Below are 144,179 nucleotides of genomic sequence, written 5' to 3' on the forward strand. Positions count from 1 at the left end.
GAGCTTAGACCTCAGCAGACACCAGAAAAACATAACTGAAAGCCAGCACACATGACCCAATTTCAAAAAAAAGGTTTGGTCTTGAATCTCCTGTGGGAACCAAATCCATAGGAAGTCAGGCTTCATTTTGTTCGTTGTTGTTGCGCTCCTGACCTCTCTTGGACAATGAAGTACTGCATAGGACTTATATTTTACCTGCAAATTTAATATGGCTTTATTACTCTGAAGATTAGTTGTGTCTTTCTATGCCTTTTTCCATATTCTCTGATTACATCATATGTCCTAGATGACCCATGCCTCAGAAATCTAGCTTTCTCAAGGGTGATGCATAATGAATCTTTCACCCTCTGTGACAAGATACGTTGCATTGATTTGTCAAGGCATTCCCTTTGCTACATTTTAAACTATATATTATGCTGTAATTTATTGCCTGGCCACTCTTTATTCATGCACAGATGGCTCCATGCATTTTGCATCTTATTTATAGATTTATTGATAACAGTAATCCAGCAGCATGCCAGAATGCAAGATAAATACGGCTGAATATAATTTGAGAAAATATTAGGTGCTTTTAAAACTTCGAGATTTGCATCTTCCTTCTGTCTCATCGTGTAATTTGTCATTCAGGGCAACAGAGCTTTCCAATAATGGGAAATTTCATGTATCTTCAAAGAGAGAAAATGCCAATATTTGCCTTCTTCAGTGCTTCATGTCACAAAGTAAAATATGAAAAGCATGTATTTTGCTGAGCTCCATAATCCCCAATTTGAGTGAAAATGGGCATACTACTTTTGCAAAAAAATACACAAGTAGAATTATTATTACCTGCTAATAAACTAATCCTGCATTCAAATCTAATGATACCATATCAAAACAAATGCAACAAATATTTCAGAGACTATCCCAGAATATCGTGGTTTATTATTTTATATTTACCAATTTGGCTTCAAGTACCTGATAAATACAGTCTTCTTAGGATCTAAAATGTGAATAAATTAGAAACTCCTGCCAATGACTCTTCCAACTTTCCTGTGTTGTCTAAATATCAGAAAAGGGAGGAAATACAGTTTCCATTTTACACATTTCACATTTAGGTCTCTGCATCATATGGGCATCACTTACCAAATAGGAATTCAGAATCGAGGGAACATTTTGTAATTGTTCCTTGTTTTGACAGTGATCCCACAGCAAAGAACAAGCCACAAGGGCAGGTTTCACATTTACAATGAAATTGAGCATAATGGCACAATTCACTGGAAATGAGAGTTCGTATAGAATTGTTGCTTCCTGCTGAGATAATCTTTGTTAACAGATTTCCTTTCCTATTAAATTATATTCAGGGATTATTATTTCTCACCCCTCAGCAGAATGAGTGGAATACAATTGCTGTCTGCTATTGTCTCCTGGTCACCTCCCACATGCCATGAAAATGTGATTTAGTGTCTACATAATGCACATAGGTAGATTCTGGCTCTTTTGTAATTTGCAGCTATTGAGAATGTTCGTCACCACAGGAAGTATCAAAGCAGCACCAGAAAGACTGAGCTCATAAAGGTTGTTTGTTCTTATCAATCGAGAAAATAGCCTGATTCATGTAAGAATAAGGCTTTAAATCCAAAGCCTTTTCTGGCTCTGCAGACTAAAAATTTCATGCCAGAATGAATTTATTCCAGCCAGTGAAAGCCTTAGAACAGGGCAAGTTACTTGAAGACTCTGCTGTGAGTCTCTAGCACAGCACATACTTGAGGTACTGCTTCCCTCCATGTCATACTGTCCCCACTGGGATCAGCAGAACTGAAATTTGGTCTGCTGAGAAAGACTGTCTGTGGAAGGATACTTTTCCTCTGGAAAACATCTTCCAGAGTCTAAAGGCAGTACAAAGTTGTTGGCTCTCAGATGTGCTTCAGTCCTATTTCCGTAGATATTGGTAGATGATGAAAGTGATTTCCTCAGTGTTTTAAAGATACATTCCTGTTGCTTAGAATCTTGGTGGGTTTTTTGTTTTGGGGTGGTTTGTTTCCCCCCCCCCCCAGGGTCTATGTGCTAAGCAATTTCTGAAATCTTGGTCTTTTAGCAGCTTAAGCGAGACATGATGAAAACCGACTACCCAAAGAGTCTAGAAAAATGTCTGGGACTTTCTCCCACAGCTTCCACCGTCTTTGTACCTGATCTTGGGCTGCTCATTTATCTTCTCTGTGCTGATTTTGTAACAACAAAATGAGTTATCTTCCATAATTCTGAGACACAAATATATCCTCCTGTATCTCCAGGTTTGTCTGCTGAAAAGTTGCCACCCACAGCACCTACCCTTAAGGGGCTTATTACTACCTCTTTTCTGGGGCTGCCCCAACAGATTTGCTGACCAAAAGCTGTTTTTTGAGTTTTTCATGTAATTGTTCTCTTTTAGTCCCCTAAATCAATGTCCCTTCAGTCCATGCTCACTGGTGACACTCATTAAGAGAGATCTATGTTAGTTTAAAATAATTTAGGCTGTTTGATTGAGAAAAAATAGGAAGTAACCATATGAATATCTCAAAAGGGGATGTCTGTAGCTCCCCCCTCCCCTCCAAAAAAAGAAGCAGCTGAAAGTGGAAACCTCAGATGGCAAAACTCGAATAGGGAGAAGATGTGTTCACCAATTTTAATCATTAATATCTTTTAGTTCATTGGAAGGAAGGAGTGGATACTAAAGGTTATTATTTAGATAAATGATCCAAAAGACAAGCATAAAAAAGACAGATATGCTGAGTGAAAGCAGAAACCCATTTCCCCAATCCATTAGCATTTTTAGTTTTAAACTATAAGGAGATTATCTAATACGTGACACAAGGATGACTGAAAAAACGCAATCTCATTACTTTATTGTTATTAAAAAGAAAAGATAGGTTGCAACTAAAATGAGCTTTCAAATTAGTGTTTTGTGCACATCACAGTTAAAAAAAAACACAATTGTAAATCAGAATAGTACTATTGATCAAAGTCTCACATTACAGCACTTTGCATTTCCTACATGAAATTTATATAATCAAAGCTTCTGTGCCAAGAAATGTCTCTGGGAGACTTAACTATGTGCTAAGCACTGACCTTATCTGAGGAACACTTGTATTTCCATTTATAAGGCAGTTTTCATCAAAAAAGCTGTAAACACATCCCAAGGGACATTTCCTTTTCTCTCTGTTCTTTCTCCTTTGTTCTTAATTGCTTTACTTTAATATACCAATTGTAATTCTATTCCCTGAAGATTATTTGTTATTAGCTATTTCTTTGATTCTGACAAGGCAACTTCAGAAAAAGAGTACTTGGAGACAGGAGCGACACTCCAGAGTAAATACTTGTGAATAGTTGAATTCAACAAATTCCCTAAAATAAACAGTTAGTGTTACTTTGTTAAAATCACCTTTTATCTGTCCATTTGTCTGCAAAAGTGGAAACACTGGCAAGAGTAAATGCTGTGCCACTGACACAGGAGGAGCTGCACCAGTAGTATAGTGCAGTGTTACTGTTCATCCCACTGCTAACACTGTCTTTTTTATACAGAATGTAAGGTGGTTGTTCTCAGGGACAACTTCCAGCAGATTTTTCAGTTCAGTGAGGTGCTCCTGGCTGTTAATAAGAGTCTTGCTGCTGAAAAAAAAAAGTTTTTCCTGAAGGCTTTGTTAAACATGCACAAATATGATGCGTGTCTGAGTCAAACAGAATGAAGTCTTTGTAGGTCTTTCCAGGATGACAGCAAGCTTTGGATCTGGTAACTTGTGCTGAAACTATGGTATCAATTTAGACATATCAGTTGCCATTCTACATCTTAATCTCACTTCCTCTAATGCATTATGTTATCATGTATAATATAGTATTAATTCATATACAGTTCCTGTTTAGGAGCTCTACTTACCTGACCACAAGCAGAGTGCAGCAGTGGAGTTTGCCTGCCCCATTCTAGTTACAGGCCATTCTCTCAGAGTACTTTGAAATAGCCACACGGATTTAAGCCTGACAGACAAGATAGAGATCTTCCTTAGTTTGGGCATATCTACAGCAGAGCCAGTCACCTTGCTCTCTGTTTATAGTCAGATGGAGAGAAATAATGATTTATAGAGGAAAAAAACTCATCTGGGGCTTCTGAATCAGGATGGTCAGTGCCTTAGACTCCATAACCCAAGGGTTAAAAGGCAGCCTTGCATGACTGGCTTAGCTGCAGGCAATTGCCTTGCAGATACCTTCTTAGGTGACTCATGTGCAAAGGACAAGGCAGCAAAACACAACCATGCACACGTGACCTTAAGTAACCCCATGTTTACACAACTTCTGCCTGGCACGTATCTGACACCAGATCCCACCCTAATCTACTCCTACTCCTGCTGACATCCCTTTTGAGTAATTGCCATCTTTCCAAACTGCAGTTTTGCAGCTACTTTAGGTCAGCCTCAACCTGCCATGCATTTGTCCAGTAATGAATTTCCTCATCCTTCTTCATGCTGACAGCAGGACTTATGTCACAGTCCGCTAAATCCAAGATTTTATCAGAATGAAGCTGAGAAGTTTTTTAATTGGACTGTGTTCATTTTGTGATTCAGCTACAGAAAGAGGTAGCTAGCTGTGGGAAGGGGAAGAGAACTGCTCCTTCCAGTAGCAGTACAGGCAAAGATCACCCTAAATCAGTTATCAAACCACACCATTAGCAGATTACAGAAATTACTGTGTCAAGATAGCCTGCTGGAAGGACAGTTATTTTCCATGCTGCTTTAAAGGAGAATTCATTATTCAAAAACTACAGCTGGTCCTTCTGTTGCCCAATGTGTAAGCACTTGCACCTGTGCCCAGTATGAAATAGGTTTTGAAACACAGGTGAAAACAGGAGCAATTACTAAAACCCTTTTAGTGTAATTACATTGTTTGTAATGAAACAGTTTGTCTTTTTTGCTCTCCTGAATAATTTTCTAAAAAAAAAAAAGCCATGCTAACAAGTAAGTTGACATTAAGAACAAAGCTCTACACAACTGTACGTGTGTGCCTAGGGAGTTGGCTGGTTCTGTACAGCTTGAATTTTCTTTTTCTCTGAAAATGTCTTCCTTGCTTGCTAGTGGCAAAGGTAAGGTGTCTATTTTTAGGACAACCCACATTTGTCTGGGTGCTTTTCCCGAGTGACAGTGTTAAGCTTACTGCATCCCATTCCTGTACATTATCATAGGAAAACACACACTTAAAATGAGGTACATGTTAGTATCATTTAGAATTTTATGATTACAGAAATCAATTGAAGAGACAGTTTTATTCTTCATCCTTTAATTGCAGTTGTAAATTCTTAACTGCAGGTGCCATATTTTCATTAAATGTTTAAATAAATCCTCACAATGTGGGGCCCTGATCCCTAATGGGGGACTCCTGCAGCACCATAATGAAAAGGAAACAACAACAAGAATAAACAATTGTGCCCTTGCTTCTAAGCCATGTCAAGATGTTTGTTTGAATTCCAAGCTCTTTAATTAGTCCTGAGTCCTGCATGTGAGTGGTTCCGCTTCTAAGACCTGTTACCTATGTGCAGATGTTACTACCTTGGTGAGCTCTGCAGATGACAGAGGAAGCTTGAATGGAAGAGAAGCATACTGGTAATTTGACCATATATATATATATATTTTTTCTTTTCCTAGTAGAGAAGGTAATTAATGTATAGTAATACATGGCAATAGTGATGATGATACCAGTTTACAGATGAGCTGCCTATTTGCAGGACTCATTTCCTTCTCTGCCATTCACAGAAGTAAAACAACACAGGCTATGTGATCCTAATACTCCTTTTTTGGTAAATTGATCATGGATTCTTTCCGTTTCAATTTCAGTATTGAAAGAAACTTGATCTACACAGGACCAAAGATCAGATGCAACTGAGTTTCAGCCCTCCTGTAGTAACATCCTCTTTGTAGCCTTGAGCAAGTCACCCATTATTTGAATTTTAAAGCTTCAATTTTTGTTATGCAAAATAATTATAAAGATGTTGTGGCATTAACCTGAGCCACATTAGTGGTGGGAGAACTGTTTAGATGTTCTTGGTAAAGGATGGTGAAGAGGAAGTTGTACCAGGCAAGAAGTGTTACTTGAGATACATCTGAGTAGCAAAATTCAGATACTGAACCTAACCTGGGTGTCCCTAAAGATGAAAGAACATCAGGATTTGGGGTTCAATACAACACTGACTCTTTTTTAATTCACAGGAGCAAGCAGTTGGCCTGTTTTGTTAGAGATTTGGAACTTCACATTCTTCCATAAGTTTCACGTGCCCAATTTCAATTGTTTTTTCCCATCAGCAGAAAGGTCATTCTCATTAGGAGACAAATAATGCAAATTGGATGCATTCAATTTACATGTTTGAATATGCAAATGACTACACGTCTCATTTTTCTTCCCAAAGACTGACCTCTGAGTCAAACAAAATTTATTCTACTCTAAGCTGAAAGTGAACTTCTATACAATAAAGATGGCTGAGTGTCACAGGGCATCTGACATATTTTACCTAATTGTGATTCCAGATATTTGATGGGAGACAGAAAACCTGTGGCTGGATTTCACAAGAATGAAAAATTGGAAGTCAGCCTAGATTCCAGTTTTTGTGTGGAAACAGAGGTGATTAAGTGAAATTATTAGACTTGTTCAAGGCCAACATCAAAAATAGTTTTAAAGATTTGTGTTTAAGATTGATGTTACCAGCAACCCCTTGATGAAGACTGGGAATGTAGCCATGGAACAATCCCAACCTCCAGCAATAAGGAAGCAGATTCAAGGTCACTTGCAAGCTGAGATGCTTTATATAGCACATCTCAATTCTTGCTTACATTCTGGACTGACCAGAGGTTCTTATAGTACCAAGGATTGTCCTTTTATTAGGTAATCACTATGAGTGATTATCAGATGAGGAAAACCTTGCCATCATTATCAGTGATGGACAATACACCATTATTCTGCAATAGAATTTAAAAATATCACCACACTTTATTCTTTAGTAACTAGGTGGAATAAGGGTGTGATCCAGTATTACTCTCCAGTTCCTTCAAAAATAATTACGTGCTAAAAATTGCAATACATCAAAAATTTAATTACACTAAAAGTGCTTACTAATGTTTTGTTATTACTCTGTTTAATCTTGGCATCTGCATGCCGTCCATTAATTTACTTCAGTAAAAACTATAGGTCACATTGTGAAGTTCTTATTATATTTCTATGTAGTCAAAACTCCCATTTTTTTTCCAGAGTGTAGCATAAGTGAAGACATTGATTTGGAGTACATGACTTTGTGCAAGCAATGACACATCTAACAGGGGAAGATAACGAAGATAATGCTTTAGTTTATGTATATTTCAGATTTGTCTGTAATATTTTTTTCAGTTTATAACACTTTTATTTATTTGTTCTTGTATTTAATTCAAGCAGCCATTTAAATATTTCCTCCATTTTAAAATAAAGAGTTTGTTTGGGGCACAAACTGTAATGTTTCTTTTAAGAAAATAAAATATGAACTGCATAATAAAATGATAAGCCGAAGAGGCACTCCAACTGTAATAAACTATATTTTTCTTTTGTTCATATACATACACACACAAACTCATATGAAAGAATAATATAAGCTGCTGCTTCTTTGTAGAGGCAAAAATACTATTTTCAGAAAACTCAGTAAGTGACTTTGTAAAAAAAAAAAAAGAGAGAAAAGGTAATATCTATACCTTGGTTAAAATTAATTCAGGATACAAATTAGTATATATTCTGTCTCTTGTAAAGAAATTCTGTAGAGGACACTATACAATGCTGTCTTCTGTACAAGCTTATTTTAGTACTATGTCAGAGCAACTACATTTTGGAGAACTTTAAGTATAGATAAAAATAAGCATGCACACATATAAATAGATATATAAATACAAAACACATTATGGATAAGTATTCATATGATATACAAATTCATTTAATGATTTGAAAATATACACTTTAAAATCTATTGTATGAGTGAACCCCTAAACAAATTCTGCCAAAAAAGTGCAATAAACTTGTCCTGCTGACATTGTGCATAAGCATTTCTTATTCCACATCACAGGGCAGGAAGAACTATCTGAAAATTATGGTCTATAGTCATTTCTTGACTCATTAATCCTTTAGGAGGATTGTGTGTGCACAGAGCAAAAGGACAATATAGTTTCTCACATTTTCTATTACTCTCACTACTACAAATGGCATTGGCCAAAGAGAAGAACATATTTGTGATTGCTTTGTGTGTGTGATGTAGCTCACAAGCCTTTCTCTCTTGTAGCAGTGGTGGCAGGAATAGCACCCTCTGCTCAGTTACGTCATTCCTTCTGATGTGTGGACACAGAATGAACTGACTCAGAGAATTCATTCTGATTAAATTTTTTATTTTTGCCAGGTTATTTTCCCCAGGTCTGTCTGGCCATGCACTGCTGTGTCAGTACTGCTGAGGGGTAGCTGGAACAAATGGAACAAGAACAAAGCTGGACAGGATCAGCACTACAGCCTGAGAGGTTCTTGCTTGAGTTCTTCTACAAATTGCTCAGATGAAATGCTCACTTGGGTTTTTCAGAGGCTCTGTGGAGATTATTAGCCTGCAGTAACACAAAAATCAATGAGATGTAGGGAATTTGGAGTTGCCCAGTGTCTGCTGCAGGATTACTTCACAAGTGCCAAACTATGTGATAAATTTCAGAAATTCAATAGACAAAACAGGTTTTGATTCAGGTATTCTGTAAGGTGCTTTAGGCCACAGAGAAGGAATCTGAGGCTTCCTTCAGAGCTGTTTGACAGGAAAGCTAATGCTCCCTCACACCTGGTATGACTCAAGGTACAACGAGAAAATATGAAGGCTAGAAGGATGTACCAGCAGATCCTGCTCTGGGGTGATGGAGTTGAATATGGGAGCCAGTGGTGGGGACGCAAGACAGAGGAAGGGAAGGAGTATGGCTGGAATTTCAGCCATCAAAGATTGTATTTCACTAGGGTGCTGCCAGTGTTTTGCTGTGCGGTGAAGAGAACTTGGGAAGAGGATGAGGTCACTGCATTGCTATCCCTGCCACTACAACAGAAAATCCAAATGTCTGCCATAGCCTGTAGTGTTATTTAGGACAAGAGCAACTCTCAATAATGAATTCCCTCACAGGTTTGCTAGCAGCCTGAATGCATTCCAAACTAAATGTGACTTTGGTAACAGAGCTGAGTAGGGAGTAGACTTATCTGGGAAAGGTTGATTGTTTTCTTACTACACAATGAGACAGCAAATTGGTCTGAAATTATACCCTCATTATGCTAATTCTTTGCTCCATACAAATGGAGCAAAGCATGCTGTGGGCTAGGATTTAAAGATGCTGATGTTATCAGGTCAGTGTATGCCCAGAGTAATGGCCCTTGGATACCCCCAGGGATGACAGGACACAGCATGGTGTAGGGAGATGAGCTGTCAGGCTGCAGAAACAATGTTCAGTGCACACGTGGCTTCATAAATAGTCAAACTCTGTCATATGCTGTGCAGCACTACCTGTACTTACAAAGAAAACTACCTCCTGTGAAATACTTCAGCAGTGACTACAAACTGCAGAGTTATTTCCTATGGTTTGTTGTTTTTACTATTCAGGACGAAGTGACCCCTTTGTATCCAGGTTATCTCATGTACTCTTGCAGTGTATGTTTAGTTATTGGCCAATTAATGACAATGCAAAAAATATTGTTTCTGTAAAAGCAAATAAATTTTGAGGTATCAACACACAGGATGTAAACCAGTATGAATATATCCTATGAAGCATTGTTAACTTTGTACTATCTGTACGGTTTAAATAAGTGATTAGTCACAGAATAAGATGATTTAGAAACAAAAAATCATCTGTCTCAAAGTGATGACATCTTTATAATCCTAGTGGTACTGAAAATAGAAAAACTAGATTCTGTTAGGTTATCAGTAACCAGTTTGTAGGGCATATGCTTCATAGAAGAATGAATGAAGGAATGGTGTACCTGCTTTCACGTTGGAGAAACTCCTTGTCTCTGTGCTTCTCTAAAAACTCTACAGCCTTCTATCCTCCTATGTATGATGCAGAGCCTGGATACTGTGGTGAGCTAAGCTTACAATCAGCTCTGAACTCATGACATAATGGCCTATAGGGACCTTTATGTTTTTTATTTTAGAGGGTGAGCCCCTAATTCTGGGAAGGCCTGATTACAGCAGCCATATCAACGTGGAACATGTGGAAAACAGTGGGAAACTGGCTACAGGTAATAAAGCTGAAGGACACCCATAGCAAGGCCAAAGGTATGATCATCTCCTTCAGCCAGGGAGAAGATGCACTCCTCTGTCATGTCGTAGTTATTACAGGTGGAGCCATGCACGACCACACCTTTGATGAGAAATGAGGGTCAGTGACCATTAACATACACTCATGGAAATGAAAGATGACTATTGACACTTTCAACCTTGTGTGAATAAGGCTGGGAGTTGTCCCACTCCTCTCATATCAGCCATTAGCAGCTTGTAGGAGAGCAGGGTGCCCCTGGTCAGAAAAAGAGGACACCTTATGTTCGAAAAATTCAAGATGCAACTTGAAAACCAGTAATATGGGCAGACTTTTCTCTCTGCACTCCTCTGTTGAAAGACCAGGAGATCTGTGCCTTTTCTATGTGTAGGGTTCAACTGACACTGAGAGGGCTCCGGAGGACTTAATCCAGGCCATGGATGAGATTTACTGAGGGAATGGCAAACAGACAGGCCAGGGAATAGAGGCATTGTCATGAAGAATTTTTAGCCATGCTTGCACACCTCTGTCTGGAATATAGGAAAACCTGAGACAGAGTAAGATGGTGGCACTGTGTATACACAGAGGCATATGCTAAATCCACATCACTGAGGGGGAATTAGGGTCTGCTTTTACAGTTGACTTATCCTAGATTCAGGTGCCTCCACAAATTCTCAAATCTTGGAAGCAGCCTCAAATATCAGGCTGTTAAGAGACTTTCAGGTATCAATGCTCTTTGACAAGACTGTCTTCTTCCAGGCAGAAGGTGGGGCAGAGAGTGTAGCTGAAACATTTCTAACATAGCTGGTGGCATCCCCAGCTTTCTGAGATCAGGGAAAAGGGAAATGCCAGGACATCATAGCAGCTGATTCATGCCCACTTCCCCCACTCTTAAACTGTATATTGGACTTTTTTTTTTTAATGGGATTGTAGACTGGCACGTCTCTCATTTACAATTACAGTACCTATAGAGATGTACACTCAGGGACTTTCTCAGCTCCAGGATAACTTTGGAACCCTGGTGGATGCTAAGCCCAGCCACAGGGGCAGATCACAGCCCTGAAGGCTTCTGCAACTACCCCATGCCCAGAGTAATTCCTGTTCCCCAGCACGTTCAGTGGGGACCAGTCAAGGTGAGGAGCTTTTTAGATGGATGTGGCTAATCTCTGCCACCTGCCCAGAGGTCAGTAGGTAGATGTGGCATAGGTGGAGAGTCCCCATGGAGCTGGTCAGGGACCAATTGGGACATTCAGGGCCCTGACAGCCTGCCCCACGGAACAGGCAAAGTACAGTCTCTGCTTGTACTTAGTCTGAATGTACTTTGAGATGTGTCAGGTGTCCCAAGGAACACAGGAAGATAGAACTACGTCTTTCAATATCTGATAAGTGTCTGTCTTGTTTGAGCTGGCTTCAGGAAAAAGGACTGACTTTTATGAGATAGTTTCTCTTGTAGTTTTTTCAGCCTTCTTTTTGAGTGTGACCTGGCTTTCAAGACGCAGTCCTTGGCAACAACCTCTCTACCCAAGTCAGGATTGGTAGAAGTGAAGAAAGTGAATGACAGAGAAGTGTGTAGACAGTAGTCTCTAGACAAACCTTGGATTTGGAAGTTTTGTAGGACAGCCACATGCTTTTCCGTACGTTCTGTAGATTGACCTTTCCTCTTGCCCAGGCTGAGGGTTACAGCTCAATAAAATGGGAAAAAAACCCAAACAGGCACAGTGTGATAGTGACTGTCAAAGGGGTGCCTTACAGAAGGGAATGAGACTGTCAGGGGAAGTTCAGATTGGATGTTGGGAAAAGGTTCTTCACTGAGAGGGTGGTTGGTCACTGGAACGGGGTCCCCAGGGAAGTGGTCATGGCACCAAGCCTGTCAGAGTTCAGGGAGCATCTGGGCATTGCTCTTAGTCATATGGTTTAGTTTCAGGTACTCCTGCAAGGAGCAGGGAGTTGGACGTGATGATCCTTGTTCTGTGATTCTGTGTGACACACCATATGTAAAATATGGTCCAATATCACGTACGTGTCTTGTAACATAGACGGAGATTGAGTATTCAGCATGGAGCATCTCTGCAGCTGCAATCACTGGCAGAGTGGGTATAATTTGAGTTTAATGTATGGCTTACAGGACCTAAAATTAGGAAGAAAATATTTTAAAGAGTTGGATGATTCACAGCCTATTCCTTGTTCTATCCTCCCACCTTCGAGATAGTATGAAATCTCTGGAGTCTTCCATTCAAATACTCAGATATTCCCAAATGTTTAAAGTCACTAGAGATGGCTTTTGCTTTTATATGAGGGCTAGAGGACTATATATCATCCCAAGGATTGAGGAGCCTGCCTTTTTTTTTTTTTTGTTACTTAGAGGTGTAATTACTGTAATGTAATATCTACTTGAGAAAGGAAATTAAACTCTGAAGAACAAATTAGCTAATTTCGCATTGCGGGCATGATTGCTGTTACAAGGCCTGCTAGAGCTGAGTCCAGTTTCTGAAAATAAGTATTGTCTTATGTTATAAAATAGCCTGTTCTCATGGTGTCAGCTTTTCTGATAGACCACTGGTGGAATGGATGAGTGCCATGTTCCGTGGATCAAATACTAGTCATTGGAGCTCTATGAGGAGTGTAGTCTTTGATGGGACAACTGCATAAAATTCTCCTAGTCAGGAGATCAGAATTGACAGTTGTGTCTTCCAGCATTTGGTGGCTTTTACAATGGCAATAGTCTTATTTGGCAACCAGAAACTTTAGGATGGCAATGGGCAGATGCTGTAAAAGTGCATTTTATATCTGACTGTTGCAGGAAAGAATACCTGCTGAAATTTATTTGCTATGTCCTTGAACAACATTGAATCTCCAGATTAGGTGGTGCCTGTGGTGCAAACCTATTCATTTTGCTAATGAGACAGAGGAGGAAGATAAAGATTTAAAAAATGCCTGGCATCATATTTTATTAGTCACCCAATATAATTATTGACAGGGATCGAGGATGTTAAGTTCCAGAAAAAGACTACTTATTATCTTAACACTCCTGAGATGCATTAAACACATTTGAATTTAATTAGAAAGAAGTATCCATGATTTAGGAATAAATCTTGCACCTATTAATTTTAGAAATTAAGATGATTAATTTCCTTTAAAATTTCTAGCATTTTGGATAAAAGTCCTTCATAAAAGGTGCATGGCTTACTTTCAAAGACTAAATTTATGCAATGTGATTTTGTCACCCAGATTGAAAAACGGTTGTATTTTAATACTGGATAGATTTTTGAAACGCCTTCCATGTGGTATTTAACAATACAGTCATCTTAGCCATGATGAGTCAGGTACTGAATTTAAGAGAGAAAAGAAATAAATTATTTAACTACTACCAAAACTGGGGCTTTTTATTGTTTGAGGATTTCACATTGCAACCTATCTTCTCCAAAAACTGTAAAATTCCATTTCTCAAAACTATATAACTAACAAAAAGTAGCTTGAGGATAGTTCAGACTGAGCACAGATGGTTCAGCAGATTAATGACTTAATTTTGTTTTAAAGGACAGTGAGTACAGCCATGTTAAGTAGTCAGGAATTGATAATATAGGTGGATATTTGCAGCTTCATCATTTATAATACAGCTAATGCATGGTCATATCTTTTATAATCAATAGGAGATTGGCAGAGGAGGATGTCTAATGAAAGATGTTGACCGGCCTGCAAATCAAAGGATAATATTCCAAAAGGACAGAGAAACAATGGAAGGTAAAGGATCAGCAATGTTTACAGAGAAAGCACAGAAATGGTGATGGGTGAGATTTTACAGCCTGTGTGGTGTGTTGTGTAGATGTAACACAGCATCACATACTCAACAAACCAAAGTGGAACAGGGCCTGGAGTCATTTAAAATGGTACCATGTGGGCACGTCAAGAGTGGGAACTAAACAGAGACTGAAAAGAAAGCACAGGAGTGAAGAAAGCATCTGTTCTGGAAGAACAGAAACATCATTTGTGACACTTTGGTTTCAGAGACATATGCTGGTTTTATTATTCAGCCTGTGGTAAAATAACATTAAAGCTTCTAATGATTATTTACTAACACAAATAACATTGACTTCATGCTCAGATAACTCTTTTGGATCTCATTATGATGTTGCCACGGAACTAACCCGTGATACTGGCAAGCTCATATTCCATAAGGGCAAACATAACACTTGCAACCAGTAAAATTATTATATGTACTTAGTACATCAGGAAGTTTCCAAAGATGAGAAAAAAATATAAGAAAAACTGATTTTGATTAAAAAAACCCAAACCAGATATAGAAATGACATTTTTTTAAAGGATGTATTTATTCTGGTCAACAAACCGCTGCTAATGCTACTGGCAGATGACACAAAAACGTTGGCAAATACTGGAGATAAGAGTGGTAAATTACAAAGATGAGCTAATCATACAGAGCAACCTGAAATGTTTGTGAAACAGAAAACAGAAGAGTCTTGAATTGAGTCAAATTTCATGGATGCACTGGGAACAAGGGGTTGAGGTCCTATCTACAGGACCTGGGCTGCATCTGGAGGACAGTGATTCAGAATAGAAATTACAGACTGGTGCTAATTGATATGAACAAAGTTCAGAGGTAGCCACTATTTTCTGTCAAGGAAATGATTGCTGTAGCATTTAGATTAAAATGTCTCTAAAAACGGCTTTATTCTGTGTAAGCAAATAAGTGGACATGTCAACCAAAACCACAAGGAAGCCTTTTACCTACAGCCAGACCTCTGATAGCAGGAGGACAAGAGCAGACACAAATGTCTTCAACTGCACATTCCATTTACTTCTGGGAAATAACCATGTTTTTCATCTCTGAATCTGTGTTCTGTTTTCCTCTGTAATAATAAAAATGGTCTGTGATAAAAATAAAGAGATCATAAAATAAGGGGGTTATTTTATTCTGTTCATAGAATCGCTGAAACTGAGCCTGAAGTAGTTCTCTAGCCTGCATTTTAATAAGTGTGTTAAAAGTTTGGAGAGCATTCAGGCATGAAAGAAAAAAAATTGAGTTCGTGGTTGAAAAAAATCTTTAAAGAGTAAATTTACTAAGAGTAGATCTTTTTAACTGACTGTAAAGGAGATTTTGAGGTGAATTGTGATTAGCAAGAATTAAATATTGAACACACCATAAAGAGAAGTAGTGAGTTTTCACTCTTTTCACCTATCCATTCTAGTTGAACACCTTTCAGAGACTGATTGAATCTAACACTAATTTTTGGGCTCAAAACAGACATAGACTGGTGAAAGGGAGGCTTTTGTGTTTGTGTGTGTGTTCGTATTGCTTTTTCTGTTACTTTGGTTTTTGAGTCCTCAACTCTGTAACAATATTGACCCTGGCAGTAGTTTAGGAGTTTTACCAATAAATATCTACTTGAAGAATCAGCCAAATCAGCCATGGCTTCACAGATGGAGCAGATGTCCTGAATATTCCCTTTTACCTCATTCCTAATGCGGGTTTTTTTGTTGTTGTTGGTTTTTGTTGTTGTTGGTTTTTGTTGTTGTTGTTCTGATCTGAGAAGTGCTTTGAATGCTCGCAGTAGGGCATGAAAGACACTTAAAGGTGAATGGAAGCAAAATGAGCTTTCAGGCACTTCATGCTGCCTGGATATGGAACTGAAACTGTTCTAGCTTCGTGACATGACTTATACTTCCTTTATTGACAACACTGAACTCTTGCAGAGTTTATGCCTCTGCCTGTAATAAACTCTGCAGGTTTTCTCTCTCTAGGCTCCTATCAGTGAAGCAAACTTAGGCACTAGAAGGGGTTTTATTCATCACTGAATCCTATTTTATTTTTTATATTATGCCGTAATACATTTAGCTGGGCAGTTATTGTTACTGAGTTGACAGAGTGAAGGTACAGGATGGAAGTATTTGGAACAAAAAAAATAAATGATCATACTATTTTGTTCTAAAAAAAGTAAAGAAATATAAATTAGAAGTTATGAATAGAAATGAAATGTCAGTCAGCAATATTTCAAGTTGAATCCAAGGCTGATTGAGCTGGATTTCTCAAGTTACAATGAAATTCTTGCTATGCTTTAGCTTACCAAATATAAGACACTGAAACAATCACCCAATACATAATCCTAATTTATAATAAATAATTAATAATTGTGATTTATTATTAATTATCATAAATAATTATGATAGCATAAAATTTCTTTTATATCATGATCAAGTTATTTTAACTTTTGCATCTTTCTTTTTGTCTTCCATGACTGGCTTTTGAGTATGTAAAGTGCTGGGTATCGTCTGTGGTGTGTGTTTACCCTAAGTTCTCTTTAAAATCAATGGCCATTCTTGGCAACATACTGAACTGGGCTTTGGGCTTCAATCTGGCCAATTCTTAGGCAATATTTTGAATATAAGCATGTAAGTATCATATTAACTGAGAGAATAACTTCCTATTTTCTATTTAGTCCAAGCTGCACTTGGCTCAATGATGGCTTGAAAAGAAGGCATCACCTATTCAATTGCTGCAAGATGGATTTAGGTTTTAAGGCGTGCTGCCAAATTCACATTTACAGTTAAAGAGAGTGATTTAAAATCCATTGGCAAATTCTGAGGGAACCTTCCTAGTGAAACAGTTCCAAATTTAGAAACTTCCATTTCAGACAATTCAACTGAATTGTATTAGCTGGAATATCCCAACTTATTTTTTTAGAGGGTCTCAGAGGTAACACTGCACATAAAACCCTCCTTGGGGAATCAGGGAACCAGACACTTACTGGGTAATCCTGAAGCTGAAAAATGTATTTAAAACTAGACTGAAAAGGAATAAACTAGCAAAATCCTTAGGGTTACTGAGGTCCTAGGAACGGTTGAGGACAGTCCCTCCAGTACTGTCTTGTTTTGTCTTACATATTGATGAAAAATGTCCAGAGGTCTTTCAAACACTCTCTGGTGCAAGGTAGTTGATTTGTGAGTTTTTCTTCTGGTATGCTTCAAAATACTACTCTCATCAGAAATCAATGGATGCATCAGTCAACTGAATACATCTCCTCACTGGTTTGCAAGAGCTGCCCACTCTGCACTGAACTTCCTTTGATATAAATAGATTTTGCTGTGGTGGCTACCATGACCTTCCTTTGTGATGTAAACACCTCAGAACTGAGCAATAACTTCTGCCCAAGAAAGAGTCGAAGCTATTTCCTCCCCTTCCCTACCTTTCCTGCAAATACAAATGTGTATCATATTTCTGGTGATTCGTCCTCTAGAAATGGAAGAAAGAACTTGTCAGTCCACAGAATGAGATGAATTATGTCCTGTGTCTCCTCCTCAGGTTTATTTCAAATTCAATAGATTAAAAAGAAAATGTACAGCCCAAGTGGAAGTGGAGGGTTCAGTTCTTCCAAATCTTAGTTTTAATTTCTATAACAGCTACAAAATACAGCTAATTTTTTCACAGTCTTCCTGTGTTTAATATCTTTGCAGATAAAGTTAGAAATGCACTAAATTGTTGGTGCCTAGATACAACTCTCAGAGCTCTTTAATAAAATAAACTTAGTTTGAGATTCCATGAGCTGTTCCTGGGCAGTGGGTGAATCATTTCCCAGGTAGCTCAGGAACGGAATCACCTCAGGCCTAGATTCCTAACCAACAGGCAGTGGGCATTGGTATGTGCTGGCAGAGGCTCCCTAAGAGCCTACAAGGTCCTGGCCCTGAGATCTTTCCCTGACTCCTAACTAAGGCTTTTATTGCCTCTTCTTCCCCAGACTTTTTTGCTCTTCCACCTGCTTCTTGTGGGTCATCCTTGTGCATGGATCAGCTTGCTTGCTTGCCTGTGGCCTGAATCTCAACCATGCTACTCCTTTGTTTTGGTATTAGTATGTATGATTTAACATATTTATAGCTGGCCGAATATCTGATTGTTCTCATTTTCTCAATTTAATTGGACCTTCTGGTCTTCCCAGTTCTTAGATCTGGTTTGTTCTGGCTGCAGCACTTCCATCTTCACATAAATCTACTGAAGGCCTAACACTAGGTTCCTTACACCCTGGTTATAATGCCATTGTAATTTATTGTGCATGTCTTTTATACAAGATGATGAAAGCTGGGAACCTGTCTAAACCAATATTTCTATAGGCAGCTCTGAGAGAATTTGGTTTCCCTGGGATCAGATTCTTGCATACCAGACAGTTGTCTGCTCTTGCCAGTTGTGTTTGTTGTTAAAGTAAAAGATATTGCTTCTACCTATAAACTTTGCCTGCAGTTACACTGTTCACTCTGAACCAGCTCCTCAGCAGAGAACAGCCCTAGCTGCTCTCACAAGCCCAGGCCCCATGTCAAATTCCTCTTGGCAGCTGTGGATGCTTTCCCCACTTTCAGCATCTGAAGAAGAAAAGAAGATTGAAGATAAGTGGGAATAGGTGAATAAAAAAACCCAGATGAATAATAATATTGTCTAACAGATAGAATCTAGTGCTGTGCTGGGAATAGCGGTAAAGTAGGACAGCTTTCCCCAAGAAGCAGCTCAAAGACTGTGTTCCCTGTTCCTTCAGCTCTGCTTTTGATTGTCTTCTGTTGCTGCAGCCTCCATGAATACCCAAAGTCTCCCTCCTTGAGCAGTGGGCTTCAGGAGGAGAGAGAGTGGGAGTATTTCTGGCCTCACACCCACAGTGTGATTCTGCCTGCAAATACCTCGTCTGTCTCTTCACAAGTATCAAAACCAAGGGTGGAATTGTGACCATACTAAAGCTGCAGGAAGTTCTGCATCCATTCAGAACTACAAGAAATACTTCTGCTAACTCCAAAATTTCCTAAATACCTCACCATTTGTTTTAACCAAGAAGATGGGCCAGAGCCTGGAGAGTGAATATAATCAGAATTATAATTGGCATCGACATGATGGATAATGTATCAATAGATGTACATAGGTAGATAATGATAATTCTTATTTTTGAAATTTCTTTAGAATAATGTTATGAATTTGGATTAAAAGAAGTGTTTGGTTTGCTAAACCCAATCTATATTTTGTAGTGTGTCCTGGATCAATAGTCTTTTGAGTGTATTTAGGCAATTGAGCTACTTGCAAACTCAGAAGCGAAGATTGTCCATGCGTGTAGCGAGAACAGGAAAAAGAGGGTGACGCCTTTGCACCACAGCGCTCGGGCAAAAAACAACACGGCAGAATCACCCAAAGGCAAAAAGCTGCTCCGGGGAAATGGAACTCAAGTTGTAACTCCTTTCCCCTCTCCCATCTCCCCCGCTCCCTGCCCCCAGGACGCACAGGGACTCCGCCTGTCCCTGTCCCTGCCCCGCACAGGCACAAACAGGTGACCTGTTGCGACAGGACCAGAGGTGATTAGACATTGGAAGGGGCTGCCCAGGCAGGTGGTGGAGTCACCTTCCCCGGAGGTGTTTAAAGAAAGACTAGATGTGGCACTCAGTGCCATGGTCTGGTTGACATGGTGGTGTTCGGTCATTCGGCTGGACTCGATGATCTCCGAGTTCTTTTCCAACCCAATGCACTCCGTGACTCCGTGAAACGCGCCCTTGCCGCTAAAGCCAGGAACGCCCCCCTCCAACCCGCTCCTCAAGCCCCGCCCCTTCGCGTCCCGGCTCGCTCTGGCCCCGCCCCCAAGGCCCCCCCCCCCCCCTCCCTTGGCCCCGCCCCTTCCCTTCAGGCTAACCCACGCCCCTTGCTGTGTGATCACGCCTCCACCCCTTAGCCCCGCCCTCTCGGGGCCGGGGGCGTGGCTGCGGCGCGCGCGGGGTCGCTGCGCGGTGACGCAGCAGGAGGAGCTGAGACGGCGCTGCCCGCCCTTCCTCCTCCTCCTCCTCCTCCTCCTCCTTCTCCTCCTCCTCCTCCTCCTTCGCCGCGCCCGCCCGCCCAGGACGCACCGGCGCAGCCGGAGCCCCTCCGCCGCCGCCAGGGCCCGGGGGAGCAGCCGGGCTGCCGCTGGCCATGGTGGCCCGCCCGCCGCCGGCGGGGCAGGAGCAGGCGCGGCGGCGGCGGCCGCCATTGCGCGCGGGGGCCGCGGGACTATGAAGGATGGAAGCGGACGAGGTGACGATCCGGGAGCAGAATTTCCACAGCCAAGTGCGGGAGTACACGGTAGGACCCTCCGCCGGGCTCTCCGGCTGCGCGATCCCCGCCCGCTCTCCTCCTCCCCGCTCTCCTCCTCCCCGCCCTGTCACTGCGAGACCCCCGCCCGCCGCGCTCACCGCCCCCAGCCCTGGCCCCATGCAGCCGGGGGGATGTCCCGCCCCCCCCCGCTGTCCTTGCCTGCCCCAGTGCCCGGAGGGACTCGGGGGCCCGTCCCGGGTGGGCAGCGCTGTGCGTGCTCCTCCCTCCGGGCCGGCTGGAGGATCCCAGCGCTGACCGACCCCCTGGAGCGTTTTCTTCTCCCCCTGCTTTCAGTGAAAAGGGAGAATGCTGTGTATCCATACAGGACATCGGTGTGCTCTATCGGAGTGCTCTCGGAACAGGTAACAGTCCAACAACCTCGTGAACAGTGTTCAGCCTGGGGAAGAGAAGACTGAGAGGGGACCTCATTAATCTGTATAAATATCTAAAGGGGGGTGCCAAGGGGGATAGATCAGGCTCTGCTTGGTGTTGCCACGGGCATAGGAGATGCACAGGAAGTTCCACTTGAACATGAGGAAGAACTTCTTTACTGTGCAGTGACCGTGCACTGGGACACATTGCCCAGAGAGGATGTGGAGTCTCCCTCATTGGAGATATTCAAGAACTGTCTGGACACAATCCTGTGCCATGTGCTCTAGGATGACCCTGCTTTAGCAGGGAGGTTGGGCCAGATGACTCATTGTGATCCCTTCCAACCTGATCCATTCTGTGAACACCTCAGCCCTCAGGTGCAGCCTTGTTCCTGTCAGGTGCACATGGGATTTTGTGTTACCGCTTGTGATACTGGGATCCTCCTGCCTTGTTAAGCTGTTTTCAGTGGCTGTGTGTAACCTTCATGTTTTTTCCCTGACCCCTCATGCCCAGTGCTCTCCCAATGGAGCCATACGGAGCAGGCAGGTGCAGCCCTGCATCCTGCATGCAGACAGAGAGAGCGGTTGTGGTTTCCTCTCTGACTGCCTCATAATTGTTTTCAAGGCTATTCAAAGCTGGTGGAGGTGTTTTGATGGGGTTCGTGTCTCTCCTGCTTCAATTCCAGGAAGGAAATACATGCTGCTCACAGCAGACATGCAGTGTTGTCTCCTGTGCACGTGCTGTCCCAGCTCAGCTGGGAGATCACGTTCTCTTGTGGTCACTGTTGTCTGAGAAAGAATGCATTTCTTGAATTAAAATATGATTTCATAATTTACCTTTAAGTATTTTTCAGCTACATTGGGAGACTCTAAAATCCCACTGTTAACTGATTTATGTAGGGCTACGGCTCGGTCATTTGGTAACAGAGACTTGCTTGGATCCCCAGAGCATTAATTCCTTTTCTGTATTTTAGGAATTGATGTTAAGACTTTCTTCTGGTGAAGTGTTCTCTTTCTGGGATGTTTTTTTCTGAAGAGTGCAAAACAAGCCTGTATGAAGAGAACTGTTACTTTAGGAGACATTTTGGACTTTCTCTCTTTTGGGAGGGCATGTAGTGTGTGTCCTGGAAGCTGTGACTAGTGAAGGGGCATAAAAAGTAAAATACTGTTTTATAAGAAAGGCTTTAAGCGTTATCTTCATCACCTTTGTGGTATGAAAACATGGGTGTATGCACAAATCACCTGTCTTCTCCCTCGTGTCTTTCCATTTGTGTTTGTGTGCTAATTATCTCCTACTTATTTCCACCAGAGTCTTGTTCTAATAAATCTTATGCTATGTATGGTGCTTTTGTATCTGGTAGGATGCACAGATTTTTGAGTCTGAAGGAACTGTGTGCAGCCTCTCTGGGTACTGTTACAAGTAGTGAAGGTCTATTAAACTCATAAAGAACTGTCTCATCTGTACTGCAGCTGCTTTTCTAAAGCTTTTTCAGCCCATTTAGAGCAGTGGGTAACTCTTCCTATTGGTGTAGCCATGTAAGAAATCATATAAGACATCAGTAACTCATATTTTAGAGATGCAGTGTTGTTTTGTTTGGACAGTGGAGACAGAATATACTTTCTCTTGAAACTTTACTTTGATCTTAACATGGATCACTAGCCACCTTTATTATTATTTAACCAGTGGGAATAATAATAACAATATTGCCTTTTAAGTCATGCATTGGTATGGTTGTGATCTAGTCTTTAATTTGTGTTGGAAGACCACAGGATTTTAGGAGTGCATAAAGTGCTGCCGCCCCCAGCTGAGTGTGCAGCCTCATCGCTGCAGGAGTATATTACAAGTATGAGTGCATTTGTGGTTGGTCTGAGCATGATGGAGCACACCGAGTGTATTCCTTACATGCACAATTATGTTAACATCCTCTCCTACCCATTCCTGTTCTTGCTGCTCATGAAGTTATGTGGTTAATATAATTTCTTAAACTATGCAAATAGACAGCTGTTGTGTGGGTAGTGGGCATAATCATCAACCCCTCAGCTGGAAGAGGGAACAGACTCCACTCTGACATATGCACAAAACCTTGATTCCAGCTGCAGGTGGGCTGGGGGCAGTGGAGCAGTTAATAGAAGGATTTTGTGTTACAAGGGGTAGCGACTTTAAATTGGAACAGGATAGGTTTAGAATAGTTATTAGGAAGAAATACTTTAGTGTGAGGGTGGTGAGACACTGAAACAGGTTGCCCAGAGAAGTTGTGGATGCCCCATCCCTGGAAGTGTTCAAGGCCAGGTTTGGCCTTGGAACTGGTTGATCTTTAAAGTCCCTTCCAGCCCAAACTGTTCTGTGGTTCTGTGTTTGTTGTTTAATATTACAGGGGAGGAAACCTGTATCTGCCTATAAGGAGCAAGACAAATTTATGTAATCTGGTTGTAGTGTCTTTGGAGAGCTAGTTGCGTGCCACAGTCTTTACTGGAAGCTAAAACGATACGTTCATGAGAGAAGAGAAATCAAAGTAAGCTGATGTAGTTGAAAAGAAAATCCTTTTCTCTTTTCTCTTAGAAATTTTCTTTGAACGCGTACAGGATTTTTAGACTGTGCTTTCTGATGGAGTCCTAAGGGCACACTAAACTTAGCTTCAGTGTAATGCATCATTTCTGTTTCATCTATTCTCTGAACTGGCAAGCTACAAAGTTTTCCATAAAGTTGTGTAACATAAAAAAATTCGAGGCTTGTTTTCCTTCTGCTGGTGGTGCCTGTCTCTTTCTGCAGGTGCCAACTTCTGCTAATTCCACCTTCAAAAGACAAATATTTCTGACACATGTTTATAGATTGAGCAAGGATAGGGAAAGATTTTTTAAAAAATAAATCCTTCATCTGCTTTTGAGGTGACTCAGTGGTTTAAAGCTTAATTTAACTCAGGCCCGTTTGCTCTTGACCTCATTTGGAGTGTCTGTATGGTACCTGTTTTTTTGAAGAGGGTGCCTGTTGGCAATAAAATCATCTGCCCTGTATTTTGTTGCTTCATGAGGATGATCTTTACTACTAGAAGCTCGTTAACTCCCTACTCTAGTTTCAGCATAGCTCTTCTATGTGAGTCTTCTATGTAGAGGATCTGTGTTTCAAACAGTTGTTGAAAACACCCAGACTCTCAGACTTGTGTGAACTTTAAAATTCAGATGCAGTGAAGTAAACATGGAGATTGTGAACCAATGACCCAAGTGTAAGAGACATGGCACAGCCACGAGTTTGCTCAAAGTCAGTGAGAGCCTTGACTTAACAAAGCCTGAGTCATACTCAGTTCTGGCTAAAAGAGGCATCTTTCTGAAAAGCAACTGTAGGTGATAACAAAATATAGAAGAGGGTTTGTATTCTGTACTTGATCAGCATTTGTATGAAAGAATTGTAAGGGCTGGACAATGTTCTGTGCTGGTCTGATACGATCTGTTACTTTGTACACTTAGTTTGCCCTTCTTGGTCCTTTAGGTTCATTTTATAATTTGCTGAGATCTTGCACATCCATTGAAGATATTTGAGCTTTTAGGGACCTGCTTTTCCCTTGTGACCTGTTATTATGTCTGTTTATAAAGTGTTCCATTTTCTGCTGGTGTTGTTGTGAACTGTTTATTTCAAATGTAAATCGAGTAAGTGCAATGGTTCAGTCTCTTTCTGGTCCCCTGGGGTTCCCTTTTTAGAATATTCTTACATTCGTTTTTTTCCAGTTTGAGTCCTCTATTCTGCAACATTAGTTTGGACTTTTAAAATTTAGATCTACTTTTTTAATTGTTATTTTTCCACTTAAAAAGTGTAGAATTTTGAGTTTGTAAAAATATACGTGTACACTTAGTTATGAGGTTTCCTTGGCGAAATACATACACTGTACTTGTATTTGTAGTGTGGGAAAAACTATGGAAGGACATAATTTTGTGACCATGGAATTATTACTTAGAAAGCTTAATAATACACATAGTATGTTTGGGAAGTAGTTTATTGTATTAAATATGTCATGAAAAAAATCAGTCCTGGTAAAATAAGTTGGAATACAGAAGTGGTGTTATAACTCTGAGTGTTTCATGCAACTTCAGGCAGATGTTGATACTGGTGTAATATGTAGTTTTATATTAAACGTGAGATGCCTCCATTTGAAGGTCTAAAAGTTTTCAGGCTTCATATACTAAATATTCTGAGAAACCTTGTTTCTCTATTTCTTAATGCAATTTCCTCTACTATAAGGCCTTTTTTTTTTAACCGTACAGCTTTTTAATATTAAGTTTGTTTCTTTCTTTTTTTTTTTAAAAGTGACAAGATTGTTATTTTATGTGCACAAATCTGAATATAAAAATAATTTCTAGCAGTTTAGAAAGGCCTTTTTAGGTAGTTGCAACTGTCTCATGTCTTTGATTGTTTGTTTGTTTGTTTGTTTGCAGTTTCACACTAATACCACTGGCTTTGTTTTCTTTTCCGATTTCTTTTCATACCTTTTGTCATCTTGTTCTGTTTTGGGGTAGATGGTGTTCAGGATTCTTCTATGAACTAGTTCAGGATTCTTCTATGAACTAGTGCAGTGTGGTTACTGCTGGCATTTGTCCCATATAGGGCTGTAAAATGAGAAAACACCGTACTCCTGTTGGGAGTGTGCTCTTGTTCCTGACCGGTTCTGCCTCCTTAAAAAATTGTGATCTTTGCAGACCCTTTTTCATGCCAGAAGTGATGATATTCTGCAAGTGGGCCAGGAATAAAATACTGATTAGAAGGGTGGGTGATTTTTAAGAACAAACTTGCTACAAATATTGAAATTTTTTTAATCCATGCATTGAAAACTTAAAGACTAATTTATACCTTAAATGGCTTCTTGTATCTCAAAAATAAAATTTTCCCAGTTTTCTCAGTATTGCTTCCTTTTATTTTTTCTCAAATATTTTGGAAAAGATTTGTATCTGAATAAAGGCTTATTTGTGGTAGTGGCATGAGATATAAAGCTGAAGATTGATGTGCACTGAACATAATTAAGTACATAAAATGTTGGCATAATTCTGTCATCTTAAAAATATACCTTTACTTGTAAACATGGGTGCTGTACTGAACTTTAAGAAGTGATGAGTCATCTTCTGGCTGCTGGTCCTGAGTATCAGCACTGTGGATCCATCTGGAATCAATAGGCATCTCCAAATACTTGGCGTAGACAAGTGGAGAGGGATACTTATTCCCAAAACAGAAACAGCTTTTGGAGAGTTCCACTTTTTCTGTTTACATAAAATAAGCATGAAAGGCTGAAGGATACAAAGGTGCAATTAGTTACAGTTCAAAATAATTCCCTTTGAGTTCCTGGTGTATTTCTTTGGGGTAGCAGTTGACCAGAAGTGTGACACACTTCATGGAAGGTACAGACATCTGTTTAAGAAAATTTTATGTTAAGGTGTAATTAGATTTGAGAAAATCTAATGAAAAGTGAAAGAACTGACAGCAAACAAAACAGCTGTTCATGGTAGGACCACAAACAAGCATGTCTGTCTTGGGTTTTGTTTGGGTAGCTGGGCATGGAGTAGAGAGACTGGATAAGATGCAGGATGTAACTGGGGGATGGGAGGGTTGTAATAACATGTCAGTCTTTGCTGCGATGGGGGATGCTGACTGTTACTGAGTTTATTAGCAGAAGATTCTCTGGAAAGAATTGTTTTCAGAGATGTTGAGAAGGGTTGAGGGGTGGGTGAGGAGGAGAGCAGAGCAGCAGTGGAGATGGTGGAAATGTCAGAGTGGAGAGGGAGTTGAAGCATGTTGCCAGTGAGGTTATGATAAGAAAGTCGGAATTCCATTCTGGTGATGTACTTGGAAATTTGGGTTAAGGAAGACTATCTAAAAAAGCTATTCCATTCAACATAAACGTACCACTTTTATTTCAAGGTTAAGCGAGTGATTTTTTTATTTTAAACTGAAGTGCTTTCTCCTTTCCCGTCTTTCACCCTCTCATATTTAATTTGGCATTTATTCTCGTTTAGGAGGGCAGTGATAACTCTTGTTGAGAAAGTCTTCTGCCTCGCTCTCTACTCCCTTCATGCCTCCCCTCTTACCTTGAAAACTGCAGACGCTTTCCTGTAAATGTGTGCTGTCAGATGACTTCTTGGGAACATTCATGTGCAAGAATTTACATAACTTACAACACAGGAAGAGGAGAGAATTTGAAAGTTGTGACCGTAGTTTGTTTTTATGCAAATAATGTCCAGAAGGTGAGGATACAGCCAGGTAGAGATGACCTGGAATGAGCTACTGCCTCCAACCCCCGGATTAGGCATTCACGTGACAAGGGAAATTGCTTCATACTTTCAGCAGCTTTGATCTGTGTTTTCTGGGGCTCAATTGACTCTCTTAAAGGTGGTTTCAAAACTCATGTTGATGTTTCATCAGCTTGGTGTTGAATATGGATGGTAGTGTTGCTCAGCTGCTTCCCACGCAGAGGTTTCTAGTTTCTTGATTAATTGGATATGTTAAAAGTTTCTAACTACCAGCAGCACGGTTGCAAGACAGAGCCCTGTGCTTTATACTGTTTTAATATTTGAACACTTTGATAATTTTTGAAAATTTTGATTACCTGGAAAATATTCTACAGATCTGTGTTTTAGTTCCTCTGTTTCCAAATCACATGTGCTCCAGAGCAGGTATTATGTGTATCAGTGGCATTGAAGTCTGTGTAGTCTGCATACAGCTGAGTTCAATATACAGAGGATAGAAGCACTGTATATGTGTGATTTTTTGTTTCCCCTTTCGCCTTCTTGTCTTACAGTGGTGTGGTTACCAGGATAGGCTTAATGATTGGCATCAAAACACAGTACTTCACAGTTATACTATTGATTTTAAGTGTCTGGTTATGCCTCTAGTATCCCATTTTTTCCATTGTCTGACCGTAATTTCTGTTTTTCATGTATTTATGGGAAGAATTGATGCTGATGAGTTTTAGTCGAATTTGACAATAGCAACATGTCTAAAATATTTGCTAAGTTGGACTGTGATTACTTATGTCCAGTAGAGAATTATGAAAACATACAGGTATTGCAGTTTAAATATGTTTGTGTTTTGGGAGTGCCACTTAAAAAATGCTACAGATGTATGTGTGAGAAGACAAGGAAGAGTATTTTTATGTGTTAAGATGAGAAAGTTTGTTAGCTCTGTCTTCTAAGATAAGCATTTTGCCCTGAAAAATTAAAATGAGCCAAAGAAGCTGTCTTAAACAAATAAATTGTTTACTAAGTCTGTATTAATGAGACTTTTGAGGTTATTTTTTCAGAAATGAATTTTTAATGGAATGAGTCTTAAATTTTAATACAACTGTAATCATAGCCTGGCTGTGTTGAGCAGTACCTTCATTCAGGGGCAGAATGGTAGCATGGTCTGGGTTGGTGCTGTTGGTGTTAATTCTAGGGAGTGTTTCTAAATCGTGTACTAATGTTGAAAAGTACTCTTGACTCTGATTTTAATGGCATTGCTGCAGCCCATACAGGTCAAACAAAAATGACTTGCTGTCGTTTTCTGAGGGGGTTTGAGTGTATTACTGGCTGTGGACGACGGAACCCTGAACAAAGGTATCTTGGGCTTGTCACTAATAGTCGTGGAGATGCCATAATATTTTTTTTTCTCTCTACCTGGCAGTATAAATACATTGCCATTAAGCACCTAAAAGGGAATGTAAAAGCTAACAAATTAATTTATTGCTTTGAATTCCTTCGTTAGTTTGAAGTGGAGCTTTGCTGTTGGTGAAGTTAATGTGAATGTAGTTTTAGGTGAATGACATATGGAAGCTACCTTCTGAAGGGCTGTAAAAGCTGACTTTTATCTTCAGCAGAATTTCTTGCACATCGAATATATTTTTGGATGTTTTATGTTTTCTGTTGGATCCTGGAATCTTTTCCTAGATGAGCAAGTGTAGGCACCCAGCCTGTGAACCACTTATAATTATAATTTCTTGATGACTTAGGAACCAACAAAAAAAAGTGGGTCAACATCTTGTACATGTTTTAAGCCAGGGAGGAGTCCTGAGAGGAGCCCATACACGTGGAGGAATCATAGTTGTGGAGGGCGGTGTTAATGAGCAAAATTGATCTGTAGACATAGGACATATTTGACATCTTCTCCTAAGGTTGAATTTAGTGTGTCATGCCAAGTGTATAGGGCTGGCTGATTGAGACTGAACTTAATCTAACCACAGAGTGGAGAATTTTTAAGAATAAATAGTTAATATCTCATTTTGAGAAAAATAAGATGTCCAAAGCAGATGATATAATGAATGCTGAGGTAAAACTGAGAGCATAGTTAGAAGTTTTAGTTTTCTTTAGTGTACTTAGTTTGTTGTAGGTCACTTACTGTTGACACATCCAAAACAGATGTTCCATCTTGTTTGCTTTTTAGATGTCAGTGGGATAATTGAGTTATTAGAAATAGACCAAGCAGAACTGTTTGTCTCCACCTGAATCTTCTTGCAGTTTATTCCTGTCATCCTTTCTGCAAGTAAACAAAAGCAGTTGCCAAGTGGAACAGTAAAAAGAAGCTGTTTAGTTGCCATGTGGCATTTTAATGCACATTAAAATACCTCAGCAGCATGAGAGCAGTAAGAGATGAGTGTATAGTGCTGTGTTTAGTTGTTTTCTGTTACAGAAATTAACCCCAGAATAGTTGCAACACAACTATTTTTCTGTATGTAGTAATCACAGGCAAAACACGGACAGTTCCGTTTTGAACACTTAAACATGTAAATAGACATATTCTAGATGGTGATGTTGCCCAGAGTGACTTCCGCCTTCTCTTTTTTCTGTGCTGTTTTTTCTACTTAGGGAAAAGGACACGGTCTGTAAAGTAACAGCAAGAAGTGGAGATGTTCTTTGTTATGTCTGTAGCCTTTTTTTGTGGGTATCATTTGCATAGAAATGCTGGTGGGTATAATAACAGTAGCGATTTTTAATACTGACACAGCCACTTTCTTTTAAAGTTATTTCCTTTCTTCCCTAACTCCTTAGTTTTTTTAGAGCTTCTTGATCTTTCATTTCTTACAGAGCATAGTAAGATGCTGTTCACTTCTTGTCTGTTTTGCTCTTCCAGATTTTCTCTCCTTATGGTAGATGGTACTATGCAATCAAGTGGGAGGAAATGATAACTTATCTGCTTTGATGCTTTTCAAATCGAAATGAACATGTGTTGAACCTGTGTTTTGTGCTTGGAAGTGTGTTAAGTCAAAGAACATTACTAAGGTGTGTGACTTCTTTCTGTGAATGAGTTCTGTGGTGGTTCCTAGGGCTAAAAGTTGTTCTGTAGGATGTCTGGCTCTTTCATAGTTGGAGGACACCCCTGACACAGTCCTAGAGGAGCCTGTGCTTACACTAATACTTTTAAGCACATTCATAAATGACCTGGAGAAGGGTATAAATTATGAGGTGACTAAGTTTGTAATGGTGCTTATTTATTCAGGACAGTAAAAAAGGCTGACTGGACTCCAAGCTCCTGCTCAGGGGAGGATCAGCTTTGGTGTCAGACTACATTGCTTAGGGCTTAGAAACCTCTGAGAATGGAGGTTGTACAACCTTGCTGGGCAACTGGTTTCACTGCTTGTCTCTCCTCACGGAGGTGATTTCTTCTTGCCTCCAGTCTCATCCTCCCACTGACACCATGGTCAAGAGCTCAGCTCTGTCTCCTTAATGAAGCCTTGTTTGTCTCAGGCTGAACACGCTGAGGTCCTTCAGCCTGTCTGCACAAGGCAAGTGTTCCAGCCTCCTGACCATCTTCCTTGCTGCAATTATCAACATATTTCCTATATCGGAGGCTCAAAACTAGACTCGGCAACTACATGTGACAGGATGAATGCTGCCTGGAGAGAGATAATTACTTCCCATGATTATTGGCTTTGCTTCAGGTGATACAGCCCAGGATGCTCTTTGGGGTGTGTGCTACCAGGGCACAGTGATTGAGAGGTATTGGACAATTATTGGACAAGGCACCTATGTGCTTTCTTCCTTGTGTAAACTACAGCTGTGCTTCCTGCACAACAGTTGGGAATAACTCCATGCTACATAAATAGAATCTGTGGATCTTCCTCTACATAAAAATGCAGCTTTTGATGCACACACGCATGAATTACAGTTGTAAAAGATGGTTGAATCTTGTTTGTAAGAGGGAAAAAAAGGAGAATCTTATGCATTTTGAGCATAGTCTTTCTTATCATGAAAGGGTAGCTCTAGCCCTTGCAACAAAAAATGATGCTTTTCCAATCTAAGGTATGAATTTCAGTGCCAGAGTTTTAAAGGTCATCCACATGGACAAATTAGTGTCAGCTGATCCTTGGTAATTGTCAGTGGGATAAGTACAATGTAATTTGAATTAGTTCAGGCTGTTATTGCTCGTGTTTAATGTCAGCCCCTTAGAGACACACAGTTACAAACTGAAATGTATGCAGGTGATCTCCAGCTCCATTCTCACAGGAGCTATGTGGTACAGATCCAAAAGAATGACTTGGATCATACTTGGATGACTTTGGGTGAGAAATCCTGAAGTATGACTGTGAAAGAGTTGGATATCAGATACCTAAGAATGTAGTGCAGTGTGTCTCCAAGTAACCTCTCTTGGCGTGTCTAGTGTGTAATCTAACCAGGAGCGTAAAGCACTTCCAGGGGAAGACAGGTTTCTTTTGCTTGTCCCATCAGAGGTTGTATTTAGTCCGTGGGAAGAGATGTGGATGAATTACATGCATGAGGTTTGAAGACTCCTTAATGTGCCCCCTGTTAAAAGGGAGCCCCTCTATGTGTTTTGTTTTCAGTTACTGAATGGTGTGGAGGGGACACACACACACAAACATTAAAAAATGATTAAGAATTGCTTTGCTTGACTGTTTGGCTATAACCATATACATTTCTTGGACTCCTCTTAATTTCCTTTATGTTCTGATCCATCTGGTCAAACATGGACTGAGTTGTATTTCCCCACAAGGTGAGAACGCGCCATAGTTGCGTTTAAAGTAGCTCCCAGTCTAACTGTGGCAACAGATGCACAACTACTTTGTCCCTCAAAGTTGGAATGAATTTAAGGAAATAAATTTTAATATTGGAAGGTATTATTTCTTGTGAAGTGTGGTTTTTTTCTCGTTTTTTTTTTTTCAGTTAACACTATGGGGGCTGTCAGAAATCCTTACTCATCACAGTTGGGTACCAGTCTTTGCACAGTGTCTTAACTGTCTCTGCAAATCAAACCTAAAAGAGCTTCATTTGAGCTCCAGTGAAAAACTTCTTGCAGAGAACTTGGGGATCTGAGGAATATAGCTTGTCCTAGATTTGCTGTATTTTAGCATCCTTAACTTTTGTCAGCTCTTACTGTAGAGATGATGGCATGAACCTGCTCTTTGGTTGGAAACAGCTTGCAAAAATGACTTGGATTTAGCATTATATTTCAGTGTTGGCTCCAATACAGTCACATATGCTAGTTTTCTGAAGAAAAGATGAAATTTAAAGAATAAAGGCTTTTTTTTTCCACTGAAGATATCGATGTAGTTTTTTTTATGGTGTTCTGTTTTGAGTAGTGCCCTATTTCAGTATGACTACCCGTGCTTTTTAATAAGTGATTAGAAGTGAAAGCTGACAGATGATTTAGGGTACTATGAACATATGCATATGAGAATTAGCTCTCTTCCAGGGTTTTTTTGGGAAGGTCAAATCAGGACTTGTTAAGAACTGTGTTTTCTGAAGCCACATGGCTATTGTTAGAGTGTTCCTTTTGCGGGTGCCAAGGGCTGTACCCAGGAAATGCATTGAAAGGTTTCTTAAACTAGGGTCAGTGTTCCTTAGTGGAAGAGCTGTAAAGTAACTAAGAAACTGTCTGTATTGTGCATGACAAAAGGTGGTGTGTTTTGGGAGAAAAAAACCCTACCATTCAGTTTCTTCAGGTATCAGCATTAAGAGCAATCTTGCTCAACTTAGGTGAAAATGAAGTAAACCACTCTGTCCTTAGCACAAACCTAGTTCTTCAGGAGATGTAGTCAACACAAAAAAGGGTTAGAACAGGGTTAGAAAGGACTCAATTACCGCAAAGCCATAGACGTAGTTGACGTTAAGGTGTGTTTTTTTGTTTTTTTTTTTTAAAAAGATGTGGTGATGAGGTTGAACTCTAAATCCACGTTTCTACTGTAACTTGAGAGCTGCTCTGCTGGAAGTGGTTGGAAAAGGCAGTGTGGATGGATCCAGTGAATCAGAGGATAATGCTGAGTTACTCCTATGATTCTCAGGTGAATGTGGTGAAGCACTTTCAGCACAGCAAGAAGGACTTAATGCTGTTCCATACAGCTGTAAGGTTGTACCTGGAGTGCTGCACACAAGCCCAGTCACTCATATGAGAAACATGAACTGAAGTTGAGCAAGTACAAACAAAGCTGGTTTTCTTTTTTCCCAGTACAAAATATCCTGAAACAAACAGCAGCATGAGGAATAAGAACCCAGGATTGCAGCGTGTCAGGACAGTGGAGCCTATTCTTCAGCTATCATGGGCAACACATTCCTTTTCCCCAGCTTAACTGAGTTCCACTCTATAAATAGTTAGGATGCTGACTTTAGCTATTCCCTTTAGAAAGCTGTTCAGAATGCATGGTCAGAAACAGTTCAGGATCAGAGGTTTCACCGAATATAAGTTGAGACTGCAGTAATATTTCTGAGTTTGCTACTTGACTTGTTTTGTTCAGTATGAAGGACTTTTAGTTTATGAGTTCTCTTTTGCTAAGATCCTACAGCTTTCATTTATCAGAATTTACGTGTTTTCTTGCCCATCATTTTAAAATTATGTGAATTCTCAATAAACAACTTTATCAAACATGTACAAAGTTGTTCTCAATTCTGACAGAAGTAGGGGGATGATTACACCAAGATACATACTTACCCCTTACTGTTGAGTTGCAAAGTAGCTGTTATTTAAAACTAGAAATGCAGCATTTGATAATTGGTGTTACTGGACAGCTTTTATCTGCTGTGCCCTTCAAAACATCTCCTTTATCTCAGTGGTACCTTTTAAGCACAGACCCACATTTTCATTGTAACCTTGCTATCACAGATAGAATAAAGGTCATTTGTTTTATTTGAAGGTACAAACAAGATTACAGTAACTTTTATTCTTGTTTTTAATAAAATTAAACCAAAAATGAACTTAACTACATCTTTCTTTTACGTCAGTACAGTGTTATTTGGATCTGACAGATTTTTAAAGAATTCACTGACCCTGTATATGTGATACCTGATTTTAAAAAGTGGGTGCCTAAAATTAGATGTCTCTATCTGCAGCCTTGGTCTAGTTTTCAGAGGAACTGGAAGCTTGGAGAAGGATTCTCTTTCAGCACTGCCATTGCGTTTTCTGATACTGACAGGATGAGCTGGGTCAGAGTACTGAAAAACCAAGGCTGCTCTCAGTTTCTTTTGTTCTTTCTGATTCAAAAATATACCCACTTTTTTTTATTAAATCTTAATAACATTATTTATAATTAGAATTATTTATTTAAAGAATTGAATTCTTTATCAAAACCTTTTCCTCTTTGAAGCTTCCTCAGGAAAGTTGGAGTGGTGAGCTGTATTCAGATTAAATGTTTGAGTTTGGAGATCTAGTCATGAAATCTAATTTTCAGCATCTGTATTTTGGGTGTTGCTGCTGTGTGTTGCCTGCACAGAGAATGAGCTTGGTTGCCCCTTTCAGACCTACAGCACTGTCCTACTTCTGGGAGGCACCTGTAGGGCAGTTCCAGGCACCCAAATGCCTTGCTCAGATACTGGGATATACTTTGTTTTTTTAAATCTGAAATGTCTGACTACACAAGGGAAATAACTTTCTCAGTTTATTTTTATCAGTATTTTATAAAAAGGCTGTCCTTCCTGAATAATGCATTCTTTCTCCCTCTGATTCTGCTGACTTGGATGCAATATGCTTACTTAGATGCAAATTTTCCAGGGTTATCATCACTACCTTCTCTTTCACTTTTCCCTTTTTCTTAGGGTAACTTTTCTGCTCCTGAGTTTTTTAAGACAGTGAGTTTTTCAAGGCAACAAATCTACAAATGATTGATTAAATGAATAGATCAGCTGTTGCCCAGCGAAGTTATTTTGCTGCACAGAAGATGCTTCCTTCTTGCTGTGTTTCTGACTGAGTCACGTTTTTAATAGTATCAACACCCAAGATGAAGGAAACAGTGTTGAGCCACTGATGCCTCATTCAGAAGCAAATAAAATGTTGTGTGTGTTTTGTTTTTTTTTTTTTTTTAACCCCACAAAGACTTGGAGGGTTAAAACTGTCCTGCTGTTCGATTCCTTTCCTCCAAGATTTCTGACAGATTAGTAGGTGATTTGGTCTTACCTTATTGTGTTGAAATGCTGGTGCTACGTCTTAGAAACAGTTTGATGCAAGTCACTCTGGGCTCAAGGTACATCTGATCTAAATAAGCCCCCAGCCTTATGAAGAGGGAGATTGTGCCCCTGGCTTCTGACTGTGAAGAAAACATCATGTTTGATGAGCTCAGGCTTGGACATCCAGTGTAGGCACACGAGTCTCTCTGGAGTGTGTGTTGTCACCTGGAATTAGTTTGATTCAAGACATGATGGAAATAGTAAACATGTTTCTTTCTTTCCACACCTTTACAGCTTACTCCAAAATAGATCTTCAGAGAGCCCCTTGTATAAGATACAATTATCCTTAGGTTACATGTGAAGGGCGTATAAGTCTGATTACTTTCACAACTCAGGTGGATTCAAACTTCAAAAAACAACCCACCCCACCCACCCCTCCCCCAGACAAAAAAAAATCACACTGTAAATAAGGCTTTTTTCTTAATTTTAGAGTAAAACATGCTGACCATATAATTCCCCAGTACCTGTTATTCTAATTAAACTGTTCTTATGGGTTTAGCTTTCTATTAATAAGATATAAAACGTAAGAGTCTTGAAATTTACATAGAATACACTCTTGTTGACCTGAATTCAGTTTTAAATTGTTGAGACTGGATTTTCTGTTTATTAAAATCCAGACATTTCTTCACAACCTAATAGATGCAATGTTTTTTTTCTTTTCCAGATCTGTTTTCTCCTGTTTGCTGTTCTCTACATAGTTTCCTACTTCATAATCACAAGATACAAAAGGAAAGCAGGTAAGCACAGAATTTTTAACATATCCAAAAATAATTCTGTTTCTCAAGTGAATAGATGATTTGTCTTCTCTCTGAAAAAAGAAAGCAGAAGAACAAGATCCCTGACCAAAAGTGTTTGCCAGGCTGCTGGTCTGGGGGAGCCTGGACTGACCTGATTGTCTCTGCTGCTGTCTTGCCCTCTCTGTGTTTCCTTTGTCCCTGAGCCATGAGTTCCCAGATTCTCCCTTGTGCCTACTCTGGCACTCCTCAGGTCCTTCTTTGTGCCATGTGGGATCACTAAGAAAGGCAGGGAGAGCACTAAAGTGTCTCTATGATTGAGTGGGAGGGCCACAGTCACTGGTTCTGTTGTGGCTCTGTGACAGCCTAAATTTTAACTTTTTTGAGAGGATAGAAAGGGATTAATGTCAAGTAGACGCTTCTGCCTCCCTTGCCTTTAGATCCTGTTGCTCTCCTTTTACATCAGCTTTTCTAGAATAAGTATTTTCAGCTCTGTTTTAGCACCAAAATCAAGTTTACATCTTTAGCTGGTAAAGTAAAATGTTACCAGTGATACAGAAGGAAAGTGCTGTATTTCTTCTAAAAGTCCTGCTTTGCTCAGGTAAAGTTATTTTAGTGTTCTTAACCTGTTCCTTATGACTTCCACTGAAGTCTTATTTCTTGAGATAATACTATAATTTTTTTTCCTTTAGAAACATTATCTGTCTGAAACTAGGCTGTAGGAAGCCCCATCGTTTTTGTCTATATTTTTTTCTAAAGACAGTAGCATAAAAATCTGTATAAAATGTCAGAATCTTTGACTCTTGGCAGCTTATCTGGGACCTTGGTGCTTGCTAATAGTCAGTCATGCTGTAGAAACATTCTTGTGCATGATGATCTTGACACTTTGAGCTTTAATGGAAACTGTTTATTCAGCTATAGTGACCTGTGTTATGATAGAGCTGCTTTCATAGAAGGAGTCACATTTTAAAAAGTAAATGCTTCGTGAAATTTAATACCTTAAAAAAAAGGTGCATCTCTTTAAACGTAGGAAGTAAAACTGACATTATCCTCTGATCCTAATATGTATTTTGGATATTACAAAGCTGTTACCATTTGGAGTTACAGAAAAACAGGAAGGGGAAACTGGTTTGGCAAATACTGTTGGATGCAAAGACACTTTTACTACCTTTTTCTGGCACTTAGTCTTGGCTAGGAAGAGGAACTGCTCTGCAGCTGTCTTTCAGAAAGCTCTGTAAGTATTTAGGTAGACAAACCTTGTAGCTTGATAGGATCTTCCTGATGAGACATTTTTGAAGAGTCAACACAACTGGAACTCTTTAAGGACAAATTGTTCATTCTTTATCCAAAAAGCTCTTTAGCCAAATTGATTCATAAGAGACCTTGACTTAGTCTCTCAAAATACCATGAGCTTCCCATCAAAAAAACCTCAACAACCCCATGTACTTTCACATAAAAATTTCAAAATAGCATGAAGTTAGTGGTTACATGTTTATTACAAGTGTGTGCATGACTCTTAAGTACGTAAAACACCTGACTTTATTTATGCTTAGATTTTAAAATAAATTTGATTTACCTCTTATGGAAAACCTGACAAATGCAAGAAAGCTGAATGTAAAATGATTTCAAATTTAAAAATGCTTACATTTGTGTACTGATGTAGAGAAGATTGTAAAGAATAAATGATGTGTTAGTGATTGATCTCTGAGTTAGATGTTGATATTATTTCAAATAGTTGTAGTATTAAGTAAGGAATAAAGAAACAGAAATTGTCTAAAATGTGAAATACCAGAAGGAAAACCATGATACCTTAAATCTAAAACAAATAGCAAGAATAACAAGACCCCTCCTTGTTGTCGCAAACCCCCAAGAGCTGGGAAGAGGGATGAGTAAGGGGAAGCAACTGAATAGTCATCACCACTGCTCTGGGAATGCTTTCTTGTTTTGAGAAGACATTAGTACTGAAAATGAAACATCTGTTCAGGGATTTCCAGCAGTAGTTAGCTTGTACCCTAAGACTTTTCCTATAGCTTGCCTGCTCTCTCTGGTTTCAGAGATGCCCAAAGTGACAGTTTCTAGTAGCAGCCATGGCAGTAGTAGTCTGAAAGTGTGTTTGCCATAGAGCCCTCTGGAAGGTGTTTCCAAGAAATTTTGATCTGCATATTTAAGTAAAGTGAAATAACCTCGTTGTTATATTGATTGAAGAGAGTTCAACTAGGGAAAAAAAAAAGGCAAGAGTATTCATTTTTGGAAGGAACCTTCTTAAAATATTGATGCTAATAAATTGTATGTCTAAATTTTAATTGCAAATTAAAATTATTTCTATGTATATACATTTTAGCCTCAGGAAAGACATGTAAGTATGGAATATAACCTGCTGTAATTTAATTTTCAGATGAACAAGAGGATGAAGATGCCATTGTTAACAGAATATCGTATGTATAGCTCTTCTGTGCAGAACTTTTTTCCCTGAATATATTGTTATGATAAGAATCTTGTGTGCTTTCAGATAAATAACAGCCCTTTTTAGATGTGACAGCAAATAGATTGCTAGAGGGCAGAGGAAAAAGATTTGGTTACATGGTACCTTGTGCTATCAAAGTTTGGTCTAGGGCTTTTTTCACCTGTGGTTTTCCTGGTAGGCATGAACATTGCATTAGCCAGAATATTGTGTGAGGACCTGATGCAAGAGGTAGAACTCATTGCAAGACCTGCACCTAAGTTTAGATCTCTAAAATGTAGGTATTTAAAGTTCCCCCTGTGGTCGATGGAAGCCCTGTCAAGGGAGGCAGTGGATCCTGGGAAGAAAGTTAGCTCCCTCTGAAGTAGACATCTGTATCTGATCATTGTAAAAAAGCTTAAAAAAGAATAACAAGTGGAAGACAAACACTTGCCAGACCTGCTTGTTTGCCAACAACTCTCTCTTTGTCCTGTTCCTTTGTGAAGCTGGATATTAATATCTCCTATTTAAATATGCCTCAGGATTTACAGAACATCCGTGAGCTGTTGCTGCCATCTCAATTACATGATTTGCTGAACTGTGTGAACCTGCTACTTGCTTATGACAATGTTCTTAGCTCTTCCCTGGTGGTACTGTCATCCTCTTGGAAGGAGAGCTCTTTGAGTACTTTATTGATTTGTCTTGTACCCTGGGAAGGTGCCGAGTACATTGCAAGCTGTTCACTTTTAGGTGTGCAGTGGTGGCAAGCGGGAAAGATGTACAAAGGAGATGTAAATCTCAGGTGCACTTCTCCCAATAGTGTGTGATACTGATACTTTTTATGAATTCAAAACACTTATTTGCCACAAGGTCTACTTCAGATCTAGAGAACAATACATATTTTTAAATGCCATGAAGCTCTTCCCTCTCAAGTCCAGGAACATCTCTCCTGTGCTTTTAAGACTACAGTGACGGCTCTTCTACATTGAATTATTTTTATAGCACCTGTGATCCACCTGTGGTTCTGCATTTTTCAGTATTCAAAGGGTAAAATTTGTCTTGTTAACTGTTAACTCCCTGCATTTGTTTTCTAATTTAGCTTTAAAATACAACAAACATACACCGTGTTTGCATGAAGAACAATTTAAGACAAGATTAGCACTTCCATCAGAGTAATAGCGTTTTGTTAAAAGTGTTGTTATAAATATAAAATGCTGTTTTTTCTTTCAGCATAAGCTTTCTTGTTCCTCAAGAGTGTGCATGTTGTTTTTCAAAAAGCAATAACTCTCAAGCATCTGTACACAGATTTTTCTTCATGTGGCATAACTGTCAGGACTTAAGAGGGGTGTGTGTAGAGAAAACAAAGCCAAACTGCTGTAGCACCTTTCTGTAGTGTGTTAGGTTTCACAATTCTGGCTTAGAATACTTAAAATTCCTTAAATCAATGAAAAAAAAAGTCTCAGAAACCAACAACAATAGCATAAGAATATTTTTAAAAATAAAATTAGTCACTCAGACTTTCTACTCTAGATTAAGTATTGTGTAAATGAAAAATGGATTCGTAGACTGTTAAGGAAAAGTAAGATTTCTGTAAGCAAGTTACTGATGTTCCTGTTGTAGTGATGATCTATTTAAGATCATATTTTTTGTCATGCTATTTTTAGAATTATTTCTGATTTTATTGTAGCATTGTATTTGTTCTGTAAGAATGTTTTTGTTGGTTTTTTTTTCTTTTCTAAGAACACAGTTCTTTTTAATGCCACAAGATGGCATTTGCTTTAAGTTGTGTTTGGGATCTATAAAGAATAAGCTTAAATATTTGAAATAATTCTGACAATTTCTGGGTATTGACTTTACAGCTATGAGATGATAACTCAGATTACTACTTTGTGTAAGAAAAGCAATTTTTTTTAAAATTTCGTGTTAAAGTATTTATGTATAATTGTACTCTTTAGACATTAGAAAGCTGCTCTGCTTTTAAAAATTGTACTAAGAATATAGAAATGGATTTTTTTTCTTGCGTATGTGTGTATGTGGGAAATGAGAACTAAAAGAGGAGTCCTATGAAAAGATATTTCATGAACTCCAGTAATTTAACCTTTGTATCACATTGGAATTGAATGCATGCAGGTCCCAAGAGAATAATTGTGGTAGTTGGTAAAAATTAATTCTTTTACTAGATTCTATAAGCTATTTGATAAATTAAATTTGTGTTTTGGAAGTGAAATGTTGTGGAAATCCCAGTTTTTCCTGCCCATTTACAATGTAAGAATGTGTTGCCTTCAGACACTGATTGACAGGTAGGCTAACTACTTTTTTTTCCCCCCTGTTCAGAGCATGTTGGTGGTAACAGTGGTACATTTCTTTAAATTTCAGGCTATTCTTGAGCACCTTCACTCTAGCAGTTTCAGCTGGTGCAGTCCTGCTTCTACCTTTCTCAATAATCAGCAATGAGATCCTGCTTTCTTTTCCACAAAACTACTATATTCAGTGGTTAAATGGCTCACTAATTCATGGTTAGTACTCGGCATAATGTAATTAAAATGGATGTCTTCATTATACTTGCACAGATGTGTTCTTATTTTCAAACTGATAACTCCATTTTCATTTAATATGCTAATTGAATTGTTAATGTTCTGTTGGCTCATTGTTTTTGCTGCTGTGTGATATTTCACAAAATCTGTCTTAACTGTTCTGTTGGTTGTTTTTTTTAAGAATTAGGCAAACTTGATGGAATTAAACCAAATTCACTGCTTTGAATATTAATGTAAATAAGAGCTACTAGAAGCTAACTTGAAACATGCTATTCAAGCTTCTTCCTTGTGTGTTAATGCAAGATTCACGTTCCTTTCTCTTTAAGATGATAGCTATTAAATTTATTCTCAAAATAAAAAAAAAATGTTTTAAGAAACTTGCTATGAATATAAGCGTATCATGTGGTAAAGATGTGCAGTAAAATAGTAACTGGTGAAAACAGGACGTTCTTTGGTAGATTTGGCTGGAGAAAGTAGGTTTACTATGTGAAACTATTTAATATGGAACAAATAATTTACAAGTTAACTGTGGTGTCCTTTTAGCTCTCGTGAAGAGATAGTGATTTGGCTTGAGCAGATTTTTCTCTGAAAAAATGTATGCTTTTGCTAAATGTCTAATAATACAAATAGCAAATTCATTAATTTCCAGATCACTCACTTGCAAGAATGAGTTTTGGGTGTTTTTGTTTGTTTGTTTGTTTGCTTTTTTGTGAAGTGAGAGGCCAGAAGTGGTGTTTGCAGAACGTGAAGGAATAATTCTTCACAGTGGGGATGATTGGACAGTGGAAAAGGTTATCCAGAGACACTGGGAGATCTTGAAAGTTTTCTAAAACTCTGCTGGTTAAAGCCCTGAGCAACCTGATTGCACCTGCTGTTTAGTTTTTTTAAAGGCAGATTAGACTATGTGACTTTATAGGTTCTTTCTAGTTGAGTTATTCTATGATTTGTTTTGTCACACATCGTAGGGGATAGCTAATTTGGTATGTCTCCTCCATGGGAGGAAAAAAACCCCAGCTAATTCTCATTCTTCACATGGCTTTGACTGATCAGACCTTTGCGTGCTTTACTCCCAAACATAAGAAAAAAATAAAATAAATCCTTCCTTCTGTGTCTGAAGTGTCTTTGGAAAAAGGACAGTAAAATATTTCAGAGACTGAAAATTATGTAATAGCCAATTCAGAAATTTTCCCATTGTCAGAATTGCTACACTACAGCAGAAAACTTGGGTTAACAAGAAAGCTGCTGGAGTAAGTAGCTGTCAAATAAGAAGGCTTTTGAATTTTCCAGTTACCATCTTCTTTTGATTTTAATGTGGAAAGTACCACTTTATGCCTGCACAGTGTAATTTATATTCTCAAGTCCAATAGCAGTGGGTAGCAAGAAAGCAAATTCAGCATCTTGGTGCTTCCAGGTGTGTGTATTGCAAAGCTTATCGTAGGGGCTGGTATGACTGAGGTAAACCTTGTGTGAGTTAAGTTGGTGTGAAGAACTCCAGGAGCATCAGGAGGTTTTGGATCTGTGTGCGGGAACGTTTCCCTGGGGGAAGGGCTCCCTCTTGTGGCACCCGCCGGGTTTGCACACCCGCATTTCCCGGCTCTAAACCCTGTTCGTGTCTGGCAGGACCCCGGCGAGGTCAGCGACAAATACCTGTGCGAGCTGTGAGAGCTCGTAGTGCCATCACGAGCACTGAAGCCCAGCCAATGTTATGTCTCTGTCCAGCGTAGCCTTCGTGTACGGCTTGTGTACTGCTTTGCAAGTGTTATCAAATGGAAAAATTTGTATTACTTGAAAACACTTCATTTTTTTTAGATTTATCAATTACAGCTATAATCTGAGGTTCTTGAACCTGACACTAAGGAATTTTATGCTTCAGATTGTTGCATTATTTGTGGCATATAGAAAAGTAGAAAATATATGCCTCAAATTTTTGAAAGTAGGCAGAAAGGCAGAAAAAACTTCTAAAACCTGGATCCATTATGAACACTCTTACCTAATTAATACATGCTGAACTAAACCCAGAACTAGTTCTGACAGCTGGTGTTCCCCTGTGCTGCTGTTGGGTACAACCACCAGGTGGGGGTAAAACGTAATGAAACTGCCACGAATAAGAAGGATGAGAGATTACTTAGGGTCTACTCTGTTTGCCAAAGACTGAGAGATTTTTAATTTCCGTGTTTTATTAACATGTTTTATGGGGGACATTCTTAAGTCACTACAAATGCAAAGGAAAAAAAATTAAAATATTCTAATAGACAGCTTAAAGCTTTCTTGTATGTTGATATCTGCAAGTCTCTTGCATTTTTATGATACAGTCAGCGTAGTAGGAAATAATTCTTTTTCTGGGTCTATTTTAATTTGATTTCTGAACTATCAGATTAGGATAAGAAATATGGAGGGCTGTGTATGTTCCTTACTTTGAGGAAAGTGCTTATGTCTGTCAGCAGCAGAACATCACTGTCCTTCCCTCTCAACTTCAGGTGCACGTTGTAGCTCTGTAGTTTAATATTCTGTAAATGTGGTTGGTATCAACTGGTAATGTGTAAATTTGTGGATTTTAACTTCTTAAAAATCACTTAAAGAGTGGATATGCACCACTCTTCCCTTCCTTGAAGTGCTCTACATGCTATGCAGCGCCTGAGCACTGTTTTGTATTGTAAGATACGTGTGTAACAGAGCTGCTGAAATTAGGACAAGCAGGTATTCAGCTTTGCATTAGGTGACTGAATGCACTGTCTGTCTTCAGCTAGAGAAAACTGCTGAAATAAGACTCCCACCCCCATCTAGTAGTATTTCTACTCTGACTCTGGTGTCTTACTTGTTAGGGAGGAAAAAAAAAAAGCAGACTGCTTGAGTTAATGTCCCCTCCTAAGGGCTGTTAATGACATTCTTGCTGATGTTGCTATGCCTGAATGTTTCTCGAATGGTAACAGGAGCTTCCTGGCTAAGCAAATTCAAAAGGAAAAATCCCCTTCTTTGTTAGCTGGAGTTTAGCTACCTTTAGGCAGTCTGTTTTCCTTAGCAATTGAGTGTTATATTTCACGCATCTATTGGAATTTTCTCAGTTTTTTTTCTGTGATGTATTTGACTAACTTTAGTTCCTGGTGTCCTGGTGCTGTCAATTGCTGAAGCAGTAGTTCTTTCGGTCCCCTGCCTCCCTCTTCCCCCCTCGTTTTTATTTCTTCTTCAAATTTAAATAATGTCATTTAAGGAGAAAAGACGTATATGGTGAAAGCATTTTTTAGGAGGGTATAGGTGAAGATCACTGCTAAGTATTTTACATTTGGAACTACATACAGAAATTCTCTCAATAATGAATTGCCCACACACCCAGTAAATGTCTCTTTCCTTCCCTACTCTTTCTGAAATGAAGAGTTTCAAAGAAGAAAAGGAAAAAAACCTCTACATGGGAAGAAAGGAAACAAACAAAGCTGTTAGTTCAAATTTTCTTATCATGGGGGATATTCTTTTTTTCAGTGATATTCAGGTGACATAACATAGTCCCACAGAATTGTGGAAACGTGTGCTTTAGGGAAGGTGGGGGACTAAGTGTTTTTCTCTACAAAGTAAAAGCTGTTTTTTTCAGGATGCAGAACATGTGACAGTAGTTAGACCTCTTAGCTGCTAAATTGCAGGTAAGCTTCTGCTTTTATAAAGAAGAAACACCACATCCTGTACAACTTCTGATAGGATGAGTGATGATGGGTTTATGTGTAGGCACCAGAAACTGGCTGTTCAGAAAGTGTTCAGCTTAGAAAATCTTTATAGAGCAGATACCCTAATGGAGATTAGCTATCACTTCAGGCTGTTTGCTAAACCTGTTCCCTTCCTGCAGATGTCACATGTGTCTTACAGATGTCCTAGTTGTAATCAGTTGTTGATTTTTCCCATGGCTGAAAATGGTTGAGGTTGGAAGGAGCTCTGGAAATAACCTGCTCCAAGCAGGGTCAGTCAGAGAAGGCTGCTCAAGGCACTGCCCATTTGGGTTTGAATATGTTGAAGGGTGGAGGTTACAAAACCTGTGGGCATCCTGTTGCAGTGTTTGAGTACACTCACAGTGGAAAACATTTGGGATTTTTAGTTTGTTTGTTTTTCTTCTTTCGTCTTATAACTAAGTAGGTTTTCCAGTTTTTCAATTCGTGCTCATTGCCTCTTCTCCATTCACTGGATACCACTGTGAAGATCCAACTCTGTTTTCCTTTCCTCCTCCCTCATCAGATATTTTTATATATTGATAAAATCTCCCTGAGTCTGCTCTTCTCTGTTCTCTGTCCATTTGTCCAGCCTGTTGGGGTTCATTGGAGTGGCAGGGGAGGACACTGCTCTTCCCCTACTTCTCTCTTGAGCAGACTTGCTGGGGATATGGTCTTTGCCATCACCCAGGTCACTGATGAAGATGTTAAACCCACCATGAACTCCATGGGGTTTTTATAGCACTGGTGACTGACTTCCAGCCTGACTGTGTCCTGCTGGTCACAACCCTGGGAGCCCAGAAGCTGAGCCAATGTTCAGAGTCCACTTATCTAGACCTTACTTCTTTAATTAGACTGTGAGGGGATTTATAGGAGATGATTGAAACCCTTACTAAAGTTGAGGTAAACAACATCTACTGAGCCAGTCATCCCCTTGTGGAAGGCTGTTGTTGCTATCTTCTGGTTTGGAGGTGACAATGGCATTTCTGCGTTAACATGGCTCATGTTAAAATCCATGGTTTGTTGGAGTTTCTCTTGGAAAAAATATGGGAGAAAGTGATTACACAGAATCTCTTGTGAGATTCACTGAGAACAGTAAAATACTTTTCTCCTGAAAACTTTGAAGACTGTTCTCTAAAGAACCTTCAATGAGATTTTGTGGAAGTAGTCCGTGGTTTCTGACATTTGCTGCTGTGTAAGTTGGTGTCCAGTTTTTGTTTGAAGATCATTACACAGAGAAATGGATGTTTTTCAGCAATGACCTGTCAATAAATATGTCCATAAAAACCTGGCTTCTGTTAGCACTTGTATGTATACTACATTGTTATATATAAGGGAGGAAAATGTAGTATCTTTAACTTTTAAACCTTAGAAACATAGAATGTCAACTTTTTCTTGTCTGTTGCAGGTTTGTGGAATCTTGCTTCTCTTTTTTCAAATCTATGTTTGTTTGTGTTGATGCCCTTTGCGTTTTTCTTCCTGGAATCAGAAGGATTTGCTGGCTTAAAAAAGGTAGGAAAACACTGTTAAATATGGAGTAATTGCAGTATATATTTCCTTTTCAGCCCTTGTTTCTGATGAAACTGAAATTATAAATTTGGGAGGATTTGGCTCTGGGATGTGTGTGCTTATGTGAAGGTGTAAATACGGCTGCACACTCTTGCACAAGCCATTGTATGGGGGAAAAAGGTATCCTTAAAAGCTACACGTACTGAGACCAAGAAAATGACTTAACTCTTTTGTTGGTTTTTTTGTGTGTGTGGTTTTTTTTTGTTTTGGTTTTTTTTTTTTTTTTTTTTTTTGTTTAAATGAAATTATTTAGTCAAGATTTTTTTGGAAAATGAGGGTTTTTGGGGGGGATGGTAAAAGGAGAGAAGGTTCAATAAGTACACTAGAAATAATGTAACAAGGAAAAGGAGCACAGGTTTCTTGCTCATGGGACGGGTGATTAAATAGCAGATGATCCCGTGAAGACAAGCTTGATTTGTGAATTTTAAAATTACAAACGTCCCAAAGGAGATTCAAGTATGGTCAGTATTTAAATAATATGTTAAGAAAACTGTCTTAAATGGGTAAAGAATACCATAAAATATTCAACTTAGTTGAATATACTTAAGAGAGCCAAGTATTTCAGTGAGGCATGGAACTTGGCAAAGCAATTTTTGAACAATAGAATGATAACGATTGTGTTAATATGTGAACTAAAGAATTACAGTGAAAAATTACTATAATGGAGGCACATCAAAATGAATTTCGAATCATAAATATCAAATAGATTAAACTGGAATGACTGTCTGGGGACCAATTGTAGCACGTTTCCATTAATCTTTATCATCCAAATGATTACACTTTTGTTTTTAATGATACTACACATGAGGGAATTCTGCTCCCTTTGGATGACAGTTCTCAGAAAGCAAAGGGTCTTGGAAAGTGATCTGAAGTCTGGAAAATGAAAAGAGTTAAAGGTGAATATGGATGACTATGAATCATCGATAGATGGCATGTCATGTAAAGCCACAGGGGCATAATTGTGTTTGGAAGGAAAACGTAATTCCTGGTTGCATTGACAGGAACTGGCATGGAGGCAGTGATGTTGCCATTTTTGCTCTTGGTGGAATTAGGAAAAACTCAAAGTGCTGCATTCAAGTTGGGATTTTAGGGCTCATTTAAGAGAGAAAACAGAAGACAGCAAAAAAAAAAAAGATCCTTCATACAACAGTTTCTAAGAAAAGTTTTAATTTGAGAGAACAACGTGGAGAAGCGAAAACTATGTTCCACAGCTGAAGGTACTGGGAGATATTACTTAGACTGAGCAATACAGCTGTGTCAGAAAACCCCACCCTGACCAGGTCCTGCTGGTGTGTAAATGTTGTTTGGTGTCGCCTGTGCTGAGTTGATGATGCTGCATCTTTGCTGTGTATTGATCAAACTGCAGATGTGTGTCCAGGGCCCTTCATCTACGAGTTTGGATGACCAAACTAATGCATTCAACTTTAAAGGAGTTTGGTGATGGGCTACTGTGTTTAACCCTGTTTGTCACTCTTGGCTGGAAAACACTCTCCTCTCTTCTTCCTCCACTTCAGGTGTCTACAGGCCTAAGAACTTTTAGCAACTCCATTTGTCCTTCCAGTTTTTGTGTGGAGGCCACTCCATTTTCCTTTAAGTATCTAGCCATTGTTAATATGTATCTTTTCTTCTAAAAAAATAAGTTAACTGATTTCAGTGAGGTTTGTGTCTCCTGCAATCCAACAAAACCAAGGATTCTCTCCATTAGCCTGCCAGGTACCATCATTCTGGTGTGTCCCCTTGACTTGCAGAGTTCTCTTGGCTCCAACAGATACTTTATGTATCCCAGATACATCGAACTTGCACTTTACACGAAACTTTGATAGTAACAGTGATATTGGCTATCAATAAATCCCATTCAGGATAAATAAGATGACCATTACATGTTTAAGCTTGGAAACATCTGTAACTCCAGATGAGATGGAACCATAATCTTTTTCAGATGTCAGGAAAAAGGTGATTGTTGCTGCTTTAGAGTAGTTTGGCTTTTCCATGGGGTAGATGAGATCAGATTTTAGTATTAAGACCCACCTTTTGAAAGGGCAGTGAACTCAATTTTGGATTTTTTTTTTTACTTCTCGGTGTGTTTGGAACATCCCAGATGCCAAATGTGATTCCTGGTGTAAGTGCTCAAGGCCTTTATCCAGTATCTGTTCTACCAGACTGCTTTATTTCAAAGTATCCAAAATGGATGCAGACATACTGAATTGTTTGATCAGTTTTGAGTGAGCTTTAAGGCCGATGGTGAAGATGTAGAAATTGTGGTCTATTTTAATATGAACAAACCTTGTCTTTGATCACTTTTGTTGGAAAATAAATGGCAGATGTCACTTCTGGACTAAGTTAGTAGTTAAAATTGAATGTGCTGTTCTGTTCAGATGCTCATGCAGATAAACAATTCTACTTGCAGTAATTACTATATATATTTTAAAATATTACATCACATAATTGGGTACTTAGAATCTGGGAAAATTTATGATTAATCAAACTTGGGATTATATGTAGGCTTTTCAGTTCTAGAATCTGTGAAGGAAGGGTATTTCCCATCTTATTTTATCTCCTGTAGATTTTTGTTATATTTCTTACCTCTTTTCAGAGGATATTTTGAGACCACGATTACTTTGTGGAATTCTGTTACTTTAACAAATTATTTTGTGTAAATTGAAAAAAATGTTGTATTTTGTCATCCATCACATCAAACTAATGGACCAGAGAGATAAAACATTGTTCAAATGGTATTACTGTTTGCTGGAAAAATCAAGATTTTGGTGGTCTCAATTTAAAAGAACATTTCATACATTTGGCAAAACTTGCAGCATTTAAGAGAAGAGCAAACTACTGTAAATGTGAAGACATTCAGTAAAGAGATTTGGCATGGATATGTAATCTTTAATCTTTCAGCTGGGAGTTGTAACAGCAGTTGATTCTAGATACCCAACTCAGCTCAAAATTTGGATAAAACGACTGCTGCAATGGAAGCTTTTATGCAACTCATCTTGAATTTGTCATTGAATTACCTTCCTTATAATGACTACATAGGTCATTTGAGATTTTGGTGTGCATAGCGGAGATGTCTATTTGAACGTGTTCATATATGAATTACTTGCTGGATTTTGATAAAAGTTCTGAAAATGAATAATTAAGAGGTTCATTTTTGAAATGGAACAGATTTTTTTACTTTTTAATGGATGTCTTTGTTCAGATTAAATAGCAACAGTAATTTTAGTTATTATCACATATGGACCTAACCCCCAAAGTTTTTAGCCATCTGTTTGAGTGTTTATCATAGACTGTGCTATAAAAGCTGATTTTATGCACTGACTGTAATGTGACTTTTTTTCAAGCTATGATATTTCAAATAGCTCATAGGTTGCTGTTAAAGCTTTGTATAACCTTTCCTTCCATGTTCCTGTATGGGAGCCTCGCTCCCTTAACTGTTTGAGTTTCCTGAATCAGAATGGGTTTGATTAACCATCTTCCAATTTGCTAAGGTTTTTTTTCTTGGCTGCTAGTATACTTTCTAAATGGCACATGGCCCCCCTTATAGACTCACTTTGATTCCCCAGGGCAACAGTTTAAAACAACCAAGGACTTGCATATTGTGCAGAGGAGAGAAATTCGGAAATTAGACACTCGCCATGGATGGATGCAGTGCTCTACTGAAATTCAGACTGATTCTTTGCCTAGCTTTTAATAAAAACCCACTATGTTAATTCAAAAAGGGCATTTTGGGCCTAGGGGGGTTGACTGTGCCCTATTAAAGAGCTTAAGTGCTGCTCTTTGCTCTAGTTTATTTCCATTTAATGACAGTTGCAGATTTCTGATATAAGAACAATAATTATAAATACAATATTGGAGGTGTATGATATACAGATATGTATGTGCATATATGTGTGTATGCCATGTGCTTATTTATGGACACATGTATTTTCGTGCACATATATGAATTTAGTTTTTCAAAACTACTGAAGTAATCGAAGGTCACAGTGATACATTACACCTTAGCCAGTGCATTGACTGAGCTATTGGAGTACCTGATGTAACTTTGACCTCCTGCATCAGTATTAAAAATGGTTTCATATCTTTCTATGTTCTCCTTGTATTTTGTATAGTCTCTGCATAAAGTTATGTTCCTTGTTTAGATAACCTTTCAGTTCTTCGTCACTGATGTGCTCAGATTCTGTAGTAGTTATGAAGCAAAGATGTCAGCTGTGTTTCTTTGTGTCAGAATTAACCTTATTCTTTATCATTCTGTCCAAAAAAGAAAAAATGTGATATTTGCAGTTGAGCATCTGTAGGTCACAGTGCTGACGTTTCCATGTGTGAATAACAGACTGCACAGAAAATTACGTGTGTGCTGCTGTGTGAAGGAGGCAATCATTTTTGAGGAGATAATTGCTATACCTTTTCTTGACCTTTAAAATATGCTTTCTCTTGATGTAACTTCAGCAGAAATTTGTATTTACTTGAAGTTGACAAAGGTAAAGATGTTTAAGAGTAATTTCCTTGTAAGAAAATACAAATAGTGCAACTTACCACTGTGACAAACTGGAATAACTGGATATTGTATAATCACAAGTGTAGAGTTTTAAAAAGGCTTTATGAAGTATTTTACCTTAATACTGATCTTTGAACTTGAAGTCATAGCATAAAGTTTAACATGAGCGACAGCAACATCCTGACCAATTATCCAAATTATCCAGACATCCCAAAATGTTCAGAACACAACACACAAAGTCTGTGGATTAAGAGGTTAACTCCTGGGACATCAAAAGAAGTGCATGATAATAAAAACAAATAGTACAAAAATTTGAGGTAACTTCCTTGCTTAATTAATTAGGTAGACCAGGTGGAAGCGAAGAGGCCAGAGCTGGTGCTCAGAATGTCTATAAAGCTGAGCAACATGACAGCACAATGGAGGAGGAACAAAGATTTTTTTAATATACTTCTATCCTGTGTCACAGTTTGAAATTGTCCTGGTTTATGTCCCTTTTGGCAAACTTACATAAAAGTGACCCTGTACTGTATTTTATGACCAGATGACTTTTTTCCCAGTGGCTAATTTGTATCAGATCCCCATCTTAAAGAGACACAGAAATGAGTAGGAAGTCCAAGCCGGTTTGTCTCAATGAGCTTTCATTGCATGCTTTCATTATTTTTGCTCGTTTTTGCCACTGATCATCCATAAATTGTTGGAAATGAGTGATTAAGGAAGTGCTGCTTAGTGTTAGTGGCACATGCACATTCTTGGTATGTTTTTTGTGGGTGAGAGGAAATCGCGTACTGCACAAACAAAAAGGAAAACTCCTGCTGGGAACCTTTCAAGGAAATTTGACTTGCGTAATGTTTTGATCTTGGTGTTTATTACAGAAAATAAGAGTAATATTTCACCAGCTATTGTTATGTGTCAGCTAGTCTCTCCATCTGCTTGCCTTTCCTTGATAGCTCGTCCCAAATCCTCATTGAGTTTATTTTAACAAAAACACCACTTAAAAATGTAGCAGTTTATTCATACGCTGAAGGCAGGTGAGCTGGGCCAGTGTTCAGAACATTTATTGTGTAGTGCTTGCTACTGTATAAAGATTTGACTGTGGTGGCTGCAAAGTCCTGCCTGAGTTAGCAGTGGCAGCTCAGCCCGTGCAAGTAAAATGTGGGGTGTAGGTTCCTTTCCAAATATGAAATGCAGTGGTTTTTGCTCTTACAGATTTCTTCCCTTCACCTCTTTCACTGGAGCATGACTTTTAAAAATATGTTTTACAAGTAAAATTACTTATATGGGGAGAGGGTGAAAGATTGAAGCTTTGCAGAAATACCATTATTAACATTTTTTGAAGCTGCTTTTTTGCTGTAAAAGTAAGTTATTTTTAGTTTGCTGAGCAACCCCAGTGTGTATGTCTTCCATCTCCTCAGTTGCTGATTTGATCCAGTCTATCTGTAGCAATGACTTTTCCTATTCATGTCACCATGAAAAAAGACTGAACTAAACTTAACTGTCTGACGTATGAGGTTGCAATGCATTGTATTTGCAAACTCTAAGTAACTAAACACAGTAATAAGTACAGTGAACAGTGAACCTGCTGAATTTTTTTCTTGCGTATATGGAAATTCTAATTTCTGTATTTTTCCAGCAGCTTTGTTATTTGTACCAGTAAAACTCTGGTACAACTATAGGTTAGAACACTGTAAAATATATTTTCAGTATGTGACGAAGCCAATGTAGGAAGTATATTTAAAGTTAGCTTTGAAGTATTTACTTTCAGAACCTTTTTTGCTTATTTCAAGCAGTTTTCCATTGAAAGAAAGTGTTTCTTTATGGCAAACTACTGGCAAATAAGTGGTCTGGAATTCCTTTCCAGTATGAAATTATCTCTAATTAAAACCAGTCAGTTTTTAAAATTTGCCTTGATTTTGCTGGAAAAGGGATTTGGAGAGTGCATGATCTTGAACCCTGTTTGCAAACAGCATTTGACTGTGCTTTATGCTTGCATGTCCCTCTGGCTGCAATACCCACGGGCCACTGTGTGTAATGGCTCTCCAAATAGTCTTGAGGTGCCCTGTTAACAGTGGATGTGTATTTGGCATTTAAGCTCATATTTATTTGTCTATAAAATCATTGAGCATGAACTGAGACTTTAGTGCTCTGATCTCTATGAAATGTTTACTAGTATGTAACTGAATTATTATACATTATATTACAACCCATTTACTCATTCCATTAGTGATACCTGAGACAAAAGTTGTTTAATCAGTCACATCAAAGGCAGCTGTTTGGGTTTGTATTTTTGACATAAGCTAACATCTCAGGTTCAGATATGAAATCCAGTTTTTAAACTGAAGTCCTTTAAAATGACACCACTTAAAATTTATTACAGTTTGTTGTTGTTTAGAAGCAGATCCTGATTATTCTGGGATTCTGATTTGACAAGCAGCTTGTTCAGGTTTTTTCCCTCTCCCTATTAAAATAGAAAAATACTTAGCTGACATTTGCACAAACCCATAACATAATCTGTAAGATGTAAGGTGCAGAGTTAAGGACTGTATTTAATGGTAAATCTTGCATTAAGGATGGTTCATATACTGAACCTTCATGTGCTTCCTGCTTCCACTGAAGTTCTCAGAAATGCTGTGTGCATGGCTAGATGTAGATTGGGTTTGCAATTTGTATTGTAGAGGACAGGCCCATCTAATATTAAATTTGAGAAGACCCTATAAAATGGCAGGAAAGGGAAGATGAGAAGGTTTACTATACTTGTTAGCATGTCACATTGATAAGTGTCTACACTAAACTCCAAAAGTATGTTAAAATTATAGCTACACTACCGGGTCCTTCATTTGCAGTTCTGCAGAGGAAAAATAAATTATTCTTTTACAGATATATATCAGCAAATTCGTCTTAAAAGAGTTTTGTGAGTGTATAGCTTGCTTTTGCAAACCTGTGGCAGGAGTATGTAACTCTAGTGTAGATTCATATGAGATGAAAATACCTTTATCTGTGAAAGTATTGCAGTGAAGTCTGTTTTCTGTCCCTTCACAAAGAGTATAAGACAAAGTTGCATTGCACACAGTAAGAACATGAAAATTACTACAGGTAGGTCAAAAGAGGTTGGAAATGCTGGTTGTATTAATTTTTGTATTTGAAAACCTCGACTTCAGTATGCATAAGGTTTTTTTGACCTAACTGTCTGTATTTAGACATTTAGGATCCAAGACTGTGCAGGACAGGTAAATAACATGCACGTATTCATCAGCTTAAGGCCACACCATGTGTCAATGAGAGTGAAATAAAAACAAATTCAAGAATTAGTGGCCAGGAGAGAAAAACTTGTCTGATGAGGAATAATGGCTTACTAGGAATTTGTTTTTGTAAGTATGTAAAATACTTTACAAGGTTTTATAAGATTTCTTGCTTAAGTCAGTTGAGGACATTATATGCAAAAATCTATCTTTTTTATTTCAGCATAAGGAGATCTGTGGTTTGTTGAATATATATAACAGTTCTGTACCTGGGGACAGCTGAGGGGGAAATAAGTGGATGCTGGTTGTTGCACACATTGGATCAAGATGTGATGAGATGTGATCTGTGCTCCGTTTCATTGAAGTAGTTAAATGTCAGTAGGTTGCTTCCATAAATTAGAATGTACTTCATTTAAAGAGGCCTCAGCGTAAGTTACAAAAAAATAGGCTACCAGGAGATAAGCTAATGGTAGAGTTTATTTGGGATAGGTTTTCTGGCCTGCCTGCCTCGCTGCCACGTCGTTAGCTGAGCAGTGCTTCAGCTTTTCTGCTGTAGTATGTGGGGTTTAGGTTATAATTACTTTTATTGACCAACTTTATTATGCTGGATGAGATAGAAAATCATATATGGAGATAGAAAATCAAAGTGTGTCAGGTTAGTCTATGTTCTTGCAACATTTTTACGTATTTGAGCTGTGGAAATTTGTAGAGTAACAAGATGAACTAAGAATTGTTAGTAATATTGGGGTAAAAATCCTGCTCAAAGAAAATTATGTGTTCTTTTGAACTGTGGTTTTCTGACCACGACTTCTCCAGCACACTGTGAGAAACTGCATTAGGTGACACATTATGAGTAGGTAGGGTCGTCTGTAAAACTGCTCAGTTTTGGAAGCTAGCACTGGAGCATTAGTTATTCCACCTCATCTGAGCCAGGAATGAGATGCATTGCTGAACTTTTGTGCCTTCCCCACGCCCACGTCATCCTGAACTTGCACATTTGTGCTGTATGTAGCGCGTTTATGCTTTCTAGAATTTCCACAGTTCTTTGCTGAAAGCCTTAATGTGTAGCTGGAAGCCTGCAGATGGAATGAGATGTGAATAATTTTCTCTGCTGCTCTCTTAGTGAATAAACTGAGTGGGTTTTTTGTGTTACAGTTTTTATTTGGTTTTAGGATAACTTGCGGAGTTCTGCATGAGCAAAAATAGACACGTTAAATACTTTTACTATTTGTAAAGTGTGCAGATGGAACAGCTCCCAGTGCTACGCTTGAGTATCTTCATTTATCATTGATGTAAACTGTAGCACTGTGTTCTAAAAGACTTTTTCCCTAAGACACTTCTTTTCAGGCAGAAATGAGTAGTTTTTAAATTTTGTTTGGATGGAGCATTCTTAATGCCCTCTATAGACCCTTCTGTTTGGTAGATGATAGATGTGTGTCTAAAAAGCCTGAGATGTATTTCTTCTTTTTTAATTTATTTTCAGTTTATAATAAAATTAATGTAACTGTTTCATTTAAACGAGAAAATTTGCCATCCTTTGGAAAGGAAGTATTCACACATGCAGGATCCCTGAAATGGCTGTAATTCAGGGGATCTTAGAAGGCCCCTTTCTTAGCCAATGGAAAAAGGCAGGTAGGTGCCTCAAGGATTTGACATGTCTGAGTTAAAACCTTCAAGAGGCAATATGAGCATCTTCCCATCTCAGTGTTTGAGTTTCTCTTATTAAATGGTAAGAAACATTAAATTGATCTCCTCTTTGAAGAATGTGATTTGTTTTATAAAAATGGCTGGTTTATGCATGAGAAATCTCTTATTAAGATTTGAGTATTTGAATAATTTTACATTAGTCTGTGTCTTCATTTAAGTCTTCATTAACATCAAGCAGTGACAGTTCAGGGCAAGCAAAAACTTCTTCTCTGTTGTAAGTCTATTCATGCGTTTCTGTTAATTTATATAAAAATTTAAAAATACTTTAGAGATTTAATACTATTGGAATTTTAATTCACAGAGAAGAAAATTTCCATACAGTTTTATATTGATAGTGGAAAGGTTTAATATAAGTGTCCTAATCATAGAAAGGCATTAAACATTTTTCTAATAGAGTTCCTTTTATTAAATGAGACTTTACTAGACAAACACCACTTTTGATTCCCTTTCTAAAAGCAACGGGCTTTTATTAATACTGATAACCACATGATATTTAGACCTTTAGTGTATATTATTTATTTAGTATTACTAGAAATACTCCACATTAAGGGTTGTTCTGTATTAAGAATTACTTATTTTGAATTGACAACACAAGGAAGGAGCTAATGCATCTGTAGTAAGGATCTGTGAGGCAGACCACAACTTAATTTACAAAGTAAAGGAGGAGGGAGAACCAATAAGTTTCTCCTGACCTTTTTTTTTTTTTTCCCTGATATAGCTTTTAGAAGGGTTTCCCAGCTTATTAATAGAAACTTCCAACTTTCTGGTGCTTTGACTAATTCCTAGAAGTGTCCTTTCTTCTTATCTTATTCACCCTATCAGGGGGTTAGTAATAGACATGACTTCAGGTTTTTTTGAATTTAATTTAATTTTTTAATTTTATTTTTCTATTATTTTTCTTTATTTTAGAACTTTAAAAGTGGCCTGTGTGCTTCTACATGTCATTTGCTTTTGGTAACTGTCTTCAGGGTTTCTTTCTGCCAGAAGTATAATCAGAAATTCCAAGTCTTTTGTTATACTTTTGCGTTACTTATCTTAATCCTCTGCCAAGCTACAAAGACTTTGGAAAACATGTATTTATCTTCCTATCACGCCAGTCCACCAGGAAAGATTCTTTCTGATCCAAAAGTAAATGATTAGAGGGAGACTCATAGTGTCAGAAATCCCACAGCTCCCTTGTTGTTGTTGCAGGTGGCTTTGGAAAGTCTGGGTAGGTGGAAGGAATGGAGCATCTGAGAGCTCCGTTAGTGAGGGCTGGGCTAGAGAATGGAACAGCAGAGCAAACCTGTGGGGGAAGGGTAACGTTGGGACAGTCATCATTTTACAGTGTTATCCTTTCATTTCTTATTTCCCTTCTCCCCCAAAGGTTTGGGTTGTGTGTCAGTAGATCTGCATCTGTCCTTTGTAGGATGGGCTGCAGCAGGGTAGTCGTGTACATCTGACAGCTGTAGGCTGTAATTATTTTATTCCAGCAAGTCTGTGTTTGCGTTTTCTTTGCTATTCTGTCCAACTTTTCCTTATTTTCAGAAATTTTTATATATTCTGTTACAAAATTTGGGAGGAATAATGTTTCTAATGTACTATTTCTATGTTAAATCTACAAGAATGATGCCTAGATGTGGAAGAGCCCAGGGTATGCTCTTTCCTTAAGTAATTTTATTCCATGTATTTGAAACAGTGCCTTAACTGCTAGGCAATAAATGAATCCCACATTATCATTCTCACTGGAGTCCCTATTCTATTGGATAATTAAATAAGTCCTAGGGAAAAAAGTGAGGAAAAACCTGTTTTTTATCCCAGTCACAAGGACACAAGACTGCAAGGAGTCCATCTTGGTTCTTAGGTTATTTCACTGCGTTATTTCTGTGCAGTGGTGTCAACAGGAAAGTTTGATGGATATGGACCCCAAAATATACTATAACACTGGGGTTTGATACTCTTCTGGGACTTTGAAGGAGAGCCTAAGTTTTCTTTGGCAGAGGAGTCAGTCCAGTGGGTGTACTGCATCCTGGATAGATGTCCTTTTCACTAGGCTACTAAATAAAGACATCTTTTTCTTGACCTGAAGTTGAGGTATTTTGGTCCTTCATTTCCAATTCTGCAGGCATAGGTCTAATACTTACTGGTACATCTCTTTGGTCAGTACCAAAGAATTAATTATGTTTTTTTTCCATCAAGTTCCTTTAACTTTCAATTTGTTTTTCTCTCTCTACTTCTTAGTTTCTCTTTGAAATTTCTGGATTTTATTACTTACACCGTGTTACTATTAACTTCTATACAGTTAAATGATTTTAGCTGCCTTCTCTTGCTCCATTGGCAGAATGGTAACCACTGTGAAACCATTTGAGAAAAGATACTAACACAAAAATCAGCTGAAAGTTGCTGGGAATGTTTTATGACTGATTTTTTTAGTGTTTGTATTGTGTGGAAAATAAATATAAACTTTAAAATATACTTATTGTGTGTGGTGAAAAGTGCTCATTTTAATCTTAACATTCCCACAGGCTGGAAGGATTCTGTGAGGGAAGAGGTGGTGTAGGAGAAGACACAGTTGGTTCTGGTTACAGCCTGAAGTATTTGGTTCTTTTATGGACAAGGAAACATTTTTTCTGATTACTTGAATCTGATGCCTGAATATATTATTTCTTGATTAAAATTTTCTTAACACACTCTGTGAGGGTCCTGAGTCATTAGCACCTACATTTTTTTTAAAGAACTGAGTTCTCTTAAAACTGCAGCTTCTGGGTTTGACTCAGTAATTTGTGTAGTCTCATAAGGTAATGACCCCATAACTAAATATCTATGTGATTAATGTAGTGTTTCATGTTACCTGATGCAAAATGGGTCTCCTTTGCTTATTGAAAAACTTCTTTCTGCACTGCCTTGAATAGGTTGGAACCAGATTGTTCCAGGTTTGGTGTCTAACCATAGAAATGGGTGGAATGCTTGATGCTCATCTCTTCACTAATGCCCACATATTGAGAAAGAGGGGGTGTCTCATGCTAAAATTGTAATTGGTGTTAATATATAACATCTCCAACCTCATACCCACTGTAATTCTCACTTTTCTGGTGCCTCCATTTCTCCTGCAGATGTTTGTGTGCATGTTTGTTGCAGTCAGCCTTGCACTGAACAAATCTTGAGGTTACTAAGACTCCTTACTGTCACATGAAAACAATGGGCCTCATGTGTACTTTAAATGTGCCATGACTGCAGAAATGTTTCCCAGGCTTTCCCCATGGGTCAGGGCATGGTGTAAAAAGTGATGTTTACTTACCTTGCAAGAGGTCAAGATGTCCAAGCAGAACTGTGTTCAAATATTCAGCACCATAGAAACCTAGTTAGCGCTCTCTGGTTTTGTGTGTAACATGTAATTTTTACTTCATTGATAATAGGTTTTTTGTTTTTTTCTGCACAATTTACAACCAAATTAAAATGTGGAATTAACAAAAGCTATTCCGTGTCCCACATTGGCAATGTAGCTCCAAAAATGTCCATCTTATAGGAGCTAATAATATGTTCATCAAAATCACTATAGCCAGGTAATGTTCCAGCAAAGAGATGCTTTTTCTTGAGGTAAGGATGGGGCTGTAGCTCTTTGATTTTACCAGGAATTTAACCTCTTGCAGAAAGAGAAAATAACATGTTGGAAGTTTTTCTTTTTAATCATTCAATTATTTTTAATCATTCAGTTATTTATTCAATCAGCATTAAAACAAAAGAACTCTTGGTAAATATCTGTACATATGTGTTAAAATTCATAAAGCATTAGAAAGCATTAAAAACTAGGCTTAAATTTATGAAGAATATTTGTGTTTCTAATCACAACTGGCAGAGCAAAAATTGGCAAAAAATGGCTTGATGGCTTTCTTTTTTTTTTTTTTCCCCAAAAAATAACTTGTGAGTTTCTGGCACAGAGTTGTGTCACTGCTTGGAAGATAATGGTCTCTTCCACAGTGAGTTTCCTGGAATGTGGTGCATGTTATACCGTAGCCTTTCTGGAATGGCAATCGTCAGAGATTTCCTTTTAAACTTTCCAGAGTTAACATGAGGCTCTTAAAAGAGAGAGGAGCAGTCAGGATGTTTCTTGCCTGTGCGCTGTCCTTGTAAGTCACTGTGGTCAGGAAAGATCCCTGTGCTAATTGCTGGTTGTGTGAGATGTCTGAAACTTTGTGGACAACCAGTGTCCAGAGGTTGTTACCCATGCCAGCTTAATGACAAAGCATTTTGTATATATACAAAATATATACATTTATATAATATATATAAATATATATAATACATATATATACATTTATATAATTTAAAGTAGTCACAGAATTTCAAATGGGAAGAAAAACGCCCAACACTTACTGTCTCCGTTATCAAGAGCTCTTCCTTTTCCTCACTGAAAAGTTATAAGAAACTCTCACTACACGTGTTCTCTTCCACAGTAAAACCAGTCTCTAAGTGTTATGTGTGAACACACACAGCAGGAAAAGTCTTACTGTGTTGTAAGTGGCATAATAGTCATCCCTCAACACAAAAGTACTGATGGGGGAGAGATGGTTTCCTTAGTAATTTTGCTTTCTGAATTTCTTGTATAACATCTGCTACCCCTTCAGGATTGTTGATGCCATTTGTACTTCATTGGCCTTTTCAGCTGAAGGATTACCTTTTTTGGCTGTGTACTGTTTTTTAATATCTTTTGGCTATTTGTCATCCAGGATGACTTATCTGTGTTAATCATAATAGGAAAGAAACATGGTAAGATTTTGATGACACCTTCCAGAGTAGCAATTAAAAATTTGTTGGAACACTTCTAGAATAATTAAAACCATTCCTGCTAAAATTAGGTGTTTTGGAAACACGAACCCCTAGGCTTGCTGCTCCAGGCAGCATAAGTAGCTCAGGATTAAACTAAAAACTACTGAATGTCTTGACAATTGAATTTTAAAGAATTAGAAGTCTGAAAGTCAGGTGTCTGTAAGGCTGTACAAACCACAAGATCTGTAGATGTGTTTGTAGGACAGCTTTTATTTGTAGTCAGGCCTTGAGAGCTTCAAATGCTCTTTTTTTTCCCCCCCACTTTCCCCCCATTAGTGTATAGAGAAGATGACAGATATTACTGGGCTTTTGGCAAGTTCCAGTCAACTGGGATTGATGTGTTAAACATCTTTCCTTTAATAAAATACTTCACTTGGTTAAGTGCTCATGTTAAAGAACTAGGAGGATTTTGAAAATGTGCTGTGAAACTTTGAAGTTTAAAAAAAAAGGGGAGTGGGGAGGGATGTTGAGAGTATAATCTGTCAGTCCTTTTTCCCAATTTCCTTGCTAACCAGTTTAATTACAATTTCTATTGGGTTACAGTAATTTGCTTCCAAAAGTTTTTGTTGACCATATTTTTTGTTTTTCCATCTTCCACAAGAGACCCATTTTATGTGTCAGGTTGGCCTGTATGATGCTAGATTTCTGCTCAGGGTCAACAGGAAATTGACTCTCAGAAATTGCTTTTGCCTTACAGATAATCTGAAACTCACTTGAGGAAATTGTGAGTGGAACTATTGGAAGTGTTTTGTTTTCCTGTTCAGCAGTTACCAAAGATGTTATGTGCTTGTAGTGCAATGACAGTTGATGTTTTGTTCTAGATACTTTCATGGAAAAAGACTTTGAAGTGGAGCTACTAAAACTAAAATCACTCTCCAGAAAGAGAAGTGCCATCTCCCTTCAAATTGTGGAGTGTTAACGCTTCCCAAACAATGGCCCTAACTAAGTCCCTCCCAGGAGCAACATCCCTTTCATTTTTGATGTACAGAGAAGTTTATGTATGATTTGAAGACCAAAAATCGCACTCTTTTTCAGCACTTCCACCTTTCTTTTTAGCTTGCATTAGTGCTGTCCTGTTCCCTTTTGTTCTTTATGTTCCACTGCCAGTTCATCTCTTTCTCCTTCTTAGTGCTTATTCCCTCTTCTCTGCATATCCCTGGGGAGTAGGAGCAACACCTACATGTACAAAAGTGAGGAGGCTTTCTGAACCCCTTGTCTATAGTAAAAAATTTGTTTTTGTCACTCTTGGTATTTTTTGGATATCTTCAGGGAGTGTCTGAAGAACTAATCATGGTTTATATTGCTTCATCTCTTTCCTTTGAGGACAATGTCTCCTGATTACAGATTCAGATTTTCTAATCTTTGAGTGGCAAATAATCTTTCTAATCCCAGGCTTTATTCTAGGCGAGGTTTTTTTTGAAAGGAATAAATTTTTCTAGGTCTTTCTGCTTCCTTTATTTCTTTCCCACACAAATATAAGCTGAAGTCACAGCAATATTCTGAGTGTATAGCAGTGAAAGTATGAAAACCTTAATGTATTTAATTTTAAAATTCAAGCTCAATTACATTTTGTGTATTTTGTGAATTTCTTTTTGATGTGCCAGGATGTTTGGTTTGTCTAAGAAATCTGGGTAATATAGTGGGGCTGTGTGAGAGAAGAAAAGTGACTCAAAGAAGAAATGTTAAGCCAAAACCAAAATGTCAGGGATGAGGTTTTTGCTCAGGAAAAAAATAAAAACCATTGAATTTCAAGGTTTATTTGGATAGTTTTGCTTTATTGAAATAAAATGCAACACTGCTTGTATTTACCTGTATCTTTCTCAAAGTTAGGAGTATAGATTTTTACCCAGCTCTTAAATTAGTGATGTTATTAATGACAATGTTCAAGCTATGGATTTTTCACTGGAATAAACAAAACTACCCTCAGCAAAAATAAGAAGTAATAAGGGTATCTAAGGCTCATTTCTCACTGCTTTGTAATGTGAGGGTGCCTGAGCACTGGCACAGGGAGGTTTTTGAGTCTCCAAGCTTGGAGGTTCTCAAAAAACACCTGGACACGGCCCTGGGCATCCAGCGTTAGGAGACCTTGTTTAAGCAGGGCTGTGGACCAGGTGACCCCCCGAGGTCCTTGCCAACCTCAGCCCTTCTGTGATTCTCCAGAGGTTTTCTCCGTGTGAGTGTGTGCTCGGGGGGAAACTTCTGTAACTTTCATTCCTTACAAATTGCAGCTTTTTGACAGGTACGCCATTGTATGTAAGTATGAACCAATGTGCCTGGAACATTAATGTTTTCATAGGGCACAGTCTTATGGGTGCCTAATTGAGATTAAGTATTTACCTGTATGCCTTAAGTGTCTTTTTTTTTTTTTTTTTTTTAATCCTGGACTGTTACCAGGTATTCATTGCTGTCTATGACAGAATATTTCTATCTAATTTCACTGAAGTTCCTAAAAATATTATTATTTTACTGTTTTAAAATGATCATCAGTGTGTGATTCTTAGTATGTATATGCTGTAATATAAACAATGTCCTGCTTTGGAGTGAGCTGTCAGTCCTGCTTTTCAATACACACATGAGACTGCAGTATTGTTGGTGTATCACACGTGTGGAGATAGGTGTAAGTACTGAGAGCAAAAGGAGATTGATTCAATTTTCCAGGAATCAAAGATTGATGAAACTAGCATGGAAACAAAAAAATGGGGAAGGCTCATTGGGCAGCTAACTGGCTTTTTCTAGGGTTTGTGCCAGTGGTACTTGTGGCCAAAAGCAGTGGTTAGCTCTGGGTACTTGCTGTGGTCATTCCTTTTTTTGAGAGTGAGTGTTACTTGTATCGTCCTAATCTTACCTGTCTTTAGAGAACACCTGCAGTATGAGAAGGTGTTATTTACATTGACTGTCTCCATAATGGTGTATTTCTTCTTTGTCTGTTTTGACAATCCAAGGGAGGAGGATTTGGTGCTCGGGTCACTATGTAAAATGAAATATTTTCCAGGTTTATCCAGAAGAATCTGCTGCTGTGACAACTTGTGTCTCATAGTAGGGAAGAAAGGAATCCAGTTTCTGTGGCTGAGGCCTTCAGGAATCCAGACAATAGGTTTATATTTATTGTCTTGGAAAGCCTGAAGTAGATCTCTGTGCATGTATCCATGAAAGTTTTGGGTTTTCTTTAGTCCTTTGTCTTCTGTAAGGTAAAGGCTCTCTATCAGTGCTCAGTACTTAGACTGTAATCTGTTTGTTTCCTGGTAATTTATTACTCAAGTTCAAAACTTTAAATGTGTATTTGCCTTTGATGCTCACCTTCAAAATAATTCATGGAAGACTGAAAGCTGGTTTCTGAACACTACAAAAATAACATTTTTACAATTTTTAGCAACCTCGGAGCTCCTTTTCTTACATGCAAAATATGTTTTAGGAGTAAAACTGTATCCTATCCTATGCTACTTTAATTTGAAATTTAGTTGTTTGAGGTTGTTTATGGATTTGGACTTAATCTGTGCACTTTATCCTTAAGGGGAATTTTATGAAGGTCTCTTTTTGTCTATTTTCCTTTGTGCCACCTTAGCTGTTCTGCAGAGGCCTGGTAGAGGAGAGGAAGTGGTGTGCTACAAGTGATCAGCACTCATGGTCAGGATGCCTGAGGTCCTTGTTCATGGTTGATTGTTGTGATTATGTAGGGAGCATAATTTTCAGGGTAAATGCCACGTAAAGATTACCCTGTTAGTTAAGCAGTGAGGGAAGAGGTGACAAAAATAGACAAGCAATGAAGTAAACCAAATTTTCTGCTTTTAACTACCACGTAGTCTTTGCAGTGCAATATCCCCAAGTTGGTGTGAACCTGTGTGAGAAACAAGAGTTGGGTTTGCTTGTGGAGCAGTGTACTGGCAAACAAAAATAAAAGTAAAATTGTTATTTGAACATCAATCTAATGGTCCCTTCATAGCCAGGATGCCTGAAGAAAGTGTCCAAATTGCTCTATTGCTCAAAATTAGTTAAATTAGTGATAAAAATGCGAGCAAAAAGTAGGTATGATTTTATGTGTTGATATAGTTATATTTGCAAATCTAAGACTCAACTATTAGAGCAACAATTAGAGCGTTGTTACATGTTTAGACTGGAGCAAATGCTGTGCTCTGTCACCTTGTAGAGGAGTGATTTTTGTGTGTTTCACGAGGCACGCAGGGATGATGGGAATGATGGGAACGGTGGCTGCAGCAGGAGCCAGGAGCCAGCAGTACTCCGGCCGTGCGCTGGAGGGCTCTGAAGACTGACTGGTGCAGCTGCAGCTGCAGAATGTATTTTAAGGAAATTGGTGCATTGTACCTGCACAGGGTTTAATGCTTGCTGGGCCATTTGGCTATTTGCCATAATTGGCTTTCCATTCCCTTGATTGGAATCATAGATAAAAATTTGCTAATCCACTTTCTTTGCTGAAAGTATTAGGAAAGTAATCCATCTTTTAAAAATGCTCGAGCAAAATCATACGGTATAAAGAGTACTTTATGGAATAATGAGATTAATGAGAACTGTAAGGCATATGCAATTTAAAACGTTTTTCTGTGGGTTTAAGGGGGAAAATGCAATCTGGACACTATAAAACCATAAGTACTTCCTTTTTTTATGCACTGCCTTTTAAATGTGCATTACATGTTATGCTTTTGTCTACATGATAAAATGTGAGTATATATTTTGGAAGAAGGATCTGCTATTTATTTGTAATTTTCTTATATTTAAAAATATCTGATTCAAATTTCTTGACTGTATTCTTTCCTTCCTCTCCCTTCTTCTGCCCACAGGGCATCAGAGCACGTATTTTGGAAACCCTTGTAATGCTCATCCTTCTTGCACTGCTTATCCTTGGAATCGTATGGGTTGCTTCAGCACTTATAGACAATGATGCTGCCAGTATGGAGTCTTTATATGGTATGGAATGCAGAAGAATTGTCACACTAATTTAATTTTAATTACAGAAATGAGTATTTCCAGTTAAGTATATTTTTAGTAAATGCTATGTGACTATTGCACAGGTTGTAAAGAATCTCCATTCAGTCAGTGCCATTTTTCTGTGAAATTCTGTGACATAAGTAGCCTGTATAATAAGCTAAGGCTGTGCTCAATGTTTTCTTTACAGACCTCTGGGAATTCTACCTCCCATATTTATATTCCTGTATATCACTGATGGGATGCTTGTTACTTCTGTGTAAGTATTTTCCTGATTATTCCAAAATATGAACCAATTTAATGTTGGGGGGGGTTTGCGTGGGTTGGGAATTTTTTTAGTGGTAAGTTTTTTTCATGATTAAAGGAAATTTTTTTGATTGTGAAAGTTAAGAGTTTGATTTTTTTTTTCCTTTTCCTAGTAAGTTTAAATTCAGATGTAAATTTGTTAGGTTTGGGTTCTGAAGTTTAAACAAATGATACCTTACATTTCTGGGTTTTGAGCAACTTCAGATCTCACCCAAAACAATTTTAACTTATTTTAACTTATAAGTTGTTAAAGTAGGTAGGTGAAAAATAGGAATTCCATTCTGCAAAGAAAAGCACAACTTTTAAATGAAATGTCTGCAGGAGGTTGGTGGTATGGTGAGAAAATTATTTTGGAACACTTTGTCCTATATTCAGTGAACTACCTTTCTTCCTTTTGTAATTGAAAATGTTGCTGTGTAGACAGGAGTTGGAAGATGGTGCAGTCAGGTTTCATAATCACTGAGCTGGTATCTGGCCAGTCTGCAGGTCAGTTATGCAATTGCATTTAAAACAAATGCAGTAAAACTCCCAACTTTATATCAACTGGTCTTAGCCAGAGTTGAGTCATCCGTGTTTAGGGGAATAAGAAACATTATGGAAGGCTCCAAATCCCACTTATAATCTCAACCCCATCCCTGAATGCTTTCTAGAAAACTGCTGAGAGGGACAGAACATATCCCTCTCTAGACTGTCATGGTGTCATCCCTTCTCCAAGCTTGATAAGTTCAGAGCTAACCCAGGGCTGCCACTGTGGAGAAAGGGTGGGGAATGATAATCTGAAATGTCCCTAATACTAAGCAGATCTGTCTATGAGAAACCTTGGTGAATCTCTCGAGGTTTTCTGTGTGTGCAGATTCCCAAATCCACTTTGGAGGAAGCTGGGAGAGGTAAAACACTGTGGTTCTTGGTGTCTGGTGCAGCCTGTTCCAGAGTGTGATTCACAAGAGGTGCTGATAATGGGAAACTGGTTTACAAAACTTCTGCATCTGCCCTGTAGTTTTGTTTCAGCAGAGCTGAAAACACAGCCTGTGTTCTGGGGCTGTTGTAAACCAGTTCACCAAAATCATTGTGATTAAATGCCAATTTTTGGAAGAGTTATGTATATCTTGTACAAGCAAATCACTGAGGTTATTTAAGGCCCTCCAAATGCTGTTAGATCTGTGTAGCTGAAAGGGCAGCATAACAGCAGTGAGTCAGCTGCTGGAGTAGAGCTTCTGTAGATCTTCAGCTGGTTTAGTTGCTGCAGCAGTGTTTGAGTAAAGCCTATTGCAGTGGTGATTTGGAGCATCACTTCCTTTCTCTTTTCTCCTTTTCCTGTAGGCTTCCTCTGCAGTAAAAGAAGACTGGCTTAAGTTAGATTTTTGAGTACTCTTGTATTTTTCCTGCGATACATAGAAATTACAGTGAAACATGAGTTAATAAAAATAAATGTAATCCTCACTATAAAATCTTGTGGGCTTCTCCTTTTTTTTTTTTTTGGCAACGCTTCTATTATAATGGAAACTATAAATATATAACCTCCTCTGTGCTGTTACAAATTCCTTCATCTCCTACAGGTTTCAGTATTTGAAAGCTGGTCTCCCTTAACTGTTACTTTTTAATGATAATTTTCTATTAGCACAGTTGAGCCTTTTTCCCAAGAAGCATATATGCAGCATTCCTGGAAACCATCACAGGCTAGGATCAGAAAGGACCCATTGTTATTTCTTAGCTGCCAGATTTTAAGCTATTTGCTGAGCCTGTTACCAACTGAAGTTGCAGGATGACTTTCAGAGCAAAGTGGCTTTGGGATCTCTTGACCTTGCAGCTACACCTGTGCTAGTAGTTGCAATGTGCCTGAGATGTTCTCCAGTGCAGTGGCCAGCCAGTGTCATTCCATTCAGGATATTGCAGTTGGCAGAAGGTGTCTGTGTATGTATTGCCTCATGGTAATGGTTCCTGGGCTGCATGAACTCCAGAACTGCACTGAGAATTGTTTGAGAATGTGCTAATTGGCCCAGGGCAAATCATGCTAGGGATAGTTCTAGCAAAATACTGGTGTAGGCAATCCATTCTTAAAGCCCAGGAATGTATCCTAGCACTGCTGAATTTACTAGTGTAGACATATCCTCTGGTGCCACATGCTTTGAATAAATAATTAGTTGAGAAAGTTTTAAGATATTTGATAATATGATGTTCCTTGTTGCCGAAAGAAAAAAATCACAGTTAAGCTCTTGAAGGGGAGAGATGCTCGTCTTGTTCAAAAATCATATGACTGCAATGTGCTTAAAACTTCACCTTTGCAGCTTGAAGCTCTTGCAGTTCTCTTCAAAACCAAAAAATGGTTATGTGTGGAATAGCACAGCGAGCATCCAATAAAAAATTGGTCTTTTTCTTACAAGTGACTGTTTTGCATACTCTCTCTTCCCCTACAGTGTGCACGCCAGTGGGACTCTCACGGATGTTTACAGTTATGGGTCAGTTGCTGGTGAAGCCGACAGTAAGTGCCACACAATTCTATCCTCCTGTGCAACCTGGGTGAAGGTAGAATGGCATTTGGGTACTTTCTTTTAACATGCTTGTACTTCTATGGAATTCTGACTTCAGGTGATCAGAGTTTCTATAGCCATGACTTGCGTACTCATTTGAAATTTTTCATGTAGCACATGAACCTGTTTTTTTGTTCCACAGAAAATTTTGCTTCTAATAATACAAACTTCCTCTGATTTTTCAATTTTTATCAATGCTACTACTATTATTCATTACCAGTATTCCCTACTGTGTTTTACAAACACCTGAAAAGTGTGGGCTTGTTCTGAGTTCAGGAGCAAAGGATCCAAGAGCAAACAAAGACTGTATAACAGGAAGGGTACCTGGGGGTACACATAGATGGGTGAAATGTGGGTAGTTGGCATAACAAAGAACTTGTTATGCACAGATAATCTTCTGTTCACCTACTGAGTGCTGTGAGGGATGGGAGAAGTTCCTACCCGTACAAGTGCTCTAGTGATTGGCTGTTGCATTTCCTTGTTCATAGTTACTAAAATTTGGGTGCACTTAGGTCTTGCATTCCTTTTCATTGGTCAGTTCAATCCTGGAAATACAAAGATAATATGTACTGTTTTGCTATCCATGAATTTTAATCTCTAAGCACCTGATAGTAAGGTAGACAGACTTAATATATTTGGTTTTAACTTCGAATAGCAATTTATATTTGCTTGAAATACTGGCTTATGTGAAAAGTTAACTTTTTAATATACTTTTTCAAAATCTGCAGTTATTTTTGTTTAAATTGAGTGTGAGGGTTGATATGATTGAAGGTAGGTCAGATTTACTGTTCCATCTCTCTAGACTGAAACTGAACATAAATAAAAACTTAACAGGAAGTTTACTTGCAGTAAAGAAACAGATCTGTAGCAGAACGGAATAATCGTTTTGTGAAGTTCTCATTTGTGTCAGTATTGTAAAGTGTAGACTCTATATTTAAAATATGGGTTACTGGAGCAAAGTGAACCTGATTATATTAGTGCAGTGAGGAAAAAAGTGCCTCTGATACTCAGTTCAGGTTTCTGTTTCCAAATACAGATCCTGGAAGACCTAGATGAGCAGATGTACATCATCACTTTGGAGGAAGAAGCAATTCAGAGGAAGCTTAATGGTATGTATGGTATGCTTGTTGTGATTCTGCTCCAGATACAGTATCTAGGGTAGAGTGGTTCTGCTCAGGAGCATTGGTCTCACTGTTTTCTCTTAAAATCCAAAATTTCGACATCTTAGCATGCAGAAAGTGTTATATGTGTGTGTTTCATTGCTCACTGGGTTGTTCAAGATTGGCCTTTACGTGTCTGGTTCGCTTTGGGTTTGTTTTTAACGTATTCATCAGCTCTAATGTGTGAATGTTCTGAGTAAGCAACTGAGCAGTGACCAGACCCACAACTGTTACTGCAAAATATCTTGGCTTGGTAAATGACTCAATTTTAGCCTTGTCTGAAGAACCACTAGCTTCTATAAGCAAGAGATTCCACTTCCTACAATGTGTGTTTTGTTTTTAATTTGGAGGGTTTTTTGTGTTTCAGTTCGTTGTTATTCAGAATCTAAGGCAATAATCCATTTAAAATCAGAGCAGTCCTTTATATTCTAGGAACTATTTGATGAATTTAATACTTCGAATAATTATATTAATAAATAATTAAAATGCATAATTATAAAAATATAGACTTCTTGTATTTAATATTACAACCTTGCGTTTCTTAATAAGATGTTTCTGTTTGGAAGTATTTAAAAAACAGTATGAAGCTTTGACTTCCAAGAGAAAGAGTATTGCAACATGGCAGGTACAAATTATGGAAAATGTATTGGTTCTATAAACCTGGAAATCATGTGCAGATCTTCTGACTTGCTTTTAACTGCACAGATAAGCCATCCATCCACAATTGTTTCAGGTTGGAAAACCAAAGAATATTCATATCATGACAAACCCATTGTTGTGCTGTCTTATGACTTATTGTAGTCTTAATTTTCTTAATTTCCTGCTTTTTCTCTCCTGCTTTTCAGTCTTCTGTCATATATCTCAATCCTTCCTTCTTTGAAGTCTCAGTCTCCTTTCAGAGTTGCTTGGTCAAGGAAAGTACCTTTGATAGCAGACATCATGGGGGTCGTCTTTATTCCAGTGTTTAAAATTTCTGGAGATTTAATGATTTCTTTGTGTTAAAATCAGCCATTGTTTCAGTTTAAAAGTAACATTCACCTTTGCTGTTTTGGAAGCCCAGGTTTCTATACTATTACACATGTTTATATGTGCAGTCACATACAGGCACACAAAAAGATGCATGCAGTGAATGTCTTTGAAGCTGTGATGGGGTAATTATGATTGTTCTGTGTGTTTGATGTTAGCTGGGAACTGTAAAATATTTTTTATGGAGTATTTTATGTTGTCATGGTGATTGTGCTTGCGTATGACACAAAAAAATGACCTGATGGTTATTCAAGTATCTATTGGAAGTAGCACAGAGCGGGTTCTGCTGTTCAGGTGGGGAATGTGATTATTTAGGTGATGCTTGTCTGCTGTTTTTCTGTGCAGAAGTCTGTGCAACAGTTGTTTATATTGCAGTTTAATATCACTCGTGGGGTGGACCTAGTCTGTCTGCTAAATGGGTCTGGATTTAGGATGTGTACAAGTGGCTCCCCAGCTGCTAGTGAAAGACTGGATTCTCTTTTAGCACATGGGTTGGTATTCAGTGAAAAGTGGAAAGACAACCCACCCATGGTCCAGGGAGCACTCACCAGCCTACTGCTCAGCGGTGAAAGATGTGGGGCTTAAATGTCCTGTGACAGGAGAGGGAGCTGAATTCCTCTGTTTCCCATGCTAAGGAAATGGCATTGGCACCCCCACCTGAAGGAACGCTTGAAAAACCATTGTTTGGTGTACAGAGAAAATTAATGGACTTAAGGTGAAAAGTAAATGAAAATCTAAACTTGGATATAGCATGTAGGTTGGGGCAATATATGTGCAAGAAGATACTCCGCAGGATTTTTGTGAGCAGTTAAGTAAATTTAAACATGGTTCTCACTTAATATGGCAAGCATGGAAAGCTTCACCTTCTCTTCTAGAAGTCTTTCTAATGCATACAAATTATGCCAGAAAAATAGACATCATTATTGCCAGAACTATGAAGGCTCATGCTTACCATGTTTATTGCATTTTTAAAAAACATGTGCAAATAAAGGTGGTGCTAATTACATCAGTAAATCTAGTGCTGTGATGTTAGAGGCCATAATCTGCGTCTTAACACACAAACTGTATAAGTCTCTTTGTTGCTGTATCACAGCAGATATATCTGGCTACACATTTCCCCTGCCATGGCTGTTGCAACTCTTCCATAGTGTTGGTGGTGGAAATATATGTGCTAAAGTAACCCTGCTGGGCAGGTTTGCAGTGAAGTGTTCTGAAATATATGCTTGACATATATATAACCAAAGAGTTCAATTTTTATTAAAACTGAGGAGGACCAGAGCAGGGGCTTAAGCGATACTTGATGACTGTAAAGCTCTTCATATTTGAAAATAAATCTAACTGTGAAACTGTAGATCTTTGTGGGAACTAATTTTCTTCCTCCTCAGGTGTCTGCAGTGTCTAACTGAAAATCGGAGGAGGAGGGAGGGGAAAGTTTGATTGTGTTATCTACCCTAGTATTTTTATCTATTGAAGAGATACTGGGCTTTGGGAAAATGTTCGTTTCCAGTGTATTATATTTCAGTACCCACATCACTCCTACAGTCGAAGAATAAAGCTGGGACTTTTTTATATTAAAAGAAAAAAAGTTGCCTTCAGCTATTAGTTTTCCTGAATCCAAAGAGACGGGTGGGGTAGGATCAAAAATACTTACTTGATCAAAGTTATTGGCTCTGAAGGTATCCTTACCTATGTAAGAAAGATGAAAGGTGTTGTTTTTATTGCACACTAGTAACAGTGTAATTTTGAACTAATTGGTGTTGAACTGCCAATCACCTTGGGGGAATGCAAATAGATACTCTTACAATTTCCTTTGAGGTACTGAAATCTTATGTCGGGGCTGGAAGAAAAACAGAATAATACCGTTAAATTGACCTTAAATGAGCTGCTTTGTGGCTTTCTTGGAGAATCCCTTCTAACTTTTCATTGCTAGTCCAAACAAGTCTTGTCTACCAATTTGATTTATTGGCTAGACAGCGCTGACATTGAACTTTGTGCGTGTTTGAAATCAAGCTAATGTTAGAGAGCTTTTAAGAATTTAGCTGCATCCTTTTCAAATACTCTTTTGACTGATCTGAAACTTTGCCTTCCCCTCTCGTAAAATATCCTTTTGTGTAGCAACCTGTTGTTTGCAACTGCTTTTAAGGAGGAACTACAACAGCACTTAGATATGATTCAGGATTTCTACTGACGTGTCTCTTGGGGACCTAATGTGATCACGCTGACTTTGTTGGAAAGACTCCTATGAAATCAGTGTTTTGAGCTCTGGATTTCTATATTGAGGGGAGAAAACAACATATATATTCAATTGAGCTTTTCCTCAGAGACCTCTAAATCAGTTATGGAGAAGAAGAAAGTGTCAGATACTGACTTGAGTTTTCCTTCTTTTTCAGCTGTTTCCATTAAAGTTCTTTTCCCACTGAGCTCTGTATCTGTCCTTTTTCCCACCTCATAGTAATTAGTCATTCCATAAAAAAGATGTTTTAGACTTTTTTTTCAGACAGAATGCATCAGCACAAAAGCTTATTTCTATAGTGATAAGTAGCTTCAGGGGCTTTTTTTAAAAGACATGACTTTTTCTGAAAACCCACATTATGATTACTCACTTAAAAACATGGAGAAATTAAACTGGCATTCATATTTCAGGCACTTCAAGTGAGTAAAAGTTGTTACAAAACAGTGTTTGGAGGTCTTACTGGTTAGTCCTGGGATTAGAGATATTTATATATCTGAAGCCCTGCAAATATTACCCCCCACACAGTATGTCACTATAATCCAAGATAAATGTTTAGGCATAGCACAGAGGTTATGTGTTATATGCAAAAATGTGTGTGAAGAACATTTGATTAAATGTGTAAAAATTAATATTTGAAACAGTTGGATGTCTCATTGATGATTTGACTGCATTGAACAAATCAGTATTAATACTCTGCAATAAAAAGAATAACCTTCTTTTCTTGTACTGAGATCACTGGATGGATGAGCAGACAACAGAAAATAAGGAAATAATGAGACTGGACTACAAAGTAGTGCTAGTGTGCCAGCAGCCTAAGTGCTGTTTACTTTTTGTAGCCAAATGATCAAGATATGAGATAAAAGCCTGGAGAAGAATATTAATCTCATATAAAAAAAAGTATCTGGAGCATGGTGCTACTACAGGGTAGCCCACAGCCAAAGGTGAGGCTGTGGGTAGGGAATGGCCAACAGGTGAAGGGTGTGAATGTAAATTGAGACAAATGATAACAGGAGAGGACTTTGGATTTGTCAAGACCTTGAACTGTCACTGCCATGGAGTGTTTTTGCAGAGTGAGATTGGTCTAGAATAGACAGGGAAAATATGAACTCTTATTTTCAGGTGAAATTATTCAAAAATAAAAGGGATGAAAGTGGGGCAAAGGTGAGTGGAGAGTGTTTCTAACTTATCCCAGGAGGAATATTTCCAGTTTGTGATTGCACAGAGTGAAAGCTAAAGGAGGAATAATGAGATGGGAACTGAAACAGCAGATTTCAGTCATCATTGCAGAGCTGTGTCAGTACCTGAACGCTGTGCAGCATTTGTGGAGGAACTGGCATCAAGGAGGGAAAACACGGTGTGCTTGCACTGGGAAAGAGGAGTGGTTGGAAGAGCATGGAAGGTTGAAGAGAAAAATAATGGAGAGAGAAAATGGGCTGGGTTTCCTAGAGGCTGTATAGAGATAGGAAGAAAAGTCACTTAGCAACTTTTAGGGAAAAAATTAGCAGGAAGAAAAGAGTTAATATTGTGGTTGTCAGTTTTCAGCTGCTGTAGAGGAAAGAGTATGAGGAGTTGCACAACAGTGACACACGTATGCTATAAACTGTGAAAAGGAAAGCAGAAGAGTATGGCCTTGTGGGGTTGTGGGCAATATCTGATTGTGGCTGTCAGAGGGGGGCCCTGTTGCATGGAGAGGCTGACAGATCAGGCAAACTGGTATGAGCAGAAGATATGTTAACAAGCAGGTCAGCAGTATGCAAACTGAGCTTGCTGAGGAAAGGGAAGGTGGGGCAGAAGCTGAAACTGGAGCTCTAGACACTTTGGAGGCAAAGCTCCGCTTTGCCTTTGTGTTGCTGAGTAATAATGCCCTTGAAGGCAAGAATCATAGAGGGATGCAAGAACGAGGCATTTGACACATCCCACCTGTCACGCTGTGGTCGTGTGACCTGTTCGAAAGCTCAGCCATAGCTGTTCTCAGCAGGACAGGCCTGGATCACAGATCACACTGAAACCTCTGATGTGCTGAACTCTGCTGGTTAGACAGAGTTAGAGGCTCTTGACTGTTTTTTGAGAAGTAGTTAAGAGTCTCAAACGAAACACCTGCAGTTTCAAGTCACAGGTGTTAATGTGATGCTTCCTAAATCTGAATTGTCACCGTGTGTCTTACAGTACTTAGTCTTATCCAAAATACTGTGTTCTTTTTTAAAAGGTGTATCTTCCACAGTGGAATACCAGACAGTAGAGTTGGAACGGGAGCTTGAAAAAGTGAAAAGCAAGAAAACAAATCTAGGTAATGAACTTTTCTAATGTTTCCTGTGAATTATAGTTTAATAAATGACCTTAAGGTGCTGTGTTTAGCTTGTAGCAGTGGCTTGATTGACTGCAGTTTGATCTTAACCAAATCTGTGTGCTTCAAATTGTCATAGTTTCTACAAATACACGACATAGAATCCTTGTGCCCCTCCAACAAACAACTTTAAGTAGCGAGTCTGATTTGGATCTTATTTTTAACATAATTTTAGAGAAATTGAAACACTTGACTTCCTTGCATGGAGCTCAATACCATGGTCTTCCCATAACTAATGATATGTTTATGATTATTTGTGTTAATCTATGACAGTACTTTTCCTTTTTGACTTCTTTCTATAAAAATCAAATTGTGTTAAAGAGCAGTAAAATAATTCTTAGCAGGTTTGTGTCTTTTAAAATGGAAAAATGATACTTCTGGTGATGGCAGCAACTCACCAGGGATTTCCTTACTTATTCAAAGGTTTGTGGGATTTTTGCATTTATCAGTTTATGTGCAAACTAAGACTGCGGTAAGAACAAATTGTGGGGGTTTTTTTGCACATGCTAGTGATGTCCAGTGAAGTTGGTCTTGTCTTTCTTGCCTTACAAGAGGAAAATACCATTTAAATATCAGAAATTCTGTTCTGTCCCTTTAGGTCATGCTAATATATACATGTAAACAGCATATTTTTAAATTCAGTGTATTTTCAACTTTGTAGAACTGCTGGGTGCCAGGAGAAGAAAAAGCTATGGTAAAGCATGCCTGTAAACAAGAGAGAAAAATCTGTTTGTTTCTGTCTCCCCAGCCTTTCTCTAGAGAGGCTTCATATTTTTGGCATTGCTTTGTGCAGCTCTCCAGGGTGGATGTTTTTATGAAATGGTTGGTGTTTGTTTCAGATAAAGTTACTGTTGTTACCTGTAGTTACAACAAGAGTTTATAGATAGCTGAGTGGTTCTTACTTGTTATATTCTGAGGTGATCTATGCTATTAAGCTTCTGATTTTTCTCTTCTGGACAGAAAGGAGGAAAAAAGCTTCTGCTTGGGAAAGGAATTTAGTCTATCCAGCTGTCATGATATTGCTACTGATTGAGACGGTAAGAACTCTTGCTTTTTTTTTCCTCCTCTTTTCTTTTTCTTTTTCCTCAACAAAAATAATGAAGAATTCTTTGTTCATATGGGGGAATAATTGTAAAATTTTTGGGTGATGTGTGTTTAAGCAACAATTTTGATATTTTTGGATATTTCTGGACCATTTTAAAAGAACTTGACATTATGGAGTACGGTGGGGATAAATGTATACATTTTAAGCATGTGGAATACTTTTAAATAACAAGACTATTTCTGCTTTATAGTCCATCTCAGTTCTCTTGGTTGCTCTCAACATTCTTTACCTGTTGGTGGATGAGACTGCAATGCCAAAGGGATCAGGGGTAAAGTAAACTTTTCTTATGATTTTTATAAGTTTAGTAAAGCTTTGGAGTCCTTACAGAAGTGCAAGTGAGAACTTCTGCTTTAATAACATGGAAACTAATGAGCCTTGACCTTGACTTTACTTCTGGATTTTGTTTCTGTGCAAACACAAACGTTTATTACATGTCATGTTATAGTGAGTTCATATCAAAACTAGTGCAGAAGCTTTATGTAGATACAGTGATTCAGTAAAGCAAATCTGTAAAGTCTGTACTTTACTCATGTCTTCTACTTTCATACAGACAAGTAATGTTCAATTTAAGAAACTATGTTAAAAAACAATATGAAAAGCTTGACTTGGTTTGTGTTCCTCTTAGAAAACATGTCATTTTTTCCTTCTTTACTCTAAAAATACTTGAAGAAAGTAAAGAACAGCTCATTGACTCATAGTATCTTTAATCACAAGGGCTGTTTTATCAACTTGGTAGTGCTTTCCCCAGGGCATAGCTGAGTATGAGCTGCCAGAGCTGTACAAGGTGTTCAGTGGGGATGGCCACTAGAAATGTGTAACTTTGAGGCATCTTATTTTAGTTTCCAAAGCAGTGGAGTATGTATAAAACACAGCCTGGTGGGTGGGTGCAGAGTGCATCCAAAGTGCATCATTATCCCTTCTGTCTTGGCAATACATCTCACTGCAGTTTGAAAGCTGCTGATGCCATTGCATGGGATGGGGGACTTGCAGGTTAGGACATCAGAACACCCCTAAAACACTGTATTCAGAAAAGGCTATATTCATGGAAGATGTTAATTTTTTGGTCCTGGTAGATGTTAACTTTATGAAGTGTTATGTATCTTATTAAATTCTGTGATTCTGTGAAATTACGCAAAGTTTTTTCTTCTTGCAGGGGCCTGGAATAGGAAATGCCTCCCTATCCACCTTTGGCTTTGTGGGAGCAGCACTTGAAATCATTTTGATTTTGTATCCTTTCTGTAAGAATTCTGGCTGTTAACAAGTATTCTGTCTAGTTTTCTGGGACACTGGTAATTTACTAAGACACTTGCCTGTAAAGAAGAAAGAGATAGGTCAGTCCTTCTCAAACACTTGAAGTGTTTTTGTTTCTTTTTTCTTTAGTTCTTAAGACTTTTAGGAGACTGCTGAGAACTTGAGTGAAGCTTGCATTCCTTGGAGGTTCCTTTTTCCTTGATTCTCACAGCTATCTCATGGTATCCTCTGTTGTCGGCTTCTACAGTCTTCGTTTTTTTGAAAATTTCACTCCCAGGAAGGATGACACAACTATGACAAAGGTGAGGTGCAGTCTGGGACCGGGATGGCCCCCTCCTCTCTTTCTTGCCACCCAAGACAAACTGACTCTCTTAGTAATTGCCCTGAATGGCTCATTTGCAGTGATCAGTATTTGTTTGTAAGCTGCGTAAACACAAACTGGAAGATTTTCAAAATGCTGAATGAGTGGGAAAAAGGATGTGCTCTGTTTAGTTTGGATGGCATCCATTCACTTGTAAAAAGCCGGGAATGGCAGAGCTTGTTAACTGGCTATAGAAAAGCAAGTGAAAGAACTTTTTTCAAAGAAAACGTATTGCTAATGAGTAACTTTGATTGTGCTAACTGTACTTCAGGGAGCTTGTTTGAGTTCTGAACAACGTGGTTTCTAGAAGTAATAGAGACAAAGTAATTCAAATTTGAATAATTAAACTAAGACTGAGGAGGGCTATTCAGCAACATTTTGCAATCTGAAGCTAATTTGACTTTCTACAATTTATCACTGGCTTCCGAATAATAGATGCTGTTACCTAATGCCTAGGTTTTTGGCAAAATATTCCCACAGCTGACAAGGGGAGGTGATCAGTAACTAAGGAACAGATGTTGAATTTAGTTAGTTTTTCAGTGTGTTTCATTGTTTGTTTTTGTTGTTGGCTTTTTGGTTTTTTTTTAAGTAATGGATGAAGATATTTTTACTATAAATTGTTGCAAGGGAGAAAGTAGATCAACACAGAGAATGGTTGTAGTAGATAAGTTGTAGAGATTTGGAATGCTCTTATTGTTTCCTTTTGACTGTTTACAGTACACCAGGAATAGTGTTGAGATAAATAGTGAATGCACAAATGTCTACCTACTTTCAAAAAGTTTTCAGGTTTGTTTCTTTTCTTTTGGATACTGATAGAAATAGGGCTGAAGAAAATGATCCCTTGTGAAAGAAAGTTTCAATTACTCTTTATAAAGGCTTCACAAGAACTAGAGTAAAATCTAACAGCTGTGAATTTTTTCGTACTATTTAAAGTAGACAACAGGCATTGAATTGAAAGGAAGCTCTTTGTTGTAATTTTTTAAATAATGCTAATCCTGCAAGCAGTTACATCCAAGGCTTAAGCTGATGATGTATCAGTCGTCTCTTCTAAGCCCATGGAATGATTCTTGTATAAAACGATCGCAGGAATTAAGTAAACAGTTGATGCTTTGCAACTTGGTAGTTTTGAATTATTTTGAATCTAAGCATATGTAACACTTTGATTAAAAGCACATGATGACATATTTGATTCTTTTTAAGGATCATCTTCGTCTTGTGTAACACCATATGGGAAAGTGTGACAGAAGTCAGCGAGACTAACAATATATTACTGTATTATTAAAGTAAATTGCTTTAGGTTTAATTTGTAGAATGTACCTTTTAAGAATTCTTCCTTTTCATCTTGACCACTGTTTTTCTTTGTGTTCCCTTCAGCAATCTCATTTGTTGTTTAACTACTGTTTATTATTTTCAAACAGATCATCGGGAACTGTGTCTCAATCTTGGTGCTGAGCTCTGCTTTGCCAGTGATGTCAAGGACACTGGGTAAGTGAAATGGAAGTACAACACACTGTAATAAAGGATGTTTAATTGAATTTAAAAAAACACACTGTAATAAAGGATGTTTAATTGAATTTAAAAAACCAACCCAACTAGACAAAAGAACAACCTGTAGCTGTATTTTAATTTGCCATCATTTTCAATGGAAAGAGCATGTATGCATGGGCTTCTTTTTTACACCAGAGTGAGCTGTTGAACGTACATTCTACATACATGAGCTGCAGAACATACTTTCTAAGAAAGGGATGCTAAGCATTTTCTACAGAATATATTCTTTTAAAAAGGTAGGTCAGATTTGAAACTTAGAACAGGAGATGATGAGAAGAATAGTTATGAAAACTGATTGTCCAGGGAAGTATAAAATAATTTCATGTTTGGTGTGAAATTACAGTGCTCAGTTTCTGTCAAAAAACACATTCAGGGATTTCAGGTAAAACATTTGAGATAACATTGAGTGAAAATGTCTTGTTAAAAACAGTGAATGACCCTTCATTTATTAAGTTTTTTCTTTATCAGCAATGATACCAGGCTGCTTTCGTTTTCCCTAAAATAATCTGCTTGTATTTTTTGTTAGTTCATTTTTCAAATTAAAAAATTTGGAGTCCAGCATAGTAGAACTGAAGAACTTCTGATTCTATTGTTAAGAACTGGCAGTAGCATTTGAAGTAGTTAAACTGTTTTAACCAGTTTGAAAGACGTTTTGTATCTTCACCTTGTTTAATAAGGTAATCTTCAGCTTGAATTCCTGAAGTTAGATTTCAAGGCTATTATATATTTAAGTGGTATGGAATTCTTGCAGCCAATGTGAATTTCATTGGGAACATTAAGTGGAACTAAACAAAAATCTTCACCTCGGCCTGTACAAGTCTTAAATACAAGATTAGAAGTTTTAGCTCAGGCCCACAGACCAGCAGTGTGTGCCCAGCAGTTCTGTAGCTGTTTTTCTTTTCAGCCAGAATACTGTTGAATCAAGAGTAGTTAATGTTTTCTAGTAAACTACACTGTATGTTGTCACACTGGGTGTACCCATGGATGAGGAGTTTTAGTAGATTTAGTAGTCATTTCTATAACAGACAAAAAAACCTCTGTAATGCATTTTGGAGTGTTGAATCTTAAAATATGCATTCTAGAGCTCATTTTTAAAAAATCTGTAGTAAAACTTCACAGAAGTGCAAAAGAATAATTCGAGTATTTAAAGTAGTGCAGTTTTAAAATATAGACAGTACAATAAAGATCTAAGAAGTAAAATGGTTCTAGCACATAGAGCAAGATGTTATGTTGAAAAATCAGTGTTTTAGAACAGAATTAAAATGTTAGTTTGTGTCCAGTGAGTTACTGCATTCAAGAATTGTTTAAAAGAAAATAAAATTAATTGTTAATGATCCATGAGATTAAGAGTTGATAATAACCGGATTCTGTGGCAGTAAGTGTACACGCTGGGTCCATTGTTGTCTCATAGGAAACAGATTAATGGTAAAACTCACTTTAAAAACAGACTAACAAATGAAATTCCTGAATAGTTTGCCATAGAGATAAATAAAAGAAGAAAAAAGATGGAACAATTAACACACAGCTAACAAATGCACAGTCACAGCTGTCCAAACAGGATTAATAGAATGTATTAGAGTACAGTGAGTCATGTGGTGCTTTGCAGAAATATCAATGTGTGTTGCACTACATGCCACCGCCCTGTGGCACTGAATAGATGAAAAGAAATAAATATGTTAAGCAGATTCATAGTCTTTTCTCTTTATTAAGAAAGCAGGTTTCTAGACTATACTGAAAAGGCTGGACTTTATCTTTATGGGAAAGGTGAAAAAGCAGAAGTTATCTAATACATGTAGTGACCTTTTTCAAGTTTTAAAAATGGAAATAGAATTTTTTATGTTTCATAGCATTCTTATTAGATATGTAGGTGATGGATGTGTCTAATCTGTCATTCTTCTAGAACTCCAGGAAAGTTTTTACTAAAATAAGTTATTCTACTTAAGTTAATTCATTTTTCCCAGAACTTTTCAGTCTTTTAGCAGCCCTTCAAAAATGTTTCCCATCAGCACCCTACTGCTAACCACCGAGAAACAAATTGGGAACAGGACACTTAATAATCAGGAACACAGAAACAAACAATTGCAGACAAAATGGAAATTTCTAATATACAAAAGTTCTCCTAGAATTCTACTCTTGAGTGTTATGCTTAAGTAAACAGGGATTTTAAACTTTTTTGTATGTACAGTCTAAAAACATACTTTTTTTTTTTAACCTGAAGAATTCTCTAATAGTTTATTTTGTAAATTGTCACCAGCTTTTGTGTATATATATTTGGAGCAGTAGAGATGCAGGTTTCTATTCAATTACTAAATAGTTTTTCAAATTAGTCTTGGGGTTTCTTTTCTCTGTGGGCTCAGTAGATACTTCTTCTGTAAGAAAGTCATCCAAAGCTTTTTAGCCCTTTCTCCCACAAGTTTACAAAATGTTACTGTGTCAGATCTTTTCTCATGAGCAGTGACATTTTTTATTTGTAAGAAGAAATTGAATGCAATAAATGGACAGTATTTTCCCACCTGCTCTAACAGAAGTGTCAGGGTTCATTTCTGTTTGTCCTTGTAACACTGCTCTCTGGGTTGCTGTTCTTCTGGACCTCTTTGTGTCAAGGAATGTTATTTCTTTTCCAGAGAACTCTCTCCCCAGTGCTCTGCTTGTTTTGTTTCTTTTCCTTTAAAGCTCTGGAAGACTGTACATTCAAATCTGACTTTCTCAATTTTCCTGTAACCTCACAGTCTGACTGAAACACTGCTGCCTTTGGAAATGTTAAGGACACTGTTTACCTTCAAGTGGGAAAGCAGTTTATTGTCCTTCATCTCTTTACCAGTTAATTCAGGCAGCCATTTTCTTCTTTTTGTGCTAAGTTCTTCTGAGCTTTTTTGATATTTCTCCCTGTTGCTATTTTGATCAGCTCCAATGATTGTTTTGCTTCATCCTTTGAAACTTTTTCTTTTAATTTTCTTCATTTTGGGATCTTTTCTTTAGATACCAAGTTTAATTCCGAGTACAAGAAGTAGATGTATCTTTTAACATTGTGATAATTGGCTACAAGTCTTTGGTATCCAGTCACAATGAGATTCCTAAGTGCCAGGTTTACCCTTGAAAGGAGGGTAACTGACCCTTAATTCTGTCTCTCTTCGTTTATTATCACCGTTGAAGTCAGTTCTTAAAAGACCCCAAACCTTTACGAAATAACATGATAGAAAACTCACTTCCAGGAGCTTCAGAGCCAGGGCTGCTTTGTCATTGCCTCATTTGCTGCTGCTATTTTTGTTCTGGGATAAAGTAAATCTCCTTCTTTTGCCTGCTGTAAGAACAAGTTTTCCTGTGACATCATCTATGCCATAAGTTTTTTGGGAATATAATGAGTTAGCAATCGTAGACAATGATTTTGTGGGTATCATCTCAATGTTCTGCCATTTATTCAGTGCAGTACTTGATAAGACTTGACAAAAGAACAGCCCATGGTTCTTCCTCTCCTGCTTTCTTGGATGGGCCCTACAACTTGTAGACATTTCCACGTTTTGGAAAAATTTTGTTCATTTAACTGTAGTGATTGACAGGCCTTTGATCAGCACAAAGCCTGAGTGTCAGGGTTTGAGGTGCACCGTGGAGGAGACCTGTCAGCACCGTCTTTCAGCCACTAACTCCATGGCTGTAGTGGTGGGTTGATCCAGGAGAAAAACTGCAGTTGCAAAGATGTCTTTAAACTTTGGTTTCAAAAACAACAGCTCTGGAAAAACACTTACAAAGGCTTAGTGTTTACTGTAAGGTGGTGTGGCTGTCATAGAAAGGCTGTTTCCTACCTGTATTTTTTTATATGAAAGCCCATGGGGCATTTCATCCTTCCTGGAATAAATAAGGATTTCATAGAAACTGAAGTTTTAAGCAGTTTTTGAGCTAAAGCTGATTTTTTCCTAGTTTTATTTATTTATTGAAATTATAAAAGCCGAGTTCTTAACTAGAATAGACAATTTCCACTCACATTATTCAAGCATTTTTCTAGGGAATTTAGGAAACATTTTGGTAAGGGTTTTGGTATACAGTTTTATAGTGGAACAGTTTTATAGTTTTAAGTAGAACATGATCTTGAGAACATTGTCTTATGCATTTAACCGTGTGTCTTCTATTGCGTTGTCTGAAAGAAATTTGCATTCAAATGTAAATGTAATAGAAAGAAATTTTTATGTTTCTTAAAAAAATGTTATAAATATTTTGATCTAAATCTTACATGCAATTTAACAGGAATCACCAGATTTGATCTGCTTGGAGACTTTGGAAGGTTCAACTGGCTGGGGAACTTCTATATTGTATTATCTTACAACTTGCTCTTTGCTATCATGACAACGTTGTGTCTGGTCAGAAAGTTCACTTCTGCTGTGCGAGAAGAGCTCCTGAAGGCATTAGGTAACACAGCTCTGAGAATTCTGTTTGTGCCTGAACATTTCCTTTCTCCACCATTGATGCCTTGATGTGCATGCTACTGGTAAAGTTCTGGAAACTTTTCTTTTGGTGTAAGTTTCCATAAGTTAAGGTGAGGATTCATAGCGTTGTGGTTTCTTTTGAAGAGTCCAGAGCTAAGGTACAGTGTTGATTTTAATGATATGTGAGACTTGCTGATCTGCAGTTGGATTTTCAGCCTTTAGAGAGCACAGTAATGAGCAATTATTACAAACCAGAACTGCAGTTTATGTATGGGTTGGCTCTTTTCTTTTTTGTTTAAAGCAACTTATTAGTTCCTTAAAAATAGTGGAGCTCTTCACTGCTTTGTTGTGATGCTTTTTTCCAGCACGTGTTCAGAAAATCTTTGTACAGAATATACAGAATCTTAGTAGATGTCGGAGTCAAACCTATACCTGATATAACAAAAAATTTGATCAAATCGTGCATTCATATTTCTTGATCATAGAAGAAAGAATTGAAACACATTTGATACTAAGAGGATAAAATGTACATATGTATTCTTGTTGCTGCATCTTATCTTTACTAATTAACAAGTCTCCTGTCTTTTTAGATCCTTAGACTGGTATTTGCTTATATTGAGAGGATTAATGGTGAAACTTAATTGTTTCTTTGTAACTGTGGATTCAGTTTGCAGCATCTAAAAGTTGCTCGTGTTAGTTTTCACTGATTACTGCTTTCAGAGTTGTGATGCTGAAACAAACTCCAAGCACTTCTTAGAGTGCACTTCTGCTGGTAGCAAACTAGGTTAAAATTATTGTAAAATAATTATAAATAAAGTGTTTAATAAAAAATTATGTATGTTGAAGGCAGTGTAACAGACCTGAAAATGCAGGAGTAGTAGGGTAGGTGGTCACTGAATTTGACACAAGTAGGGAGTTATAAACCCTGAAATGTCCAGATTCCTGACAAAAACTGGATTTGTTTTCACTGCTGTACATAACAAACAGTGTCAAGAATGAGAACCAAAATTGGCCTATGACCAAAAGGAATTCATGTAATATTGGGAGTTACAAATAAGACACTGTTGAGGAGCTTTAGGTTCTTTAGTAGTGCTGTCAATTTTGGAATTCCAGCGATGCAAGAAATTTAGCTTTGTACGTCATGGCACTTGAGTAAAACATTCAGTTTAGTCTACACTAAATGAATAAGAAGCTCTTTCCATTTTTGATCCTTAATTTTAGAGGCTTGATAGGAGACTTCAGAGAGGAACTGTAGCAAGCAAGGAAGGACTGACATCATGCCTCTTGTGAATAAAATATGTTTAAATTTACCATCTTTCCCCACCTCCCCCTCCCTCCCCCAAAAAAGAGTAATTTAATTACTTGCCTGGGGCAGGATGTGAGACTTGAATTAGCACTAATAGTGGAGAACTGTGCAATAAGAACAAATGGCTGGAAACTGAGATAAATGATAATAATGTAGGCCTAAAAATGTTATTAGACATATAAACAGTTTAGAGAGGTGATATGGTCATCACCAGTGACATTCGGATCAACAACGAGTGATTTTCAGAAAGATGCTATAGTTTAAAAGAAGTATTTTAGGTAATTATTTAGGTCTTTGTAGGTTGACAGGGTAAAGTATTGCAAGCCTTTCTTGGTTCTTAACATCTAAGCCTGTGATTTAAGCAATGTTAAGTTAGGATTCTCTGGCTTCCATGCTTGTTCATTGTAATGAGCTTTTCTCGCTTAAACACCACTGAGGGAATTTCCCATAAGTAATTCTTACTGGAGCTAGAAGGTCAATTCTGGTCTTCAGCAAATGTGAAGTCCTTAACCACAAAGTAGAATTTGGAGTCTCTGTATTCTTTTGAACTCATGTATGCATGAAACATGAGAGAGTCTCAGTTTTATCTCATTCTTAATATTTTGCAGGATTAGATAAACTTCATCTATCAAACAATCCAAGAGACTCGGAAACAAAGCCGTCCGCAAATGGCCATCAGAAATCACTGTGATAACAATCACCTGCAATCAACAGAGCTGAAAACATCAACCTCATGGCATTCCCGTCATCTCATCAGCATTTTTAGATTGCTTTTGTTGTTAGTTTGGGTCCAGCCTTGTCTCATTTTTGATGCTCTGTGCTTCTGAGGAAGTTAGGTGTGTCACATTCTTCTCTTTCCAGTGAACTTTTGGTCTGCTTGTTTATTTCCCAGTAAGTTAATGCAGGAGGTGCCTTGAAGACTGGAAACTGAAGAGAATAACACATTCCTTTTTATTTGTTGAAAGTCTCACATCTTTATTTTTAAACTTGTTACCATTTTGAATGCACAGTACCTCCTGTGTTACACAAACACAGCTATAAAGAATAACTTTGGGACTTGGTTAAAAAAAAAAAAAAGAAGAAAAGATACACTTGAAGCCCAATATGACCCTTACTGGAAATGTAAAGTACCTGGAGTAGGCATCCTTGACAGGAGACAAACAGTTTTACAAGAGTGTGTTAAAAACAGCAGTAACTAGTGGACATCCCAGTTCCCCTGTGCTGCATACACACAGGCTGTGTCACGATACTTTCTTGGAAGGCCAGTGTTTTCAGCTATCTGTCCTTAGCTCTAAATGCCAGGTTGCTTTACTGGTGGTCAAACAATGTCTTATTGAAGTCCACATGAAGACTACCTTCAGTGTTAAATCTGAGCCTAGTATGCTTTGTAAAAAGCTGTGTAGACCCCCTGTCACAGCTCTTACAGTTCTGTGAGCTACTGTGCTGTGGAGGTCCTTTACCCTTCCCAGTACCCCCCTGTAAAATTCTTGATGAACTACTGTGTGTAAGCAGTACTTGTAATCAATGCAAGGAGCACAGGCCTAGGAGGCTGCAGTTGCAGTTTTCTACAGTCTTTAATTTGAAGTAAATTTCTCTGAATTTGTACTCCAGTTACCAGGATTTCTGTTCGGTGGCACAGTTCAGTGTCTGTCACTAGCCTGTTTTTTTAATGTACACATGAAGATGTATATAGGCCTATATGTATAGATATCGTAAATTAAGATTATAGAGATGACATAGGTGGTTTGATAAGTAAAACTTGTGTGTTCAATCTTGGTAGTTTGAATTTCTGCAGTGTTACAGTTTAACTGCTCAGAGGCCTTAGATTCAGGATGGCATTGGTGGGTGGTAACATCCTTTTTCATAGCATTACTGCAGCCTTGGGAATCCTGTAAGCAGTTTACAGTAAAGAAAAAAACCAAGTAAGTATTCAAAATCTGGTTGCATTTTTGTCCTGCTTGACCACAAGTAATCTTCAAACAGATTGGAATGGGGACATCATGTAGGGAGCCAGAAAATGTTCCTGTTTATTTCCCATTTCTATAAAACAACTGTGTCAGTCTGTCTGTAGTTTGGGGTTTTATATGTGATCAATTGGGGACAACTTGCTCTCCAGTGTGGTTCCGAAATAAGGTAAACCTTGTGTAAGAAACTCTTTGGCTGTTCTCCTGAGATGACTGCTCTGGGCTGTCGCCCTTATTGCTGTCTGTGTGAATGTCTGCTTGGTTTTTTCCCTAAAGTGCTTAAAAAATCAAGCTCTAGTACACACGAGGATTTCTCTCCTTTTTTTTTTTTTTTTTTTTTTTTAAAGCTGCCTTTTCTGACTTGAACTGGGGCATAATGTAAATATTGCTGTAGTAAATATGATGATAGAGAGTTACTTTTTTGTGTGTGTGATTGGTATAAATTCAAGGCTTATTGAACTGACTATTGATGTGTTGTACCAAGTCTTGGAAGACAAAGTAAAATTGCTTGAGTTCACTAAGATTTACAAGCATCTTTTCTGTTGTTTGAGTTTAATGCTGACACTTTAGAGAGAAATCTTTGTCTGAGTCAAAGTTCTGCAACCAGGAACAGGGAGCTGTAACTACAAGTTGTTTTAAAATGTGTTTACATTTAAAATATTGGGAGTTATATTGTTACGGGCACCATTCAGGTATTCTCAGAGCTTGTAGCCCTATGTATTAACATTGTATTTAAAAACAACTTAAATGTGTCCACTTCTTCATGCAAGTCATTGTATGACCAAAATTGTCCTCGTGTCTTGATGGGGCTGGTGAATTGTGATGTGTGAGGCCAGTTAGCTATATAGAAATATTTTTGTTACAAAATTAAGACAGTTATTTAAATACACTCTGTGAAACTGAAGCAATTAATGTTAGGAATACACCAAGGGAGTGTGAACCATCCTTGGTCTTGCTCTTCATGCCTTTGGAGAGATGTTTGTCCTGACTCCAGTGACCCAGGAACACAGAAAAGGGTGGATTATACTGTGTGTGTGGTTTCTGAAAGTGAGTTGGGCAATTACTTAAACTAAGCAGAGGCAGTTCCTGCTGAGAAGCACCCAAGCTTCAGGCAAGGCTTTAAAACTCATTTTCAAAACAAGCGTTGCAGCCTTGACTGTCCCCACCCCTTCTGCTGGATATTGCAGGCAGATGTATGGGTTAAGCTACGTATGGAAAGATTTTACACTGGAATCTGTGGGATGGTTGAGATGCTGTGTGGTTTCCAAGGTGAATGGGAAATTCAGAACTACCCTGTGCAACTGCTGACAGTGTTTTGATTTAAAATGAGCTGTTGATGTTGTGACACTGTCCACATTAAAATACACCTTTGGCCTTGAAAATGACATGCTTATGCAAAACTTTGTTTCTGCGTGTAAGATACAGGTCACTGTATACTCTTCACAGAACATATTGTCACTTAAATACAAGCAACTGGTAATTCATTAATGGATATTGACAGTACATTCCTAGTATTTTGACTCATGTAGAGTCAGGTGTTCTATACCTTCAAGGTATATACAGCTGATCTTAGTAACATTAACATCTGCCTCACTTCTTATGAGGCAAAAGCACATCAATGCTTCCATCTTCAACTAGATACCACACAAGACCAAAAAATAGATGTAAACTACGTGTTTTAAGTTAGCCGTTTCTTGGCTTTATTCTGTGTTAGTAGCACAATATTAAATGGAGTGGCAGAACTGTAATATTGTGGGGTTTCTAAGCCTAAAGCACACATGCTTATCACTTTTAAGCTAAAAAATAATGGTATTGGTTACTGTACAAGTAACAATTTTTGCATTCATAGGAAGCTTTGTTTACTGTCTGTAATGTGATGTTTATCTTTGTCCCTGTTCCTCCAATACCTTTGACCCTGTTGACTGTTTTAGTGTCATAGAAATTAAAGGATTTGACAAGTTGTTTTCCTTGTCTGGTTCCCAAGTACCACCTCGAGCACCACAGAGGGGAGGGCAGGAGCTCCTGCAGCCGTGTGCTCAGTGGGATGGACAGTGACACTTCCTCCAGTGTGTCACCAGGAGTGGTGAGTGCCAAGGGGCTGCAGCCCTCCTCTGTCCCACCAGGTCTCTGTTGCTCTCCTGTGTGTCTCTGCAGCAGCTGATGCTACTTGAGGTGCTCACATGTGCCCACTGCTGTGTAGTAAAGACACGATGGCCCTTTTCTTAAAGAATTTACTGTCTAAATTAGAAAGGAATAAGGTAGAAACAGGTAGAAAGGAATAAGGTGGAAGCCTCTTCCTGCATATGGGCTTTCCTTGAATACTTAATTTTTTTTTAAGATTATTTTCCTTTCTCTTTCTTTTCTTCCTCTTCTAGAAGCAGTATGGTGGCGTACATACAGCAGCTGAGCCTCAAGATCATATTCTCTGATCTTGAAAATAGCAATTTTTTCTAATCTAGATGAAATCATTTAAAGAGAGACAGAATACTAAGGCCTTACACATAAGTAACCTCTTTAAAAAGAAATGTGCTTAGTTTAATTTAAAAAAGTGTTGATGTGAACTGTGAACCTCTCATTGCTTTAATGAAATAAGATCCCCTGCTCCCTAGCACTAGGATTTTTGTTGTTATTTTAGTGCTGATTTGAGACAATATTCCCTACACTGACTTCCCTCCCCAACCCATGACCATTGAATTTGCTATTGGTAAGCTGGCAGGTTATTTCAGTCACATTAGCAGTATTTGAACTCTACAAAAATGCTTCTTTTGAATTCATCCCATTCAGGGAGAGCAGTCTAAGCCCACAGCCATCACCCAGATGGTGATATAACCTCTGCCCCTTTTTCTACCTTGCCCCCTGCCCTTACCTCAGGCAAGCTATAAACAGAATCTGTTGTATGAAGTTGTGATGGTCCTTTCTGTGATCCAGGTGTGAGATCAGCCCGTGGTGTGTCCCTCTGCCACACACAGTTCTAGGTGCTGAACTGGGTGACTTCAGGTGGGGATTGCAGACTTGGGTTTCCAGGTGACAGCTGGGGTGTTTTTGAGCTGGAGCTTGTCGCTTTTGGCTCTTTAGCTGGAGCTCAGAAGTTGTTCAGGATCTCCTGTCTGTACATGACTGTGCAGTCATTCTCTGTTTGAATGGCTTCTTGCTGTCCCAAGAGTGCTGCATGGCTCTGAGAGGAACTGTGTCCCCCCAGACCACAGTTGTTGCACTTTAACAATTAAAGCCTGAGAATATCGGTCAGAGTCTTAGGAAGGAGATCACATCTCGTGAGGAATTAACGCTAAATGTGGCTTCCAGAATCCCCACTGTGCCCAGTAATTGGGGAAGGGTGGTGGGAAATAACATGGAGCTCACCTGTGCAGACTGCTTTTGATTATATTCCTAGTTAGTCTTTAAAATTCCATATTACTAAAACTATATTTAAAATCCTCAAGTTCATGGAATTCGGGGGCTGATGAAACTTTTTTCTAAATCTGACCTTAATTCTTGAAGACATCTAACATCTCATCTTGCTTCCCTTTTTTGTGTTTTCAAGTCATTCACTGTCGTACTTGGTGACGTTGATGTTTAGAACAGATACTCTTCTTGATCCAGACAAAACATGAAATGACAGAAGAGGACTCTACATAGATCTGATGTATGCACTGTAAAAAAACATACCAGAAGGCAGCTTTAGTGGAAGGTTTTTGAAGTTGAAGCACCTAAAACTCTTCTTTCTAAGAGAAAGAAGAAACACATATCATTAGTATACAAATGTCAGTTGTAGGGTTTCTAAATATGCCAGTAATTCACTGACACTGAAAACAACTTCATCAATTCTTAGTATCTGTTTTGTGATTCACAGTGCAACGTTATCTTGGACTTTATAGAAGCCTGTGAACTTCTGAAAATATCTGTTGGCAACAGAAAACCTGAGGATGCTTGCTACTTCTGTGTTCATCACCATATTTTTTTCAGTAACTTTTAAAGTTTCATTTATTGCTCTTAGATTTTTTTTTTAAATATATATACCATTAAATGTTTTAACAAATATAGAAGGTAACTCCAAACAGCCAGTGGTGTCAGAAGTATCCTGTACATACTGATACTCCTGACATATCTAATTCCAAGCTATTTAAAAGCTGTATATGTATGAAGGCCTCACATAAACACAGAAATTAGGAAATCCTAATTCTTCAAGGTGTTTAGGTGTCTGAATGTTCATATGTACCTACATGAGCATTTTGGGATGCTGCTTCTAAATGTTTGTTGATCACTAACCTCAAGTGTTCCTGTTGCTTCTGCTCCCCCTCCCCTGATTACATTAAGTTTTGTAGTCAGCATCACTGGATGAAGCTTCTTTCCTGAACAGGGCTTTATTTTGCATTCCTCATATATTCAGTGCTTCCATAAATACCAGCTCTTGAAGTTTTGGGGCACTTGCTTTGATTTTAATATATTTCTTTTCTCACATAGCCTGTACAGAGACATTCCCTAGTTATAACTGTTCCTCCATTATGAAAATGTTAGCATTTATTCATTCTTTTTTTTTTTTTTACCACTAGATTCCATTTAAACAATCCTGTCACTAGAGCATCTTCTAACAAATTACCAAGAGATCAAGCCAGTTTGAGTTAGGAGTGAGAGGGAAAAGGTTTAGTCATTGCATATACTTGTGATTTTTAACTTCCAGTGGCGCGAGGCAGCCAGCCCCTTTCTCAGTGGGGGTGACGTGCTGGTACAGCCACTCTGAGCCTGTGCCGTGGCAGTCACTGCAGAGTGACTGATGTTCTGTGGAACTGCTCTGCAGTTCATCTGCCATGGGATTTATGGGAGTGGGACCACAGCTCTCTGTGCCTGCTGCCTCACTCCATCAGAGATGGACACACATCGTGTGGGCAGAGTGTTCTCCTCAGTCAGGCTTTGTGTGGTCCCAGGGTGAGGATTTCCATGTGATTTTGTACTTTTGTATTTCATGTGTATGAGCATGTTTTGGACCTTCTCTCCTGGTGTAAAATGGTCATTCAGAAAAGTGGCATGATGGCAGTACCTGTGCTGTGGATACAATGGATGTGTGGAAATGCTTAAGGAGAAAATTAATTGGTGCATGACTTCCCCATTTCCACCTAACCATGAGTTTTTCCAGTCTGGACAAAAATTCTTAGAGTCACAAAATCTCTGTGAGTAACTTTCTCTCCCCTGGCTTTATATAACTAAAGAAGTTGAACCACTTACCATTTCTTAAAGATAGGTTTCAAAAGTATTTTTCCCTTACCTGCTGTGACTTCTATTGCTTTAAAAACAAATGGATAGAAAATGAAGATACATTTGGGTCACGGATTTGTAATCTCAAAGTGTGTGTATGAAACACATGTATACACAAAAAAAGGCTACATTTCCTTTCCTTCCCTGTGGGGTTTGAGACCCAACCGTATGTTACCTAAATAGAAAACACACCTTGCTCTTGTCTCCATGGAGCTTTGTCTTTAAAATTCCCACTGAGGAGACAGAACATTTTCAGGGTGCTGCTGGCACTCTGATCCCTGTCACCTGGGACCAGCTTCACGTGGGCTTGGATGACGCGACCATAAAAGTGCGATTCTGAACCGGTGTTTCTATGGCTGTTGCTGTTGCTGGGCTGTAACGATGGCAGCAGATACCTTCTGTCACGCACTTTCAGGTTTTTCATTGCAGTGTTACTGGTTAAGATTTCAGTTTACAAAAAAAATTATAATTTACGCACAATCTGAACTGTGTGAGGCTGGGAGATGTTGAACAGGGAATTGGTGGTTCCTTCTCGGTCCGGTTTGTGTTTTAAGCTTTGTAAACTCAATCTTGAGTAACTGACTTTCCTTTCACATGGATGTATCTGACCAAGGTATAATACAGCTGAAAAATTGTGCTTTTAGCGTTACTTAAATCCAAACAATACCTTCTCCCCACCAAACCTTTCCCAGTTTGTTTTAGGTCATCCAGGAATACGATTTATAATGTTCTCTGTTGTGGATCCTTTGTTGTGTTACAAAAATAAATGAAAATACTTGCTGCCTTAGGTAGGCTGATTTTTTTTTTCTTTTTGTGAAAAGCAGTGGTATTGTGTTTTTTCCTTTGTTGAAATGTTACACTGAATGTTTTGTAGGAAGATTTTTTTTTTACTGTGTTTTCAATAAAGCTAAAGTGTGATTTATAGCAGAGTTTTGTGCCTTTATTTTTTTTTTATTTTAAGCAACGAAAAAATAAAAATCTCTGTGGCATTCTGAATTATGCTGCCAGCAATTGGTGTGAATAGTTGTGTTCCTCCCTCGTCTTTTCTCCTCCCAATTTAACCTGCTTTTCAGATTCTCAAATGGCTATATTTCTAAAATAGCTGAGGTAGGGAACGTGTTGGAGATTCCTGTACATTCAGAGGCATCACAGCCCTGTGTTTTATGACAGGTGTGCAATTAATTTGAACCCTCTGCTTTAGGCCAGTGGGGATTGTTTATAGGAAAGTATGCTGATTATGTAATTTGTAAGTAATTTTCAATAGCTTAATAGTTTGACTGAAGGGCAATTTCTAGTGTATTAAAAACATGACCACCATGTTTCCTAAACTGTCTGAAACTTAAACAGCTTCAGACTTTAATTTCCATTTCACAGGAGCATTTAGGCTGTTTCTAAAATTCAAGGATCATGTGGATGGAAGGGACCTGGAGATGTCTGATCCATCCAGCTGGGCAGGATCAAACATACCTGCCTTATTCCTGGTATTTAACCAGACTGGCAGGGACTGTCTGTGATGTGATTGCTGTGCTGTCTCTAGGCAGTATATTCCAGTGTTTAATTGTCCAAGATTTTCTAAATGTCAAATCCAAAGGGCCCTTGCCACGCTCTAAGCTTTAATTTGATTCTCAAAAGTCCACAGTAAAACAAGTCTTTCTGCTTGCACCAGCTTTTTCCACACCTGAAAGGTTACATTTCCCTTTATCTTCTATATAAGAAATGACCCCCAATTCCCTCAACTGTTTTATGCAGGCCTCTCATCATCCTTTTTGCTGCCTGTGGGGATGTTCATCCGTGCCTAGAAATGCAGAGCTCAAGTGAACACAGAAACCTTCAAGCTTGAGCCCTGGCAATACATCATGTCTTCAGTACTTCTTTCTTCCTTTTTTTTTTTTTTTTTTGACAAGCAATGAGAGAAGAAGAATCTCAGTTGTTGTCCTCAATATGGATTTTTATGACCTACTGCCTTAAATATATTTCCACATATTGCATATAGGCCTGAGAAGTCATCTTCATATCTGAAGATGCTCCCACCTGTGCTCAGCAAAATAAATACCTAAAAGCAGTGAATGCTTTTCTTGAACTTAGTCATCTCCTTGAGTGCAATCCCAGCTTGCTGTGGGTTTCTCTCAATGCACCACAGTATCAAATCTCTGCAGGGAATCACACAAATCTTAGGCTTGCCTTTGTGTCACTGCTCCTAAATACAGCAGTTTTAAGGAACATTTTGACACCTGTACCATGACCATACAACATGAGCCTTTTTCTCCATGCATTTCCTGTGAGTGAAAACCTGATAGGGAAACAAGGAGCCATTTTTTCAGGGAGTGTGGGTTGGGAAGTGGAAGGTGAGGTGATAGAAGAGTTGAGCTTAAAGTCAGGCAGCCTGATGGCACATGAACACTTTCCTATTGTTTAATTTCCTTTTTTTTTTTTATTTTGATACTTCCTTCCTATTGCTAAAGTGACCCTTCATAGCATATATCAGAATATTCAAAGTCAACTTTTCTAGACCCAAAGAATCAAGAGTCCAAATCCTAAAAAACTGCCACAAAAAGTATGTGAAGAGCCCACTTAACCTTCTAAGATTTCATATAAACTTTGAATTTCTTGAATTTCCTGCTAAATATCAGATTTGATCCCATGTGTTCTTTTGATTCTATGGTCTGATTCACTTCTAATTTTGAACTGTTATGACTTAATGTATTTCCAAATGATCCCTAACACAACAGTTTATTGAAAGGATGTATCCATGTGTTAGTACAAACTGGATTTAGTTTCCTTGTTAGTTAATGCTGATTTAAACAGAAAAGTTCTCCGAGAGCCCTTGTATAGTGTATTTAAATCCCAATGTGATGGGAAAAGCCGTAGCCCCTTGTGTAGTGTGTAAGAGAATTCTGTGTGTAGCAAAGAGCAGATGGGGAACCTTGTGCTTCCCCTCACGACTGCTCACTGACAGGAAAGACAAATCTGAGCGTCTCCCACACAGACCTGCACACTGACCTTGGGTGGTATGTGTAAAACAGAAAACAAATAAACAAGGATCCCACCACAGGCCTCCTTCAATATTTACACTTTGTGGTCTCCAAACAATCCTGAACGATGACACTGTGTGCTCCCTGAAGGACTCATGAAATACTAATGCACTGAACTTCAATTAGGTTATGTCTTAAATATACTAAAGTGATTATGTATTTAATTAAGCAACAACAACCCCAGTAAGTTGTACCTGAACTGTTGTTACCTGGGTACTAGAACTGAATCTACTCCACATTGTAATTTTAACTGCTTTTACTGATTTAATTTTAAAGCCTAAATTCAGGGAAATACAAGGTAAGATGACACCTAACCCTTGTATAGCTTATGGTTTCTGTTCACTATCAAGTAAAGGTCGATCCATTTGAAAACACTTTTGGTCCTGTGTTTGTAAGCAAGTGAGGAGGGATGTAACAGAAAGATAGAGCAGCCGTGATGATGCTTTCCTAAAGCCACTCAGGACACAAAATTTGAAGAATAGCAACCATGCTGTAACTCAGCCCTTATTCAGGGTCTATTTCTGTGAATGGGAGGGAACACAGACAGTAAGGGGTCAGTTCCAGGACCTGCCCTCTGTCTGTGAACTCAGACTAGACAGTCTGCTGAGGACAACTGACCACCAGGGAGAGCTGAGGGCAGGGGGCAGCGTGGGCTGGGACACATTAAGCCCCTCTCTGTGCCTCTGCTGCTTGTTCCTTCTTCCCTCAGCAGTGAGAAGCCCTCTGTTTCTTCCTCAAGCTTGCACTTCCCTTCCGTTTCACTAAGTGATCCTGAAAGTCCTTTCCTGAGCCTCCTTGAGCTGGAACTGTAAAAATAAAGTGGAAAACTCTTCTCCTGCCTGAGACAGGGGTCCATGAAGTTCCTCTGCTGCTAAGATACTACCTCCTCTGAACTACTCTTGTATTTTCTGCACTATGACCTGACCCAACTCACACCCATCAATCAGCAAATAAGGTCTTAGATTTGGAAGAAAGAAAAAATGTAGCTGAAATGCGATCCAGAAGTTTTGCTAGCTGGCAAATCAGCGTAAACTATCAATGTGAACAGAAAGGAAATCAGCATTTTGTATAATTTGTTAGTGTTAACATGTTCTAGGATTTAAATATTAAATCCTGCTGTGTTTTAATGCATAATACTGAATAACCTTTTTTTCCCCTAAGACAACTGAAACCGATTGATTGAATTTATTTCTAAAAACACCATGCCTCTACATTTTAAGTCTGTGACTTCTTAAAGCTCGACTAGAATGGCACAAACAGACTATGTGAAATACCCCATTGGTATGCAAAACTGCATCAGTCATCTGTACAGCAGCACAAGACTATGATAAAATGAAACGGTGAAACAAAGTGCCGAGGTGAACTTTGTCCACAGGGAAGCCTTTTTAAGTGATCCAATGTCAGCAAATTGCTTACTAATGTGTTGACTTATGGCAACCCTCAAAAGTAAAATGAAAAGGCTGGAATTTACAGCATATCAATGAATCAGTTGATAAGCTTTTACTGGTTTAATATCCTCCTAGTTTTGGTGCTTGGAGCCACTTCAAGTTAGCAACAGAATGTTTACCATCTCCGTGTGATAAAGGAAGTCAAACGACTAAACAAATTCCAGGCCCATTATACTGTTTGGTGAGATTTAAATTAAAATCGTTGGGAGAAATCATGTGGAGGGGGAAGGAAGAAACTAAAGTCAACTGCATCATTTCACAATGACTTACCTCGCTTCCTAAACAATGGCAAGATTTTTAGCGGAGCTGGAGATAATGTAATGCATTTGAAAAGATTTAATTGCACCAATAAAAGACTATACCACGATTAAATGACATACAGAGTGACATTTATAGATAGGATCAAAGAAATTCACTACCTAACATGCTGAAGCAACACCCTGCTCTCTGCGTATAGTAGTGCTAAAAAGTAGCCTACTTTGGTTTCAGTGACCTTTCTTATCTACTTTGATCTAGATTATTAAAAATTTTAATGACAGGTGTAATAAGGGCTACTGTAGCACCCTGAAACAAGTAATGTGTGTCCTTCCCAGTACTAATATTTCAGACCTTGTTTTTTATTTTGTGATATTTATTTAAGTGTATGAGACTTGACATTTAACCTTTGTGATCCTTCCAGAGGCAGCAGGGTTATTAAAAAATAAATTAGTTTTTTTCCCAATTTTGACCCCTTTTGGTTATGCTAATGTTTAGGGAGTGACATTTTAAAAGCACAGCACAATTTTGAGAAGCAAGTTTTATTTTAGGAAAGCTTTTTAACATCTGGAAATGGATAGCTCCTTGTGATAACTTTCTTTAGTGTTTTCATTAACCAGCACTTAAAAGTATAAGAGAGAATGGCAGGAAAACTCATCTCCTGTTGCCACTTGAAAGCCACTAAGAAAAATAAGTACATATCCTTTAATCACAACAAGTACTGAATTCATTTAAACCTGTCTAATTGTTATGAGAAGACTATAAATGTATTCTTAATAGAAGGTGAAAAAGTGGTGCCTGTTTTGTTCCCTGCAAAATCCTGAAGTGTTACATATGAAAATGATTTCCTGCTACTGTGGACTATATATGGAAACTATATTGAATGAAGACCTGCCCATGGCTTTTATAATCGAGTGATGAAGTGTGGGCAGTCTATCAAGCTTTTTCTCCCTAAATTAGGTACAAAAACCAGGGACCCTAAAAGCCAGTCCACCATAGGTAGCTTGGTAGATTGCTGCTGTAGCCATCTGAAGTTCTGTGACAGAAATTTTAACAGATGATACTTTAGGAACCTTCTTCAACTTCCTGTTGAAAACTGACAGCCTTATTGGGAAAGAAGCATATGACTGCTTCCCTGGTCCTTCATGCAGAAAAATCTAAGTGTTGCTGTTGTCTGTTCTCATCACGCTTCTTGAGGACAACCCACCAATGGATTCGTTCATTCCAAACTTAAGTGCTTGAGCACTTCTGAGTGTGACATCAACTTTCTTCAGTCACCCCCATATTCATTTTCTCTGCTACAGGGAAGGACTTTGCATTGATTCCAGAGGCAGCACAGCAACCAGCAGTCTGTCTCAGCCTTAAAGCTGAGAGCAGTGTTTCCTCTCTCTCCTGCCACTGTCAGCACATGAGCAGAGCAGCAGCATCAGTTTTGTTCCACCACTCTGCCAGGACACTTCTAGGGAACAATCTCACTGTCATAGAGAAACACAGAATATAGCAAGAGGGGGTCTGTGCCTCCAAAGCTCTCATTTTGCTCTCTGAGCAGAAGTTGGAGAGGTGCAAAGCAATGGAATGGAACTACCTGGTTCAGTGTTCAGTGAGAGAACAGTGACAGTGAAAGGAAGTAATGATTGTTTGTGGATTTATTTGTTTCTCCCCTTACTGTACCCCCTTCATATGATTCTGTAGGAAAATAGATCACTGAGATTTATCAAAAAGAGAAGGGAAAACATAGAGCCTCACAAAAAGCCCAATATTGTTGGCCTAGGCAACAGGCAGACCTTAAAATTAAATATTTAAATCATTTTCCTTCTAAGCGGAATGAGCAGACTAACAAAACAACTGAGTGACTCCTGTGCTGCCTGTTTGATATGAATAAGAAGGACCAAATGAAAAAGAAGAGAGCTGATATTTAGGAGTTCTGATTTAAGGGAGGTGAATCACACGAAAGAAACAGACCGAAGAAGTGAATGCAACATAACTTTTTCTCAAATAATTGCTTTCTTAATTTACTATCCTTAGGAGGCACTGTTTCTCTCAAGTCTTTCTACAGTTTTCTAACAATATATCCCTCCAGAAAGCTTGAATTCCCTAAGATGAAATTTTGCTCAAGAGGAGGAAACTCGAGCTAATGTAACATAATTATTTATATGAAACAATAATTTTATGCATTTTTTCAAACTTTAACTTTTGTAGTGCATTCATTCTGTCTATTATCAAAGGTTAAACACTTTTGGAATATTATTTAGAAACAGATACTGTCCAGTGACACACCTGTAGGAGAAGTAAGGCTTACCTAATAGCACACTTTATTTTAACCTAGCGTGGCACATCATGTATCACTCTGGTCTGATACTGCTCTTTTCTACACATAGGACAACATTTTGCCTGTAAATTTTCCAGAGGTTTTCAGGCATACCTGAAAAAATAATTACAGTTACTTATATTTAATCTCATTGGCACAGATTAAACAGGATAGATTACAGAATGTAAAAACAGTTTATTAATCAATCTATGAACACTCTACAAGATGCATATTTTTGAAATTAAAGTGTTAAGGGAATTTTGTAAATCTCCATATGTTCGCATGAAATTTCATGAATTAAAGTGCTCCAGCTTAGTATATCCGTGTATAGCTCAGTTAGGAACTACACTTTCCCATACAGTTTTTAAAAAGGTAATAAAAAAGAATAAAGTGCTTCATCATAAAATAGCCTTAAATTATATTTCTTATCATAAAAATCTGGAATCAAAATTACTTTTCAAGATGATTACATTTAATTCATTAAGATATTCACTTAAGTGGTTTAATTAAAATACTCATCTATTATGTGCTTGAATAGTTATATGAAAATGTACTCACTTTATGGAGTACATGGGAACATGAATGCAGCACCTGTTTTTTCAAAGGAGAAAAATAACCCCAAGAACCAAACCTGACTTTAAAGCATTTTAAAAGCTGAAAAGAAAAAAATGCTGACAAGAAAAAATCTGACTGACTGAAAGGTCATCAGTTTCTGCCTGTTACTACTGCAATCTTTCCAGTGAAAATAAAATTAGTTTGTGAATCTGTGAATTTTGTGTTAACAATGCATGGAGTGGCAGAAAGCAAGAAATGCCAAATGCTACTGACTGGAGGAAAGATTATAAAACAAACACTTAAAATGAAAGCTGATTAATTTTCTTCCCTTTTCCCAACAGAGATGTTAAATGTAGAGAACTGATACACATCAAATGCAGCATTTCACACATACCAAAAAAACCAACAACAAAACAAAACCAAAAGAGAAAGTATGTTCACAGGCTACAGGAAAACTTCACCTTTATCTGACCTAAATTCCCACTAAACGCTGATGATCTACATCCTGACAAAAGACATAGAGTTGGACAAAAAAGGCAGTTGGCTCTTAGAGGAAGGAAAAAGTGGGAAAAGAGTGAACAAGTAGTGAGCACTACCGAGCTGGCAAACACAAGAGGATTAATGGCCAGCAGCCAGCTGAAGGCAAAGCTTTCAGATACAGTGGCTTTTTCCCTTGAGGGAGGAAAGCTCACAAAACACCGAGGACAAAAAGAATTCCAGAGGCATTTCCCTTTTTTGTGCCAAGTCTGAAGTAACCTTTTTAATGAGTGTTGTCTTTTGCTCTCTCTTGTCAAACTTTAGACTTTCAGGGTAGCCAAAAATTGGCAGAATGGTCTTTTGCCAGATCTGTCCTACCTGTCTTTGGACAGTCGTACACTTTCAGTTGATGTAAAAGAAAGCAAATCCCCTGCATCTAAGATTATTGAAAGGCTTTGATTCACATCACAGACTTGGCTGTAAAAAGTCTTCTTGAAAAATTAAAAGGGAGAACAGGCAGAAAAAACTACCCTAAATATGCACTGCAGAAAGAAACTTGCAAGCAGTTGGGATAATTCTTCTAATTGCCATCATCACCTCTCTGAAGCAGCACTCTCTTCAATCAGTCACTTGTCCCTTTTGCTTAATATTTCCAAGATGATAGATGAGAGAATGTAATAAAGCATGATGTATTTATGCTTATGCTACACACATGCATTGAACAAAACCATCAAGGTAAAATGCAGGAATTTCATCAGATAACCTAAGGAAGTGACTGACTGGTATTAAGTCTACATCTACTTCCATTTTCCAAATAGAAATAACTATTGCACTAAACTGCAATTAATGAAACTTGTGAGAAAACAAAATATATCTTAGGTTGTATAAATAGCGAGTATTCAGCATTCTCATGAATGAAGGCCAGGATCGTATCTAACAGGAGTTTAAATGAAGCAGAAAATAGTCTATACCTGCTTTGAAAGAACAGATAAAAAGGCTGATTACCTTCTCTACTATCATAACTTAAGAAGTGAACAAGTACTACCAACCTTCCTCTGCCATGTCATGTCCAAAATAACATCAGACAAGTGACTGACAGGCAACATACTTCTTAATAGTAAGTATCTAAAAGGGCTACAAAGGAGCTGGAAAGCGACTTTTTACAAGGGCATGGAGTTATAGACAAAGGGTCAATGGCTTCAAATTGATAGAGGGCAGGTTTGAACTAGATATTGGGAAGAAATTCTTCACTGTGAGGCCCTGGCACAGGTTGTCCAGAGGAGCTGCGGATGCCCCATCCCTGAGCAGTGCTCAAGGCCGGGTTGGATGGGGCTTGGAGCAGCCTGGTCTAGTGGAAGGTGTCCCTGCCCATGAGAGGGGGCTTGGAACTCCGTGATCTTTAGGGTCCCTTCCAACTGAAATCATTAATGAATTAACTATTCAGTAACTATCAGAACTTCTTTTACATACAGGATTTATACAGGATTTTTTTAATGTAAACTTTTATTTGCGAGTAATTTGGATTTATTTTGTTACCTTTCCAGAGCCATTAAGCTGGGATTAACTAAACAGTGTAACAATGCACAATAACATAATTTCAAATCAGCAATATAAATAAAATCTCTGTTAGAATTAATCTGTGAAGTTTTCTCCAGTATTGCATTTATGTATTCTTAAAAATAAAAATGAATAAAATGCTATAATAAAAAACTGATGCTGCTGCAAAATACAGAATTGCGATGAAACTGTAACATATGCAATAGAAATAAAGAGCATAAAGAAACAAAGATATTGTCACAAGACACCAGGGATAGTGTCACTGTGATTGCTGAGCTTGTTGATCTTAAATGATAACCGTGAGGTGCCTTGCTGTATGTTCATGTGAAATCTCTGCCTTCTTAGAGAAGGAATCAGTGAAAATACTTACAGTATTCCTGCCTGCCCCCACAAATGGCAGATAAAGTCCAGAGTCAGTATCTTAGTAGTAAAAAAATTTGCTGGTAGGTACAGCAAAGAATAGATCTTTTCCATCTTTGAAGACCAGAAGAAGCAGCTTGTGTGGATTTACCAAAATCTATGGAGGAATGTCCAAGGCATGTGTAATAAGCCAATAACATGAGTCCATGATGAGGCCTCAATGGTGTTTGACAAAAGAAGAAAGGCAGAGGGATATGCAATAATTACAATGAAAACTGATGGCACCTAGATGAGAGTTCTAGTTCTGAATGGGAAGGAAAGGGTAAACTCTTTCATTCATACCCGAGTCTTTGCATAAATCTGACATTACTGTACAAGACGTATTTGTTCTGTATAAGCTTTCAAAACCCCATCAGGCAGCTTGTGTATCCAAACCCATTGTACTAGTTAGCCAGGAAGGGCAAAGGAATTCTAGCAAACCAAAGAATGGGGTTTTGGTGATCCCCTCACTCAAGTACCTCATTATTATAGGAGAGGATTTGTTCATTTTTGAAACATCCATCTACAGATGTATATCATTAATCATCTAAAATTTGCACAAACTGCCTTTGATCTTTTTAGAGAACTTTTGTGAGGTACTAAAGAAATTATAAGGAATACTTTCTTCCCTTTGGTTGAACTATGTGCCTACCCTACTTCCTTGTGAGGTCATGACATCCTTCAAGTGTAAATCTGTTTGAATCCATATCTTAGAACAACAGGATGGCTTTGTGGTTTCAAGCTGGATCAGTTTATGCTTTTGGAACAACGTGAAGAGTGATTTCACTGCATGTGGTTTTGCTCACATAGACGCTACGTCGTTACTTTTATTACCCATGTAAAGGTATCAAGAAACAAGATCCCATTTTGATAGTCCAATATGCACAAACGATGATGAGAAAATCTGAGTACGGAGGGATCGAACAAGAAAGCAAAGCAGTCATAGCATGAAAGACAGTATCACAACAAAAAAGTGCCTGCCCTTGATTTCCTTCCAACCACAGTGGTCAGAGACTATTTTTGTTTTAAAGAAGAAAATGAGATGGCTTTGTGGAAAGCCTTCTGTATATCCCTGGGGTATGAAAAAAAAAGCATATTTAAAATTTTCACATATGGATTATTGAAACTGGAAGGTATTGGTAGTAAAACCTAACTTCAAATTGATACAAACCAGCTGGGATATTTGTGAGGTACAAGTTATACAGGTGTTTGGAAGGAAAGATTTTATGCTACATAGTTGGTGAAGGAAAACTGGCAGCAGGACACACAAGAAGGGATGTGTGGTCAAAGCAAAAGGCTCTGTGAAGATATTCTTAAAGCAGCATTTAAAAAAAAATTAAGTAATGAAAACTTACATTTACCACAGCTCAAGACATTCAAGAATTTTCATCCTTATGCATCAAGCCCAACCCATCTATTGACACACCAATTTACATCAAAGTTATTTACCCTAAAATGAAGCTTATCAAAATGGTTGCATGCATTAACCTTGAAACTATTATTATTTGATTTTCAGACTCAAGTGCCTATTAAAAAAAAAGGAATTATAGAGGCCTGTGTGATTTTGATTACCCACAAACTCAAGAAGACAAAGTTATATTGAATTACGTTTTCAAACTTGTTTCACAGTTGCAAGTTTTAAACCACACAATTCTAATTAAGAAAGCTTGGCACAAGCATTTTAAAATAATGTGAGACTAGAGGTGAAAACGCTAAAAAGCAAAACCCAGAAACATTTTCCATTTCAAAAAACATTTTAGCACATTCTTTTGAATCACTCACACAAACATTTTTATGGGATGTTTCAGTAAGCGCTGTGATTTAAAGAGAAAGTACTTCATCTTATAGTTGCAGAGAACATGTTAACACGTGGGCTGCATTTTTTCACCACAAACTTTAGCTTCCGCAATCACTTGTTATCGATACTTGTGTTAACCCCAGTACCTCTTTGCTATTTTCCCCTCCGTTATCCTCTCTTCAAAATGAACCAAAGAAAAACCCCGCCCATCTTTAGAACTACAACCACGTAAACAGAGTAATAATCAGCTTGTTTTACTACCATTGTCCTGTCACTTGTTACACTCAGTTCTTTGTTATTTGAAGTTTCCCTCTTAACCTTCAGCTGATTCCAAAAGGCAGATGCCTGTGCTGTAGGGAGAGTCACATGGTTCCCTTTAGAGCTGGGACTCTATTATAGCAAAGACAACGTGATCTTCAGAGAGGCTCAAGGCTGTTTTTATGAAAAAGAATAAATAAAACAACTATTAAGGACGATGAAAGTTCATTATGTTTAAAACTGAAAATTGTGGAGCCAGATGACTGTGTAAGTAATGCCTAATCAAGGCAAGTGAAAGGATGGAGACAAGAAGACATTCATGGCAAAAATACTGTTGAAGCCTTTACAAAAGAGAAATGCAAGACTGAAACTGAGAGATAGGAAGCACATTTGCTCTCCTGGTCTGTTAAGATGCTCCCTGGCTTTGCTTTTTCTAAGCAATATCATCTGTTGCTGCTCCACAACTGTACTATTATAATACTATTTAAAAGTGAGTTTTCTCACCAGGCATCATTCCAAGCCCTCACATCTGTGACTTTTATCTTGTTGAATGTTTGCTTCTAAATTGAAAAAGGTATTTAACTACAGGTGTTAATTCTTCCCTGGTTTAGCCTCAGGACCATTGTAAAAACAAACCTTTTTAACTTGGAGCAAAGGTGGGTAGATATTAATGAAGAATACATTTCATGCAGCAATAGTAAATGTCTTTTTACAGAATAAGGAATAAAACATCTTCAAATAGGCTTAAAAAAATCTTAATGCTAAAATATTCCCCTAAATAAATACAGTATCAAAATCACTGCTGTTTCCTTGAGAATAAAAGGTAAAGAAAGGTATAACAGTCAATATACATTAAAAATACTTCTTGCTTCTTAAGGAAGAATTTGTCTTCATGAAGATACTCTATCTTCCTTTTTACTTTCACTGTCACAAGAAGAATATTTTAAAATACACTTCAGATATGAGAAGAAACATTCAAGCAGCTGATGGCAATTCCATTGTTTACCTAATGGCCTAAACTGCTGAATTTTGTCAAATTTTAAAACAGATATTGTGCTGTTTAGCATTAAGTTATCTTACTGAACAGAAACCTTAGTGTCCTTATTTTAAATAAAAACCAAAATTACAAATCAGAATGGTTTACCTAACTTTAGCTGTGGAGTACTGGGATCAAGAACATACTCCTTTTCTGCATCTTCCTTGTTTTTGTGGTGAGTGCTCTTTTTTCTTAGTCCAGTATCTGCTATTCTTCTACCCATTTCTTTGTTTACAGGTTTGTAAATGTTCTTGGTATCCCTTATCCTCGACTTAAAATGTTCTGCTAATGAAAAATCCTGGAGCTGATGAGTGTGTATTATATGACCCTGCAGACAAACTGCAGAAGCTGTATCATCTCTCTCTTTTGGAGGAGCAGCCCTAAAAAGGCAAGAACTCCCAACCAATCTTGAATAGTTATTGTTGTAAATTATTTAAACCCATACATATTACACTAAAATAAAAGAAACTCCACTCTTAGCCAATATTTTTGACTTGTCAAAGGCTTTTGTACACATACAACTCCAGTACTTGAAGCCTAACATACAATTACCATAATATGAAATTTAAGATTGATGTTTCTGACACATCCTAGTTTTAACTTATAAAAAGTCAAATGAAATATTTGATTTATCATTTATATTAAATAAAATAGCAGTAATTTTTAAGTTTTAATTACTGAGCCTATAATTATTATATGCAATAAACTCATTATGAACTATACAAATTTGGCATGCCCAAACACACTTTAACTTCATATAATTAAAAACAATCCCAAAGGCTAATTTTGCCTTCCAGAATACTGAATATAAATAAAAATTAATTATTTTTATACAGCGAATGGGCTTATCCACCTATTCCTCCATTTCTCCCCACACTTATGCTTTATTTTAAGAGATGCGAAATTGTACAGTGTAAAATCATGATGTTCCATTGATAGCCTTTAGCTGATTTTACAGGAATAGTGTGGCTTTACAGGCAGACACGTACAAGAATTTGAATAATATTTCTCAGCAGAAACAGCCTCATCAATAGCAGATGAGAAATTCACTATAATTTCACTCGTTTTCTCCTAGGGCTCCCATGGGAGAAAACTTAACATCTGCTCCAGGCACAGATGTTAAGTCCCTGCCCTGTCAACCTCATTTCACCCCCATTCAACTGCCCAGATGGACACAGAATGGCTTCAGCATGAATGGGAGGAACCACAAATTTCAAGCTGAACTTAGGAAAGAATATAACCATAGCAATAAATCCCATTTAACTGCTCTGTAAGATTAGTTTATTGCAGACAAGGAAACCTGTGACACGCAGAGCAAGGATGATGTTAGCAACCCCTTTGGGGCTGAAGCTGCTCTGCTGTGATCTCAACATCCTCACTGGCACAGCTGGAGAATGTGGCTCAGTAGTGGAGTCTGGCAGAGGGTGAAGAGAGACCCTTTAACAGTGTCTGTATCAAAGGGGAGCCACTGCTTACAATGCTGTTCTGTTTCACAGAATCATAGGATGGTTTGGGTTGGAAGAGGCCTTAAAGATCATCTAATTCCAAACCTCCTGCCATGGTCAGGGACACAGCAGTAAGATGGGAGGCAGGCCCTGTAGTTATCATAGATTTATAGAATATTTTAGGTTTGAAAAGGTTTCTAACATTGAGTCCAACCATTACTGCCAAGTCCACCACTAACCTGTGTCCCTATATGCCACATCTATACATGTGTATATGCCATATCTACACATTTTTTTAACGCTTCTAGGGATGGTGATTCCATCACTTCCCCGGTGATTCCATCACTTCCCTGGGCAGCCTGTTCCAATGCTTGACAACCCTTTCAGTGAAGAAATTTCTCCCAATATCCAATCTAAACCTCCCCTGGTGCTACTCGGGGCTGTTTCCTCTTATCCTATTGCTTGTTACCTGGGAGAAGAGTGTGACACTCACTTCACTACGACCTCCTTTCAGGTACTCATGGAGAGTGACAAGGTCCCCCCTTGAGCCTCCTCCAGGCTAAACATCCCCAGCTCCCTCAGTCACTCCTCATAAGACTTGTGTTCCAAATCCTTCATCAGCTTCCTCACTGCCATTTTGGGTGACCTATATTTTTGGCAACTCTGTAACAGAGTCACTGTTAGAAAAAATCATCTATACAAAGAGACCATGGTGGTGAATGGTATGAGATGGATGGTATCCATACAGATCACACAAAGAGCTTTGTCCCCTAATGCCCAATCTTTGTCCACTTCTGGAAAGCAGACAGCTTGGGGGGATGGTAAGACTGTGTTTAGTACAGCATCAGCTCCCTCAGGGACTTCCCAGGCTTTAGAGCTTGGCTTCCTGAGCCAGAAGCACTTCCCTTGTCTTTGATAAGCACTGACATGTTTCTTGCAGATCCAGAACCATGTGAAGGTACCTCTAGCCCCCCAGTAGGACTGTAGGCTTTCTCTGGCTGTTTTCCTGGTTATTCTCACTTGATGGCCCTTTATTTCTGATGAGGAGGACAGGCACAGATGCTGCCTTAAGTCCAGGTGTGCCATTTATTTTTTTGGGTTTAAATAGTTGACAGAGTCCTTCTCAGCTGCCACTGACTTGAGAGATTTGTTTTCTTGTGGAACTGACATTTTCCAAGCAAAAGCAGTGAAGCTGTCCTGAGAGTAATCCTTAGAGCAGCATATAAATGGAGTGATTAATCCACTGGATGCACTTCTCTGTAATTAGAAGTAATTACTTTAAAGTCAAATCTGCAAATGAGAATACCTCTCTTTACTGTAGGGGATGATGTAAAAAGCAACTGAAGTGGCTATCTTTAAAATGACATTAAATCACTGATTGTTTCCAAAGGCAGGAATGAAAAGATAAAATAACGGTTTTTAAAGTGAACTTGCAAGTTAAGCCTGACACTAAATCCAACTCAGTAAGATGATGAAGGGCTATTTTACAATATAAACTCCTAAAGATTTTTATCAATAAATTTTAATTAGGAAATAGAGTAGAAAATTATTTTCTCCTGTCAAAAATTTAAATGGAAATGTAAATGCTGTAATATTTGTAAAATTAAAGCCATTGATGCATAGAAAAATCATTAATATGTATCAATTAAATACAAAGATACTGAAAAATATCTCTCTTGCACCTATTTTGGTTTCGCTGTTTTATGCTTGAACTTGGTTCAACATTCTTGTGTCTTTTCAGTATTGCATTACTTTGGTTTTTTTTTAGGAATCTTTGACTTAATTTCCTGAAGTTGCTAATAAGCTTCTTTAAAATAATATTTGCCATCTCTTCTGTTTCTGTCATACCTTATTAAGGTGATCCTATACACATGCATGCTTAATTAAGGCTTTTTGTTAAAATAAGCCTTTAATCCAGAGGTGCTGGGCCTTAATTGGAACTCAGAGAAGATTAGTGTAGTCTCTTATTTTGCTTTTCACTTTTACTGTACTTCCTACTGCTTCTAAACTAAAATGTCTGTATTAGCCTTAGATGAAACGTGGTCAGGAAGAAATTAAAATTCATACTACAGTCTTCTGGAGAGTAACATGCCATAGTAATTGCTATTTCTTATTAAGTGCCACCTTTTACCAAGAGCCTCCACTCAAAATGCAAAAGGTTGCTTTAAGCACTCCAGGGACATTACCATAATGAACACACTGCCTGTTTTGAAGGTGACTAATAAGTGACTAATGATACCTGGTTTTATCCATGTGTATAGTTTTGAAATGTTAATTGTGTGTTTAAATAGTGCTGAAATGATGGATCTGTCTAGAATGATTGACTTTTACAGAATCCTTTTTTAAGAAGACTTAGAAACAATGAGAATTTTAGCCACAGAATAGCAGCATTCAGCTGAGGTACCATGGGTGTAGTAAGTTTTAAAGCCTTTTTGAAGGAGCAAGACACAGATTCAACAGCTTCTGGTCTTCCAGAACAAAATGCTCCAGCTGAAGAACCAATCTGTTTTCTTGTTATAGAGCTGCAACAGGACATATTGCTAATTAACAGGGGCAGGTGGCCTGCTGTCATCAATGGCAGGAGAGCAACTTTTCAGGAAGAGCTATTAAATTGTGTCTATTGAATAAATCTGATACAGAAACAGTAATTCTAGTTCAAAGATTTGAAATGAACTTTTTACCACAGCAACTGAAATGAGCTTCACTGATATTGTGTCTTTATATTATGAAACTTACTGTCTGTAATATGTTTTTACACTTAATGTTAGAGGAGTGTAATAAAAATGTTAAAACACTTGAAAGGAATGCATTACTTTTGTGTAGGCTACTTCGAATTGATCAGTGTTTGAATGGTGCTTTTTAAAAGAATGTGTTATAAAAGTGTGTCTCGGCACAACAAGTAAAGCCTGTGTGGTAAAGGAGCTTGATGAGCTCTGTACCTGTTTTAAGCTTGTCCCTGAAAGGGTTGTTATGTAGTAGTTACAGTGATGTTGGGCCTTCAAACCAGGCTCCAGGGACAGTGAATAGGATGGGTAAACCTTTGCATGTGTAAACATACAGATATTTTTCCCCACTGGAAATCAGGACATTTATGCTACCGAAATTTTACAAGCCAATTTTTCATCTGAGAATCAAGTGCACTGTTGTCATCAAGAATGAGAGCTGAGTCTGAGTGCATTAACAAGGAATTCCAGCTTGAAATACTTCTGCTGGCTGAGGAGGGCAGGTTTTGGCAAATCTGCACATGTGAGCCTTGCCTTTGACTCAGCAAGGAACACCATGTCACAGAGCTTTGTAGTTGCCCTGTTAAAGGTTATTTTAAGAGAACTGAATTAGACATCCTTAATTATCAAAATACAGTGTCTGCTCTTTCTTCTCAGAGTTTGAAAATGTTTTACCTTGTTTACTATTTGTTCACATACATTAAGTATTTATTTATTTATTTGTATGTGTACACAGCATACTCTGTATTTTTCACTGTTGTGGTCTTTGTTTACTGTTTACATTTTCTGTGAACTTCTGTTAACTTCCAGGCACATACTTCCAAGTCAGTAGGAAAGCTGCACAATTTTATTTTGTAAGGATAGTAGAGATGTTACTAGGCTCATTTATAGCCCTTTCAAGTTAGTAAAAAGGCTGTAATTTGTTTGTAGTTGAATTAAAAATCTGTTAAGTAAGTATTATTTCCTTCTCTGGGAGAAAAAATTTAATTTAAGGGGAAATTTGTATATATACATTTTTGGATCAAATTGGACTTCAAACGGAATGTGATTTCATATATGACCATTGATTTTTATTAGCATATGTCATAGTGAAATTTTTTTTAGTCAGTTTGTGCAAATGTAGTAAGGATTTACAGATGTGAAGTGCCTTATATTTGTAAAAACTTTCAAATATTTTATAAGAATATGTTGGCAATTGTTTAGGTAATGTTACTGTAAAAAGAACAAAGCATACTGTTTGCAATATTTCTGATGCCTGTGCGTTAACCACGTGTGGTGCTAGGCTGTGTAATGTGACAGATATAGGAATGTTTAGTTTTGGATCTATCTGTGAAGTGCTGTCTATGTTTTAATCCATAATTTCCAGTCGGATTAATATTTGTTCAGTGGAGGCGTTTTTCACTTTGTGGGAAATCCATTTAATTGTGTAAAGGGTGAATTTTTTGCAAATGTGTACCGTAGAGCACAAGCCTCCAATTCGTACCACTGTCAGCATTTAATGCACTGATATTGTTCCTTCCTTTCTGTTTGTCTTTGGAGAGGTCCTCATTCCTTGGGGATGAAGTAAAGCTCTGGTTCCATCACTGCGGTCTTCAGAATTAGCACTGAAAACACAGGATTCTTTTCCTGGGTTGATGAAAGTAATTTCTTGTTTGCTGTGTCAAACAAAGCATGCTATTTGTCACATTGTGGTTTGTGTATCTTTTAAGAAGCTTTCAACTTTGATCTGAGCCAAGGTACACTCAGTAGCACAGATGACAGAAGTAACAAACCAGTGATGTGCATTGTCATTCATACAAACTCTTTAAGTCAACAAATACTGAGACTTAGATGTAGAAAACCATATTGCTTTTGAGGGGACTTGTGCATTCTTGTGAGAAAATGCAGACCTTTGCTTTTCTTGTTTCAGACAAAGGTGTGGAACAATTTATTAGTTAAGGATTCAGTTCAGTGTCTGCACTCAAAAGGTGCCTCATCTAGTTCAGATTCTGGCCCTTGCTTATATTTTCTAGGTAAACAGTTGCATTTAAAAGACATTGTAGAGATGGGCTCAGTAGCACATAAAGCTGCTTTCTTCAAACTGTCATCACAGAGGTTTTCAGAGCATGCTTTAAATACTTCCAGTGCTCGTGTTTGTGTCTCTTTCTCCCTCTCTCTCTCTTTTTCTATGTAAAATGCTATTTGAAACAGGAGTGTTTTTTTAAATACAACTTTCACCTGCTTTTTACCTGCTCTGTCTGAAGGGAAATTAACCTTTTGTGTAATAAGACAGAGGGTTAGAAAATTGTTTCACAAACTTACCATTTTAAGAGAATGCAAAAAAGACAATTAAAACAAACCAGCAGTAGTTAGGAAGGGTTGCGTGATTCTGAAAGTTATGTATTGTCCGCGTTAAAACTTTCAGGTTTGACACAATTTGATCACCCAGTTTGAGCTCCTAAGATTGTGCAATGAATTTTATGCAGGTAGCAAAGTTTAGAAGTTAAACCATTTGTTTAAATCATATATTTCATAAAGCCATTCTGTTTTCAACTAAAAATTTCATAACTTGAGGGAGGTTGTTTGTTCAAGTGATTAATCATCATGACTGTTACTCTTTATTATATCTCATTTGAATTTATCTGGCATCAGCTTCTAACCATTTGCTCTTTTTATGCCTCTCTCAGCTAGACTGAAGAGCTCTTTATTAACTGGTATTTTCTCCTTGAAAAGATACATTAAAAATGTCATCAAGTCATCCCTCAATTATTGTTGCTAATCTGAATAAATTGGGTTTGTCAGACCACTCTTGAGACATTTGCCGATGCCTAGAATATTTTCCTGTCTTTTTTTCACCCTGTGCATTATACAAATTTTCAACTTAAAAAAAATTAAGGTACTTAAACAATATAGTATTCTGTTCTTTGTTTCATCAGCAATTATACAGCTCAAAAATATTTCTTATTTCTACTTAATATTATACATTTCCTCATAGAACAAAAGTGTATGCAGCAAGAAACATTCTTTACAAGAAAAAGTAGTATTCTATGATTTTGCTTTTCTCCTCTTGGTATTTGCAAATAAAAATGTGCCATTTCTTATGTGCTGTTCCAACCTCTCACCTTTGCATAATACACCCAAGAACAGAAGAGAAAGCAAGCAACTGCATCTGTGGTGCAGCAAGGGTGAAAAGATATCTCTAAAGAGGAACTTTTCAGTAAAATAATAAAACTTGCAAATACTGATTATAAGGAGCTTAAAGGAAACTTTGAGTAGGGCTTAATGTCTGGCATCAAGATAATGTAGGTATAATTTATCACTTGTGAAATATGGTGCTCAGGAAAAAAATCAATGAGGTACAATAATTCATTTCTGTATACTGTGTAGGAAAGAGATTTGGATGTGGAAGTGGGAGGCTGTTCTATAAATTACATAGGGTTTTTTTTAGGCAAGAAAAGGGAAGAGTATATAGGACCATGAGAGAATATCTGGGCTAAATACTAGATTGAATTGGTTGAGAATGACAGTAAAGACCACAAAGCAAACACTGTTCTCCAATGTGGTTTTAGGGAGAGTGTGAGTAGAGGTAGATGACATTATTGGTGTGTATTTTAAATAATAAGGTTTTATTATTTTTTCAAAGCCGTTTCCCTGTAATACAAGTGTAATTAATCTCAAACATGTTAGGGGAAATCTGAAGAAAGTTTAGACTTCTACTGCCAATGTACTGAAATGCGTGAGAAGTCACCAAGGTACAAAGGGAACAAACTAAGACAAAGAGCTTATGCAGAAACAAAGTATTTTGGTGGCTTAGATCTTCAGCAGAGCAGATCATGAGGAACTACTTGCCTTAGTATTTGCTATTTACTAAGAGCAACCTTTGCCAAAAGCAGTGATGTATATACAGGGTTTGCAGCAGCCATGGAATTAAATGACAGTGAAAGTCAGAACATGTGGCATTCATCCAAGGAATCCGAAGGAGCTAAAGAATTGCTAACTGAATTCCTATTAAAATGTAGGTAATTAATCAGCAAAATGTGATACAGTAGAGAAAAACTGAAGGTAGACAGCTTCACAAAACTGTGTTTGGGTAAATGGCTCTGAGAATGATTCCAGGAATTAGAATGGTGAACTTCTTTTGGTGTTAGGAAACTTAATTGATAAAATCAGTAAAGATAGAAAACCTGAAACTATAAAGAGCTTGGATGGAGTACAATTCTAAGGAAAAATAACTCTGATTATTGCAGATGTATGTCTTGCTGCTCCAGCCTTATAATATATTTTGAAGATTAACAATTTAATGGAGAAGTTTGGCATTAGAAGTACCCATATAGTTTTCTCAAAAAGACGTGTTCCACAAAGAATGCTACACAAGGTTTTTCTACAGAAGCTAGAAACGCAGCTCATCATAAGAAACCCCCTTGTTAATTAAGGTGAGACAATTAAAGCCAATGTGAGGAAAAATTAGGTTGGCAGTAGAAAGCAAAAGCTTTCATCAGAAAAATAAATCAGTCAGTGGAATGTCCAAGGTTCATTGTAGATGTGTTTAAACTGCCATAGAGACAAAGCATGTGGCATCTCTTTTTCTGACAGACCAGGTTTTAACACCTGAGTCTCCGTGGAAGCTGCAGGGTGTGTGCCCCTTCCTGCACCTTAACAAACCACGGAGGTGTTGGAGAGCTTTTTGTGCTGCACCCTATTGTGAGTCTGATTTTGGAGGAGAGGCTAGAAGTGGTGACTAATGACATCCCAATTTGCTGATGAAACAAAATAAAGCATTTTCTCACTATGTTTCTAAGATAAAAACCCAACCTCAAACATGGGAAGGGTCAAGGGGGAAAATAGAAATGATTAGAGGCATGTGGGGAGCTTCTTTACTAGTAAATTAGCAAGAATGGTCCAGATTTGCAGCTGATGAAAATTGGCACAGTTCCACTAGAATCAGTGGCGCTGTGCCAGTTTACACCAGCGGAGAATCCACCCCAATGTGTTTTTAATATGAAAAACCAGAGCGATTATAGAAGAGACCTGCAGTAAAAGACCAACATAATTACAGAAATAAGGCTGTGAGGGCTAGAGAGTGTGTCTTTAGAGATGTGGGTTTTTTTTGAGCGTTGGTTAGGATCAGTTTTTACAGTCAATGTAAAATTGCTCTCTATTTTTGCTGTAGGATGCAGATTTCCCCTGTCTTACCTCAGTCTATTCCAGTCCAGCCCTTTCTCCCATCTTTTCCCAGCTCCGTGTCTACACTCCATTGGCATCAGGAAGGGGTGCTTTAATTGTACTGCCTGGGCACCACAGAGTGAAAGGGGAGCAGTCAGCACAGGAGAGCTGTGTGGTTAAACTGCCCAGGCTGTATTGCCCAGCTGTGCATCCACAGATCTTAGGCTGCAGTGCAAGACTATCACAGTTTTTCTGATCTCAGACCCTGTGCTTCTTACTCTGGTGTCCCCTGGTTGCAGGAAAAAGAACTGTGTAGACTATTAGGACATGAACAGACAACGGTCAACTGCTGGGGTTAAAATATGGTCAATGTGGTTTTATTTTCAGAGCTCTGAGAAGATGGAACATGTTAGCAGTAGACAGAGGCTGTAAATCTGCCAACTCTGACAAGACTCCCTTGAGCATATGTAGAAGGACATGACCAAATATTATCTCTTTTTCTGCAGTTATCACACCAACAACATCAGTGAAAGGCATAAGTTTTTTGAATGTAGACAAAACAGTTTTTCCACTCACACAGAAGGCTTTTACAGAAAATTTCCAGAAAAGTTTCTTCCCAAGACAGAAACCTGGCATGGAAGACAACTGGAGTTTGGCAAGGTTGTAAGCAACTGGGAAGATGTAATAAAGTGATGTTAAACCACTTAATTATAAACATAGTTACCAGCTAAATAATTTGGGTAGCAGAGATGTTCTTGATGCAGCTAATTGCACTTCCTGATACTACCTGAAATAAAAGGTGAATTAATGAGAGGGAAACACAAAGTTAATGAAAGTTAATAAGAGAAAGTTAATAGATACACCCATGCAGGGGAGAGAGAGAGAGAGGGAATCCCTGTTGCTTCTGTAGGGCAAGCCACTGCATAGTGTAATAATGCCTACTATAATTAATTTTTGCCTGTGAGATTTTAATTTGTTTTACCAGTCACCATTGCTTTATAAACTCTTCTGACAATCTTTTTTGCTCATCTGCTCATTTGCCCTTGCCTCCTCACACCATTGTTGGTTTTTGTTTTGGCCTGAGTGAAAAGTCGTTCAAGGAGCCCATGTGCTCATCTCAGAGAGAAAAGGAGGAGAGGGATGCTTTAGGCCCTGGCTGTGCATATGCTTGGCTATGACTGCCTTGTGTGTGTATCCATCATGACAGGGTGTGTGCCATCTGGAAGGATAGGTGCTACTGAACAGCAATTTCAGATGAGATCATAAATATCCAAAATTATTTGTTCCAAGTAATAGTAACAACAGCTGCTATAGAAGTTCAGGTAAAACCAAGATTTTTCTCTTGGTACTGTATTGTACAATAACAGACCTTTTAAAGGGTTTGTCTCTTCTTCTAAACCAGAAGTCACTTAATATTTTAGATACTGGTCGTCAGTGCACTCTGATGCCCTAGTATTTCTAATTTTAAATTAATTTTTCTCCCTATTTTTTAAAAAAAATAAACTTCTACTTTAAATGCCTATGAGATGTGTTTTAGTGTGTATTTATTTTCTAGTTTAATTTCTTATTAACAGAGAGTTAAACTGTAGTAAATCTGGATCTTCACCCTCCCTTTAAAATTTCCTAATGGCGCTCATAGTTCTAATTAGAATTTGTCTCAAAGGTAAAAGAACCAGCAAAATGTTTGTTGAATAGGAGACACAAAAACTGTTGCTAATACTGTGATAGTTTTGTAGCTATCATGCCTATGTGAAGCTTATGTTACTGAGAGAAAATATTTATTCCAAGTATATCTGTTAATTTGGCAAATGTTATTAAATCTCTTTAAATATATTATCTCTCCGAAGAAGAGCTTTGCATATTTTTTTTCTAAAATTACGCTCCAGAATTTGGAAGAATGACTGAAATTAGACATTCTCTCAAAAATATGATAACATTTATGAGAGTCCATACAATTAAAAAAGCAAATCACCATTTAGTTTTAGTCTTGACGTCTTCAATACTGATGGAAAGGTTGCTGAGTAGTTCTTGTTGAATGAGATTTTCTCTAATGTTTAAGCCACCAATAAAAACCCCAGTTAAGTCCTTCACAGGAAACTTAAGAATTGACTGATGGGAGTCACATGGTTAAATCAGTGCTTGTTATTCATAATTTATTCAATGGTTGATGGAAAAAAATTGTCCAATTATTTGACAAATACTGCTTGGCAAGATGATTTACAGAGAATAATGCAAGTATTTGTTGAAGAATTTAAAGTGACAAAAACTGCCAAAATTACGGCCTTTATTCTCAATGCAGTGATTAGAGCTGATTGAATGATATTCAGACAGTTTGACTAATTTTGAATAGTCCTTACACAGGCAATATTCCCATTGACTTCAGCTGGAATTTTGCCAGAGTAAGGACTACAGGACTGGGCCTTTAAGTGTAATGTCTTGAAAGGGTCCCTTTATAAAGCAGCAGCTTAAATTCTGAACCGCAATGAAAACCCGTTTTCACTTTTCTCTTACTTTGCCTGTTCTGTGGAATTGCTCTGTATGAATGTTAATCCCATTCCCTCTTTATCAGTAGAGGGTGCTATGGGAGTTTTGTGCTCTCCAGTAGCCTTTTGTTTATGCACAGTTCAATCTAATTTAAGTTGAACTGACCATTTCAATGGGAGTCAAGTGTGTATTTAAATGGTGTGTGGGAGAGCCATAGTTTAATGGCAAACCATTTCCTTAATTGATCCAAGTTGAAGAAGGGAGACATTTTAAAGTGGATATTTTCAGATTTCTGGCTTCTACCCCCATACCTTCCTAAATGGGTCACTGAACATGGTCTTACACCTTTGCGTGATAAATGATAGCATTTGCATGTGTTTTTGAAAGGCAGGCACAGTATTCTAAAGAACTAGAGATGTATAATAAACTAATATTTTTGAATATAAACTTCAGCGACTTTTTAAAGTTCATGATCTTTCTAAATGTTAGTATGACTTTAATTAAAAAAAAGTGTTTACAAATCCCTGACGTGGAAACACTCAAAAGTGGAAAAATTGTTTTTAGTAAGTCAGTGTATCATATGCTTTGTTACAAGAGTGTTAAGGTTGTAAAGTCAAGTGTAGAGAAAACAGAAAATGCATAGGCAATCTTAATTCTGGTAATTTTTGTTCATCCACACCCCAACAGGGATGTTAAATTACATGATTGCATAGCTACTTTTTTCTATGAGACGTCTGTGCCTTTAACATATACAACAGACACCGCTGAATAGAAGCTTTATGAAATGTTTCTTTTTATCTCAGTTGCTCAGTGTATGCCGTTGAGTTATTTGCTCCACACCATTCTGTCCAGCATTGAATACATGATTATCAACTTCCTCAAGTATCTTTCTATAGTGCTACCATAAGAGGATAGTTTATTAAGCCTTTGGTTAATCACTGTTTAATGTATTGTTGCTATTTAACACACAAGGACAGGAAAGATGGTGAAATGCAAGGTAAAAGTGATGACTTAATTTTATCAATTCAATTTGAGATGCCTTAAACCTCACACATTTCAGAGTACTTTACACTTGTAGTGAAAGCAGATCTGTAGCCAACTCCTGCAGTTCTGAATTCTCAGCCATTTCATAAATCAGATTCTGTGATCTCATATGTAATCTGGATTTTCAGGAAGCAAGGGTCAGACAGTCAGAGTTCAGCAGTGAAAAGATCAGGGTGACTTTTTCAGCATCATGTAAGTGATGCTCTGTCCAAAGCTGACCAGACTCCAATAGCTGAGGATTATATTTTTTATCTTAAGACCATGATTTTTCTTTTCCTTATGCATTGCCTGTCTTTCAACTCCTGTTATAAATGAAAGAGGGTCTTAAATATGTCAATCTCATTTCCTGCATAGCTGTGATGAGTTGCCAGACTATTGCCCTCTTGGTACATGGGACGAAATGGCTTCATGTAGATGAACATCTAATCGTTAAAAACTACTGAGGTGTTTAGAAAAAGTTATGGGGGGATTCCAGAGTGTTCAGGTTTTTTTCCATCCTTAATATCTATAATGCCATCCTGTGGAGAGAAATAAAATTTCAAATTTGTTGGAAAGGTGATTGTGAAGTTGCACCTAGAAATATGCTGATTGCTTGAGACAAGGCCAAAGTCGCTGGGGGTACTGGACAGTCTGCTGCCATTTGTTGTTCTTTGCTACGTGGCTGAGCTTCCACTGCGAACTTTGTAATTGAGATTCTTTATCCAATCATCCAAAAACTGTTCCGCCTGGTTCTCATTTCGCTGTGATAATTTGCAATATATCCTTTCTAACCCCGAATGAGGAGAGGAAGGATAACAGACAGAGGCAATGAAAAGCACAGGAGGGAGAAAATTTCCAGCTTTCATTCCTAGGCAGTGGGCCTGGTGGGTGCACACAGGCAGAAAGGCAGAACCCTGTCAGGGGATGGACCCGTGATTTGGGAGGATGTGGCACACACACTTCAGCTGGCCCAACAGGTTTCAGTTTGGTTTCAACAGGTTTCAATCAGTGGAGCCTGCTTCTTATTGTCCTCTACACAGTCAAAATTTCCTCTCAGTCTGTGTGGGCAGATTTGCAGAAGCTCATAACTTGGCTTAATTTGTGGACATTTTCACAAGAACAACAGAATATTGATGCTATGGCAACTGCCATGCCATGTTTCCAAATCCCGGTCTGAGTCATGGAGGGAGCTGTAGCATCTCCACCAAACAGCTGTGAAAGGTATTTTTTATTTAGAATAAAAAGAGGGGGAGGAGGTAATAGGGGAAGCAATGCTTTCATCCTCTCATCCCTGAGAAAGGAGAGAATCATTTTAGGTCAACATTTCTCAAAAACTTCAGCCTTTATCGGACAAATTTTTGAGAATGTCGGTCCAAATTATTACAGTCTGGGGAAGCTGTGAACTCTCATAAAGATGGTCTTTTAGTGGGAAGTCTGAGACAACCTTGTTTAAGAGCACTGTGCTCTGCAGACAGTGTGTTCTCTACTGTAAACCAGAATGTTCTGGTGGTGCATTTTTTTCATCACCTTTGTAGTGCCTCCTTACTACCTCAGAGACACCATTTTGATTAACTCCAGTTCTTGCATGTGCAAATTCTGCTTCCTCTGGCATCATCAAAAGCATTTTTATGTTTTTGTTCTAGTTTTGTTTGTTTGTGTTTTTTTTTCTTTTTAAAGCAGTTCAGAATCCAAAGGTGACGTCTTTATTGTCTGAGGCTACTGCTAGAACCAGTGTCAGATGATGAGTTCCTGAAAACGATTGTAATATAAAAAAAGTTTGCTTTCTAAATTGAAGACTATTCCATCTTTTTTTTTGTTTGACACTGTAACTAATTAGTGTGCTTCACTTCCAAAGATGTTTTGCTGAAAATTTTGCTTATTTCCCATTTTCACAGTTGTATTCTTAGTGCTTCCAACAGTAGAATTTTCTTGTAGGTCAAATTCATGTCATTCTTCCTTACTGGTCTCTAGAAGGTGACCCTTCTGTCTAGCTGCTAAGGAATAATGATGTTATTGTTAAGGATACTACTACTGTAATATGTCTGTATTTAGGTAGCTATTTGAGGAAAGTGATATGATACTCTTCTTAAACCTAGTACTAGAGGAAAAGATTTGGCTTGTTTCTTATTTGTTTATATTTAGACATTGAAAGAGGATTTTAAGTGGTGATTTTAAGAGGTGATTTAAATGGTGATTCAGGAGAGTAAGTGAAAGAATTGAACCTTAGAAGATACCCTAGCAATTTTCTTTTACCCTATTAGATCACTCTTTCTGAAGAGACTAGTAAAATGCACTCAGTGACCAAAGTCGAGCAGAAAACAAAGCAGTTCAAATCCCTCAGCTGTGGAAGAGAGAGCAGTCAGATTTGGTTATGCTAAAATTCTTCTTTTCTTAGGTGCTTTTAGCTTGCTTAAGACTGACAATTCCTGTGACATGAGTGCATTGTCACCCAGGACTGAAAAAATGCTTGAGCCAGCTCGTCCATTTAATGGACACTTAAACATCTGAATGTAAGTAAGATTCACTTCCAGGTTTGAGCCTGTGGCATCACAACAGGTTACCTGCAACGAGAGTGAGTTAGTGGGGTCAGTGTCTGAGGTATATGACTTGCACAGCCTTTGCTGGGAGGTTTCAATGGTGGGCTGTGGCAGTTTATTCGGTGTTGTATTGGGTTTACATGGGAACTACAGGGGTGGCCTCTGTGAGAAGCTGCCAGGAGCTTCCATGTCCGAAAAAACCAATGCCAAGCAGCTCTGCTGAGATGGACCTGCCACTGGCCAAGTCTGAGCCCATCAGTGATGGTGGTGGTGCATCTGGGGGAATGTGTTTAACAAGGGAAAGGAAAAGTGCAATTGCAGACAGAGAGAGGAGTGAGAATAAGTGAGAGCAACAACTCTGTAGACCCCCAGGTCAGTGCAGAAGGAGGGGAAGGGAGTGCTCCAGGTATTGGAGCAGAGATTCCCCTGCAGCCCATGGTGCAGCCCATGGTGAGGCAGGATTTGTCCCTGGAGCCCATGGAGGTCCATGGCGGAGCAGAGATCCACCAGTAGCCCATGAAGGACCCCATAACAGAGCCTAAAGGAGACCGTGCCCCTGTGGGAAGCCCATTCTGGAGCAGACTACTGTCAGGACGCATGGACTTGTGGAGAGCGGAGCCCACGCTGGAGCAGGTTTGCTGGCAGGACTTGGGACCCTGCAGGAGACTCACACTGGGGCAGTTCATGAAGGACTGCAGCCTGTGGGAAGGACCCACATTGGAGAAGTCTGTGGAGAACTGTCTGCTGTGGGAAGGACCCACGCTAGAGCAGGGGAAGAGTGTGAGGAGGAAGGAGCACACAGAGAACATGTGATGAACTGACCACAACCCTCAATCCCTGTCCCCTTGCACCACTGGATGAGAGGAGGTAGAGAAAACTGGGAGTAGAGTTAAGCCTGGGAAAGGGGGAGGTGTGAGGGGAACATGTTTTAAAATGTAATTTTTATTTCTCATTACTGCATTCTGATTTGATTGGTAATAAATCAAACAAATTTCCTGAAGTTGAGTCTGTTTTGCCCAAGATGGTCACCAGTGAGTGACCTCTCCCTGTCCTTAGCTCACAAACCTTTTGCAATATTTTCTCTCCCCTGTCCAGCTGAAGAGGGGAGTGACAGACCGGCTTTTGTGGGTCCCTGGCATCCAGCCAGGGTCAACTCCCCACATATATCTTTAGAGATGACCCAAATGAAGCTTGTAAGCATCCCAAGTAATTTTATTATTCAGATTTTTGTAGGATTTTCAGTTTCCAAAGTCTCTGAATGAAACATTAGCTTCTCAAATGATTTTTCAATCCTAAGAGAAAGTATTATCTTCAGTGATACATTTTCAGATATGTGATAACTTTTTGTTGATAAGGCTCATGAATTTTTTACAAATTAAGTGCTTCACTGCACCAAGTGAAGGCAACGTTTTCCTGAAATTTGCTTTTGTATACCAACACCATTTGGCAGATAATTTTTCTCATGCCCTTTGAGAAGGTTAAGTGAAGATGGAGATTTTTTGTTTCATGTAAATACCAGGATGTGTATGTGTTTTTACTACTGTTATAATTCTCTTTAAAAGTTGTTGAGCACAGAGAACTAAGCAGTCAGGAGAGACTTAACAGATAAAACTGTATTTTTTCATGGGAAGAGCTTTCTTGCAGAGTTCTGCAGCATAGAGATTTTTTTGTTTTATTAATTTTTACTATTGTAAAAATCTCATCAACCTGCCTTTCTGACAGTGAAATAAGGAAGCCAACAATTTTCCCAAATGCTTTCCTGGTTTGTTCAGATCACTTGCAAAATTATTGGTACCAAACTTAATACTGCTCCATCCTTTTCTTTGTTTTAATTCTAGCTAAGCTCTTCTGCCATGCTGTGTGCTCTTATATTATATCCAGTGTGATTGAAATTGTTCTCATATTAATCCTTGTGTTGACCTGTCAATCACTTCCATTTGCCCTATACTTTTACATTTGCAAGGGCCTTTTTCCTTTGGTATATTCCCAGTCCAATCAACAACTTCTTCCCAGTACTGGGGATGTTTAACTTTTAGATTAGGCTAGCAGATGCCTTCTTAAATCTCAGACAAATTATATATAAATCTGTTCAATATCAATGTTTATCACATCCACACTGTTTTCCCCATTCTGTGTCTCAGTTATTTCTGATTACATACCACTAATTTTGTTTCTTCTTTGGCCCATTAGTAAATAAGATCCTCTATTTTTGATGATTTTAATTATTTTTATGTTATATTCTTGTGTTGAAAGCATTTGAGCATTCTTTCCAAGAAGGATGGAAAAAGGAAGCACTACAGAAGGGAAAACTTACATGGGAGAAAGAATTGGAAGAATAAAAGAAGTAATGAGAAAGCAGAGAGGTCTATTATCTCCCACACAGATATGATTTACAATTAGAAGTGAGAGCTCCACATGGAAGGACTCTTTGTTCCTTCATCACTTTATAAATTTGTAAATGCAATGTAATATCCTTTTGCCAGGGCAGTGTACAATATCTAAAGTATACCAGTGAAGTATTTATTAGGTATCAATGCATTTGGATTTTGGCTTAAACACCAAGAATATTTTGTTCATGATGACCCAAAACCTGCAGGGTGACAGATCTCTCCAGCCTGAGTCACTTTGATAACACAACAAAATCAAAAGGCTTGGATGTTCAGAGGGCAGAGCACTTACAGCATGAATTGGAAAAGTGTAAAAGTGCTCACCTTCTGACATATATTTATGAAGAAATACTTTGAAAATGAAACAAAACAATTTGGAAAAATGACTTGGAAAAACAAATTGGAAAAACATGCACAAATTGTTTCTTCATACGGTTTAGTGTGTTCATTAGTTACCTTGCCAGCTTCTGTCAGGAGGAAGTAGGAGGCCTATGATAGTGTGATTGCTCCTTAGTTTGCAATAAAATCTTATGAGGAACCAGGACTTAAAATTCCAAATCCCACTGATCTGGTGTTTCTTTGATGCTAAAGGCAGACTGATAGGGAACTACCAAAATTTGCCCCCACTCAGTAAACAGTGTAGGAAATTCCAGTTTCCTGCTTATGGAAACTTAGACTTAGTCTAAAGGCCACCTGAGGTCATTATGTGTTGCATTATCTCTCAGTGCCTTTATCCAGGGAATTCCAGGAAGTCATTTATCTCATGACACAACAGCCTTTGGTCAACAACTTGTACCCTTTGTAGGAAAAGTAGATAATGGTCAGTACTAATGATATTGTTCTGGAAGTATGGGTTGTAAATCCCTCCCGGAAAGTCTGGCAAATACTTGGGTATTTTGCATGAGTATCTGAGCAAACTTTGTTTTGGGCAGGTTGTGGGCAGCTTTGTGCACGGCAGTGACAGTGGTGTAGATGCCGTGCCAATGCACATTAGTTTGAGTAGATGTTTGCCAGCATAAAATCCAATCATTTAATTACTGACCATGTTTCTCTAATGTGCAAAAGTGTGGTGGAAAAGATTCCTACAGTCACTAGCAATTCCATTACTGTTCTTGAATGGTAACCAAGGACAGCTGACACCTTGTCATTGTGCATAGTATTTCATAATGCTGGTGTTATCAGGTTGCCACTTAATTCCTCATCTCTCACCCTCAACCTTATCCTGGCACTGGCAGAATAAACACACACCCTTCCTTTGGAGGAATTTTCAGAGCAGTCAAAGAATTCTATTATTTTCAGTTTTTCTGTCTGTAGTTGCCCACTATCATTCTTTAAAAAGCCTGTTGACATCACAGTTGTATCATCCATGTAAGCAAAAGAACACAGCTAAGATTTGAATTTCAAAAGCATGGAGTGTTCTGGTGTCACCTTTCCTTATTCTACTGCATCTAAAAACCCAAACCAGTTCATCTTCTCTTACCTTTTTATTTAGTGCTTGGAGAACCCTTGGGATTTATTTTCCTGGTCTGTTTTTCCATCTCAGATGAATGCATAACATTGGCACAGGTTGGGGAGGCAAATGCTGTGTGTTACACTGCACTGTCCCTTCCCTCTTCCTCCAAGGCTTCATGTTAAAACTATCAGCCCTGGAGAGACATGGTATGGATCTGGACATGAAGATCCATGACTCACACACCCTTATCTCTGCTTATTTGTTGCTTTCTACTGCTTGAGAATCCTTGGAAGCAAGGCAACAAGCAGCAGGAGTTCAGATTCAGCTGGAGTTTGGGCTGTAAGAATCTGGACCATGGAGGTGTTAGTAGCTGAAGTGTGGCCACCAACCTGTTTCCTAGAGATGTTGCTGTGAGTAGTCAAAAGGTAAAGAAGCTGGGTTTTGTTAATAACTTTAGAGATGTAAAATACTTGAACAGTAAGATAGTAGCAGCACTTGGCAGCATCTTGTGACTTACTTTACCTTGGAATGGTCAGCTTAGAAAACAAGGTCTGTATTCCTTCCAACTTGGGGATCTTAGATGTACGTCCTATTAACACAATCTGTTCTTTCTCAGATCTTTGTCACTATGTTCTGTCTATCTGCTGTAATTAAATTCTTAAATAAATTAAATTAATAGAAAACCACCTTTGAAAAGTATACCAAATTTTTTTGAATATCCAAATCTAAGACTCAATGGGTAGGAAAAAGATTATTATGCTTTTAGCAGGAAGTGGAAAAAGTCTGTGCAGTAGAAGAGCTAAGGCACAATGTTTCTTGATAGTAGTTTTCTTAAACAAAATACAGATTTTTTTTGGTGTCTTTGCAACTTGTCCAGCACCTTCAGATGGATTTTTCTTGGGTAATGAATGGTATCCTATATCCAACCCTTAAGCAATGTCATGATGTTACATAATGTTACATTTTGCTGGCAAAACTTTTCTCTTCTAGGAAGAAATTTCCCAGACCATATTCCCACAAGAAGTAAGTTTTAATATGTATATCTCTGATCCTTTTTTTTTCTTCTGTTCAAAGAAAATGTCATCTCTCTTTACAGTTGGCCAGGAAGCATTTGTAAGAGGTTAAGTGATACTACAAATATTCCTTAATTGAGTTTAGATGCATTCCATGCATTTTTACACCAGAATCAAAGAAAACATCTTTCCAAAGATAAGCAGCTTCTTCTCATATTTCAAAAAATCATCACGTATTTTCATCGAGCTTTCAGGAATGAAAGCTGCTGGACTGCAGTGTTGTCATAATAAAAAAGAAAGGTGCACACAGAGGAACCGTGATCCAGAGGTGACAAGTGCTGAACAAACAGTGCGTGAAGACATCTTCCCGGCTGACAGCATCCATCTCCATCAGTTATTGCTCTTGTACGGGTTCAGATATGTTTGATCAACTTTCAGATGATTATCCTGGCAGGAGCAGGTGAAAGCAGTCATGATACTTTGATTCAGAGTAAAGTACAAGGCAGTCTGAAGGAACCTTTCATTAGCAGTTGATACTCTGTTGACAGTGAGATTCATGAAAGGAAGTTGGGATGAAAACAGTTTTCCACTACCCTCCTTTATAAGAGGGGTTTGGTTAGGGTAGTATGTGTAGTGAATATTCTGCTCACTGACTTGTATACTAACACTCCTGGTATTCAGATTTACCACTGCAAGATATGAGTATAGAAGGGAGGCCACCTATCCTTTTTGTACCATTTATTTGTTTGCATCTGATATTTTCAGTTATGTGACATGGTTATTCTTTCACTTGGGTTTAGTTTTTTAAAACCTGCTTTGAAATTTACCTGTTCCTGTGACAGAACCAATGCAATTCTCTGTGAGCAATTTTAAAACACTCCAATTTCAAGCAGTTCAAACTAAAATCCAAACTAAACCTCCCCAATGAGAAGTTGATTATACTGGTAGACTATATTGGTATTTTGTGATTGGTTACCTGGTACACATGATAATGGTTTTGCTTTCTGAATAGATTACATAGAGCTGTAGATGCACATCCCAGGGTGTTCACATCAAGTATGAGTCTTTGAAACATTCCCTATTCAGGCAGCTGAAAATGAATTCAGATGAATATGCATGAATGATGAATAAAGATATTAGAAATCTAGTACGAATGAATAGTTTTTTGAATATGAATTTTCTTTCTTCCCCCCCCATATTTAACCAGTTCTAGTATTAAATCATTGAATTTTATTGAAAAATAAGATTTAAATTCTTGTTGGCACTGAACCAGATGAGGTCATGACAGTAAGTCCAGTAGGGTTATGGTTTTTAATTTTTTTTTTCATTCAAAGCCACTTTGAACAAATAGAGAGAAATAAAAGCTCCATAATTGGAATGCGAATCAGGCCAGTGATATATTTTCATATTCCTAATATCTGTGCCTCTTTTCAGCATTCATCTCATACATGACATCCTACCATTTGTGTCTTTTAATCTGTGTCCATCTCTTCATGGCCTCTGATACTTCATAATATTATTTGACCCTAAACTTTGAGTGACATGACCTGGCTTAATCAGACGGTTGGGTTTAGCTGGCTACTAATGTTGTCTGCTGACAGTTTTTATCCTGTACACGCTGGAGAAAGAAATGCCTTTTGGATTATAGAACTTTACATTTTATTTTTGCATCTTATGAAATACTCATATTTTGTCACTATTATAACCTGTTAAAAACTCTCTCCTTTGCTACAAGGAAATATGATTTTAAAATGTAAATAGTTGTTTATGCAGGCTTTAGAGATTGTCCTTTCTCCTCTCAGTTTCCTCAGTGAGACAAACTCTTCATTTGTTCTTTATCTCCCCTGAACCATGAATTGTCAATAGTGAGGTAAGATGGAACCATACTGATGCACTGTGAGAGGTGAAGGCTGGTTGGAGAAGCTGAGCTGTGAAATAGAATAGACAGGATACAAATGGCAATCAAAACCATAACTTGAAGTTTTTACTGTGCCATATTTACAGAGTTGCATCAAAATTGGATTAGCTCATCGTATGAATAAAATATAATGAGATATTAAAATAAAATCTTGCATAGTTAGATTCTACAGGTCCTCTTCTGCATTTTTGTATTAATACCAAGAAAACATGTGAATAACTTACATTTTCTGCAATACCTTCTCAGTTCTTCCTTCAATAGAATGAAACCTGCCATGAATCAATGCTTAATTACTTATAAGATTGTAAAAGGGTTCCATACCTTAAATCTGGATGCCTTGGCATAATATTCTTCAATAATCATGTGAAAGTGGAATTCTCTTCTGGTATCAATAGATAGTTACAGTGAGCACAGTCAACTAAAATGTGCTCCTGCAGACTATATCTTCAACAAACTATTCTTTTAAAGACAAAAACAGGAACTGAAAGGCCTCTACTTTTGTGACTGTTCTGGGCTTGCGCACCCAAGTTTGAATTGAGTCTTTGTCATCCTTTTTTATGATCTTTTTTCACTACACTTGCAAATACCCCTCCTGTGTCCTGACAAACTCCTTTAGCAAAAATGAAGCGTACAAGAAAAAGTCTTAATTAATTTGTCTTTTGTTTGCTGTAATAATGAGCTGCATTTTGACTTCCCATTTCTTTTCAGAGAGGAAACTTTATTCTAATGTATGTTACATTGCTTGGTTGTAGCGTGATACTCAGGTCAACTGTTGTAAACTAAACATACAGCAATTGCCTTGTAGGGGATACCTGGCTCTTGATGCAATTGGCATGAATAAATAAATAACCTTTTCCCTAATTCCTATCACTGTACTCTTGATTCTGATAGTTTCTGACTACACTGGCAATGGTCTTGAAAGCAGCGGAAAGCTTCTTAAAAGTAGGAATAATTTGTGACACATATTTTGTGGGGGTATTTTGAGTGTGAAATGGATTCAGACACAAGAAGGTGCACACTGAAAGTGGAAACTTTTAAATTCCAACCCAGATGAGCCCACCAAGTGCCTAATCCTCTATTATGTCACAAAGTTGGACAGTCTTAATTTTTTTTACAGGGGTACATTAGAGACGAACTTAGAGTCTTTGATCCATAAATTGTCTGTATTCACTCTCAATGTTAAATGAAGAAATAATATAAAGACCAAAGGCCACCAAAAATGCATCCATAAAACTTCCAGGCACTATAACAGTTGAAGAAGTTGGGAGCAACAGATTTACTGCTCATCTTGCTCATTTTGCAGGTTTATCACTTCAGATGAAACTGAGGCAGTACACAGCAAAATACATCACAGATTTGGGGCACGTTGGCTGTAATTGGGGTTTTCCTTACAGTGACATTCCCTACCCTGCAGAGCCTGCCCGGTTTCAGATGTTTTTAGGTAATGGTGAGAGCATAGACACAGAAGATTCTTGCACTAAAAACTTTGCAGTAAAAAGCTATTTTCTTTCACCTGTTATTCTTTTGCCTGCACAGCAGAAGTGATCATTCTTCACTAAAAACCAATAAAATCAGAACCTCCTCTTCAGATTGTCCCATTTCTCAGCATGACATCCAGCATTCCACTGCCACTGGGAGAGGTCACATTTGGAAAATGCCTGGTTGCTCCCATGACTTTGGAATAGTTACACATTGTAGAATTCTTGATGTTCAAACTGATTCTTTTCCTTTATGTTATTATGCCTTTTTCCTTAACTGAGTTTGTCTCCAAGGAATGTTTTTGTCTGCCTTCTGAAAAAGGACACCCAAGAAATTTTTTACAGTTTATATACATGAAAATATGAAGAGAGATATGGCAGAGAATTTAAATGACATCACTTGCATAGCCTAAAATTGTAAATTCCCACAAAGTAAGGTTAATTAAAGTCCCTGTCTTCGCTAACCAACTATTCATACTGTGTTTTACTCCAAAAATGCCTAGTACGTGGAGGATTAGTGAGTGTCTGCCTTATCAGATATCTGGCATCAAGTAACCAAGCAAGATGTCCAAACTTCTGTGATTCATTGGAGCTGTTTATATTTTTCCAGCTGGAGTAGGCATTTGTCAGCTCTGGGAAAGCAGGGAGGAAAGTACACCACACCTCCAAATCCCGTTTACTTTCTCCTTTCCCACAGGAGAGAATCACTTTGTTGAGAGACAAGGTGGTTAGAAGTTAATTGCAATTTAATTATCCCCTGTGTATACTTTTGCAGCTGAAGGGAAAGACAGCCTCTCCGTTGAAGTATCTTCATGCTTTTGAAAATAGCCCAGTGAGGCTTTCAAAAGAGGACTATAAAATTGGGATGAACATTTTACACTTACAGTCAAGTGGATCCCCCAGTCTTGCTCTTGCAAGTGCCTTGAGACAGCATGTTTTGTTTTATTTTTTTTTAAAGCTGTTGTGTCTCTCACTAAAACAGTAAGATTTCTGAGACCAAACTAGATATATTTCATCAATTGGTGAACACCATATCAATGAAAATATTGCTAGGGATTTTCTTAATTATTCCTATGATTTTGACAGATAGGTTGAGGTCTTCTTTCCTCCAGGTGCTATTATAAATATGAAATAAACAAGCAGTCTCCCTCCAAAACCACTTAAAATCTTAAATAATCTTTAAGGGTAAATTTTCAGATAAACCTCTGAAAATCTAACCTATTCTGTGGCCATGGTCTGTTTAAAATATAGTATAGTTGTTAGACTGATAAAGACTCCTTTTTAACAGCTCTTTATTTTGCCATTAACTTGACAATACAACTATTGTCATATGATTTTTATTATTGCTATCAAAGATTGGCTTGTTTTTACAGGACAGGGTGTAATTTGCTTTTATAGAAGCCTCTGTAGTGAAGTTCAAATATTTATCTGATTTCAAAAGCACGTGTGTTGGTATAAAATTGCAGTTTGCTCAGTATACCTGATACAGAGGTAGAGTGAAAATATGTGTAACAAAGTAAATGTTTGAACCAACATTTTCTGGAGAAGATTGATGTGTAGTAAATATGGCAGAAGACTGAGTTTCAGGAATCAAGTGCCCCTTTTTTTGTTGTTGTTTTCTTTGTAAAATGTTTTAAATTCTTGTGTGAAAAGGCCTATGTAAATGCTTAGTATTGGCTTGTTCCCATTTCTTCCACGAGCTCCTTGTTTAACCAGGGACTAATAATCACTTAGCTTTTGTACGGCTGAGTTTACTCATGAATGTAGTCACTATGAGTATTTTGACAGAGGTGTCTTTATGTTCCATTCCTTTTTGAATCTGAAGATAAAAGGCTTTATTTTAATAACTGTCTAATTCCTGAAGCAACACTGACATATTGGGTAAAACAGTACTCAATTTTTACAGTGCCTTCTATTAAAAATACTAACCCCTGAAAGTATTTTACAGACATATATTTTCTCCTTCATATTTAAAGAAGGGGAAAGATGTATGCTACTATAATTTTTGAAATACAAGGAGAGCTGATGGTAACATGGCACACCTAGAGCGTTCTGCAAGGCTCTGAAGCTTGTGGACTAAGAATTTTAAATGCAAACCACAAAATTTAACCCTGGACACCCTACAGGATAGTTTGGCACTACCTGAACTAAGTTCTCAGGCAAAGTGACAAGAATATTACTTTGTATTTACAATACCCTTTTGCTGGAATGGCTCTTAGTCCATTTTGCAGATGGAGAAATTGAAATACAGAGGAAAGGCAAGGCTTCAATGCGATGAGACAATAAAGTGCATCTTTATTATGAAAGATTGTTCTTTGACTTAAACTACGCTCACATGTTACATTGGCTTGGGGCTAAATTGTTTGTTGAAGGTCATACAGCAGAGAGTTCCAGCATTAAGACTACTGGAATATGTTTATTCTCATTATTCTGCTTTGTTGCTAGATTGGGGTTAACATCAACAGCAAAGATGAGAAAATGTAATCAGAGAAGAATAAACCTGACTGGCAGGTGGTTAACACTTTTACAGAATAAGACATTTGCCATCTTTATTAGCATTAAACAACCAAGCGACACTGGTGGCCATGGAAGAGAATATACCAGAAAAAAGGACAATCCATATGCAATTCAAGACGACCATATGCATTGAAGAAAGACCATTGAACTCTCCCAAGCGGTTTTTAGAAACAGTGTGACATTGAGAGATGATGCAGTTATTATGCTCTTTGACGTTAATCCTCACTAATGCTAACTAGAATTTTGTGCATGCAGCTCTATGAAATAAATATGTGCATTTGCCATAGAATTCCTGCAGACTGACAGCTTTTGTCACAAAAAAAAAAATGTATAGTATTCAGCAGACACTTTTAAAATAACATATTTTTTTCTGCTTGGATAAAGAAGATGTAAATTGTTCAGTGCAGTTTTGTTTGTACAGCTCAGATATTTTATTGATATCAGGTTGCCCCAAAGTCCAGCTTTGGGCTTTGGAAGGGATCAAATGGTTTTTGAAGGTTTGTTTTGCTGTTTTTTTTTTTTTGGACAGGATTAAAGAATGTAAAAGACTATTTGTATTAAACAGATTAAGCTGTTAGTAAACATGTCCCTTTTAAATTAAGTGGTGGTGAAGACAAAGAAAGTCCTTTGTTGTTGTCAGTTGGATTTGTCTTAAGTCAAATGGGCAAACAAGTTAAACATCAGTCCTCTTTAAATCCCTAATGGCTGTGCAGATTAAATCTCAAAAGGCCTGTAAAATGAGTAAAAAAATTAAATTGCTTTACTTCTTCCTGTAGTTTACTTTGGCTAAAGCATTTTTCTTCTTCCTTTTCTTTTTTCTTCTCTTTTTTTCTTCTCATCCAGCTTTAGAGAACTTTGTTTTCAAACTGCATTAGCATACAGACAAATATTAAGCAAGAATTTCACTTCTCTGCAGTCTTGTCACTTGTGATGAATACATCCTTGCTCGGTAAGTGCTGGTGACACATCATTGTGGCAGCTTCTGCCTCTCAACAGAAGGATAATTAATCTTGCTATCAACACTCCTAAACAGGGGTAGCTGGTTCAAAGTTTTTATTCCATAGAGCTGCTTTGTGTGGGGTGGGATTCCTTCATTTGAAATGGCTGCCTGTGAATCATGGCTTTCCTGTGATTAGTTTTTCTTTAATGCTGTGGGTGTTGATCTGTGTGGGAACAACAAAAAGGGCAGGCTTTGTGCTGTTCTGACCCAGCGCTTTTATGCCTTAAAAAAGTGGGTGTGTGCAGCATGTGATCCAGAAAGAGCTAAGGTGGTCTCACAGCAGTGTGGAAATGAATTCAAGGTATCATTCTGCAGATTCTTCTTTATTCCGACTGACTACAGTGGGAATTTTGGGCGGTTGGGTTTCTGCCAAGAAGAGATCCAGAGTGAACATGTTGCTTATACACCCCAGCTACGAGTGTGAAAACATTTTCTGTGCACATCCAACAGCTGTCAGCATCAGAAGTGTTGGAAAGGCGACAGACTGCTAGATATCTAAGCATTTAAGACTGACTATTCACCCATTTTTCCCTCATGAATTTCATCATTCCAGCAGTTTTGTAATGATGAAAATCAACCAACAGAGTATTTGCTCCAACTGGATTTTCATTCAGTTTATTAATGATAAAGAAACCCAACTTCATGCATATTAAAAGAGTGTTGATTGAAGGTCACAGAGGTGTTAGCTGTGGTATCCTGGCTAAATTCCAGTTGGCTAATTACAATCTGCCTTCCTCAAACTCCCATGTAGTTTCATTATTTAGATCATTAGCTTTTTTTATTTAGTTCCAAACTCTTAGTAGTGTGGCTTTATTTTTGTTAAAAAACTCTCACTGTTGAACATGTTGAGTCCTGGGAAGGCAAATTGTGAAGCCAACTTTCTGCCTCTTTGAATACAGAATTGGTGATACAGATATGGGATTTAAGTGAGAATCCATCTAACTCCGCTATAAAGGATCTGAGGAATGTTTTATAATGTCATGTCACACTCTGTGGCTGTCAATTGCTGTTCTAGAATTAGATGTCACACATATGGAAAAGTGTATCTTTTTGCTATTGTCTTCCAATTAGTTAAACACATAATCTGATGTGATTTCTCCCCACACTCCTTCATTTCTGAATTGTGTGCTACTCACTCCTGCTTGCCTGACACATTCTACCCTTTGGACAAGCATCCTTTTTTTGCAGAGGTTTGTTGAACCAAGCAGGTCTGAAGGACAATCTCTTTTTTCTGACTGTCTCACAGTGGTTGCTTTTCCCAAAGGTGTGTGAGCTATCTGTGGCCCTTCTAAAGGGATCATGCTGGGAAACACATTGGAATGTATTTTCTGTTTGGTGGTGCAGAATATGTTGGCCTTACACTCCAGACATGCCTCTGTTTGGGCAGGCCTCCCAAAGCCCCCTGTAGGAAAAAGATGGGTTCTGTGCTCCATTACATACTTGGTTCTGTACTCAAGCACCTGTGTTGCAGCTTGCAGAGCTGACCCATAAGCTTAGGGTACCCCCATTTGGTACCGCCAGTGTTTTTTTGCATTAAACAGAGGTCACACATCAGTGGTGCTGTCTAGTAGCAACAGACAAATTTGGCTGTGGTCTGTGCCGACTTTACCACTGTACTCCACTCATGATTTTTGATTGCTGAAGGTCCACTGTGAACACTGATGGAGGAGGAGCAGTGAAGCAGCTATTTAGAAATGGGCTCAAATGCAGTTGAAATAATTTGCTCTAGAGATTAGGTCCACGCTCTTAATTGAAAAAGGGAAGGAAAATGATTTATCAATTATTCAGTATGTTTCCTTTGTACAAAACACTGAGGTTTTTTGTAAGTATACGTGTCTCAATACAGTGTTTTTATTGAACTATTAAATGTAATTAGAAACCAAAGGTAAATGGTGCCTCAGTGAGTCAAGAAAGCCACAGAGGAGCTGAGTGGTGTCTGTAGCTTTCTGAGCCCTGCACTGTCAGTTCCCCACAAAGCCTACCTAAGTGTGATTAGCTCTTTACTCAGGCTTACTTCAGCTTGTTTCTAACTAATGATGATTTACCATTTAGCTAAATGCTAAGCAGCGTTTGTTTGACAGAGTGCAAAGTGAGGGCTCAGAGAAAAGCAGGTAAAGATTCACTACAAAGGGCCTGTCAAAATACTTCTAACACAGACTGTCAGTGTTAAACAGTTTATTAATAAGCCTATTAATAGCCAAGGATTTTTTTGTGTGTGTGTCTTGAGGTTCTGTTAAAAACATTAGTGTTTAAGATGCTATCCACACAGGCTTAATGCCAGAGAAAGCAATCCCATTAAATTGGACCTCATAAATATTTCATGAGGTCCAATTTAAAATTAATCTTGGCTTGAAGCCAAACCAGGCAGTATATTTGCTACTGTATTAAAAAGAAGCAGCAGATGAGGTATTTTTTCACAATAGTAATCTGACTGGATTTTTGCACAATCCTATCAATATATTTAATAATACAGCTGTTAGTTTTGGCAGGAAGAAATGCATTTCTTTCATCACCTGTTCATGCAAGAATCATACGGCAACTAGCGTATTTTAAATGTCGTCATTCTAGAAGACTATTTTATTTTCCTGGTGATGAAATCTCTGTTTTCTGAAAAAAAAGTCACCTTGTTACTTGAAAGAAAATAAATAGTCAGATCTGTAGGTTTCTTTGGGAAAGGGCTATGAAGCACTCGGTTCTCAAAAGGGATTTAGGCAGGCAGGGTGTTTTCAATGTGATTTGAGTCTGAAGGACCTCAGTCAGCAGGGAAATGAAGTTTAGGTTTTTAAGTAATTTTGATTGTGAAACTTACTTCTTAGTAGGCAAATTGGAAGAACTGCAGTTTGACAGCGGTTGAGACTCAATAAAAATATAGATATCCTAGAAATCCTCTAGGACAGCCTTTATACATTTTTTTTTGGAGAGAATGTATCTGGATTTTAATGCCTTTGAGTTGTTCAGGGGTTTAATCGACAGATATGGAATCAGAATGCATGAGACATAGGCAGAGAAAGGACAACTCATTTACTTTGCTCATTTAGGAGATCAGATGGTTCTGTGGGACTGCCTGATGGGAAAGGAATTCAGGCTGCAAAAAAATCATTGCAGAAAGAAAAAGTCTCTTACTCTTGGCAATAAGCATCAGATGAGGTCTCTAAATAATTATCAATTATTAGAGTATTAGGAGACTTTCTTTTGTGTCTTTCATACATTGATTGTTTTCTTAATCTTTGTCCAAATTTCAATTTCAGAGAATTTCCCTTATACATTTGGAAAACACTTGTAACTGTGTGTGTTAGCAAAGGGAATAAATAATAAATACAATGACAATATAAGAGCTTGAGTAACAGTTTGTGTTTTATGGCTTTAAAACTGATTTGAGGATGAAGAAGAAAGCCTTTTATGCTGGAATAATTTGTGGGAGACACTGGTAAGAAACAAGATTACAGGGTGTTTAGAGATGTGCCTTTCAATAAGGAGCAATCACCATTCATATGCATACGTTTCATTTAAATGCATTATATACACTAGCAGATTGGGAGGCAATCCTGAAACATTGAACATAATTTATTTGGATTTGAAGAAAGCCTTTGCTTTTGTGCCTTACAATGGATTTGATTTAGTAAGTCTGGAGACATAGTGGAAGCAAATTCAAATGGACTTGCAATTGACTGGGGAAAGAGGAAGAGCAGAAATATGAATGTGGCAATGGACAAAGGTAGTGTGTAAGAAGTGGCATGGGGTTCAGCTGACCTCTCTTGACACCCAAAATTCTTGTTTAGGTGAAGGGGGAAGGGGAGGCTTCTTCAAATATTCACTGGTGCCTCCTGTCTTAGACGTGAATTGCATCCTCTTGTGAAGTGCTGCCCTACCCCATTGACTATAGATGGAGCCTAGAGACACAGCTTGGATAGATGCCTCATGTGAAATTAGAAGAGGTGAAAACCAAATTTGTTATAGGTGTTGTCTCTTTTCTTGATTGCAACAGGTGGGAGACTTAAGGGTCCATTTGATTTATCTGGACTCTCGTGGGTTTTGGACTGGGTACCTCTGAAGTTTGCCAGTCCAGCCCCTCCTGCTCAAAGCAGGGTCAGCTGGAGCAAGTTACTCATGGCCATGTCAAGTTGGGTTTTGAATATATCAAGCATGGAGACTCCACAGCCTCTCTGGCAACCTATTGCAGTGTTCAGTCGTCCTTACGACGTAAAAGTTTTTTCTTATTCCCTGTTTGTATATTTTGTTTTCCTGGATACCACTAAGAGTCTATCTCTGTCTTGTGTACACCATCTCATGAGGTATTTATACACCTTGATAAGATCCACCTGCACCTTTTCTTCTCCAGGCTGAACAATCCCAGTTCTCTCTGTATGACAGAAAGTCCAATATCTTTGTGACCCTTTCCTGAACTTGCTCCAGTGTGTCCATGTCGCAAGTGGGGAGCCCAGCACTTCAGCTGGCACTGCAGATCTGCCCTCACCAGTGCCGAGTAGAGGGGAAGAATCACCCTCCTCAACCTGTTAGCAGTGCTTTTCCTAATGCAGCTCAGGATTCTGTTGGCCTTTGCTGCAAGGGTGTGCTGCTGGATCGTGTTAAACTTGGTGTCCACCAGGATATTCCTATTCTGCTGCTTTCCAGCTGGTCAGCAAGTTATAGCAAAGTTATTTCTCCCAAGGGACAGGACTTTGTGTTTTCCTCCGTTGAACTCCATGACAGTCCTCTTTGCCCATTTCTCCAGCACGTGGAGGTTCTGCTGGATGACAACACAACCCTTTGGTCTATTAAACACTCCTCCTACTGTGGATTTGCTTCCTCACGCTTGATAAAGGTAACTGTTTCAGAGATAGTCTCATTTTGAGGGAAAAGCCATTATTATGCATCAGCTCCTTGGAACACAATAACACAAGTGGAAATTCCTTACAATAGAGGGTGAGTTTATCGTATGTACATCTTTATATACTGTAGTACTTGCATGGCCATGATAGTGCCGTTGTTGTTGCGAGTTTCATCATTGGTTTTTACATTCTTCCCTGCCCAATCAAGATGTGGTTCACAGTACTTTTCTCTAGATATCAGATTTAAACACCCAAGTACAAGAATTAGTTTGTCTGTCTGCACATAATCAGCTGTTTTCATCTGCTTTTTCCTGCTTCTCTCTTTCTCAAACCCTCAAAACAGAAAGCAATCCTGTTTTCTTTTTGGCCCGGGATGTAAATTCTGAACTAATGAAGACCTTCCTCAGTTATGCCAAAAATGGTGAGCTTGCAGTTCTTAAGATTGAAGGTGAGAGCTCATGTTGTATCAAAGAAGGGATATACTGAATGGTGGTAAATAGATAACTTAGCTGGCTATGTATAAGATTAATAAGAAGGAAGAGAAAGAAATTAAATAAAACATCAATATACGAACTAGGGTTAATAAAAAGACAAATTGCTGTAATCTGGAAGTTCACCCACACAAGATGACAAACACAGTAGAAAGTCTGGAGTTCGCCAGTTAACAACAGGATGTCTGTGCGATTCACGAAGTGACGGCAGAAAAGGCAAACAGAGTCTCAGACACAGTGTTTCCAGTAGTGATAAAGAGTATTAATGTCATCCCAAAAAGCATTGTTAAAGCCCAGCATTGTTTAGCATGGGAAACACTGTGCTGTAAGTGTATATGGGTTCTCCGTACACCCAGCAAGGGAGGAAAAACACCAGTGCTAGTGAAGCTGGAACATGATGGCGTTAAAGCAAATGGGTTTAATCATCCATGAGTAAGGCTGGCAATATGAACAACATTTGTAAGTATCAGAAAGAGCAGGTAAGGTTCTGGAACCACCTCCCATTACAAACTGTGAAGACATAAGAGCAGAGTGTGCTCAGTTCTTAAAAGAGTTTAATGCAGTATAATTTAGTAGCTTATGACAGCACACACTGTGCCCCAAGAGCTTTCTTCTAGTAAACATATTGCTAAAATAACAAGAGGTGGGGTACATTTGCCTAGACATAGATATCTAGTGCCTTTTGAGGTCCTTTGGGACATCATGACGGTCCTTCATGTGCCACTTCTGCGTCACCACTGGTGGGTGTCAGGTGGATGCTGCAGAGTCTCTGTAGTATCTCAGATGGCATTAGATGCTTGTGTTTGGGTAGCTGAATCAAGCCCTGAAAGTCAATAGTGGAGAAGTTAGAAAGTTAGACTCAGCTGTGCTTGTCTCTGGTTTGTAGGGGTAGAGAAATATAAGCACATGATGCTGACATAGTGTACTCTTGCATCAGCTCGTTAGCTTTGATATGTGTTTTAGGGGTTTTTTTATGAACTCATTAGATAGGAAGGAATTAAAAGTATATGAAGCATAGTTTGTGAGTTATGTAAAGAAATACCTATTGCTGCTGAATATTAAACTATGCTGTAGAGGATAATACAGGAGCAGTCAACTGAAAATTCTATACAACAGAAACATTTTTATCACTCTCTGGAGTCCATACTGTCCCCTTGCCTTCTGCAACTCTTTCTTCAGTAACCAGTGTTCTGTCACATTTTAAATTGATAGATGAACAGTAACGTTTCCAATCTTACTTAAATGTGTCAACTTCCTGAGATGCCGTTATATGTGATTTGTAATAGTGTTAACAGTACAAACCCATTTCAGGTCTTTGGTACCAGTGAATGGTTTCCTTAAATTAAAATATGGGATGACTCCAAAGCCTACTGAATGAATAAAATTAGTTGAATGTTATATTGATTTGGAGAGATTTAGAAAAAACTATGCCTATGAAAATAGCATTAATTGATTTCTGTTGACTGCAACATAACTGGCTAAAATTCTCCAAGAGGTAGAGGTGCTCTTAGAAGTGGGACTGGATAATATTTACTGAAACTCTGGAGTTGATAGTAGATAAGTTTGGCACTCTATGAAAGGAGATCAGCATTCCATTCAAGTTGTCATGCTCCTCATTCAAAAACAGACTTTTATCTTTTGCCATCAGAAGGAAAGTATGTGATTTTTGCAACCAGGTGTTTCTGACCATATGCCAATAGTATTAATATCAACACATTAATAATATTATTAGAAGATTAACCACTGTGCATGAGGCCCGACATAGAATTTCCAATTTCATATGTTAATGAGTTTTAGGAATAAGCTGGAAGTTGAAGTAGATTTGTATCTACAATAGCATGCAGTGTCCTGACAACACGCTACTCTTTCTCCATTATACGGAGTAAGATTTATACCAGACTACCAGCACACAAAGTTGATAGCATTATCTTTGGCTATATATTTTATAGAGTATTTTTATTGAATAGAAGGAACTTGCTTGATAGTAGATAAGATTTTCTGTGGAAATTATGGAGCCACAACTCAGGTATTCCAGTTGTAAGCCACACCTGGAAAAGGAGAAAGCATTTGACTGGATGGTGCGATGATGCCTACTTATGATATTTCAAGAATGTGTACGAGATACAGGTGATGTACCTTATAATATCAGAACTTTTCTTTTTTAGAGGAGATTTAGTGTCAGTTCTGTCAGTGCTCTACTGTTGCTTCCATTCATTATGTGGAGTTTCAAGGATGAGGCCACTGTAGAATTATGGGGTTTATGGCTCTGCTAATTCAGTTCTATGCTAGTAAACTAGATCTTTAATCCACTTGTGAACCAAAGATATTTTAGATTTTCCCTGGCACATCTAGATTCAGACAACTTCTTAATTTTGACTCATTTTATGGTGTGGAATTTCACGTGCCATTGAAATCTATTTCGTTTCCCTCTTCCCCACTTTAAAATAAATCAACAAACCACATTGTTTTTAAACTTATTTCCTCTGCAGATATATTTTAGCATTGACCAGTATTACCGTATTATTCCTTAACTTAGTCTCATTTGTTTCCTTTTGTAGTTAGATCATTCTAAAGTATTTTGATGCATTTACATTTCCACATGCAATCTTTTTCCTTTCTTATAATAGATACTGGGACATGTCTTAAGAGACAAAGAATGTAATTCAAATACTTATCTTCTAGAACACACTCTTGATTTAAATAAATAAATAGAAGTTCTCTTGTGCAAAATCCACAATTCAGTTTAGGCTGAGTAAATATGAAATGTTAAAGCATAACAGTAGGAAAGGCCAGTTTAGATCCATACTTTTTGGGTAGATGGAACCTACAATGTGATTACAATTAGGATTAGTAGAAAACAAAACATTGCTTGCATAGACAGGCTTAGGTTACAGCAGAAGAGCTATTTCTTACCCTAATTTTATGGGTTTATGTATTAGAGATAAACGAGTACTCCTGAGTGGAGTGAAATGTCTTTTGAACTCTCTTTGGAATCTCAGAATTGAAATTACATTGTTCTTCTGGTGTAGATGGGTATAGACAGGTAATGCAAGGCCGGGTGAACAGTATCAAGGAGGCATTTTTATTAATTTGGCATACTTACAAAATGCTTTTAGTCTGGATGGCAATCAAAGCCCTGAGATCTGAACTAATGTCAAACCCTTAGGACAATTTTGCTATTACCATATAGCGTGATGCTTGCAGAAAGCTAAAGAAATCTAGCAAGTATCATGTGTTCAAGGAATCTGGCATACCTAAAGCACTTTTTTGGTTCTCCAAGAGTAAATTTCTGGGTAGAATTAGATGTTAATTTTTAAAAATATGAGTTGGTACAATGTTCAGTTCTGATAAAAGATTAGATTATATACATATGGAAGTAAATTTTAAATGTATCTGGATTTAAATGTTGCAGAGAATATGAGGGACTCCATGTGCTTAGAGGTACGATTATTTATTAGAAAGGTTTTTATTCTGAAGATCAAGATTTTTTTAGACCAGGACTTTGTGATTTACCCACTTTAAGACCACATAGACCATAGATACTTTCCCAAACATCAATAGAATGTTATTAGAGTAAGACTAGAGATGTCCATGATTTTAGACACTCATGCTAACTCTTTATGTCTAGTAATGGTGAAGCTTTTATTCCATAGATGAGAAGGAGAAGGAGAAAATTTGATAAATAATTGAGTATGTTCCAAACAAATTGGGTGGCACAAAGTGGAGGGATATACATGAAAGGAAAGGTGGTGAGGAGGATGGATTTGCCAGAGCTAAGGAGTGTAGGAGGAGATGAAAGTAGAGATGTGGCTTTGAGAGAAAGCTTTGAAAGAAAGAAGATGGATGTGGGAGATTTGAGGAAATACACTGAGAAAGAAGTCAGAGAGAGCTTAGTTTCAAGTGCAGCTGAGCTGGAAAGGTTGAGAGTGAGAATGTGTTATGGAAAATAAGAAATTAAGTTTAGTCTTAGCAGTGAAGATGACAACAGAGGATTCAACTGGAGATGTAGAAAGTGGAGGAACTTCAGTGTCTGGGTATGAGGGCTCCACAAGGGAAATTGATGGGGATTTCATCAATATAAAGGCTGGTGTCATCAAACAAGTAAAAAGGAAAAGAAATGTGATATTATTGATATTGGGTCGTATTCTCAGTAAGTTGAATGGCCTTTCCCAGAGACAGTTTACTTATCAGGTGCACTACTAAGTCATATTGAGGATTAATGATATCATAAAAATATAGTCATCTTAGGTGTAACAGGATCTATAGAAGGTGGGGAGATAAACTTTCAGGGTATGGCAGAGGAAGTCACCTAAGAGACTGAAGGGGGTAATTAAGTGTGGAGGAAGTTGTCTGAGAGAAAATCAAATGAAAACTTCAGAAGGCAATCTGAGAAATGTCACTGTTTTTTATCAGTTCTGCCTCTCCTAAAGATTTATAATAGACATTTATTGCACCAAGCAGTTGCTACTATGCAAGTGGGCTACAGATACAGGAGCAGAAAGATTTGTGTAGAACAAATGAAATTCCCAATTCAGAAAAATGGTTGGCAGCCTCCACTTTTAATTTTGTTTTTGAAAATTGATCAAATCAATTTGCATTTTCCATTAAAGCAGAAACAACTTAAATCCTAATCTCCTTTTATCAACGCTCTAGGATTTTGGGAAAAAAAATTGACTTTGCCTCACTTTATTTTGAAGAATCAGCATGCATTTTGAGAAACCCCATATCTAGGTAGGCAGGGCTGCATTTGTGTTTTGTTTTACAAAGTGTGTTTGTTTGTGGTAGATATATTCAATTAATTAGTCTTTTAAACCACCACATTTCAGGAAGTGATCTAGCATAAAGTCCATAGTTTCTATTCTCTTCCACATTTTATAAACAGGAAATCACTGACGGTAATTTCCTGTGAAAAGAGTGTATTGATTTCTTAAAAGTAGCTAGAGAGTAAAGGTACTAAAAAGAGTGAGTAAAAGTGGTATCTTTTGAGATTCTTAGGGTGTCTTGTGCAGGGCCAGGAGTCGGACTCGATGATCCAAATGGGTCCTTTCCATCTCAGCATATTCTATGATCTTGTGATTCTAACTCACTGAATACATTTTTTTAGCCTCTTGCACAGGTTTCATTTACCTTGCTCTTTCTCAGGATTAAAAAAAGCATTGGGAGAAATCTGATGACTTTTTGAGGACTTCACTGTATTACCTTCCTTCTATAATTACATTGACTGATTTACTCCACTCTGAAACTAAATAAGCCTTACTCAGTCTTATCCCACATATTTATCAGCACAGCTCTAGTTTAAAAAGTTACTGTTTGTAGCTATTGCAGTCTTCATAATTTATGATATTATAATATAAGCTCTTTTTTTTTTGCCTGGAGCTCTAGAATTTATTTATTTATGTTTTATTTACATAACATATTTATTACTTATGGAAGACACTTCAGTGGTAATGCTGAAGAGCAACACGTGGAATGCATGCACAGATGAGGGGTTTTAAGGTATGTGAAATCTTTGAGATTCTCTTGTGAAGCTGATAGTTTCAAGCAGCATCCAAAAATGATTCATTGCTTTCTTCTAATCCAATGCATTCCCATTTCAACAATCTACTACATAAATGGCATGTTTCCAGCACGCTTTTTGCGTGTATATTTAGCATTTGGACTTCTATTGGTACCAATAGGACTATCTGACTCAATTTCTGTGCATGCATTCAGAAACACTACCCAAGAAAATGGGGCCGTGTAGGAACATGTTTGGTATTGGTGAACAGACTCGCTTTCTGAAAATTCTGTTTGCTGCTTCATAAACATTCCAAGGCTGAGTAATATAAAGCTGTAAATCTTGAAAATGGTATCAATGATTGTCAATTCGTTGCTTAATGCCTCCAGACTCCTGATTTGACTGTGTAGTTGTGAGGAACAGTGCCCTTCTTGCTTAATCTTTCTGATTCTCAGTGTTGTGTCTGGAATCTGTAAGCTGTTGGTGCTCTATGAAATTTATCTTTAGCCAACTAGACCAACATTACTAAAGAGGCAAACAAAAGGTGCTAGTTTTGGTTTGAAGAACTTAACTGCTGTAAAGGCAAAAGTCAGCAACTGAATTCAGCAAAATTGCTCCCAGAAAACTTGCTGGTTTCTGCAGACTTGCAATATAGGACTGTATGTAATGTGAAACTCATGCAAGTCTACTCCCAGTTTTTAGAATCTGTTGCTTGCATGTAGGAGTACTTTCAATGTGTATGTGTGGTCCCAGGGAAGACAGCAGGAACACTAAAATGAATAATGTTTCTCAGGTAGAGCCTCTGCTTATAATAAGAGAAGTGGGTGGACCTCAGCGCATGTCAAATTACATGTCAATACAAAAGACTGTGGCTTCCATGGATACATCATCATAATGAAAATCCTACGCTTGCTCTGTATCTTAATTTCCAAAGGAATATCAAGAGTTCTCAAAATGTGATCAATAAGCAAGACTTAAAATATGACATATTGAAATACAACATAGTGTCTTGCTTTTAAAAATGAAT

The 144,179-nt window shown here is 38.0% G+C and overlaps 1 protein-coding gene and 1 long non-coding RNA gene across 3 annotated transcripts; both read left to right on the forward strand.

Annotated features, from left to right (window-relative positions):
- Window positions 1-8,406: 8,406 nt before the first annotated feature.
- On the forward strand, window positions 8,407-15,186 carry LOC113969349. The gene is made up of 3 exons (XR_003534832.1): window positions 8,407-8,516; window positions 10,168-10,291; window positions 13,922-15,186. It is a non-coding gene; the product is annotated as an uncharacterized LOC113969349 (long non-coding RNA).
- A 4,938-nt stretch (window positions 15,187-20,124) lies between these two features.
- On the forward strand, window positions 20,125-87,375 carry LMBR1 (limb development membrane protein 1). Of its 2 annotated transcripts, XM_027686863.1 has the most exons (17): window positions 20,125-20,361; window positions 35,809-35,881; window positions 38,274-38,313; window positions 40,695-40,834; window positions 45,950-46,053; window positions 65,148-65,274; window positions 65,483-65,551; window positions 68,013-68,077; window positions 69,163-69,235; window positions 74,752-74,832; window positions 75,850-75,926; window positions 76,185-76,262; window positions 77,148-77,221; window positions 77,457-77,547; window positions 79,025-79,091; window positions 83,394-83,555; window positions 85,487-87,375. In XM_027686863.1, the coding sequence occupies exons 1-17, from the start codon at window positions 20,299-20,301 to the stop codon at window positions 85,567-85,569; spliced, it is 1,467 nt and encodes a 488-aa protein (XP_027542664.1). In that variant the 5' UTR covers window positions 20,125-20,298; the 3' UTR covers window positions 85,570-87,375. The 2 variants fall into 2 exon arrangements, with proteins under 2 accessions (XP_027542664.1, XP_027542665.1); XM_027686864.1 differs by lacking the exon at window positions 40,695-40,834 and having other exon boundaries at window positions 20,318-20,361.
- Window positions 87,376-144,179: the final 56,804 nt, after the last annotated feature.

This window comes from Neopelma chrysocephalum, unplaced genomic scaffold (genome assembly GCF_003984885.1).
Source record: "Neopelma chrysocephalum unplaced genomic scaffold, ASM398488v2 Primary Assembly neopelma1_72, whole genome shotgun sequence".
Classification (NCBI taxonomy): domain Eukaryota; kingdom Metazoa; phylum Chordata; class Aves; order Passeriformes; family Pipridae; genus Neopelma; species Neopelma chrysocephalum.

Excerpts from the sequence above, each read along its gene's own strand:
- LMBR1 (XM_027686863.1), top strand. The coding sequence starts at position 20,299 with ATGGAAGCGGACGAGGTGACGATCCGGGAGCAGAATTTCCACAGCCAA. Across the intron at positions 20,362-35,808 it reads GCCAAGTGCGGGAGTACACG|ATCTGTTTTCTCCTGTTTGC; the intron begins GTAGGACCCTCC and ends TTTCTTTTCCAG. Across the intron at positions 40,835-45,949 it reads AAATGGCTCACTAATTCATG|GTTTGTGGAATCTTGCTTCT; the intron begins GTTAGTACTCGG and ends TGTCTGTTGCAG.